At 40.6% G+C, this 144179-nt stretch overlaps 2 protein-coding genes across 5 annotated transcripts; both read right to left on the bottom strand.

Moving 5' to 3' along the window:
• Positions 1-230: 230 nt before the first annotated feature.
• Gas2l3 (growth arrest specific 2 like 3) lies at positions 231-38134 on the bottom strand. Of its 4 annotated transcripts, XM_027392586.2 has the most exons (11): positions 38006-38116; positions 32140-32390; positions 23668-23736; positions 23161-23208; positions 20507-20675; positions 19108-19223; positions 16344-16485; positions 12798-12861; positions 11699-11837; positions 6969-7076; positions 231-4844 (listed from the first exon to the last, which is right to left on the bottom strand). In XM_027392586.2, the coding sequence occupies exons 4-11, from the start codon at positions 23182-23184 to the stop codon at positions 3546-3548; spliced, it is 2061 nt and encodes a 686-aa protein (XP_027248387.1). In that variant the 5' UTR covers positions 23185-23208; positions 23668-23736; positions 32140-32390; positions 38006-38116; the 3' UTR covers positions 231-3545. The 4 variants fall into 4 exon arrangements, with proteins under 4 accessions (XP_027248387.1, XP_027248386.1, XP_027248388.1 ...); XM_027392585.2 differs by lacking the exon at positions 32140-32390 and having other exon boundaries at positions 38006-38124; XM_027392587.2 differs by lacking the exon at positions 23668-23736.
• A 15552-nt stretch (positions 38135-53686) lies between these two features.
• Nr1h4 (nuclear receptor subfamily 1 group H member 4) lies at positions 53687-102304 on the bottom strand. The gene is made up of 9 exons (XM_035451373.1): positions 102196-102304; positions 94960-95328; positions 79220-79360; positions 76626-76759; positions 74858-74956; positions 74418-74517; positions 70202-70348; positions 55545-55658; positions 53687-54247 (listed from the first exon to the last, which is right to left on the bottom strand). The coding sequence occupies exons 1-9, from the start codon at positions 102302-102304 to the stop codon at positions 54009-54011; spliced, it is 1452 nt and encodes a 483-aa protein (XP_035307264.1). The 3' UTR covers positions 53687-54008.
• Between the last annotated feature and the right edge of the window lie 41875 nt (positions 102305-144179).

Below are 144179 nucleotides of genomic sequence, written 5' to 3' on the forward strand. Positions count from 1 at the left end.
GTGACCTATAGAATTTGACTTTAATAATTGATGATTTCTATTACCTCAGGGATTATTAACCACAAGTCCAGTCTTTCTGAAGCAAACATCTAGGAGCAATACAACAAAATATTTAAAGTAATGGAAGATTACAAACTTTTCAATTTATGAGTTTTATATATGCAATTTCCAACGTGGATCAAATAAACAAAATGCACTCAGAATACAATAACAAAAAAGGAAACAGAGACTATAGTTTATGTATGTATTTTAATACTTGAGAAAAATAAGTTAAATTGGATACAAATACTGCCGGCACACAGACAAGCACACACAAAAACAGAATGTACACAAATCCAAATTCGTATAGAGTTGGTATGAAAGTTAGATGTAAGAGTACATCATAACCTTTGTTAGCTCCTCTTAAGGAAGTAACAGATTTTAAGTTAGGCAGACATGAAATGATTGCAGAGGAAATTATTTTCTTCAAACTATTCCTTTATCTATTAAGAACTACAAAATCAGGCAGAAGGTGGTGGCTCAAATCTGCAAACCCAGCACTCAGGAGGCTGAGGCAGGGGGATTGCTACGAGCCCAAGCCTGGACTACAAAGAGTGCCAAGCAAGCCACAGCTATATAAGGAGATCTTGTCTTAGAAAAACAAAACAATAAAAAAAAAATAATGTGGGCGACACTTCAGGGTCACTAATTACTCCAAGCATTCTGAAGGGACGCTCTCCAAACACCTCACTTGATTACTTGAGGGACAATGTAAAAATAATGATTTCATGTTCCTCTTAAGTTTTATATAATTAACACATTCATAAATCATAGCAGACAAAAATAAATTTTTAAAGAAACTACACATTATATCTCCAGGTACTTCAGCATTTTATGCTTAATATTTGTTTTATTAAATATTAAAGATTAAAAAAGACCTTATGTAATGTGACACTATTATTGAGAAGAAATGAGTACAACTGCAATATAATTTTTTAATTGTGGCAGAAATTCATCAGCTCCTTAGAAAATTTCAAAATATATTTAAAGGAATTTGCTTTTTTTAAATTGTGAGGGAAAGAAAGTTTTTTTAGATTTAGTCTATTTTTTGCATATATGAATATTTTATCTGCATGTACACATATGTAGCTATACATGACTGGTACCTGTGGAGGCCAGAAGAGGGCACTAGATACCCTAAAATGTGAGTTCTGGATGGCTGTGAGTCACCATGTGGGTGCTAGAAATCAAACTCAGATCCTGGCAAAAAATAGCAAGTGTTCTTAATTGCTGAGCCATCTCTCCAGCCCCATGGGATCTAATTTCTTATTCACATAAAACATATGTTTGGGAAAGACAAGCTACACAGAAAAAGAAATCCCTCCTATATGACTACAGCTGGAGAAATTCCCTTCTATTGAAAGATAGAGTAATACACTTTATTTTCCAAATTTGGGTTGTACTAATATTAGTAGCATTTTATAGTCAAAAATTTTGGTAAAAAAGAAAACCCAACCAAGTAAGTTAACTATTGGAACATAACCTGACATTTAATAAAAAGCTAAGTTTTTTTTTTTTAATATAACAACCTACACACTTTGTATCTTACATTTTAAACCAAGTCTGCATTATGATAGGGAGAGAGATTTAATAGCTTTTAGCATATTAAAATCTTTCTTATTTTACACTAAGTATTTTCACACTAAGATGTGTTTTGATACCCAAATGAGGTTTTAACGATCGGGATTGGGGAGGTAGCTCAGTGAGTGGATAAAGCACTTCTTGTTCAGGATTGTGAACTGGAGTTTGGATCCCTAGCACCTCCACAGAAACGGGTAGGCATGATGGTCTGCCTGTAGTCCAGGCATGCAGGAGGAAGAGACAGGGTCTCTGGGGACAAGCTGGCTGCCTAGACTAGCCAAACTGATGAGCTCCTGCTTGTTTAAGAGACGCTGCCTCATTAAATCGAGTAGTAAATAATGAAGGAAGACACCCGATGCCAACTTCTGGTCTCTCCATGTACATACACATACACGTGTACCTGCAGCCAGCTAAGGTGCTTAGTCACTCATGATTGAACTTCCGGGTAAACCATTTAGCTTTGCTTTAGGAATTGTATTAGAAGGGGCTGGAGATGTGAGATGTCCCAGAATGGACCCTCAGCATCACAAGCAGATACAGGAAGAGAAAGAGGATGGGAAGGAGGTAGAAAATGGAGGGTATTGGAGTTATAATAGAGAAGTCAAAATGCCATTCTTTCCCCCTTGAGACATGTCTACAGTACACAGCTAAGATGACCTTGAATTTTCTGATCCTCCTGCCTCTATTTCCCAAGCACTGGAATTATAAGCATGTACCACTGTATCTGTTTTTTCCTAAAACTTATGACAATTGGTAATACTATATAAAGTAACTTAAAACCCTTAAAACTTCCCAAAGTACATTAATAAACTTTAAATAGTTACAGACCCATACATAATTTATTTACACGTATCCCTGTGGGTGGAAGGAGTTTATGCTGTCATTAATATCATCTGGATGTTCCTGAAGAGAATCTGCCTACAGACAGATGGCATCACACACACACACACACACACACACACACACACACACTGTCTGTCTGCTGGCCACTGGAAAATGAGCACAATCTGGCTTTACTGGAGACTCTGAAACTGATAGTGTGCTAGCAAAAGAAAACACAAGTTACCTGACAGAATGTATACATAGTATCACTCTAAGGCCCTTTTAATACCATCTTAATTTTATGCATTTGCAAATGCATGTGGTGTGCATGCGTGCATGTGACAGCATGTGCTTAGTGTGCATATGTTCGTTCATGTGTGTGTACAAGTGTGCAGGTACATGTGTATGTGTATGTACATGGATTTAATTTTATGCATGTGGTGTGCATCCATACCATTTAAGTTACTTTATGGTATTACCAATTGTAATAAAAAAGTTCCTTCTGATACGGAAATGTTAAAAAATTAAATAATAAAAATTCCATCTAATCCAGAAATGTCAAACCAAGCAGCAGCAGCCATTGGCCCTTAAGATTGCTGGATCAGAACTTAGGTGCCTTTTATAGCACATGTCAAACCGTTGCTGGAGTTTACTATGTATTCCAGGCAGGCGTTCTGCCTCAGCCTTCAGAGCTAAGATTACAGGCACACCCTAATGCCAAGCAAACCATTGCTTTATGGCTGAACAGAGTAACTAGTGTTAACAGCATCCAAATTGCTATTAGCAGACAATCTCCATAGTTAATACCTATTCAAAGATACAGTATTGTTACAGTTCTAGTAGTGTTGTTGGACTTTTGCATTTCCCTCAAACAGCAGACATTAACAAGATAGTACAGATCAAATCTCACACATTTGCCTATTAATATAAAAGCACATGTGAGTCCTTTCCTCAACCCAGCTCTGTCCCCTGTCTTCATCCCCATCTTGACCTCATGTCTGCAGCTATCCTGACAAACACATAGGAAGACCTTTTGGGATCCTGGTGGGGCTGGTCCCCATCCTGCTCAGCCACACTGGTTTGTTAAAATGACACAAGTATGCTTATTTTTTAAGTTTCTTACTTCCAGTCATAACAAAATAATGGTCATCATCTTCCTTTTTCTTGGCAGTAGGTTTTTTATCTCCACTGACTGTTCCCTTACCAGATGAGGGTGGTTTCCTGATAGAAACTGGTGGCGTGCCACTTTTGGGAGGCCCTTTAGCTGAATACTGGCCCTTCATGGCGGTCTGTGCTAATTTGGAGCCAGTTTCTGTCTTGGCAGCAGATTGGGGGACGCTCACAATGGATAGTGGGGTACGGCCAGGAGACTTGGGAGACCTGGGTCCTGTCTTCTGGCTGGCACCCTTACTCTGTGGTAGCTTTTTGGCAACTGAAACTATATTCTCACCTTTTGCCTCCTTGGTAGCTTTTACAGAGGACACTGAACACACAGGCGCAGGATGGTTTAAATTCTGAAGTCTTTGTGCTGGGACTGCCCTTGATTTCAGAGTTCTGTCAGGTGGCTGAGACTGTGTCCCTAGACCTATGGCTCTGGTTTTGGAAGTGGATTTGGTCACTTTTGCAGGGGATTGGAAAGGAGAAGGGCTAGGTCTTCCATGCATGTTTCCCTTAAGTGGCTTTGGACACTTTGTTGATACATTTATAGGTGACTTGTCCCTGGAAGAAAGATGATTGTGTTTCAAATGCTTTGGTTCAATTTTTCCAGAAGACTTACTTGGCAAAGGTCTAGACTTAGACAGATCTCTGGCACTGTGGGCTGGAACAGCCATGGTCTTAGCAGTCTTGGAGAAGGGGACACATTTTCTCACTGATTCAGATGCACACTGAACAGCACGGGATGAAGCCGATGCAGTGCTGTTGCCCACTGGAGGTAAAGAAGCCAGGGAAGATGACACACCGCTGGGAGGAGTACGTGGCTTTTTTACTCTGTCCTTCAAAGATGTGACCTTTGGATGGGAAAATGCTGCTGGAGAATCCGGGAGTTTAGAACGCGTAGACAGGGAAGCTAGATTGCCTTTCACTGATGATGCCGGAGGCAACACGCCTGGTGGGCGTACCTGTTTTTCCTTGCTCTTTGGAACACTGGCTGGTGTGCCAGGTTTTAAATTTTGTTTCTGAAACATGTTAACTGCAGACAAAGGGTTCATTTCTGGAGGCTGTGGCGTTCTGGCAGGTGAATCTGGCACACTTTCATTTGAAACTCCTTTTTGAAATGCTAAAATCTTTTGTTCTAGTGTAGCAAACTGCAGTATTCGACAGGGGTCATATTTCAGCAAAAATCCTTGCAAAGTATCCCAGCCTCCGCCAACACGGACCATAACGTGTTTTCCATGAAGCATCTGCCCCCCAAACAAAAATAAAACAGTGAAATTGTGAGGTTTATAGTTTCAATCTGTTAACAATCATGATTTCTATTTTCTATGACCTGTGAAATTTGGAGTAGTCACCAACAGCTTTGTTTAAAATCAAAAGTCTCCTTTTTGCATTAAAATAATAAGCAGTATTAGGTTGTACAACTAGTAATAAAAGCCCTCCACTTTGCAACAAAAATATTTACAAATAATTTGCACCCTAAAATCCACAGAGTTAATGCAGAAAACTGCAATAGTGATATTGTTCAATGGATTGAGTACTGAAGGAAAGAGCAGGAAAAAAAATGGAGGAAGAAAAAAGCCTCATGAGAGATAAAAGTAATTAGAAAGAAACAACTAAAACTAGTACTTTAAAAGTTATACTCTGTCAATTTCATCTTTAAAACATTTATGTAAATTATTATTAGTTTATTCTTGCAGGTAAGAATGGCTCTGAGCGATTAAGACATTTGTGGCTAGCCTCCATCACACCAGGCTGCCCCTATAGGGGCACCTTTGTGGGGATAAAACAAATCTCAGCTTGGCCAAGGCCGCCCAGGCTGGCTTTCAGGCCGCTGTCCTGAAAAGTTGGTTGATCTGCTTCAGGTTTCTGTGAGCTCAGCTTTCAATGTTAGCTCTAAGTCCCAGTCTCCTTACTCTAGGCCCTAATCAAAGAATCCCCTCTTTCCAGGAACAGTGTCGAATGCAGATTCATGGCTGCACAGAGTGCAGGAAAGAGTTTGGAAGAGGGGTGGAGAGAATGTATGAGCCAGCCGGATGACAGGAAGAATGGCTGAGAATGCTCATCTTCCGGGCAAGACACAGCCATTGCAGCAATGAGTTCCCAGCTGCTGTAGAGTGTACAAGACTAGACCCAACCATCAGGCATGGATGGAGGAGGGGCTTAGGGAACCCCACCCCTCACCACTGACTATTTGCTAAGAAAGAAAAAAGGAAGACTCTACAGTCACTTATTCTCAAATCTCTCTTCAGGTCAGTTTGGGTACTAAGTGTTAACAGTCAAGTCAGCCTCCTTTCTGCTTCTATTTGCTGACAATCAGATTCACAAAGGGGAAATTGCCTTCAATTGCTACCCATTGATGACCCTACCAGGCTCCGGTGAATAGTTTCCAATCCAACAGTTGTGTAGATGGTTCCAATTAAACTAATTAAGTCACAAAAGTAAACCAAAGTCGTAAATACCAGAAAGGGATTGGTAGTGAGGATGAGACTGAGTTGGGGGTGGGGGTGAGAGGACAGAGGTAAGGCAAGGAGGACAATAATCAGAGTACAGTGTATACATGCCTGACATCGCTCAACAACGGAACTAGCAAGTAAAAATCTTAAAGATAATAGGAGACAGAAAATGGGTTTGGGTGTTTCTATATGACTCGGATACAGGGCAGGAGTATGATGATTCTATGTGAAAGAGAGGAAATGTAGACGGTGAAATTCTTTGTTTAAGTATTCTTATATTCAGAATATTCAGTTCCTAAATTCAGAGAAAACAGCTCTTGCATTACATCAAGGTAGAAAAATGCTAAATAGGTAAAATTTTAATTTCCTTATCAACAAAAATGATTTTAAAAAAGTCAACTGTAGATGGGACAAAGGAAGGCCATGAACATGGGTGGTATTAAGGTACTGGTGTATGACCTAAGAAAAGAGCTTATGTTTACACCTAAAAGTATTTATCATTATGAATGGTAATATTTCTGTCTGTTTTCTTAATACTAATCTTACTGGAAATTCTTTTTTTCTCATTTCTTCCTAGTGAGTTGATGGAAAATTATTCCATTTCAGAAAATCTGAAAAATGCAGTAAAGTCTCCAAAGTACATGAAGGTATTTTTATTTAGTTATATCCAATGTTTTTAAATAGTCTCAGCTGTCTTCTAGTTAGTTGCTTGAATGTTAAAAGCATCTACTCAAACTCAAAATTCATGAAATCAAGTACACCATATTTTTCCTGTCTAGTGAAATTAATAGTACCCTCTCTCTATTCTGTTTTTTTTTTTTTAAGTAAAAGGGGGGGTCAAAAGAAGTTTGGTAAATAATAAGCCATATTCCAAGACAAGCTTGTATGAATATAGGCTGCAAACAGCAAACTTACCCTTATAAAGAGTATTTTCTCCCCAAGCCGATACTGTCCTTCAGATAAATATTCAATAGAAAATCGATGAGAACAACTACAAGGAGGATCCTCAGCAATATGTTTAACCTAAAATTAAAAATAATTATCAATATTCAGTGCTTATTAGAAAAAAATAGCCTATTAAAAGTTAAAGAGCAATGTTATTGGACAGGAAAATAAATCTCAAAGACAAAACTTCAAAGCTAGTTCAAGTATTTATAATATCTGGTCTTCTTTCCTTGCTAACAGATTTTGAAATCAGACAGTTAAATTAGCAACAGCCAGCAGTGGTGAGGGCCAGGTCTCCCTGTCTCTTAGATCAAGTGAAATTATAAACTGAAATTATAAGCACTGAAGGAGGTCTGACAATAGAATCAACTCAAAACACATTTGCTGACTTTAGAAAACATGAGCTCATCATTAAGCCTGAATTGTTTTAAGCCCAGAATAATTACATTTGTGTCAAATCAAAGACCATCCAGTCAGATACAGGCTAAGTAAGAATTCTCAATTTTCCCTTAAGACAATGCTAATCTGATAAACTAATGGAGAGGGACATATACATTTGTTCCAAGTTACTGCTAAAATAAGTCCAGACCAATGTCTACATGCTATTGATGGGGTAAAAGTCTTAATAGTTCAATTCAGGAAGCATTTTTCTACAAGTATTTGCTACATTTTAAACATCTCACGAGGAAAGGAATGGGAAAAAAAAAAAAAACCCCTTCTATCCCTCAAAATGCTGTCTTATTAAGAATTTCAAACATGTATAAATTCCCCCATTTCAACTCCTCTCAAACACTTTCATGTCCCCCTTCCAACTGCATTCCTTCTTCTCTTTTCTTCTCTTTGATAATCCACTGAGTAGAATTAGTGGGGCTATATACAATGTGGGTGCAGGGTTATCCATTGGATCATGAACAGCCTACAAGGGCCACCCACATACCTGAAGAAATCCTACTCTCCCTTCCCCAATAGGGATCAAATGCCACTTGCTTCTCAGTAGGGTTGGGACCTTGAGATCCCAACCCATCCATGCTGGAATGTGGACTGGCTTGATCTTGTTGTACAGGTCTTATGCAGGCAACAGTACTACTATGAGTTCAAGAGTACTCCTCCATGACCTCTGGATCTTACAGTCTTTGGACCTTCCTTTCCTAAATATACCCTAAAACTTGAGAAAGGCCTCAAGAAAATGGTAAAATTACAGTACCTAGGAAAAGAAATTCAGTAATTATATTTTAAACAAGGAAAATAAGTTTATTAAATGATATATTTTGAAATACATTTTAAGTGAAAACATTACATATCAGCCACTAAGAAAAATATTGGGCTTTCTTCTCAAATTACATTAAAAAAAAAAGGGGGGGTCATGTCTGGCATACTGGTGCATACCTTTAATCCCAGCACTCAGGAGAGAAAGGGGCCAGGGATCTCTATTAGTTTGAGGCAAGCCTTGTCTACATACTGAGTCCCAGGCCAGCCATGGTAGTATAATGAGACCCCATCTCAAAACAAAACAATAAAAAAGTCATAACTATTTTTCACAATTACTTATCATACAAAACATATCAAAATATATTCATTTAATGGAACTTATGCCTAATGTTTTAAGCAGTCTCTTCAGATAAGCCCAATTTATCTGCGCACTAAGAGGAATTTATGATTGTCTTAATTATCTACCAAAAGTAAATTAACAATTATGGATTCATAGAGCCTGATAAGAACATAATATTGATAGAATCAATTTCATGTTGTTCATTTAACAAGAAAATGTGCTTGTAGACAACTGGGATTGATCTCTCTGAGTCACTCCACAAGGTTTCTCTTGTTCACTGACTGGGTGCATATGAACATGAGTGTCCACACTGACATATGCCACAGAAGCTGAAATCAGGTAAAGCTGCCAGTTACTAGAACATGTTATTCATTAGTTAATGTATGGGAGGAATTTCATTTAGCTATTACTTTCTGTAAAATTTTCTTAAGTTTATAAAATCTCATTTGCATATTTAGCAGGCTCAGACATAATGAACAAATAGTAATTGTCCTATATGCTAAGTATTAATCCAGGACATGTGTACATCATGTCCATGTATAGGTGAGCACTGAATGTATTAATACAGCATGCACATGTTTAAAGCAGTCAGGACGTGTGCATCATGTCCATGTACAGGTGAACATTGAATGCATAGCATGTACATGTCTAAAGAAGTATGCTTGCTTTTAGCTTTCACAGTAAGAATCCAGATCTTATTCTCAGAGCTACTTATTTTCCCTGATTAGAATATCCAGAGAAGTGCTTATATTTAGCAATATGAAGTTGTTAGTGCTAGCAGCCATCACTAGCACAGTCTACACAAGGTATGGATGACAATTTTTTCTGTATCTATTTATTACATAATTAATAACACTGGAGGAAACAGCTAAAGAAAATAATCTACATCAAAACTGCCTTATTTTCATTCTATTCTCCTCACTCCCATATTTTTGTCCATATATACATTTTTCATAAAATCAGCATTTTCTCCCTGCTACCTAACTGTCATGGTGGCCACATAAAACAAGCATTCTGTCACAATACTGAATTCTAAATTATAAAGCCTTTCCCCTATTGGAGGGTTTGTGCATTACTTAAAATTTTCCACCATTATAAATAATAATAATACAATAAACATTTTTTGGGTTTTTTTTGCTGAACTCATTTTAGTAAAGGAATATGCTTGTAATTCTTAATATTTATTTTTTAAAATTATACATTAGTTTTCATTAAAAGCAATTCCTAAGTATAGTTTCACAACATTTTTTACAGCTTTCAATTTTCCAACTTTTTTGTTTGGTTGATGTTTTGTTTTGTTTTGTTTTCTTTTTTTCTCCCCCCCCCCCAGACAGGGTTTCTCTGTGGCTTTGGAGCCTATCCTGGCACTAGCTCTGTAGACCAGCCTTGGCCTTGAACTCACAGAGATCCGCCTGCTTCTGCCTCCCGAGTGCTGGGACTAAAGGCGTGCGCTACCAACGCCCAGCTCCATCCAATTTTCCTGCTTTTAAAACTTTTGCTACTGGAACAAAATGGTATTTTGTGGCTATCTTGTCACCTTATTCCCTTCATTAGCAAATGTCAACAGTACTTATGCTATGAACACAGTACTTGCACATTTATCAATGACAGTGTTTTTCTTACCAAATGTACTATCTTCATATAGTAAATTATATACTAATTTTTTATTTAACAATATATACTTCTTTCACTTTCCTTTGTTAATTATTCTTTAAGGTTTCATGAAAATTTAAATAATTTTTATCTACTATATTATTTCTGCTTCCCATTCTGATGGTTATAATCACCAAATGTATCAATAAGATAATAAAATTAATTGTTTGGTCTAATAAAACCTTTTTCTGATTGACATATTCTTAGTATGTCTTGAAAGGTAATCTGAATATTTATTCTATTATTTTGTTTTGTGTGTAGGTATGTATGTGTCTGTGGTATACATGTAAGTGCATGCTTTGTGTATATGTCTGTATACATGTCAATGCAAATGCATGCATGACCTCATGTATATGGAGGCAAGAAGTCTACATCAAGTGCGTCTCCAACTTCATTCCCATTATTATTATCATCATCATCATCATCATCATCATCATCATCACCATCTTCATCACCATCATCGGGTTTTCGAGACAGTATTTCTCTGTTGCTTTGGAGCCTGTCCTGGAACTCACTCTGTAGACCAGTCTGGCCTTGAACTCACAGAGATCCACCTGCTTCTGCCTCCTGAATACTTGTATTAAAGGCGTGTGCCACCACCGCCAGGCTCTAGAAGATTTTTAAACACTGGTTTCTCATTGAGCCCAGAACTCACCAAATTGGCTAGATTAGTGAACCAGTGAGCTCTGGTGAACTGTGTGTCTCTGCTCCAGTCCCACACTAGGGTTACAAGCAAATACCACCACCAAAAGCACACAGGTATTTACAGTATGATTCATAGCAGTAGCAAAATTATAGTTATGAGGTAACAACAAAAATAAATCCACGGTTGGGGGTCATTATCGAGGTTGAGAACCACTGCTCTAGAGCCTAAAGGAAAACAATTTTAGTAATTTCTACAGAAGGACAAGAATTGTTGAGAGCACCATCAGGACATGGCCTGTCACATTAAAAAGTCTGCATATTGTGTTAGGGGCAATGTTCAGAAAAACCCCATCCATTTTCCCCTTGTAAACTTTCTTCTACCTGTATCCTCCTAATACCTGTGTACCGTCTGCTTAACCTTGCCAACTGCCATGGACCTCTCTCACTCGCAATCACTAATTCAGTCCTGTCAATTCTGCTTCCTAAGCATGGCTTATATTTGTTCCTTTTGCTCCATTGCTCACTATTGTGTTCAAATGAAAACTCGTCATCTCATGCTTAGGTTATTAACATAAAACAAACTCAATACATGACCAAAATTGTAATCCCTTATCATTTACAATTCAAATTATGATGTTATCATATTTAAAAAACAACAAAAAAATTAACTTCTCACGCAGCCTTGAACCGCCACTCATCAAGTACACATTGGTTCTTCATACACTCCCAGAACTCATCAGGGAGCACAGATTAGTAACTGGCACACATTCTGAATATAAACCTGGCAATTTAGAAATACACAAAACTGTGAAATGTCAGGCTGTACAGTCCACAAAGCACAGCAATTACTTACAGCTTCGTGTAGTTCTTCATGCTGACAGCAAGATTTGGGGATGTTGATGGACTCTTCAAGCCCTGAGGCATTAAGCAGGGTCTCTTCTAACTCAATTTCTTTCTCAAGTTTCACTAATACTGGTGGCTCAACTCCATATCTAAAAACAAGCCAGGAAATGTGACCACACAATGTGTACCAACTTCATCTCTGCAGACCAAAATAGGCAACCTTTTACTTCTTGAGCCAAGTCTATATGACTCTTCCCTACAGAGTGTTTCACTGGGACAGCTGGAAGTCCATCCCCTCTTTTTTTCCCTTTTTCTTTTCTTTTCTTTCTTTTTTTTTGGGGGGGGGGGTTGCGACAGGGTGTCTCTGTGTAGCTTTGGAACCTCGCTCTGGAGACCAAGCTGGCCTAGAACTCACAGCGACCCTCCTGCCTCTGCCTCCCGAGTGCTGGGATTAAAGGCATGCGCCACCAATGCCCGGCTCCCTTTTTCTTTTTCTTTTTCTTTCTTTTTTTTTTTTTTTTTTTTCTTTCTTTGAGACAAGGTTTCTCTGTATAGCCCTGGCTCTCCTGGAACTCACTCTATAGATTAGGCTGGCCTTGAATTCAAGAGATCCACCTGCCTCTGCCTCTGCCTCTGAGTATGCTACCACCACCAAGCTGGAAGTCCTTTTTAATATTTCAGATTGCCCCAAATCCAGACTATAATTTCTATATCATAGCAGATATCTGGGTTATGTAATATTTTCAATCTTTTTTTTTTTTTTGGAGTCTGAAAGGCAGCTTTAAAACAAGCTGGTGGGTGGACAGTGCTGACACAAACATGGGAACGCAGAGCCTCAGCCTTCTTACCAAATGGTACTTGATTTGCTTTGAACTGCTTGAAATTAAATATTTTTACCCTATTCTTAATTTGAAAGATTTAAGTAGTACTTTCACAATTTCATATGAAATGAAGGCAAAGTAAAAGAAGACACAGAAAGATAAAACAGAAAATTGGGTTACTTCATTTCAATCAAGAGTCATATTCTTTGGGTATAGAAACTATGATAAAATTAAGTTGCTTAAAGGTATTTTTGATGTTGAAATTCTGAAATATTGAGAAATACGTACCTTGACACAATTCGACCAATCTCAAGAAGACAAAGGTACACCTGTCTAGGGTCTTTATGTAAAACTAGGGGAAAAAAAAAAAACATATGTGTTAAGAATCTGATTTAATTTGGGAAATGCATTCTGGCATAGGAGAGAGTAAAAGGAAAGAATAATGATGACAGTAGGCTTACTTGTTTAGACAAGACATTTTTATTGTTACTACACAGCAATTTCTTCTGCATTAAAAAATAAACTAGTGAGCACAAAGAGAATGGACAGCAGCCAAAGATATTTACTTGTTTAGCATCTCAGACTTTAGGGGCTATGGACTTAGTAGCACTAAATTATGTGGAGATGGCTCAATCATAAACTTCTTACTGCACTAACATCGGGGTACGAGTTCAGATATCCAGAACCCACACAAGAGCCAGATATGGTGGCACACGCCTGTAACCACCGTGCTGGGATAGACAGAGACAGAGCATCTCTGCAGCTCAGTGGCCAGCCAACCTAAATCAATCAATGAGCTCCACTAGGGTTAGCAGGGAACCCTGCCTCGAAAATAAGGTAGAGAACTTGGAAGATGCTTGATGATGATGTCTGCCCAACCCCCAGGACAGAATAGTATAGATCTCTCAACAGGAGACACTGTTGGAAGAGTCATGTCACTTCAGTTTTACTCTAAACTGTCTTTCTCAAACTTTACAAGGACAGGAAGCAACAATTCCTAACTTACTCTATGAAGCACTGTTATCTTCAAAACAAAGCCAGAAGCCAGAAGCCAAAGGAAATTATCACAAGAAAACTAAAACCATTATCTAAGTCTCACAGCCATGAGTGTAACGATCTTTGACACACTGGTGACAAAACCCAGCAGCAAACAGAAAGTCTTATGTGCAATAAGACAGTGAGATTTATGCCAGGAATGCAAACAGTTCAATATATGAAAACCAACTGATGTAATTAATAGAAATAGGGTCCTATCACGACAAAAACAGGGGACAACACACAGATCAAAGAATTAGAAAGAATCTAACACCATTTCAATAAGTCAAACAAAAAACAAAGAAAGACCAGAAGGGAACTTTCTCATTCTGAGACAGGGCAACCATGAAAAACCTACAGCTAGTAACATTCTAACATCGTTTACGCATAAGGTAAATGGAGAAAAATCTTCCTCCAAGGCAAGGTTAAAGGTAACAGTATCACTCTCATCAGTTCTACTCAACTGCTTGTGGCCTCAAGACAATAAAAGGTAAACAGGTAAAAATCTGCATTGCTTTTGTTAGGCGATAATATTTAGATATGACAAAGCATGAGAGAGAGAGAGAGAGAGAGAGAGAGAGAGAATCGACAAACTTGAAATGTTTAAGTTTGAGGCTGGAGAGCTGAGATGGCTTAGCTGTTAAGAGCACTGACTTCTTCCAGAGAACCCCCGGCTTATTTCTCAGCACCCCGTAATTCCAGGCCTTCACTGAACTTGTGACCCTGTGGTGTATACTCACCCCGTTGCCTTGCTAAACTCCTGAACCTGTGATATATGATTGCCCTCTCGCCTAATGAAACGTGTCTAACCGTTTCATCCTACCTTGATGATCCCCCTCACATGAGGTGTTCTTACTCTTATCTACCCCACAGCAGCCTTGAGCCCCAGTCCCCACTCTTCTGACCAGGTGCCAATAGCCAATTCTCTCGACAGCTGTTTTCTATCAACACTAACCCTTCCTCATAAAAGGAAACTCAAAAGTCAGTGAGGGGCTGCTCTCTGAAATCCCGACATTGAGAGAGGCAGCTGTCTGCTCAGTCTAAATAAAGCTTGCTTAGTCAGACAATTGTGGAAATGGTTTTCCCTCGAGTTTATCAAGAAGTCCTAAGGAATTCTGGAATCCTAACCTTAAGTGCAATGTGTTCTGATCGTATGCATTGATTCCACCAATAGAAAAGGCAGCTGTTCTTTGAGGTGGGAATAACATCTACTGCACACACAAAACAAATAATCTGTTCACTTGACACATGGTTCAGGCTGAGATTACAGGTGTGCACCCACATGCCTGACTATAAAGCATTACCTTTTAAAGAAACAAAAAGGGCCTCTATTTGAGTTTAAATTCACAGAAATAAGGGAATTTATCATGAAATATTTCAAACCTGTTTTTATAAATATCCTAAGTACCTTAAAATAGTATATTTATTTTTTAAAATTACATTTGAGTTCCAAGCAAATGAAAATATATACATACACACATATTAATATATACAACATATTATATATTATATTATTTATACACACACATATAGATATATATCACTTCAATGCCTACAAATGAGTTACTGGTATTGACAGTATTTTTCGTAGTCCTCCACTGCCCTTCAGCACTGCTAGAAGATGTATTTTAAATTTAAAAAAAAACAAATGACAATCTCAGACCTTTTCAAAAGTAGTAAGCTACAAAGGAAAGAATTCTAAGCATTTCCTCCCCCTTATGATCCAGTAGCTGAATGTGCCATTTAATTAGCATCATTGTCAGCAAAAGCAGCACACCTGGGTTTGCAGCACAGACTGTCTCCAGGGCAAACCACTGCATTCCATTCTGTACTGGGCAGGGGTAGCCAGAGCACACCTTGGGCTGCAGATTATGCAGGAGCAGACCACACTTCACACTGCTGGTCAAGAATTTTAAAACTAACAAATTCAGGTAAAAGTCGGCTTGCTTTTAATCAGCACCATCCATGAGTGACTGTAAACAGTATCAGGGATAAAATTTCTGTCTAGGAATACGGTGTCCCCTTCAAAATGTAGTGCTCTCATCACGGCATGAGTATTTGTATACATGCATGTGTATACATATACACCCCTATAAATGCCTTGAAATGTGCGTGTAAAACAGCCAGCCAGTTGCTCCATTAGTGCCATATACATACTTCTGTTGACTTAAGAAAATGAGAAAAATACATCAACAATTTTTCAAGGGAGCATAATTTTATTTTGGGATGGGAGGTGTTTCAAGGCAAGGCTTCTCTGTGTAGCCCTGGTTGTGGGACCTCACTCTACAAACCAGCCTGGCCTTGACCCTCTGCCTTCTGAGCACTGGGATTAAAGGCATGTGCCACCACCACCCAGGAGATGACTTCTTTAAAGAAATATCAAAAAAAATTATTCTTTTTAGATAATAAAGATGGCAGCTATTGCTTACAATTAAATCCCAATAGTATAAGCATATTTCACCTGTTATTTCTATAATGAGCTGGCTAAAGAGAAATTGCTAGTAATTTAGACCTAGTAGACATCTTCAGGAAAGTATTAGCGGAACATTAATTAGTGTACAATCTTCTGGCCACCAACTCAGAGAATTCTAGTTATCTAAAGCCTATTAACACAAGTGAAAATCTTACTATATTTGACTAATATCTGATTCTCCAACTGTTTCACATCTAACTGAAGTAAAAATTTTGTATGTAATAGTGATATGCATTTTGAGTTAATATTTAGAAAGGAAATTTAGAAATGAGGGCCACAAAACCATCCCAATAAACACGAAAAACTCTGACAGCAACAATACTTACCTAAACCTTCAGACTCAAAGAGGTAAGTTTCATCAACCCCAATGTGCCGACACCAGTGAAGAAAGTTTGCAGTGTTGTCTCTGGCAAAGAATGAACCTGACGCAGCGTCTTTCTTACAAGGCACTTTTCTCATTGGAAAATTCTAGAAAAGACATAAGGACAATTTGCCAAAAAAAGAATCAATGGTATTTTCATTTGGCGTTGATTTTAATATGAAGAAGAAACTGTTAAATGTATTAAGTATAAATTCAGACTACACAGTTTGGAGGGAAAACAATTATCTTCAGAAATGACTTTTTTCTTCTACTTTAAGTATCTTCCAGAAAAAGATGTTTAGGAAAATGATCTACTCAAAATTAGCAGTAGATTCAAGCTTCTCCAATCTTCTTTTTAAAGTAGCACAAAAAATGCAAAATGTAAATGATGGCCTTGTAATTACGGCGCATCTACAGTGTGTCTCTCCACACAATTCAACTCAAATACAAAACTATGCTATGCTGTAGATGAACAAATATTCATTTTTGCTTTCTTCTCACACAGACTCATAAAAGCTGCCTGAGTTTCTTAAAAGAGACTATAAAATATGGGAGTAGTTGCCCATCCTTAATTCAGGATCTTTGATGGCCTAAGTTTCACAAAACCCTAGGTTAGTACTTTTGTATTCTTAATTATCTAGCCCCAGAGTATTCTGCTATTCCTGCTGAGGCTGGGGAAGGGATAGGGGTGGTCTTTTGCTTTTACTTTTTACTTGGCAATTCATAGGAGTGATGTTTTTAATGCAATGGGTACAGTAGTAGGTTTTTCACCATCATTGTCAGTTTCTCTCCCTAGAGACAACCGCTATTACCAAATCTATGCATCTCCTTCTGGATGCTATTATTTTCCAGAACTGAAATAGCTTGCATGCACGGTTAAATACAGAATATATCATCATTATCAAAAATATACAAATAAGTATAGCAAAACACAAAAATGATTAATATCAAATGAATTTCTCTCACTGACTTTTTGATAAAATATCTCTCTGTAAATCTATGCATATGTACCTAGAAAACACCACACAGATATGAGTCTACATTTTGATGTGTGTGTGTGTGTGCATTTCAAATGTATGTACACTGGATAGGTTGTGGGCATATTTAAGACTTAAAAAGAACATATTTAAATAATTATTTCTAATAAATACACAATATTCCAATGTTTGGGTAACAATGTTACAATTTTTCTATTGATAAGCAGATTATATTATTTCTATCTGTGATTTTCTTAGAATGATTTCCTAAAAGTAGAGAATTTTATATATCAAAGGATGTATTTTGTTTCCAGTATTAAATATATGGATATGTATGTGTGTATGTATGCATCTACATGTAAACAGATATATCACTCATTGTCCTCCAAGAATAATGATACCATTTTATGTTTAATAGTATGTCTAGGCTCCAAACTCTCCAAAACACTTAATGTTTTATAAAAAGAAAGAAAACCTAATCTACTTCAAATCATTACTTTAAACTTATCTTTGAAAAATGCTACATATTCCACCAATATTTATAAATGTATTGCTAAGGCAGCAGATGAAGACTACAAAGATGACAATGGCAATGACAACAACAAACGGGGTGACTCATTTGCCAGTGCCTTAGTTAGGGTCATTATTGCTGAGATGGAACAGTATGACCAAAAGCAAGTTGGGGAAGAGAGTGTGTATTTGGATTACACTCCCATATGATGTCATTAATCATCAAAGAAAGTCAGAACAGCATGGCAGGAACCAGGAGGTAGGAGCTGATTCAGAGGCCATGGACAAGTGCTGCTCACTGGTTTGTTGATCATGACTTGTTGAAACTGCTTTCTTATGGAACCATCAGACCAGGGAAGACACCCCCATCAATCCCTAATTAAGAATATGCCTTACAGCAGGGTCTTATGGAGGCATTTTTAAATTGAATTTCCCTCTTTTCAGGTAACTCTAGCTTGTGTCAATTGATATAAAACTAGGTAGCACAGCCACAAACTCTTTTCTCCCATAACCTGTGGAAGGTATTGTCACTGTGTGTGGGATCTAGCTGCTGGGGATCACCTATAGTATATCAGGCACTATCCCAGACACCATCTATAGGCTTAATATCAGTGAACACTCACAAGTGAGTACCACAAAGAAAATAATTGTTATTGTTTCTGGTGTGTATGTTTGTATACCCATGTATATGTGTGTGTATGCTCATGGAGATTTGTTTCTTAAGACAGGGTCTCTCAGTGAACCTGAAACTCAGCAGCTAGCTGGACTAGTGAGCCAGTGAGCCTTTGGGATCTGCCCGCCTTCATCTGCCAGCACTGGAATTATGGGTGCACATGCCACAGCCACCTTTTACGTGGGTTCTGGAGAGCAGAACTCAGGTCCTGATGTTACATGGCAAGCTCTTTACCAACCAAGCTACTTTCCAAGCCTCAAGGTGAATGTTACTAACTTTATTTTACACATATGGTTTTTCAAATGCACAGAAAGTTAAACCAGTTTTCAAAGTCTCATAGCCAGTTACATGATGTAAACACACACCCACATAGAGGTAATAAGAAGCAGGCATGCCTATCCTTTTCTAAATAGACACAGGGGAGGAGTGGATGGGGTGGGGAAGCAGAGGTGGTGGAGGAGAGGGGCTGAGAGAAGAGGAGGGAGGGGAAACTGTGGTCAGGATGTAAAATTAATAAATAAGTAGACATGAACAATTGACTTAATCGCTCGCTGTCAATATTTCCTTACCTCTGCTTCTTCCGAGTGGCACTCCTTTACCATATTTTGAAGAACATCAATTAATTGACACAACAGCACTCCATTATCAAGCTCTTCCAATAATCTTTCTGCCTTGATGTCAATACCTAAAAACATATTTTAAGGCTGAGACTCATCTAGAAGCAGCAGATTCAGAAGCAGTGGCTACAACTTAAATACAATCAGCTGGAAAACTAAACAAATACCTGATGAGACTAAGTTTCTACCCTTGAAAGGTCTACTAAAACAAATAATATAAGTTAAATCAAACACAAAGGGAAAAAAATCTGTGATGTATAAAGTTCAGGAAAAAACACATGTACATTTATGTTAGATAAATTCACCGCACAAGGGGGAAAAAGTTCCTTATAAATAAGATGGACTTTGCTGCAACTTAAAGATTAAATGCAACACTAGTATAACTAGTCTGGGAATATCAACTTCTGCCTCTAAAATAACTTCTCTAAAAGCATAATTAGATTACAAACTTGAAAATCTTTTCAATCATCAAGCTGATACCAGACAAAGAATGACTGCTTAGTATGTGTTTATCTTCCAAGGGCCTCCTTCCCATGAAAGTACATGAACATCTATAGTTAAGTGACTGAGGAACAGAGGCCTCACTCAGTAAAGTATGAGGTCCTGAGCCTGGGTCCCAAGAACCTACATAAAAGTGAGGTGAATTGGTGCACCTGTGGTGGAGTTAGGCAGATCCCTGGAGCATGTGACCAGCTAAGCTAGCATGCATGTGGTCACACACACGCGCCCGCAAACACACACACACACACACACACACACACACACACACACACACACACACACATGTGTGCACATGTGCACAAACACAAAAGCCCCGATACTCATACCCACACACATGCATACACATATGTGCACACATGACACATAAAACAAAAAGTGACCCCCTGGCCCAGAAAGAAGCTCAGAGCACTCATCATAATCTTGAGTAAATGCAATATAAAAAAAAAAAATGCAATGCCAGGAATTCTGACATTTTCTTTTTGATTTCCTTTGCTTCTACTCCTCAATGTTTTGAAACAATATTCATTGTTCTATAACTAAAGTATATCTTCCATTTATAACCCTATAGTTCATATAATTTGGGGAAAATCAGTAAAAAAATCAGTAGTAGACACACACAATTTTTGAAATATATTAAAATTAACCATAAAGTATTGATTATTCAAAAAGGCTGGCAGCTTCAATCAAATCTCAAGTTTCATGCAACTCAAGTTTGAGGACGAAAGTATTATTTTAACTACACAGACTATGAAAACAAGTCATTCACTAGCACAGCCCCAACATCTGGAACAATCAGTAATGTCTTAAATGAAGATTAAAAAAAAAAAATCAGTGTCTTTGTATGCCTTACCTAGTAAGCCTGATAACCAAATAGAGAGGTCTTCTTGCATAGGCAGGAGAGTGGCTTCATGCCTCACAGCTATCCACTCGTCATACTGACAGACATCAGCCAGTCCTGGTCCATGTCTGGCAGTCAGGGGACACCTGGGACTTAGAGGTAGGTCCTCCCCAAACCATACCTAGACAAAACACCAAACAACTGAAAGATAGCAATCTTCACTAAAAGTCACCATAAACCATAATGGCATAGGCCATGAAGAATAAGCAAAACTGTACCATCTCATAGAAATCTAGATTATTTGGACTATTTTCAACAGTTAATTCAGTTGCCAATGTCAACCAACACTAAATTAGTGAATGGATTTTACTGTAGAGTCAAGAGGAAAACAATTCAACAAATAGTACTTTTTTCTTCTCCAGTTGTTAAAGCAGAATCCCCACACGATAGCTATAAAATGCTTAATGACAGGGACCTCACAAGATACATGTCTGTAGCACCTAGCACTGGCCCTGGCAGACAGCAGATTAAACAATCGTCTGGTGAATGGATAAGTGGATGAATGCATAAATGGCATCTGTAAACTGCAAACAGTAATTGTGATGTTTTAAATATTTGATTATTTGTGTGTGTGTGTGTGTGTGTGTGTGTGTGTGTGTGTGTGTGTGTGTGTGCATTAATATAGGTTCCCATGGAAGCCAGGAGAGGATGTCAGATCTTTGGAGCTGGAGTTACAGGCAGTTGTGAGCCTCCTGATATGGGTTCTAGGACCAAACTCAAGTCCTCTGCAGGGCACATGTGCTCTTCACCATCACTCCATCCCCTACAATGCTGTCTTTAATTTTTTCTCTAAATACTTTGATTAAAGCAATAACATGGCAAACTACAATCCAAGCAAATCTGTTTATCATCTGTATTTTTTATGACCTACAACTAAAACATTTTTAAATGGTTACTATACAAGTATCTACATATCCATCTAATAGTCTCAGTTCTGCCTACTGTCCTGCAAAACCTAAAACAGTAAGAATAAAATTACATAAACTATCAAATCAACACTTGGAAATATTTGAAATATAACAGATTTGCTTTCAGGTTGTTTATAAAAATTGTGCAAATTATGAAAGAAACAATCATGAAGTCACTTTTAAAAAAGAGTACAAACGATTCTTGTCGGGGGTGGGGGTAATAGAGCCCAAGTGAGGTGAGCAGGAAGTTATTCAAGGGAGGCAACTTGGAATGTAGCCAGCAGGAGCCTGAGTGATGCCTGAGGGCTACCCTATGTGAGGTGTCTGAATCAGATACGACGGGCCCCACCGAAACAAAGCAGGACAGCCCATTAGCAAGCTTCAGAGCCAAGTGAGCTGTGTGTCTCCACCAGGGAGAGGGTGGCAGTAAGAGCTCGCCCACACAGAAAGAGTTACTGAATGGGAGGCAGTCTCCCACTGCTAGAGGAAGGAACAAATATGGAGTGGAAGGGAAAATGAACCCTATGCTCTTAGGACAGAAAGCCAAGCAGCACTAAAAATCATGAAGTCTGATTTTTGTTGTCCATCTACTACTGATTGACTGGGCAGTCTGCCTTGGAGTATCATTTATACATCCATGTCACTCTATTGAAGAAAGTGATTTTCCTTCCCCCAGCAGATAACAACTGCAGATAGCTTCTGGCTATGGGTGGCGCTCGATGAGCACTTCCCCATCTCTTTGCTGGGATTTTTTTCTGGCTAGAACTTGTGCAAACAAACTATAAAGGGAAAAAAATAAAGACCCATTTCCAATCTCCTCTGGTGAGACACAAACATACGTTAGAGAAAGAATTACCACAGAAACAAACCCCTGAAGGGCTACTAGGCAATATGTGTCCTAACAGGTTTTCTGCATGTGCTACCTCACTGATTCAAAACTACCATGCAGAATGTGAACTGTTATCCTCACCTTACCTTCCAGGTGATGAAGCAGGGATTTAAGAGGCAAGATGGATTCACTAGTCTGTTAGAGTGATAAACGTGGGATCGGAACTAAGCTGCCACTGACTCTTAAGTTCTGACTTTCCAATATATTTTATTACCAGCTGACTGTATCTTTCTAGGTAGAAAGGTACACTGTGACTTCTGCCTTCAAATTAACATTTCATTGTTCTATTAATATCCAAAGAAAGAAAATAAAAGAAAAGCAAAAAATATAGCAAACACAAACTTTGGAAATCATTTAAATTTAAGACTATCATGGTTTCTGTGACTAACCTCAGCTGGCTTCACCAGTCAAAACCAAACCAAACAAACAAACAAACAAAAAAACCTCTACTCATTAAAAATTGTAATTTTAACACATAGTCAGGTCACTTATAAAGCATATGTACAATTATCTAAACTAAGATTTGTATCTCTGATTTGATTTTTACTGACTGTTTCTTCAACTATATCGTGTATCATGCTGTAATGAGGGGGACACTATAAAACATTCTACTTATTTTCCCCAGGTTGACCCAGCAGCTCCAAAACACTTTTGATTCTTTCAGATATCTAACACAAGTAAAATGCAGAATTAAAATCTTAGGACTAGAAAGTCAAAATGCAGTATTCCTATTGTTAAAGTGCAGTGTTAAAAAACTTAATGATATCAATTCATAATTTATATTTCTCTTTTACAAAAAGAAAACTTACCTGAATTGCAGGCTGCATGGTCATCTATACTGAGATGAAACTAATATTCTGGAGAGAGAAGAAGGCATCAATTAGAATTCAGAATATGCTTTACTCCCTCTTTGACTCAACACCTGAGACATTCTCAGCTAGCTAGAAAACTCTATGAGGAACTCATCACTTCAAATGAGAGAAACCTGCAACACTGTGATACACTGTCCTTGGCAATAGTGTCAAAGCAAGTGTGCCAAACTAGTGTCACAGCAGTGAGGTAGAGATCATGACAAACCTGCTTCACAGAACAGCCTCCAACAATCTTTTCCTATACAACAATGGAAAAGTGATGTCAACATAACTCCTCAAAACCAACACTGAAACTCAAGCATCTTTTATCTCTCTGTGGTGATCATATCTTTACGAATCACATGTACTTATAAATCACATGCTTAGCCATATGCTTTTTCTGCTAAATAACAAGATAGCAAAGTTAACTATCAGTTTCAACTGTGAATTAAAAATACTCAATACCTTCCTGTGATAATTTGTCAAAAACAAAAAGGAACAGCAGTGTTGGCTTCAAAGCTCTGTTCTTAAAATCTACAAAGGAAAGATAAACGATAATAAATTAAATTAGATCAATACATTAGTGTGCTTTCAGTGAGTGAAAGGCTCAAAGACAATAATATAGATTATATAAAAGCTAGCTCTGTTGCTTGTTTTAGCCGCATAACACACTCTATTTTCATTAGAAACTACCACTAAAAGATTTTAAGAGAAAATTATAAAACTATTTATAGAACTAAAATGTTACCTGTTTCCAAAGTCATGCCCTCCCCTGAGCTGTCTCCCATACATCCATGCCAAGTGCCAACTATACACATCTCATTCTCAAAGGAACAAGTAGAACCTGGACTAAAGCTAACTGAAGAGCTTAACACTATATCACATTTTCTCTGCAGAAGGCAAAAGAGCACAGAATACCCTTTCTGATCTCAGTTTTCCCCTTCTCCGCCACAGAAAAAGGCCAAAGCACAAGCCAGCATTCCTGATGAGCTTGTTATGCTTCCCACCAGCTATTCAGGGGGGAATACATTTTCCTTTAGCATAAATAACCCTTTGTCCCCAACAAAGGTCCACAGTATGAAGCTTCCGAGACCAGTTCTTAAAAATGCAACAAAGAAGCTGCTCCCATTAAAATGAAGTTCCACATAATCAGACAAGAGCTCTAACAGTTGGAGCTGCCGACCACCAACAAAAGAAAGCTGCAATTACAAGGCGTGTGCACACCCAGAACAGAGGCACATTCACAAAAGAGCCATCACAAGAATGCTCAGCAGCTGCATATTTTACAGAAAACTCAACAAAATTAGTTTTATGAAAAAAATGAAGAATTTGTGTACAGCAGTCACTTGAACTTTAGCAAAAGTCCTATGTCTTCAACAGACAGCACTCCTGAAATAGCAGAAACATAACCACCTGCATTACCTTTAAAATGTTTCTTTAGAGCTAGGGATAGCTCACCTGCAGAATGCTTGTCTAGCATGGGCAAAGCCTTGGGCTCAACCCATGGCACAGCAATAAATAAATTAACTGTTTTGTAATAAAATAATACTCCAATAAGTTGTAACAGATCCTCAGCTATGAAAGGCTATTATGTACACTACTTATTTAGGCGAAAATCTTTGTAAACTTTCCAGACAGTTAATCAGGTACTTAATGAGTACTTCATGCTATGTTCCAGATACAGAGAGCTAGTGTGTGTGTGTGTGTGTGTGTGTGTGTGTGTGTGTGTGTGTGTGTGTGCATATGTATGTATGTGTATGTATGTATATGCTCCAGGTACAGAGAGCCAATCTGTAATATGTATATATGCATACACAAATGCACATACACACATATAATCCAGCTCTTCATATTCCTCTTGTAAACCAGTTTGTATATATGTATGTATGTATACATACATATGTATACACACACATATAATCCCGCTCTTCATATTTCTCTTGTAGGCCAGTTTCATATTCAGGAGTAGCAGCTTGCTCAGTGCCAGGCCCTGGTCTGCCCCACAACCTCAACTTCCTTTGCTCATTTTATCCTGTCTTCCTTATTTCTATCCTTCCCTCAATCTGAACAAGCAACATGTCGTTCTGGGATGCACTTCATTTGCCTTTTCTCTTTCTTTCTTCCTGTCTTATTGGAGAAACTGACCTCAATTCTTTAGCAGCCTTAATAGGATTTTTTGATTGTTGGGGGTTTCTCCCACTTTAGAGTGAGTAAAAACAAAACAAGAACTCTCCTGTGGCGACTCGGCCCCTGAGGACCAAGCAACCCTAAGTCTGCTGAGATCGCTGGGCTACTCCCGCCCCCACTCAGGGAAGAGGAGAGCTGCTTTGGCCCCTGCCTTGGGCCTAGCTTCTGCCTGCCCACTCTGGGAACTCCTGTCCTGGGGTCTGTAGGCAGATTCAGCCCCTGAGGACCAAGCAACCCAGAGTCTGTTGACATCTCTGTGTTAGACCCTTTCCCACCCACCTGGAGAGCCAGTGCCTCAGACCCACCTGCACCCACCTTGAGACCCATCAGAGTACTGGACCCTCTTGCACCCACCAGAAGAGAACCTTGGAGCCAAACACACCAGGAAAGGAAGAGACACCACCTGCACCCATTGGAAGAAGAGATGGAGGACAACAATATAAGAACACATCCAACAACAGGAAAACCAATATGACACCACCAGAATCTAGGGACTCTACACCAGCAAGACATGAACATCCCAACACAGAGGAAGCAGAAGAGAGCAACCTGTTTCATCTGCATGAAAACAACTTCATGCAGATGATAAGAGAAGACCCTATGAGAGGAAAAGAGAAAATCCATCAGAGAAATGGAAGAAAAGACAAACCAAAAGATGCAAGAAATCAAGGAAAGCCAAGGAAATACAATTAAACAGCTGAAGGAAACAGTTCAAGACCTGAAAAATAAAACAGAGACAATAAAGAAAACACAAACTGAGGGAATGCTGGAAGTGGAAAAACTGAGTAAACAATCAGGAACCACAGATGCAAGTATAACCAACAGAATACAAGAGATGGAAGACAGAATCTCAGACACTGAAGATAAACTAGAGGAAAGAAATTCATCAAGCAAAGAAAATCTTAAGTCCAACAAATCCTTAACAAAATATCCAGGAGATATGGGACACTGAGAAAAAAAACCAAAAACCTAAGAATAATAGGTATAGAAGGTGAAGAAACCCACCTCAAAGGTGCAGAAAACATATTCAGCAAAATCATAGAAGAAAACTTTCCCAACCTAAAGAAAGACATGCCAATGAAAGTACAAGAAGCCTACAGAACAACAAATAGAGTAGACCACAAAAGAAAGTCCCCTTGTCACATAATAGTTAAAACACCAAACATACAGAATAAAGAAAAAATATTAAGAGCAGCAAAGGAAAAAGGCCAAGTAACATTTAAAGGCAAACCTATCAAAATTACACCTGACTTTTTCATGGAAACTCTGGAAGTCAAAGGATCCTGATAGATATTCTACTAACACTAAGAGAACACAGATGCCAGCCCAGACTACTATACCCAGCTAAGCTTTCAATCACTATAAATGGAGAAAACAAGATATTCCACAACAAAACCAGATTTAAATAATATGTAACCACTAATCCAGCCCTACAGAAAGTGCTAGAAGGAAAACTCCAAAGGAAAGTAACTACACTCACAAAAACATAGGCAATAGATAATCCCACTTTACCAAAATCCAAAAGAAAAAGCAGGGTAAATCCACATACAATATCACTACCAACAACAAATCAAAAACAAACAAGAATAAGCACTCAATGGTCCTTAATTTCCCTCAATATTAATGGTCTTAACTCGCCTATAAAAAGACACAGGCTAACAGAATGGATACAAAGACAGAATCCATCCTTCTGTTGCATAGAAGAAACACACCTCAACTACAAAGACAGACATTACCTCAGAGTAAAGGGTTGGGAAAAGAAATTCCAATCAAATGGACCCAAGAAATGAGCTGACGTAGCTATCCTAGTATCAAATTAGACTTCAAACTAAAATCAATCAAAAGACATAAAGAAGGTCATTTCATACTCATCACAGGAAAAATCCATCAGGAAGAAGTCTCAATTCTAAATATCTATGTCCCAATTACAAAGGCACCAACATTTGTAAAGGAAACAGTACTAAAACTCAAATCATAAATAAGACCTCACACAGTTATAGTGGGAGACCACAACCCCAGCTCTCACCACTGGACAGGACCATCAGACAGAAACTTAACAAAGAGACAAAGGAACTAACAGAAGTTATGACCCAATTGGGATTAACAGGCATCTATAGAACATTCCATCCAAACACAAAGAATATATACCTTCTTCTCAGCATCACATGGAACCTTCTCTAAAATCAACATATACTCGGCAACATAGCTAACCTCAACAGGTACAAAAAAATTGGAATAACCCCCTGTGGTTTTTTGTTTGTTTGTTTGTTTTTGGAGACAGGGTTTCTCTCTGTAGCTTTGGAGCCTATCCTGGCACCCCCTCTGGAGTCCAGGCTGTCCTTGAACTCACAGTGATCCACCTGCTTCTGCCTCCCGAGTGCTGGGATTAAAGGTGTGCACCACCAACGCGGCCCCCCCACCCCCACCCCACCCCCCCCCACCCCGCCCATGTCTTATCAGACCACCATGCTTTAAAGTTGGAATTCAAAAAAAGCACAAATTGCAGAAAACCTACCAACTCATGGAAATTGAACAATGTCCTGGGTCAACAAAGAAATAAAGAAATTAAAGACTTCCTAGAATTCAATGAAAATGAAGACACAACATACCCAAACTTATGGGACACTTTGAAAGCAGTACTAAGATAAAAGTTCATAGCTCTAAGTGCTCACATGAAGAAACTAGAGAATAGTCACACCAGGGAGTTGACATCACAGCTGAAAGCTCTAGAACAAATGGAAGCAAATTCACCCAGGAGGAGTAGACACCAGGAAATAATCAAACTGAGGGCAGAAATCAATAAAGTCAAAACAAAGAAAACAATTCAAAGAATCAATGTAACAAAGAGTTGGTTCATTGAGAAGATCAACAAGATAGACAAATCTTTATCCAAACTAACCAAAAGGCAGAGGAGAATGTGCAAGTTAACAAAATCAGAAACCAAAAGGGAGAAATAACAAAGGACACTGAGGAAATCCAGAGAATCATCAGGTCATACTTTGAAAACATGTACTCCACAAAATTCAAAAATCTAAAGGAAATGGACAATTTTCTGGACAGATATCACTTGCCAAAATTGAATCAAGAACAGATAAGCAACTTAAACAGACCTATAATCTCTAAGGAAATAGAAGCAGTCATCAAAAGTCTCCCAACCAAAAAAAAAAAAAAAAAAGCCCAGGGCCAGATGGTTTCAGTGCAGAATTCTATCAGAAATTCAAAGAACAGCTAATACCAATACTCCTCAAATTGTTCCACATAATAGAAGCAGAAGATTCATTGCCAAACTCTTTTTACAATTCCCTTGATAACCAAGCCTCACAAAGACACAATTAAGAAAAAGAACTACAGACCAATATCCCTCATGAGCACTGATGCAACAATACTCAATAAAATACTGGCAGACTGAATCCAAGAACATATCAGAAAAATCATCCACCACGATCAAGTAGGCTTCATCCCCGAGATGCAGGATTGGTTTAACATTGGAAAAATCTATCAATGTAATCCAGCATATAAACCAACTGAAGAAGAAAAACCACATGATCATCTCACTAGATGCTGAAAAAGCCTTTGACAAAATCCAACACCCCTTCAAAGGTCTTGGAGAAATCAGGGATAACAAGAACAAACGTGAACATAATAAAAAAGGAAGCAGTATACAGTAAACCAACAGCCAACACCAAACTAGATGGACAGAAACTCAACACGATTCCTTTAAAATTAGGGACAAGAGAAGGCTGTCCACTCTCTCCATATCTTTTCAATATTGTCCTTGAAATTCTAGCTAGAGCAATAGACAACAAAAGGAGATCAAGGGGATACAAACTGGAAAGGAAGAAGTCAAGCTTTCATTGTTTGCAGATGATATGATAGTCTACATAAGTGACCTGAAAAACTCTACCAGGGAATTCCTACAGCTGATAAACACCTTCAGCAAAGTATCAGGATACTAGATTAACTAAAAAAAAAAATCAGTAGCCCTACTATATATGAATGATAAATGTGCTGAGAAAGAAATCAGAGAAACATCAGCATTTCCAATTACCACAAACAACATAAAATACCTTGGGGTAACACTAACCAAAAAAGTGGTTAGTGTTAGAATTTGAATCTTTAAAGAAAGAAATTAAAGATGATACCAGAAAATGTAAGGATCTCCCATGTTTTTAGATAGGTAGGATCAACATAGTAAAAAATGGCAATCTTGCCAAAAGCAATCTACAGATTCAGTGCAATCCCCATCAAAATCCCAGCACAATTCTTCACAGACCTTGAAAAAACAATTCTCAACTTTATATGGAAAAACAAAAGACCCAGGATAGCCAAAATACTCCTGTACAATAAAGGAATTTCTGGAGGCATCACCATCCCTGATTTCAAGCTCTATTAGAGAGCTATAGTACTGAAAACAGCTTGGTATTGGCACAAAAATACACAGGTAGACAGGTAGACCAATGGAACCCAGTTGAAAACCCTGATGTTAACCCACATACCTATGAACACCTGATTTTTTGACAAAGAAGCTCAAGCTATACAATGGAATAAAGAAAGCATCTTCAACAAGTGTTGCTGGCATAACTGGATACTGGCATAAAGAGGACTGCAGATAGATCCATGTCTACGGCTATGCATAAAATTTAACTCCAAATGGATCAAAGACCTCAACATAAATCCAGCCACACTGAACTTATTAGAAGAGAAAGTAGGAAATACCCTTGAATTAATTGGTACAGGAGACAGCTTCCTGAACATAAAACCAGTAGCACAGACACTGAGATCAACAATTAATAAATGGACCTCCTGAAACTGAGAAGCTTCTGTAAGGCAAAGGACACAGTCACAAGACAAAACGACAGCCCAAAAACTGGGAAAAGATATTCTCCAACTCCACATCTGACAGAGGGCTGATCTCCATAATTTCCAAAGAACTCAAGAAGCTAGTCTCCAAAACACCAAATAACCCAATTAAAAAGTGGGGTACAGAAGTAAATAGACAATTCTCAATAGAGGAATCTAAAATGGCTGAAAGACACACATAAAAAAGTGTTCAACATCCTTAGCCATCAGGGAAATGCAAATCAAAACAACTCTGAGATACCATCTTACTCCTGTCAGAATGGCCAAAATCAAAAACACCAATGACAGTTTATGCTGGAGTGGATGTAGAGAAAGAGGAACACTCCTCCACTGCTGGTGGGAGTGCCAACTCATACAGCCACTATGGAAATCAGTATGGCAATTCCTCAGGAAAATGGGAATCAGTCTACTACAAGATCCAGCAATTCCACTCTAAGGCGTATACCCAAAAGGTGCACATTCAGACAACAAGGACATCTGTTCAACGATGTTCAAGAAAGCATTATTTGTAATATCTAGAACCAGGAAGCAACCTAGATGCCCTCAACTGAAGAATGGATAGAGAAAATGTGGTACATTTACACAACGGAGTACTGCTCAGGAGGGGTTGGGGGGGGATCTTGAAATTCACAGGCAAATCGATGGAACTAGAAGCAAAGAACACAATCTCTCAAGAGACAAACAGCAGGGAGCTTCTTTAGACTTAAATTGAATGAAATAATTTTTCTGTAAGAAAAGCATAAATCTGAAGAATGCTAAGAGTCTAGCCAAGACAGAAAAAAGGGTCCTGTGCATAGAGAGTGGTGCAACAATGGCTCCTGGGAAGAAAGTAAGACGCGTTCCAAGAACTTAAAGAAACACAGTGACTGAAGGATGGGGAACTTGTGACTTCGAATAATTGTTGGAGAGTGGCCCCATCACACAGGCAGTGTTGAGAAAATTAGATTTCACTCTAAATACAGTGGTAAACCACAAAACAGTGTTAATGACGGATGGTGGCATGATCTCATTCATAGTTTTAAGAAGCTCTCTGAGGACAAAGGAATACAGAAGTGAAGTAGAAGTGAGTTTAGCAAAGAGAAGCAGAAAACAAAACATATGTGGCTAGATATGTAAAAAAAAGAACTCAGGGAAAAGATGCCAGAATGAGAGAGAGGCAGGGACAGTGAGTGTCTAAGCACAGGAAGAGCAGCAATCTGAAGGGTGAAGAGCTAGGAAGCCCCAACAGCAGATCAATGACAGATGATGCTGACTGAACTGGTACCTGAAAGTGTCTCCCCTGCAGATACAAATATGATTTACATATACCCCTGTCTTAGTCACTGATTTACTGCTGTCAAAAGACACTACAACCAAGGCAACTCTTAGAAAAGAAAGCATTTAGCTGGGGACTTGTTTATAGTTTCAGAGGCTAGTTTACTATCATCATGGAGCAGAGTGTGGCTGCACGAAGGCAGACCTGGTGCTAGAGAAGCAGCTGAGAGCTATGTCCTGATCCACGGGCAGAGAGACACTCTGGGCTTGGCATGGACTTTTGACTGTTTGAAGTACCTGCAAGTGACATGAGCTGGTAAGTCAGAGGAGTCACTAAGAAAAGCAAATGACTAAGACTGGGGAGCAGGCAGAGCTCCAAAAATGCAGGACCAAAGAGTTGCACAAAAGGGCAAGGACTCTGACCACTGTGGTACCAAGAATGCATATGACTGCTCTCCCTATGCATGTGTGTTTATTATACTGTAATCTGTACCACATAGATGAATGGCACCCAGAGATGATCCTTTTTGCCCAGAGCCTGCAAAAAATACCTGCTGTGACAAGGCAAAAAGAACCTTGAAGATAGATAAGAGACCTTGATATGAGGGATTATCCATATGGAAATAATATACTCACAAGCGTCCTTAAAAGAGGGTTGAAGAAGGCCAGTCATAGCAGGCAAAGAGAGGTCATGATGGGAAAACATCAGAGACAGAGATCTGAGGTCCTAGACCAAGACTGTGAAGAGGGAAGGAGCCAATGAATGCAGTGACTTCCTGGACACTGGAAAAGGCAAAGAAGACTCTTTCTGAGGGAAAGAAGTAGCACAGCCTTGCCCACATCTTCTTTCTTAAGCACCATTGAAATCTTCTCTTTTTCTTCTCAAACTAAAAGACAATAGATCAGTGATGCTTTGAATCCATCTAATACTTGGGAAACTGAGGCAAGAAGTCTAAGATTTCAAGGCCTGGGCTACATAGCAAGATACTATCTCAAAATTTTTTTAAGCAGCAGCATTAACATAAAGCAATACTAAATTGGTACCTAAATGTATATTATTAAAGGTTAAAAGGTAATACAATAGTGATAAATATATAGTATAGTCACTTTACAAAAAATACAGCTTCAATAGTAGATGAAGACTTTTCAGAAAAATAAAATTTGTTGACTAAGACATAGTTCAGTAATAGAGCACCTGGCTAGTATACACAAGGCCCCGAGTTCAATCTCCAGAACTACAAGAAAGCAGGAGCAAGATTTTCTGTTTATTTACTAAACATCACATTTCACAAAATACAAAGACACTTCCTTTGTTAGAGAATTAAAAAATTCTCTTGCAGTGTTTGGTAGATATTAAATCTGAATAACTCAATTTCATCTTAGAATTTTCAGTTTAGTTTTTTGGGATACAAAAGTTGTTTTGTAAGATTTTTTAAAATTGTGTGTATACTGAGGATGGTGTGTACAGGTGAATTCAAGCACCAGGGAGGCCAGAGAATGTTCCCTGATCCCGTGGAGCTGGAGTTAGTGACAGGTGAACTACCTTGCAGCAGGGATGCTGGGGACTGAACCTGGTCCTCTGCAAAAGCAGGACATGATCTTAACCACTGAGCCATCTCTCTAGCCCCCAACCCTCAAAAAAAAAAAAATTGGGGGGGTGGAGAAAGCGGGTTTTTTTTGGTTGTTTTTTTTTTGTTTTTGTTTTTTTTCTTACATTCCATATCACTGTTCATCATCAAAAGAAGTCTGGGCAGGAACTCAAGCAGGGCAGGAACCTGGAGGCCAGAGCTAATGCAGAGGCCATGGAGGGGGCTTCTTACTGGCTTGCTCAACCTGTTTTTTTAATGGAACCCATGACCACCTGTCCAGAGATGTCACCACCCACAATGGGCTGGGCCCTCTCACATCAATCACTAATTAAGAAAATGCCCAACAGGCTTGCCTACAGCTGAATCTTATGGAGGCATTTTCTCAACTGAGGCTCCCCCCCTTTTTGATGACTCTAGCCTGTGTCTAGTTGACATAAAACCAGCCAGCAAACCTTTACAACACTTAAATCAGGTATTACCACCCCTATATTGCAGGTTAGAGAGTGGAAATTTGAGCAGTTAGGCAATTTCCCAAGATGCATCCTTTGAGCCCCAAGCTTCTCCTGCTGGCCACTTTGTAATGGAGAATCAGATCAGCCCCCTCCTGGGTATCCCTGGCATGCAGTCACCTCAGCTGTCCTTTGTCTCTTTTTCATGAGTCAGATCTGTCCCAGAGCCCCACCTGGTAAGTTCTCACCAAGAGCCTGTGGTATGCTGCAGATACAACCCAACCTTCAGGCATGTGGTCAGCTGCTGTGAAGCATCCATAAGTACCATCCACTCCTGATGTCTTAGCAACAACATGTCCAAAAACTTTAAAAATATTTTTATTTCTTTAGTTTATGTGTGTATAAATGTTTTGTCTGCATGTATATCTGTTTGTCTGGTGCTTGTGGAGGTCAGAAGAGGGCATCAGATCCCCTGAAACTAGAGTTACAGGTGGTTGTGAGTCACCAAGTGGATGCTGGGAATTAAACGTTGGTCCTCTGTGAGAGCAACCAATGCTCTTAACCACTGAGCCATCTCTCCAGCCCCCCAAAACTTTTAAAACAAACTTAAAATCAGTTCAACTTCATCACTTCAATTAAAAGACTGCATGCATACTAACATATGGAAATATAAGAAAAAATATATGTAATTATCCATTAACTGAAATCTTATTAAATAGCTTATGGAACATTCATACTATGTCGTAAAAATATGAGTGTGGGCAAAAAGAAAACTTTTCTCTAGACATGGTGGCAAACACCTGTAATCCCAGCACTCTGAAGGCTAAGGAAGGCTGCCACAAAGTTGAGACCAGACTGGGTTACAAAGCAACAGTTACTTTTTTACTATTGCTGTGATAAGACCACAACCAAGGCAGATTATAGAAGCAAAAATTTATTGGGGCTTAAAGTTTCAGAGGGTGAATCCATGTCCATCTGTGGCAGCAGGCAGGCAAACATGGCACTGGAGCAATAGCTGAAAACTTAGATCTTTAAGTGAAAGTTGGAGCAGTGGCAAGAGCTAACATCTGCTCCACAAGCATGAGGCAGAAAGAGCTAACTGGGAATGACTTGGGCCTTGGAAACCTTAGGGCTAGTGCACTCTCCCTCACCACCAGTGACATACCTCCAACAAAGGCCACACCTCCAAATCCTTCCCAAACAATTCTAACAACTGGGGACCAAGCATTCAAACATGTAAGCCTGGGGGTGGGAGTGGGGGCTTTCTCATTCAAACCACCACACAACACAAAAGAAAGGAAGGGAAGGAAGGGAGGGGAAGAGTGAATAAAAAGGGAGAGAGGGGGAGAAGACAGAAAGAAAAAACAAATTCTTAACAGAGCCAAACATTTTTAAACAACTAAATTTATTTGGGGCTGGGAATATAAGTAAGTCATAGGCTGGGGTTGAGTGATTGCCTAGCCTGCTTAAGGCCCAGAGTTCCCGCCTCAGAAACAGACAATACACAGAGAGAGAGAGACAGAGACAGAGAGACAGACAGAGAGAGAGACTCCATCATAGCTAACATAATACATTCTTACAACAAACTTGTGTTGCATGACAGTAAGCAGACATCTGTACCAGATAGCATTCCAGCAATACCTAGCATATGACTGACTGATGGGGGAATACATCAAATTCCTGAGATCCTATCAACAAAGATGGAATTACATTTCATGTGTGTGCTACACTTTACCACAGTTCAGTTATGTGAAGATTTATAGTTCAGATATGAGATACTTAATAACTTTTTGTTAATCAAAACATTTGATGTAGCACAGTGTAATTCAGTGACAAAATTTACTGGGTTCTTAGAAAAAACACCTAAGAAATGTAATTTTAACCATTGTCCTGCAAAAAATTATTTCTGAGGAAGTTCTCTATGATAATGAAATTCTAATTAAGTATAAAGAGTTGAATTAGTTGCTTCACATTCTCTCAATATATATATTTATACACACACATACATACATATATCAGTGTATGTAATCCAAATGTGGAAAACAAGAGGAAGAGGATAAATATATTCACACACTACTGAAAGACAGTAAAATATAATAATGTTGTACACATTAATTTTAATTCTTTAATTTTCTCAACAGTAAGTTTGAAAAAACATTATTGAGGTAAGTGGCTTTGCCCTTTATTGCCAAACTGAAATTAAGATTATTAAAAGGGGTGGGGCTGGAGAGATGACTCAGTGGTTAAGAGCACTGACTGCTCTTCCAGAGAACCTGGGTTCAATTCCCAGCATCTACATGGCAGCTCACAGCTGTCTGTAACTACAAGTCTGACACCCTCACACAGACATACATGCCCAAAAAACGCCAATGCAAATAAAATAAAAATTAGCAAATAAAAGATGTTAAAAGGGGAGGGGAGAACTGCTTAGTAAATGAGAAAATACACACTAGGAAGCATACATTTTTGAATTCATTTCCAAACACCACTGGATTCCCTTTTTTTTTTCTTCTTTTTTTTTTTTTCTTTTTGGTTTTTCGAGACAGGGTTTCTCTGTGGCTTTTGGAGGCTGCCCTGGATCTAGCTCTTGTAGACCAGGCTGGTCTCGAACTCACAAAGATCCACCTGCCTCTGCCTCCCGAGTGCTGGGTGGGATTAAAGGCGTGTGCCACCAACGCCCGGCTTGGATTCCCTTTATTTAACTGACAGATGTGTATGTTTTAACATTATTCTCCCATCACACATTAGAATTCCCATCGTAAGTTATTTGCAATTTTAAGTCATAAAATATTCTAAATAAGTCCATTTGCATGGCAAAGCACCAACATGAGCCATAGAAACAAGGCCATCTAGGGAAGCCACTTAATAAAATGCAAATGTAGTATAATTCAGAAAAGAATCTGAATGCTGGTTGGAGTGAGGCAGTCTACACAGAACTCTGGGTGGGCTCCATTAATTCCTTACCCTTCTCTAAGCATTAGAGTTGGATTGCAGGAGTGGGAAGCTTAACAATAGTACAAGCAAAGAATGTAGAACCCCATGCCAGGTGAATCTGCAATGTACTATGATTTTAAACACCTGTACTGAGCTGGCTAATGGGTAATAGGTATCGCTGCCCCGCCACCGCCCTCGCCTTTGCTTCCCTTTGCCTTTTCAAGGTTTGTAACTTTTAGCCCAAGTTAAGTATCATGGAAATAAGTGTCTGGCATTATGTTACATTAATTCTATGGATTATTTTATTTAATCCCCACAACCCTTGTGGCTATAAAGTGGAAGCTATTATTAGTCTTTAAAAAATAGATTAGGAAAGCTAGGCTTAGATTTAATAATTTCCCTAACTAAAGTTGCATACCTAATAAAAACTGCTATCAGACTACACATGCTTACAAACTCTGAAACACTTAAAAAAAAAACAACACGAAAAAGAAACAGAAAAACCCACTTTCAACTCAACATCAGAGCAGCACACAGCTAATATTCAGCGTCAGTTGGCCAGTCAGTTTCTTAAACTGATGAGTCAGATTTGACAACAGGTTCTACACCAGAATACTTAACTAGTTTCCTCCTAAAAGGACTCAAAGGTGTGGGAAAACTCCAAGTTTTAATCATTCTGTGGTCTTGCTAAAGAGAAGTGAGCCCCTAGTAGTTCACAACTGCTCATCTTCTAAGGGTAGTCATTAGCGTTCTCACATGGGCTAAGCAAAACCCAAACTCTGACCCAGACTGGGCCTGCAGAAAAACTCCTGTCTTCATTTTAAAGAAAGACCACAGAGCACTCTAACATGTACGAGTCAGTCCCTCGGTTTTAAGGGGCATAGGGACTCAAAGGCTCCTCCGCCCTCTCAGAGCACTCGGCAAGCCTCCCCCAGTTCAGTTCTCCAAACCCGGGGGGGGGGGACATTGTGCAAGGGCGCCACTAATGTTCCCTAATTCCGTTAAGTCTGGGAGAACCGAGCCTGCAGAGGACAAATAGGGAAGAGCCTGCAGTGCCTACCACGGGACAGGGCAGCAGCGTGACAGTGAGTATTAGTCTGACCAGTGATTTCACCACTTCTTTCCCAGGGCGCTGATGAGGAATCGAGTGACTCTCTCCGGCTGAACACTGATGAGGAGGAGGGTGCCCTGGCCACCCTGCACTAGACTGTCTCGCACAGACGGACAGGTCGCCGCAGCTCCACCTCGCGCCCCTCCCGCCGCCCAGCTCACTCTAGTAGCCCCTCGGGCAGGTGTAGGAAGGCGAGTTTTACGTCTCGGTGACAGCTCCAGGAACCAATCACAGAAAGCGGCTGCCTCAGCCAGCCAATGGCAGAGCTCCTGGGGATCCCACCGCTCTGTAGCCCACCTGAACTTCATCCCGGACTCTAGAATTCTGGGCGAGGGGGCGGGAGGCCCAGCCGCGGAGCAGCAGCGAGGCCGCGAGACACCTGGGGAGGAAAAGGGCCATCCAACAGGGAAGTCACTCACCAGCCCGGGAGCGAAGTCCCTTGTCCCTGCCGGGCCACTCGGACTCAATCTGTGCGTGCCAGCATTTCGGTGACCAACCGCCGCCGCCGCAGTTCGCCGCCGAGCACTGCCGCCTGTTTCGAAGGAGCCAATCGGAGCTGGGGGCGTGGTCTGGAGCCCCGCCCCCAGGGGCTTCCTGCGGCGCGCTGGCTGGGTGAGGACTGCGCGGCGGCCTCTGGTTGCAGAAGGACAAGGAGGATGTGACAGAGCGTCCCTCCGTCTTGCAGGCTCAGTGGAGCGACAGCCCCTTCTGTTTGTGCCCGTCACGCAGGAGAGTGTGTGAAGCCCGCCTCTCAAGGCTGCTTCTGAGCGCCCAGGAGTTGCAGCTGCTTCCAACCCTAAAATCCGCTCATGTCCGGATGGGCGCTGATGCCTCCAGAAATACAAACCAACCCAGCAGGAACCGGTCCTAAGCAAGTCTTTTAGACAGTGAACCCCCTCCCCTTACTCCGTACTGTGAAAGATAGAGAGGGAGAGGAACCCTGCAGCCTCACTGGATGCCAAAGGAGGCTGTTGGCCCTTCCTTCAGGAAACATAGGGGAGGGGGATTTGGATGTCAAAGCAACAATGTAACCATGTGACTGTTACACTATAGCGATAGATGCCAGTTAACTTCCAAAGTGGCTTTTGTTTGTTTGTTTTAATGTGGCTGAAAGCCTGGAGGTCTGTGTTCTGGCTCAGGCCCTTAGTTTCCTGCCACTTCTGTTTGTTAAGTCCTGACACCTCAGTGGTTCGTCTTTCTCCCTCTCTGAAGTGTGGGCATTGAACGGAAGCCTGGTCTCCAACAAAAACAGTACAGCACACTGCTGCTTTCATATGAAACAAATGAAAACAGTCTGAATCTTCAAAGTGTTGAGGAGCGTGGAAATGGAAGTCTGTGAGGGAGGGTCATGGCCAGAGCTTTGGAAGTGGCTGGATCTTGAAGGAACAGCAAGAAGCTGTCAGGAGGACATGGCAAGGAAGGAGTGCTTCCTAGGCAGAAGGAACCAGAAATGTAGGATACGTGGAGGCATGTGATTGTTCGGGAGTATTCGCTTTGAATAACCAAAGTTTGGGGCGAGAGAGAGAGAGAGAGAGAGAGAGAGAGAGAGAGAGAGAAGAGAGAGAGAGAGAGAGAGAGAGAGAGAGAGAGAGAGAGAGAGAGAGAGAGTCTGAAGATCTGTGCACAGAAGGTAGGCTTACCGATGCTGAGGAAATGTAGCTTCCTTCCTGGAGGCAGATGAGATGACTATAAGGAAGGAATGAGGGAATTTATTTGAGGGGGTCTTTGTCCCCCTTGTGGGGAGATTTACTTTCAAGTTTTTGAAGAAGGAACCAGGATAGTTTGTTATTAAAAATAAAACTAAAAAATGACAACTCTCCAAACTATCTCAGAAGGTGGGTGTGAAGGAGGTGTCTGGAAGTACCTAAGAGGGTGATTTATCTGGCCGTGGTTGTGTGGTGGCACTGGGTGTAGTAATACAGGTAAAACGAGCTGTGATAGAGGACCAATGCATGTTCCTTGTGTGTATTCAGTTTGCAGTGTGAAACAAACATGGAAGTAGAGATACACTGATGATAGTTGAATTATCTAGATCGACTTCAATTCGTCTCAGAAGATAAGGTCTACAGAACAATTCAATAGTTCCTGCATACTTGCTCTTATATCAGGCTCTGCCCTAAGCGCCAGAGATCCTGTTCTCCCAGAATTCCAAGGAAGTGGAAAAGGCAATCATTAAAAATTGACAAATATGTGATAAATGGACTTGATTATATCAGACTGTAGTTGTTCCTGTTTTGTTTTGTTTTTATTGCAGCTCATCTCAGAACTCTGCTGACTACGTAGAAATTCACCGTCTGTTAAAATCACCCTGTGTTTCCCAATATTTACATTTAAAACTATGGAGCAACTTTCCTCATTTAGCCAAATTTTAAGTTGATGCCTTAAATTGGATATCAAAATATGTACGCTTCTATCCAAAGCCTTAAGGATAGCTGTGGCTAATCCCCAGCAACATTTTTGGATTAATTAATAATAAATTGTGCTATACAAATCTTGCTTGATGAGTCAAATCTTAGCAGTGGTTCTTTTATTTTTTTTCTTACATATATGTCTGTGCCTACATATTTGAATACTGTTAATTTAAAACTAAAACTATGCTCAATGAGGAACATAAATGAACATTTCCCCATTACACACTGCACTTAATGTCTTTAAGTCACTTACTGAAACCTTGCAACCTTTTATAGGACTGCTTTGTTTTTATTCCCTTGTTCATTGGGTTACAAGGATGTAGGGCAGTGTTGTGGTTGCAAGTGCACCAAAGGCAGGAAAACCTGTGCCATTCACTCCTCTCTGCCTGTATTCCTCATTGGTTGCCTGTGGATTTGGGCTCTCAGCCTGTATTCCTCATTGGTTCTGTGGATTTGGGTGAGCAGTCCCCCTAGATCCTTTGATTTAACTTTCTTCTCTCTCACTTCAGTTAAAGTTTCCCTTGTTTCATTCACAACTTCACATCCCTAACTATTACTCCATTCCCTAAGCACTCTGACCAGCTTACCTATCTTGATTTAGCACTGCAATTAGTAATTGAGGGTTCCATCAAAGAAACTATAATCTACTTTCCGTGTGTAGGCTTTCTAATTGGTGGTTAGGTTAATAGCCATGTTTTAGAGGTTGTCTCTTTAATTGACATTGGCATAGTTGTAACATTTAAAAAAAAAACAAAAAAACAAAAACAGTTCTCTTCCATCAAACACCAGCCTATCCATTCTGACCTCTCAGTTTCGAAAGTATGTCTTACTCCAGGAAGCCTACATTTTTAAAATATGCTACATAAGGAGTTATTTGACAAAAACAAAACAAACAAACAAAACAAAACCTTTTTTAAATATAGGAGATCCTCCAAAACTTCCATTGCCCTTGAAATAAGGTATGATCACTTTACAGCCCTACCAGGAAGGTTTTGTTGTTGAAAATGCACTGTGGTTGATGTTCATTTGGCTGTTAGTTAGTTTCTCAGACCTCTTGTTCTTTACTTCATGGTTTTGGAAATATTCTTTTTTTATTGTTTTTTTGTATACGGGTGTTTTGCCTGCATGTGTGTATGTGTGAGGGTGTCAGATCCCCTGGAACTGGAGTTACAGACACATGTATGGTACCATGTGGGTGCTGAGAATTGAACCCAGGTACTCTGGAAAAATGGGGCTTGCTCTGTGCTCTTAATGACTGAGCCATCTATCCAGCCCTTTTGGAACTGTTCTTAATGATTTGACATTATTAAGTGTCAGCTATGGATTGTACATTGTGTGAAGTACCGAGTGAAATCTCTGGGTAAAAAGATCTTGACTCACAATTAAATTATACTTTCATCAGGGGACCAACTGAGCTCCATCTACTTGAAATATGATACTGATCTCTGCTACTATGAGGATGCTACTGATTTATATTAATACATATTTTATGTAAGTAATTAAAATATGACTGTTGTGGAATATTATTTTAACTGGCATATTTGTTTATGCTGCAGAATATTATTTTAACTGTGTAAAGGTGTGTTACATTTGATTATGCTGAATTTATTTAATGATGGAAGGACATGAGTTTGTTTCATCTTTGCTGTCTAAGAAACCTGAATGGTCTTATAAAGAGCTGAATGGTCAATAACTAGGCAGAGAAAGGATAGGCAGGTCTGGCAGGTGGAATAAATAGGAAGAGAACTCTAGGTTTGAGAGGAGAGAAGAGAGGAGAGAATGAAGGAGATGCCAGGGGCCAGCCAGGCAGCTGCTAGCCAGCCAGACATGAAAAGAAGTGAAAGTAAAATATACAAAAGTAAAGTAAAAAGCCTTGAGGCAAAAAGTAGATTAATTAAAGTTACTTTAAGTTAAAAGACCTAGCCACAAAAAAAAAAAAAAAGAGCCTAAGCTAGACTGAGCATTCAAAACTAATAAGAAGTCTCTGTGTCTTGATGTGGGAGCTGGTTGGTGGCCCAAAAGATAAAGCCTGGTACATATGACTCTCACAATAACAACAATTGTTATTAATATCTATGTAGTGGGATAAGTATTGTGCACTCCAGTTCATGTCCACCTGGTCCTCAGAATATGACTTATTTGAAAGTATGCTTTGTCCCAAATCTGATTAGTGTTCCTTGTAACAGACATATACCCCCCCCACACACACACCCAGCACACACACATGGTTACAGTTGTACATTCACAAACCAAGGAATGCCAAGAGCCACTATAAGAATCTTGGCGATTTAAGAGAAGATTTTCTTGGAGCCTTTGGAGGGAGCTTGGCTCTGCTGGGACCTTGATTTTAGTTTCCTGGCCTTCAGAACTGTGAAAGAGTGAATGTCTGTTGTTTAAAGCTGCCAAACTTATGGTAATGCAGGAACTCTAGGAGACAATACCATCTATGTCTTAGCAGAGCAGCATGAAGATCCCCTCCCTCAACCCTGTCCCCTGCTCCATCTCTAAGATGTCGAAAATGTTTACAGGGGACCATGGAAACCATATTTTCTCTGATTGGCTCATCATCCAAGTATCAAGTTTCCATTGAATTTAGTTACAATAGAAAAAATCTTCAAATTCATTTCAGAAAAACTCAAAAAGGAAATGAATAATCTTACATAGTAGTGATATATTATTTATGATTTATTAAAGCTTGCCTGAGGACAAAGTCAGCCACAAGTCATAGGAGCCAGGCACACACCTTTAATCCCAGCAGCCAGAAACTAGGAGGTGGTGGTACACACCTTTAATACTAGGACTCAGGATTAAGAGATAGATGGATCTGTGTTAGTTCAAGACCACCCAGGCTTACACAAGATTGAATCAGTCTAAAAGAGTAACAGAGCTCACACCTTTAATCCCAGGACTCAAGAGACGTATTTAAAACAGGAACAGTCAGTATGGGGCAGTCCTTCTCCAGCCACACTGAGGAGAGGCAGCAGTTTGAGACTTGGTGAAGAGCTCCTTAGTGGATCAACCCATTCAGCCTGAGCTAGAGGTAGAAGCTTTGCTTCCCTGATTTTCAGCTTGAACCCAATATCTGTCTCTGGGTCTTTTATTAATTCATGTAAAATTCTCTAGATTCGTGCAAAGTGTGATCTGAGATTTCAAATAACATCACCAGTGTGGTGGTTTGGATAAAAATGGCCCCCCACCCTAAGCTCAGATAGATAAAAGCTTAGTCCCCAGTTGGTGAACTGTTTGTAAGGATTAGGAGGTGTGGCCTCTTTAGACTGGGTGTGTCCTTGTTGGAGAAAGTGTTTTGGGGGGCAGCTTTGAGGCCAGCTCTCTCTCTCTCTCTCTCTCTCTCTCTCTCTCCCTTTCTTTCTTTTTTTCTTTCTTTCTTTCTTTCTTTCTTTCTTTCTTTCCTTGGCTTCTGAAAAAAGAACAAAAGAAAATATCAGTGTTTCTTGGTTAGAAATTTTCAGGTAGCTCCTGGAAGTTGGCTCTGTTGCTGAAGGCTGTGGGTTGGGTCACGGTATGCTTGTTCTGTCTCCCATTCCAGGGCAAGCTTCTCATGGCAGATGGCAGATATTGCATGTTTGAGCAGCAAGTGGAGACATGCAGATCTCCAAAGGCCTCAGCTCTGAACTGGCATATTGTCACTTCAACACACATTCCTTAGCCCAAAGCCAGCTACAGAGGCAGACAAGCCCCACTTCAGAGGCAGTGTTCTTCCTGGTCTTGTATAAGGTTGCTAAGGACAGAGCCCTGTTTACATATTCATAGATTCAGACAAAAGAATCTACAGACAGACCAAGAAGGAAACACAAGGATAATTTTATTGGAGTTTGCAATTAAAATACAACAGGACAGGCCGCTATTTGGATAGAAATGGCTAAGAGGAAAAAAGTCATGCTTTCTAAGTTAGAGGCCAAGAAAGCAGACAGGCACAGCAATGGCAATCTGTCAACAGCTCAGTGTGTGTGTGTGTGTGTGTGTGTGTGTGTGTGTGTGTGTGTGTGTGTTCTCTTATCTCTTATTTTAGAGATAAGAGAACTCAGTGGCTGGATAAGGAGAGTTAAGATTTAGGCCATGCTCACAGTAAGGAGATTGAAAAAAAAAAATGAAACTCAGACAAAGTCATGGTCCTGAGTTAGAACTTAGAAATTGGGTTGATTCCGAAGTGAAGATCTGTAGACGCTGCATCGAAGGAGGGGTTTCTGGGGTGTGTGAGTCCCAATCTCAATAAGGGGATAGCTATTCCTCTCATCTAGCATGTCTTTAGATGTGCCATGTTTCTTTATGTTTCTGGAACTGGGGGATGTTTTCCTATTCTGATGACTCGGAGCTCATTTGGCTCATTTTTTTTTATTTTTGTTGTTTTTGGTTGTGTGTGTGTGTGTGTGTGTGTGTGTGTGTGTGTTGTGTGTGTGTGAGAGAGAGAGAAGAGAGAGAGAGAGAGGAGAGAGAGAGAGAGAGAGTGTGTACATGAGTGTAGGTGTCCACAGAGGCAAGAGGCCCGGATCACCTGGAGCTGGAGTTTGGGATGGTTCTAAGCCGTCCTGTATGGGTACTAGGAAACAAACTGGGGTCCCTGCATGCAGTGTAGTGCACACTCTTACTACTAAGCCATCGCTCCAGCCCCCTGGGATCAACTGTTTGTTTGTTTGTTTGTTTTATCAGACAAGTTCTCTCTATGTAGCCCTGACTGGCCTGAAACTCAGCAGGTAGACCATGTTGGTCTTGAACTCACAGAGATCCAGCCTCTGACTCTGACACTCGAATGCTCTGACACTGAATGTGTGGATATTACCCGCTTCTGGCATCAGAGGGCTGTACCGCACTTCATTTCTGATACTGTGGATCCTTTGGCAGTGCTGGGGAGCAAACCAACGGCCCCAAGTAACAAATGAGGCAAAACCTCTACCACTGAACTACATCCTTGCCTGCATCCCGTGCTAATTATCTTGATATATCACAGATGCCAGAGCTCAGTACCACAAGCCTCCTCCCTCTCTTCAAATGATCATTTACATCTGGGCTCTGACCAACCAGCTATAAATTGCAGGTTCCTGGAACCCCCCTCTTCAGATTTAGTAATTTCTTAGAAGAGCTCACAGACCCCAGAAAAGCAGCTTTATCACTGTTTCCTGTGATAAAGATCCTGACAGAAGCCACTGAGGAAGGAGAAGGATTTTGGGCTCAACAGTTTAGATGCCACAGCCCATGGTGTGGAAGAAGGCCTGCTGGCTGCAGAGGCTCCGTCTACCACAGCAGGAGCTTGCAGTATGGTTACACAGCCTGGCAGGTCCAGAAGCTGAGAGCTGGACCAGAATTGGATAGTAGTCTACCTCCACCAGTGAAGTCCCTTGTTTCAAAGGTCCCTTAACCATCCAGACTCACAGCACCACTTGGGGAGATCAAAGTGTTCAAACATGAGCCTATGGGAGACAGCTCCCATTCAAACATAGCATTCACTCCAGAACAGCCACATTGAAGAGGTACAGGACAAGGTGAGAGGGCATGGGGAACAAGGAGCTTCCACAGTCCCTTTCCCAGCATGCCACCCTCCAAGCCACCCCAATATGTTCACAACTCAGAGTTTTCCAAATCCCATTATTGGGGTAGGGAGCAGGTGTGGAGACTCTACAGCATAGACATGATTTATTTCATCTTTGGTCTTTGGTGATGATATTTGATCCCCACTCCACCCCCGTGGTTGGGGGTTGAGACTGAGAGTCCTAACTTTTTAACACATGGTTGACCCATCCCCGAAGCTATCTAGGGATTCACCAAGTCAGTCATGTTCTCAGCATAAGCTAAGATTCGGCTAAAGGAAGCATGCCATGAACATCCAAAGATGTCCCTCTTATCCCATCACTGAATGATGCAAGCTTGGTTCAACACACAAAATCAATAAAAATAAATCATACAAACAGACTTAAAGACAAAAAATGGCAAGATCATCTCAGTAGCTGCACAAAAAACCTATGACAAAATCCAACAGGCTTTCACAGTAACAGTCTGAAAGAGAATAGGACTGGAAGGAACATACCTCAATGTAATAAAAGCTCATGACAAACCCATAGCCAAAATCATCCTAAATGGAGAAAAATTCAAAACTATATATTAAAATCAGGGATGAGGCATGTTTGTCTGCTATTCCCCAGTTCTGAGAGTTTCTGAAACTGTGCCTAGAATTGAGAACAAAGTCCAAAGCTGCATCTCCCACAGTATCAGAATTACTCTTCCACGTTATAAGCATAGTGTTTGCTACTGCAAGGTTTTGATCACTTCAGTACACCCAGACCAACAGGATGAAGCTGTCTGCAGGGCCCACAAGTTCCCACTTTCCACCACTTCCCCCATGTGTTGCCTGTGATCCAGAGACACCAAACCACACTCTGTTCCCCAGAATGAATCTTCCCTTTCAGGCACTGAGAAATTCATTTCAGTTTTAATTCTGTCTCTCATCCTCTCCAATGATCAACTAAGTTCTTCTAAACAATGGACTCCAGTATCTGCATTTTACAATGGTGGCTTGTGGGCTCTGTCTGCTTCCCTCCAATTTCATTCTCTTGGAGAACATGTCTAGTTCTCACCCTCCTTTGGCTCTGTCCCTTCTTTCAGAGTTTTCTGGCCTGTAGAATAGAGAGCTCTTTGAATCCCAGGGGAGATGTTACCTGCACCATGGGACTGTCTCAGGTTTCTGTGTTAGCCCCACCCTACTTTGCACTGTACTCCTTTGCAACCCCCTCCCAGAAGTTATAGGATCTTAACCATCCCTGTATACTCCATGGACATTAGCAAAAGAATTTTTCATTTAAAGAGAACTTCCCTTGTTGTATCAAATAGAATCTGAGCGGTGCTATTTGAATTCTAGGGTTGCTTTCTATTTCTCTGTAGAAATCTGCTTACTAAGCAAGCTCCATCTGGGCTTACTTTGGGAGAAAGGGAGATTTCAGCTCATTACTTGCAGAAGGTGTTCTATTGTATTAGGCAAAGGAGAACGGGGAGAAGACTGCCACACTTGCAGAATGAAGGAAGGAAATGAAGCAATTCCTGCTTTGGGGAAGCATATCTAATAGTTGTGCACCCAGGTGTAGGAGTGAAAACAATGGGGTGGGGGAGTGATGAACTGGAGTGCTGAAGCCACAGTGTGATCTTCCAGAGAGTTCACTATTGCTTTTTCATTCTTTGTCTGGAAATGTTGCTTTGGGAACCCTGACTGCATGGGGGGTGACTGCATGGGAGGTGACCCTGACTGCATGGGAGGTGGGTGCTCCAGGGAGTATTTTATGCAGAAAATCATTAGCTTCCTGGATGTTTAAAAGGCTATTCTAAATGAATGAAGATCAATCATGGCTTCCTCAGGAATGGAAACATACCCTTTCTAGTCCAAGAGTTTACTTTCTGGAAATTGCCGACCCTGTGACTCAATAAGATGCCCATCATCACACTTAAAGAAATACGCCACCACTTCTTCCTTCCACCAGCCTGACCCCTACCGAGGTGAGTGTACCCTCTGCTCCTGCCCTACTCCTGCCCAAAGTCCCCTTCACCCCTGATCTCTCTGGGCCTGCGCCTGCATACAGTGGACCCACCTAGACAGGGAGGAGCTCCCTGAGTCTGGAAATACCTCATTCTTCCTTCCCCCTCTGACACTGGCCCCACCCCTACCGAGTGAGGAGACTACCAGGAGAAGCAAGACCATCCAGAGCTGCAGACATTGAAGTCTTGGCCCACACACACACCACAAGGTGAGAAGAGAAGACAAAGAGACCCCACCTGTACCCTCTCGAAGAAGAGATGGGAAGAAGACAGAATAAGAACAAAACAACAGAAAGACCAACATGACATCACCAGACTCTAGGGACTCCACACCAGCAAGATCTGAAAAGCCCAACACAGAGGATCAAGAAAAGATGGACCTCAAAAATTATCTTAGGAAGATGATACAGAGCTTTAAAGAGGAAACAAGAAAATCCCTTAAAGAAATAGAAGAAAAAACAAGCAAAAAATCACATGAAATGGAGGAAAAGACAAACCAAAAAATTCAAGTAATAAACAAATCTCTTAAAGAATCTAAAGAAAGCCAAGAAAAAACAACCAAACAAGTGAAGGAAGTACAGTTCAAGGCATGAAATAGAAACAATAAAGAAAACACAGAATGAGGCGATGCTGGAAATAGAAAGGCTGGATAAATGATCAGGAACTAAAGATGTGAGTATAACCAATAGAATTCAAGAGATGGAAGAGAAAATCTCAGTTGTTGAAGACTCCCTAGAGGATATATAGTCATCGATGAAAGAAAATCTCAAGCCCAACAAATCCCTAGCACAAAATATTCGGGAAATATGGACACCATGAAAAGGCCAAACCTAAGAATAATAGGTATAGAAGAAGTTGAAGAAATACAGCTCAAAGATACAGAAAACATTTTAAACAAAATCATAGAAGAAAACTTCCGCAACCTACAGAAGGATATACCTATGAAAGTACAAGAAGCTTACAGAACACTAAACAGACTGGACCCCCAAAAGAAGTCCCCCCGACACTTAGTAATCAAAACACCAAACCTACAGAATAAAGAGAAAATATTAAGAGCAGCAAAGGAAAAAGGCCAAGTACATATAAAGGCAGACCTATCAGAATCACACCTGACTTTTCCATGGAAACTTTGAAAGCCAGAAGGTCCTGGATAGATATCCTACAAACACTAAGGGAGTACTGATGCCAACCCAGACTACTATACCCAGCAAAACTTTCAATCTCTATAGATGGAGAAAACAAGATATTCCATGACAAAACAATACATATCCACAAATCCAGCACTACAGAAAGTTCTGGAAGGAAAACTCAAACCCAACAGAGATAACTACACTCACAAAAACATAGGCAATAGATAATCCAATTTTACCAAACATGAAAAGAAACAGGAGGGCAAAATCCACACACAATGACACCACCAACAATAAATCCAAAACAAACAAGAACCAACAATCAATGGACATTATTATTTCTCAATGTCAATGGTCTTAACCTGCCTATAAAAAGACAGAATAACAAAATGGATATGAAGACAGAATCCATCCTTCTGCTGTGTACAAGAAACACACCCCAACTTCAAAGACAGGTGTTACCTCAGAGTAAAGGGTTGGGAAAAGATTTTCCAATCAAATGGGCCCAAGAAGCAAGATGGTGTAGCAATCCTAATATCTAACAAATTAGATTTCAAACTAAAATCAATCAAAAGAGATAAAGAAGTGCATTTCATACTCAACACAGGAAAAGTCCATCCAGATGAAGTCTCAATCCTAAACATCTATGCCCCATTTACGAAGGCACCCACATTTGTAAAAGAAACATTACTAAAGCTCAAACTGCACACACTTATAGTAGGAGACTTCAACACCCCACTTTCACCACTAAACAGGACCATCAGACAGAAACTTAACAAAGAAACAAAGAATCTAACAGAAGTTATGACCCAACTGAGTTTAACAGATATCTATAGAACATTCCATCCAAACACAAAAGAATATACCTTCTTCTCAGTGCCACATGGCACCTTCTCTAAAATTGACCACATAGTTGGCAACAAAGCAAACCTTCACAGATACAAAAGAATTGAAATAACCCCCTGTATCTTATCAGATCACCATGCTTTAAAGTTAAAATTCAACAGCAATACAAATTGCAGAAAACCTACAAACTCATGGAATTTGAATAACACCCAATTACACCATTCCTGGGATGAGGAAGAAATAAAAAAAGAAATTAAAGACTTCCTAGAAATTAATGAGAATGTAGGCCAACATACCCAAACGTATAGGACACTCTGAAAGCAGTGCTAAGAGGAAAGTTCGTAGCACTAAGTGCCCACATGAAGAAACTGGAGAATAGTCACACTAGAGAATTGACAGAAAAACTGACAGCTTTAGAGCAAAAAGAAGCAGTAGACACCAGGAAATAACCCAACTGAGGGCTGATATCAATAAAGTAGAAACTAGGAAAACAATACAAAGAATCAATGAAACAAAGAGTTGGTTCTTTGAGAAGATCAACAAGATAGACAAACCTCTATCTAAACTAACCAAAAGGCTGAGAGAGAGCATGCTAATTAACAAAATCAGAAACAAAAAGAGGGATATAACAACAGACATTGAGGAAATCCAGAGAAATTCGAAAATCTAAAGGAAATGGACAATTTCCTGGATAGATATCACTTACCAAAATTAAACCAAGAACAGATAAGCAGTTTAAATCACCCTATAAACCCCAATGAAATAGAAACAGTCATAAAAAGTCTCCCAACCAAAAAAATCCCAGGGCCAGATGGCTTCACTGCAGAATTCTACCAGAAATTCAAACAAGAGCTAATAGCAGTTCTCCTCAAATTGTTCCACACAATTGAAGCAGAAGGGACATTGCCAAACTCTTTTTACGAAGCTACAATCATTTGATACCCAAGCCACACAAAGACACAACTAAGAAAGAGAACTACAGACCAATATCCATCATGAACATTGATGCAAAAATACTCAACAAAATATTGGTGAATTGAATCCAAGAACACATCAGAAAAATCACCCACTATGATCAAGTAGGCTTCATCCCAGGGATGCAAGGATAGTTCAACGTCAGTGTAATCCACCATATAAACAAACTGGAAAAAAAAACCCACATGATCATTTCACTAGATGCTGAAAAAGCCTTTGACAAAAATCCAACATCCCTTCATGATAAAGATCTTGGAGAGAACAGGAATAACAGGAACATATCTAAATATGACAAAAACAATATACACCAAACCAACAGCCAACATCAAACTAAATGGAGAGAAACCCAAAGTGATTCCTCTAATATCAGAAACAAGACAAGGCTATCCACTCTCTCCATATCTCTTCAATATTGTACTTGAAGTTCTAGCTAGAGCAATAAGACAGGAAAAGGAGATCAAAGGGATACAAATTGGAAAGGAAGAAGTCAAACTTTCACTATTTGCAGATGATATGATAGTCTACATAAGTGACCCGAAAAACTCTACTGGTGAACTCCTACAGCTGATAAACACCTTCAGCAAAGTATCAGGATACAAAATTAACTCAAAAAAACCAGTAGCCCTACTATGTACAGATGATAAATGCAATGAGAAAGAAATCAAAGAAACATCACCATTTCCAATTGCCACAAACAACATAAAATACCTTGTGGTAACACTAACCAGAAAAGTGAAAGACCTGTACCATAAGAATTTTGAGTCTTTAAAGAAAGAAATTAAAGAAGATACCAGAAAATGGAAAGATCTCTCATGCTCTTGGATAGGTAGAATCAACATAGTAAAAATGGCAATCTTGCCAAAAGTAATCTACAGATTCAACGAAATCCCCATCAAAATCCCAACACAGTTCTTCACAGACATTGAAAGAACAATACTCAACTTTATATGGAAAGATAAAAAACCCAGGATAGCCAAAACAACTCTGTACAATAATGGATCTTCTGGAGGCATCACCATCCCTGACTTCAAGCTCTATTATAGAGCCATATTTCTGAAAACAGTTTGGTATTGGCACAAAAATAGACGGGTAGACCAATGGAATCGAATTGAAAACCCTGATATTAACTCATACATGTATGAACACCTGATTTTTTTTGACAAAGAAGCTAAATGTATACAATGGAAAAAAGAAAGCATCTTCAACAAATGGTGCTGATACAAACTGGATTCGGACATGCAGACGATTGCAGATAGATCCATATCTGTCACCATGCACAAAACTTAAGTCCAAATGGATCAAAGATCTCACCATAAATCCAGCCACACTGAATCTTCTAGAAGAGAAAATGGAACGAATTGGCACAGGATACAGCTTCCTGAACATTACACCAGTAATACAGACATTGAGATCTACAATTAATAAATGGGACCTCCTGAAACTGAGAAGCTTTTGTAAGGCAAAGGACACAGTCAGTAAGACAAAGACAGGCCACAGAATGGGAAAAGATCTTCACCAACCCCACATTTGACAGAGGTCTGATTTCTAAAATATACAATGAACTCAAGAAGCCAGCCACCAAGTCACCAAACAATGAAATTTAAAAAGTGGAGTGTAGAACTAAATAGAGAATTCTCAACAGAGGAATCTGAAATGGCTGAAAGACATTTAAGAAAGAGCTCAAAATCCTTGGCCATCAGAGAAATGCAACTCAAAACAACTCTGAGATACCATCTTACACCAGCCAGAATGGCTTAAATCAAAAACACCAATAACAATCTATGCTGGAGAGGATGCAGAGAAAAAGGAACACTCCTCCATTGCTGGTGGGAGTGCAAACTTGTAAGACCACTTTGGAAATCAGTATGGCGGTTGCTCAGAAAAATGGGAATCAGTCTACCTCAAGATCCAGCAATTCCTCTCTTTGGCATATACACAAATAATACATGTTCATACAACAAGGACATATGTTCAACCATGTTCATAGCAGCATTGTTTGTAATAACCAGAACCTGGAAGCCACCTAGATGCCCCTCAACTGAAGAATAGATAGAGAAAATGTGGTACATTTACACAATGGAGTACTACTCAGCAGAAAAAAGTAATGGAATCTTGAAATTCGCAGGCAAGTGGATGGAACTAGAAGAAACCATCCTGAGTAAGGTAACCCAGTCACAAAAAGTCAAACATGTACTCACTCATATATGAATTTTAGACATAGCGCAAAGGATTACCAGCCTACAATCCTCTTCACTAAAAAAACTAGGAATTAAGAAGGACCTAAGAGAAAAATGCAGGGACCCTGGAGAAGGAGAAGAGCAGGATCTCCTGAGCTAATTGGGAGCATGAGGGTAGGGGAAAGGGAGCTGGCAGAATGAGAGGAGGAGAAGAGGAGGTGAGAGGAGGAAATGGAGGAGCAGAAATGTTGAGTCAGGGGAAGAATAGAGGAGAGCAGGATGAGAGATACCATATCAGAGGGAGACATTATAGGTCCGAGTAGAGATCTGGCACTAGGGAGATTTCCAGAGATCTACAAGGCAATGGTGGAGAGGCTACCCTAAATGCCCTTCCCCTATAATGAGACTGATGACTACTTTATATGTCATCCTAGAGCCCTCATCCAGTGGCTGATGGAAGCAGAGGCAGACAACCACAGACACACACTGAACTGAACTCTGGAACCCAATTGCAGAGAGGGAGGAATGAAAATCAAAGGGTCAGTACCAGGCTGGTGAAACCCACAGAAAGAGCTGGCCTGAAAAAGTGGGAGCACATGGACCCCAGACTGCTGTCTGGGAGGCTAGATCCCTGAACATGGATGTCAGAGAGGAGGCCTCCACACTCTATGGGGTCCCTGGTAGTGGATCAGTATTTTTTCCCTGTTGTAAGAAGGGACTTTGAGAGCCCATCCCACGTGAAGGGATGCTCTCTTGGCCTGGACACAAGGGGGAGGGCCTACGCCCAGCCCAGAATGATGTGATGGACTTTGGGGAGCCCCTGTCGAGGGCCCTACCTTGCCTGGGGAGTGGAGGGTGGATGGGGTGGGTGGCAGGTGGGGGGTGGGGGGGGAGGGTTGTGGAGAGGGGAGGGAGAGGGAGAAGGGATTGACATGTGAAGCAAGCTTATTCCTAATTTGAACTAATAAAAAAAAAAAGAAATACTCCATCAATTTTTTCTCCAAAAGAGAAGTCTGTTGGCATTATGTTCAGTTTATTGTCTCTTTAATAAAATATATGCAATATTGTCAAATGATGAATAAAATGAGGTTGTCCCTAGAAGTGAAGTAGCAATCGATCTAATTAGGCAAACTGGTCAAGCCAGTGGGGTGTCCTGAAGACTTGTAAAATGTAATGCAGAGAAAGCAATTCTATCCAGCCTGTATTTACAAGCGTGGGAGTTACACAATTGCTACATAAATACTCATGGAGATTCTTGAGTGGAACCAGGTACAAATGAAATAAGGGAAGTCAAACATCAGATTTATGTACCAAAAAGGACAAGGAGCTAGTCCCTCATTCTGCACATCACTGCACATCCCAGATCTCACAGAGGAGTGGGGTGAACTTGTGGTCATTCACCCTCCAGGACATCAGCATCTCTGCATGGTGATGGTTGAATGTCCGAAGTTCCGTCAAGCGGCCCAGGAGACAGGCAAAATGCTGAGGGTTCTCGGGCTGGTAAATCTTGCACAGTTTTTGTAGCACATCAAGCAGTGGTTCCTGAAGCTTCTCCACTGCCTCTCTATCCTTTATGTATTGTCTGTCTATTTGAGGGTTTGAAATAAAATAGCAAGGTAAGAGAGTGAAAAACACTGATTTGGCACAATTATGGCAATGCCTAAGCTTTTAAAACTGTTTATAAATGTTGTACCCTTAAAATGTACGAAATTTTCAATGTAATAAAGTTACATGCATGTACACACATATACATACATACATACATACATGTATACACAATGGACTTACATGTAAACCAAGATATGGAGCATCAAATGCTCCCAAAAGTTCCCCTAAACTCCCTTCCTAATCAAAGTTCTTGAAGGAAACCCACATAACAGGTGTAAGCATTCTGTCTCCGGGGCCATAGGGGATTTACACATAAACATGTATAAATCTAGGAGGCTCTGCCAAACAGGATCTTTTCAGTCACAATTACTAGTGCCCACAGAGTAGCAACTAGCATCTGTCTAATTATCACATATGAAAATCATTTAAAGCTAACACAATATGTTTTACAAACTATGAACACAGTATTATTTGCACCCAAATTGTTAAAGTCAATTTTGAAAATACATTTTATACAGGGAAGTATTTATTTCTATAATTTTTAAAACAGGAAACTTGGAAACATACAACTGTACTGACACAGGGATGATTAAGTGTGTCTTTGTAGAGTTATGAAATGGAACATAATGCATATCTGTTCCCAAGAGTCTTTTAAAGGATGGGTCTTCGCTATATTATAATGTGTGTGATTTCTTTGCTATCCCTGCTCAAGTGTCAGCCTCTCGCCTTGGGGAAGACTCTTTCCTAACAACTTAATGAGCATGTCGTCCACTCTTTCCTCACCTCCTTCCCCAATATTCTCATCCTTCCAACATTTGTGAGATGAATTCTCACTCTGTAGCCCAGGCTAGACTCAAGTTTGTACTCCTCCTCCATCAGCTCTCAGGCCTGGAAATTACAGGTGTGGGTCACTGTGTCTGTCTATCATTATTATTACATATTTTGTAGAATTTTCCACTTGCTGAAAAATGTGTTATTTTCCTCATTCTTTGAGAACAGTAGTCTCATAGAAGTGGCATCAGTTTTACTCCCAAAGTCTAGAGGTATGTTCACTATGTGGGAGGTGTTCAATAGGCAGTTACTGAAACCATGAGGGTAACAATCAAAAGATACTGGAAAGTGTATGAAATATTAATAAATAATGTTTTTTCCGAATAGTAAGATTATGGACCATTTTACTTCATATGTTTCTGTGTTTTCTTTAATACACATTGTTATGATGTTGCCCAGAAGGAGGTGAGCAGTATAAAAACCCAAATGTAACAGTAAAATTACCTGGAGAGAGGATGACGATGGCTGTCAGCAGAGCGTACTCTTCCTGAGTCATTTTCAATTCCCCAATACTTTTATAAAAACTAAACATCGGAGTTATATATTCATCAGAGATGCCTGTGTAGAAGTTGAGAAACACAGTTACAACAAAAGGCTTTTAATTTTAGTTACTACTTTTGTGAGTGTGTGTGTGTGTGTGTGTGTGTGTGTGTGTGTGTGTGTGTGTGTGTGTGCGCTCGCGCGCGTGCGCTCGTGTTGTGGTCAGGGTAGGATTTTGTGGAGCTGGCCCTCTCTTTCACATGGATTCTAGTGAAATCCTCAGCACCCTCTATCACACCAATGCAATGACAATCATGAGTGATGGCAAAGTGCAAAGCCAGAAGCACACACAATCACATTTGCCCCTACGCCACATACATTCATTAATTATAGTCTCTTATACATCTCGGCCAAAGAAGATCAATAAACAAAATCTTCAAAGGACAGCCTTGTGTCTAATACATTTGTCTTTGAATTCAGTTTGGCCAAGTGTGCAACAATAAATGATAATGCTCTTGGGCTAGAAAAATTCCTAGAATGGCACCATTTTCTGGGCGGGGCCTGTTACTTTAAACAATATCAATAGATACACGACAGAGAGCAACCTTAACAATGAGCACAGCATAGTGGTGCTTCCATTCAGACAAATAAGCAATTAGCCTGAGTAAGTTGGCTAGAGCTGAATGGATTTGGACCTCCCTAACATACCCATTACCTACCATGCATTAATCAGTATGGGACCACTCTTTACAAATTCAGGACACCAAATATGACAAATGCTAGGTTGGAACCAAAGCTCCCAACTTTCTCCAAGCCCACTCCCTTCCTGAAGTCTCCATTCTCAGTAATGGCTATTCCTGCCACCCACGTGTCCAGGCTGGCAGCCCAGATTGCTGGTGTGTGATCCTGCAATCCTTACCACTCCTCCTCACTCCCTGGTGCCTTGCCTCTCGCTTCAACCCCCATCTCTCATTATCTGGAGCATAGCGATTGCTTCCTCTCTCCTGTCTTGTTTATTCTTCTGCAATCCATTTACCAGAGTAACTATTCTGAACTTCAAATCACACACTTTCTCCTCACTTCTTTCACACCTTCAAAAGCTTCCATCAGCTTTTGCTGTTCCAGCACTTTTCTTTTAAATGGGGACTTCTGCCTCTCTGGAGTTTGTATTCACTGAGTCCTCGCTATTCTCTGTGCTCCATGGTAGGTACTTCTTGGCCACTCCTTTCAAACCCAGTGTATCAAATATCAAAGACACCAGGTAAGAACCAAGTCCTCAGTTGGGTGGTGGTGGCACACACCTTTAGTCCCAGGACTCAGGAGGCAGAGGCAAGTGAATCTCTGTGAGTTCAAGGCCAGCCTGGTCTCCAGAGTGAGTTCCAGGACAGCCAGAGCTACACAGAGAAATCCTGCCTTGAAAAAAAGAAGGGAGGGAAGGAGGGAGAGAGGGAGGGAGGGAGGGAGGAAGTCAAACTCAACCACCTTCCTCTTAATCCACTTCTTTCCTGCTATTTGTTCATTAAACTTTCTAAAATCCCACAAGCCCAGTGGTTCTCATCCTTCCTGATGCTGCAACCCTTTAATACAGTTCCTCATGCTGTGGTGACCCCACCCCCACCCCAACCATAAAATTACTTCCTTGCTACTTGGTAACTGCAATTTTGTTATTGTTATAAATTGTAATGTAAACATCTGATATGCAGGACGTCTGATATGTGAGCCCTTGTGGGGGTCACGACTCATGTGTTGAGAACCCTTGCACTACCTACAAGAAAGTCAGTAGCTGTCCCAAACAGACACAGCTAGTGAGAGGTGGTGCACGAATCAAACCAAAGTTTCTAGGCTTTGACTCAGTTTCCCCTGCCTTCCTATCAGCTTCCCTCCAGCCAGGTTCAGCCACTTCAGTTTCCCTCAGCACTTCAGTTTGCCTACTCTCTGTACACACATGGCTGTCACTGCTGGGAATACCTTCATTCCCTTTCAACTTCTTTATTCTTGTTTATAATTTAAGACTTCTTGTGTTGTTTTTTCTATACTTACTCAAAAAATTAATTTGGAGCTTGTTATATGCATGGTTTCATTCCAGAGAAATATGGGCTAAGGAATCAAAGAGACGAGAGGTGGTTTGACTTTCTGATGAATGGAGATGAGGATGGGTATGTCCAGATTGGTCCATGAGGATAGATGTGTCCAGATTGGTCCATGAGGATGGGTGAGTCCAGATTGGTCCATGTGAGAATCTACTGTTTTCTTCCTTCCTACCCCATTTCTAGAGCCATAAAATTCTGGCTGAACCAAATGAGGATACAGTTGGATTTCTGATGCTCAAGAGTCCAACTATCAACCGATGGTACACTTTATAAACAGCTTGTCAGAAAGTCAAATCCTCACCTCAAGAAGAGTTAGAAGTGTCTTCAGAACTGAGCCTTTGGCCTTTCCCAGTCACTCAGCACAGTGCAGTCCTCTCCCCACACCCCTGCACCCTCTCTCCATACCCCTGCACCTTTGTTCTTAACCCCAGTGGGTTCTCTCAACAGCAAAGTCTTTGTTTAGCACGAGGGTGATTACATCACATGGGAGAGCGCCTGTCCCCAGCTGCTACAGAACTGAGCTGAATATCCAAGACCAAACAAGATACAACTTCAAAGGACTGGGGCTTGAGCCTGGGGATGCTGCTCACTGCTTCCAACATAGGGTTAGAGGTTATGAGCCAGCTTGTGACTTTGAAATCTGAGTCCCTGATATGGCCTTGAACACATTAAAACTTTTGAAGCCACAGTTTTGTCATCTGTGAAATGTGAATTGTATACTGATAGTATTGTATAAGGTAAACCTGCCTCACAGTAAGACCTCAGTGGTGAGGCAGCCCTATAACACTAATTAACTGGGAGGCTGAGGGAGAAAGAGAGCAAGAACTACCTACACTACGGAGAAAGTCCAAGGATAGCTGGCCAACTATGAGACCTGAAATCCACTAGAGACCCATAGTGGCCAAAGTGTAGAGTGACGGTGGTGAGCCCAGGCACATGTGGTACATCTGCAACACTACCCTACACCTAAGGCTCAGAAATTACATGAGCCAGAGGACCAGAGTATCAGCTTGTGACAGTGTCTTCCAGATATAGCAGGGCGCTGCCCCCATGGAATCTCAACAAGATGGCTGCCTACATAAGATCTGCACAGAAACCACATCAATGAACACGCCAACATGGATGTGGTTGAAGAGTTGTGGCAAGAGCGGGAGAATGCATTTTCTCCGGGATGAGCCCCCTGAGAGGCTATCTGATCCCAAGTGGTCTGTGTCAAACCCATACACGCAGGAACAATACTAAGTGAACACAATAGATTTTAAAGATGAGGTCTTGAATTCATGGGGGTCAGGAGTATGGGAAGAGCTAGAGAGGGGAAGGGGGGAACTGGTGTCAAAAAACTTAAATAATAAAAATCAACTTCAAAACAGTAAAACTACCGCTTGGGAAAGCACTTGCCTAGCTAGTGGGCAGCTCTAGGTGTAATCCTCAGTACTGCAAAAATAAAAATGAATGAATAAGCAAAGAGACATACTATTTACCATTGTAATGCAGATTAATTGCACTAACAAACTCGTCATAACCTCAGTCCATTTAAGTCTACATTAAATTTGTATTCTTCTGCCTTTACAAAGCTGTGGGGTTTTTTTCTTAATCCCTGGGGGCGGGGAGGGGGGTGCTGGTGCCACAGTGCCCATGGGAAGGTCAGAAGATAACTCTTGGGAATTGTTTTTTTCGACCACGTGAGTCCTAAGGATCAGACTCAGGCCATCAGGCTCACAGCAAGAGCCTTTGCCTGCTGAACCATTTTGCCAGGCCAATTGTGTGTGTGTGTGTGTGTGTGTGTGTGTGTGTGTGTGTGTGTGTGTGTTTAAAACATCTTTTACTTTTTGTTCTTTTTGAGACAGGGCCTCTCTACTCAGCCCTACCTGTCCTGAAATGCACTATGTAAACCAGGCTAGCCTCTGCCTCCCAAATGTGGGAATTAGAGGCACATGGCACATACCAGGCTGAAAAATTATTTTACTTTTTACTCAGGATGAATAAAACTTGTCTGTTCAGTGAATTGTCTCGGTGGTTTTCCAGACATTAAAGCGAAACAAAGGTTTGTAACTTTTTTTTTTCCACTATTTTCTTTTTACCTCCAAAAATTAGCACTCTTGGCTGTAAGTGGAGGTATATGCCTCTACTTCTAGCACTTGGGAGATTGAGGCAGGGAGATGCTGAGGCCAGTGGGCAGTCCAAGGCACATAGCAAGGCCCTGTCTAAAATCAAGAGAGGCTGTCTTTATACCTCTTCCATGTTCAGCGTCCGTACCCATCAGGAGAAATCAGCTAATGTCATGACCGGGCCATGACTTTGTTTTGGTTTTTTTTTTTTTTTGTCTCTAAAAAGGAAACTCAGTAAACTCTTGAAGGCTTTTAACTTTTCCAACAGATTTGTGTGGAACAATAAACTTTATTGAAATTTCTTCAAAATCCATTTAAATTAATTGGTCTGACTACCAAAATAATCTGTTTCTAGCCAAATTATATTCATGTTTTTTTTTTACCAGTGTGTATGTGTGCAGTGCACATGAATACACTTCCCACTTCCCACACCTGTGTCTCCAATGTCAGCATCTGTATATGTCATTAAATAGACCAAAGGCCATGGATGGGAATGTCACAGAAGGACATGTCATATATTTATGTTTTTGTTAGGGAATTACTCATTTTATTTGCTGGTAACCATACATACTTTCGTTCATTTTGAATGACTCAGCTGTGTGAATGAGCAATTGCATTTTTATTATTTTGAATCAGTGACTTATTTATGAATGACTGACTTGTCCCAAGCAGTCGCTTTTGAGAGGCACTGATCTGTGAATAGATGTCTCATGAAGCGTATGTAACTCGTTTCCTTGGAGCGCGTAACGAGAGGGCAAACTCCTAGACAGCAGAGCAGAATGAATCCTTGATTGTGAGTCATAAAAATATTATTACATCTGTCTGTTTATGTGTGTGTGTACATATGCATGCCATGATGCACTGTGGAGGTCAGAGGTGTGGGTCCCTGGGATCGAGCTCAGACAATTGGACTTTTTGGCAAGCACCTTCACCTTCTGAGCCATCTCACTGGCCCTAGGCCATAACTTTATATGCCATGGGATTTAGAGCATATCCAAATCAACTTATCTGAAAATGTTCAATATTTAGAATTCACCTTTGACTGCCAAATATCTAGTTCATTTATTCTTATAAATCCTCAGCCTCCAAAGATGCTGCCTCCTTTTGCTAATTATAGTCAAGGAAGTTTGGGGAAAAAATAAGTTAAAATGCTTACTGATAGTTTTACTTTGTACATGTTGCAGAAGCCAGTGATATAGAAAAATGCAAAAAAAAGTAATAGGTGAGTTTTTAAAAATTAATTTTCCTACAAGACAGATCAAGTGTAAGTCTTCTCTGGGAGCCAGAGTCAGCATCATTACTAATGACAGTAACATAAACAATAAAAGTAGTGTAAACAATAAAACTATAAAGGTCTTATGACAACATCATCCTGGAGGGGGCAGCCCTTTCCCATTTTCCAGCTTCCCTCTTCCTAAATGCTTGAATTTGTTTCATTTTTCACTTAGAACCAGGTGGCTCAATATTGGCCACAAGAGGGCGCTATTTTCTAACTCACCCATTAGACACTGCCTTGGAAAAGTGTGAGTTGTAAAAAGAAAAATGGTTGATTTCTGCACCTCTGTTTCTTAATTTCTCTTGCAGGGGAGCCTCTGTGATTGGTAAATTGATTGTTCAAGGATGAGAAATACCGTCTGAAAGAGTAATCCTTAACAAAACTTTGCTTCTTTTGTTTTGTGTTTTGAGGGTGCTAGGGATTAAATCCAGATGCTAGACAAGTGCTGGACCACTGATCTCTTTAAAATGTTTAGTTTCTTACCTGGCTAACTTCCTAGTATTAATCAGATATGAAAACAGGCAGTTTCTTTGGGTGTAGGAATATTTATTGTATGCAAGCCTGTGTTTCATGTAAGCCACATTTTCCAGTACTCTTGATGACCTCAAGATAGACTGGGCATCTTGCTTAAAATGATGTTATTTGCTCAAAACCATGTAATTTTAATTTTTCCCAGAAATAACACCATCCCAGTAGCACAGAAGTTAACTACACACCCGAACATAGCATCCGAGCCTATGTGTGTCTTCAACTTGCTTTCACATTAAGTTTTCCCTACCCCGGTGCTTTCCTGATGAATGAATGACAGACAGCTCCTCTAGGATCCCAAAGCTTAGTTTGCTCCAGACCAAAATCCAGCCACTGATGGTCTCATTCCCAGAGAGGACAGCGCAATTCTGGCCACTGGCACTAAAGGGCCCTGAAACTCCCCCTTAGAGATTTCCACTCTCCTTTTCACTTTCAACCATGGCCGGTGTCTTGCTCAGAGGTGATGCTTACAGGCTCTGGCCATTAACTAAAAGAACTTGCCTGGGCTTAAAGCCAACACACAGAGAGAAAAGATCAAAAAGACAGAAGCTGTGTTTCTCAGTGTGCTGAGCCCCCAAAGTAACCATCTCTGCTGCTGCCTCTTCTGGCTTTTAATTTGAGCTAACATTTCCCCCTACCCTTAAAAAAAAAAACATTACTGGGGATCAGCCTTGGGGCTTTGGTACATGACTGACAAGCATTCATCCACTGAGCCACATCCCTAGTCCTCATTTCCTTACTTTAAAAAATGTGGGTGAGGGGGCACAGGCATGTGTGTATGTCAGAGGTCAACTCTGGCTATCTCCCTTATCACTGAGCCAGCAGCCCACGGGTTTGGCAAGATGAGCTGGCCAACATGCTCCCCTGTACTGGGGTCCCAGGCATATGTCCCTATCTTTTAACAAGGATGTTCAGCTCAGGTCTCTGTGCTAGCATGACAGGCACTGTACTGACAGAGTGCCCGCTCCTTAGCTCCTTAGTTTTCTTCCCTTTTAAGGTCATGTCCCTCTGGATCTTCTGTGACCTTCATCCAAGATCATTCAAACTGACAGTGTCTCTAACAGATGACATATGCTGCTTGCCATCAGGGTCTCTTCCCCTGTTAAATAGGGGCACTGCACCCATGTTCAAATGCAGCTTTCCCCTCCACAGTGAATTCTTTAGCACACCTATCCAGATCATAGCTTCCCTTCTCACCACGGCATGGACACTAAACCCAGATGTATGAGGGAAGAAACAGCAACTGCATCTCCACGCAGCCTTGTCTAGGACGGCTGCCCAACAGGCGTCCCTATTACCTCAGCAGTGTGTCTCTAATAATTGGCCTCCTGATGGAAACACAGAAATTCATACATTTTTGATCAGTTAGACGATGTTATGTTTTTCTAGTTCCTCGGGACAAAGGTGACATAGCTATAAAGTGTAATAAAGGTAAAATATGTCATTAAGACATGAAAGGGCCACTGAGATGGCTCAGGTAAAGGCACTTGCTGCACGGGCAACCTGAGTTTGATTCCTGGAACCCACATAAAGGTGAAAGGATGGAACCAACTCCGAAAAAATGTCTTGGACCTCTACACATGCACTGTAGCATTGCAATCACAAGCATAACATACACATACAATAATAATTAATATAAGTTTGAAAAGACTAGTAAAGCATTCTTATAATACTAAGATATAGTTTATTGCTAAACTCCTATCAAGTGAGTCGTTTGTGCCTTGACTACTTTCTGGCTTTGAGTTTGAAAAGCTTCAATCAGTTTAACAATTAAAAATGGTTAGTTAAAATATTAATAAATCATGTACCCTGCATTGGTCCTAGTAGCAAGCATGTATTTGCTCAAATTAGATCTTACTGACGTTAGGACTCGCCAGAGTTTGGATGGACTACCAGGTTTCCAGCTGAACTCAACAATGGGCATCACAGTAGGGCCAGGACCACAAGGTCTCAAGCAGTTCACAGATCAATAGAAGAGGCAGATATGTAAATAAATACAGAACTCCCAAGGCTGAGCAAGTACAAACTGCTAGAGATGAACAATGTGCCTGCCCAGAAATACTAAAAATACTGACTCTTAAAATGCTTCCATACTTCATCATGTGAAGAAAATGTCTTTCTATAACTCAGTAGCAAGTGGCCCATGCCCAAATTAACACGCCATCACTTTGAAAAGTAAAATTAGAGATGGCAAGAGTGTAAGCTACCTTAAGCACTTGCCTTTCTTATAAACGGTCTGCATTTAGAACTTTGCATTTTCAATCCTGTGAAAGACAATATTTGAACTCATCATTGGTTTACCCATTTCTTGTGGAAATATAGTTACACAATTTTCATCTTGTGCGTGTTTCAAAGGACAGAAAAAGAAGCCTTGCACACTTTACTGCATAGAGTATCATCTAGTATAACACTATCGATAACTACAGCTTCATCACCCTAATATGCCTATCTGGTTTCTCTGACCTCGTTGTCTGTAATCATTCACAGAGAAGCCACTTGACATTGCTAGCTACTGCTTATATTTTATTTCCTTGCTGGAGGGCCACAATGTGTTTTACTGGCTTTTATCCTGACTGGCCAAAAGCTGGCAGATGTTAGACCTTGGTAAATGACAGGCACAATATATAGAAAGAGCACAGGGCCTCCAAAATACCTCCACTCATTTCCTAGGTGTCTGCTGATTAGCTGGGAAGCCTTGATACACAGAACATGGCTCCCACCCATAGAGGCCACTGAGAATACTTACAAGACAATACAACAGCAACAGCAACAACGTTCAAAATCTTGAGATACACTATCATCCTGAAAAATACTTGTGAACTAGATATTAATTTATGTCTATTGTGGAAATAAAAAAAGACACCCCTAAAAGCCCTGGACATTTTAGGTTTTACTTAAATTTGAAACAAACAAAGCAAGTTGTTTCATTGTATGGCGTTATTGCTGTGGAGTGCCTTACTGTTGAAATGCACACTCTTTAAAGTTAGCAAGCCCATTGCAGTCCTATCATGTTTTACAGTACTATACAATATACAATTATTCTCATTTCTATTAAAACTTTCATGTTGGAAGCCGAGTTTGCATTCCAATGTCACATTAGGACTAAAACCATTGATTTTGAAACAACACCACCACAGACCTGTGTGAGTTCTGTAGCTTCAATTAACACAAATAAACACCTTATATAACAATGTCTCAGGAGACAGTATCTTTGTGTATATAATTTGGGTCTGATAGTAGAAAGTATGAATCTGCAGAACAAGATAATTAATTTTTACGTTGTATACTTTAGACTTCTGTAGGCATCAACAGGGCAAATTTGAAAGGCTGTGTTAGTCTAGAAATAATATATAATAGAAATGGGAGTTACTACATTAGCATGAGAATAAAAAGTTATTCTTAAAGGTCATCTTGCAAAATCAGGTTTTGATGTGAGGTGCGGATGAGACAATGTTCTGAAAATCCCCTGGGAGTGAGGGACTCATGAATATTAATAAATGGAAGACACACCATTGTAGATAATAAAATAGGAAGCAGTGCCTGAGTTCAGGTGGTTTTCACTGTCACAAAACGGCTTGGTATTTGGAGACAGTTTCTTATTATAAACTAGAGACATGCATATTTATCAGCATAGGTTATATTTTGGAAAACTATCACCATACTTTTATGAAATTTGAAAAACCACAGTTCTGAAACTCACAATGTTATAAATAAAGATTTTTTTAGACTCTGACACCTATTTAACCTGAAAGAGCTTCATCACTCCTCACTTAGATACTCCATTTGTTTCTATCTATGTCTCCTGGCTTCTTCTCAGCCCCCAAAGCTCTGCATCTCCATTACAGCCAGGAGGACCTTTCTGTGGTAGAACTAAGATCATGATGCCTCTGTTCAGAATATTAAGGTTGTCCATTGTACTGATGTTAAACTACTTCTGTGGTATTCAGTGTCCTTAATAGTCTAATGCATTTTCAGCTTCATCAATAATACCTCCTAAAACAGCAGGGCACTTGGGAATGCTGGACACAGAAAGACCCTCGTTTTGCCACATCCTTGCTCTGCTGTGCCTGCATCGCTCTGTCCCCACTTTCATAGCTTGACACATTCCTAACCATCCTTTGTGAGTCACTCATCAACTTCTGAGCCTATCAAATGCACTTGCACAGGGATGTGAGCACTCTTTCGTGCTCCAATTTACATAGCATTCCCTCCTGATGCTTTTCTACCTTCTCCACCAGTCTGCAGTTCTTGAAGGACAAAGGCCAGGCAGTCTGCTGTCCACCTATCCTCAACAACTGGACGGTTCTGTGTGCGGGGCAACCCCAACATTCAACATGTATCTGTTCGAAGACAACGGAGTAACTGCATAGAAAGGCCTCTGCATGGTGCCACATCTCCCTACATTTCCACAACATTTGCTGCAGGAGGCATCACACATACAGTGGCCGCAGTGCTCAGTTTATCCTTCTACTGCAGAATTTCTCAATCTTAGCACGACTGACATCTTGAACTATCTAAATTGTTTGCTAGTGGCTAGCTTCTACATCAGATGCTAGTAGTGTCCTCTTCCCAAAATGTGGCGATCAAAAATATCTCCAGATGCTGTCCAAGGTAGGAAGTGGATCACCCCAGGTTGGGGACCACTATGCTAGAATGGAAAATCAGCACTTTTAGCTGAGTGCATTCCATGGTTTTAAAATCTACCTTTCCCAACCAAGTAATTACTTAAGAATGAAGAAGGACGATTGGAAGTTTGACGAAGGAAGAAGCACAAGACGACGGGTTTCCATAAGATTCTGAGTGACTGGGGAAGACTTACAAGCTGAGAGTTCTCTGTTGTACTTGAAATGTATGGTCAGTAACCTAAGGTGAGACAACCATGCTCTCTTAGTTTTCAGCTTCAAGCAAGTGATGAGTTGTACTCACTCAGGCAAGTCACTTTCTTGGGTGAGGGAAAAGCAAAGACCTGTGGCTCAATGCTTGCTTAGCACACCCCACGACCCTGGATTTAAGTCCCAGCACAGCATAAAGCGAGCGTGGTGGTACATGGCTGAAATCCCAGCACTGAGAAGTGGAGGCAGGGGAATAAAAAGTTCAAGACCATCCTCTGCTGCACAGTGAGCTCAAGGCCAGTCTGGGCTATATGAGACTCTGTCTCAAAACCATGTTCCCAAAATAAGTAAGGAGTTGAGTATGTCCTGCCAAAAGTCCAAGAAAGGATCATATTGATGGAGCAGAAGTCTGAAGCTAAGTGATGAGGAAAATGGGGTCAGGCAAAAAGCAGTGCCGTTGTGGTAGGATAGGAGGTTGTTCGGTGGATAAAGTGCTTGCCATGCAAGCCTAACCACTTGAGTTTGGATTCTCTGAACCCACCAGACATAGTAGTACAACCATCTGCAATTGCAGCACACCCTTCCTGGGGGAATGTACAGGAGCAGGACAATTGCTGATAGCTTGCAGAGTGGCCAGTGCAGCAGAGAGTAGCAGTGACCTTACCTCAAACAGGGCCCGAGGGGAAACCAACATTTGAGACTGTCCTCTACCCTCCATGGGTCCACCATGATGCACATGTTTCCAGACACACACAAACACATGCATGGGTGCACACAGAGGAAAGGAACAGCCCCGCCAGTGAATGGAGGACTCATGGATGATGGTTAATAAATGGAATCACTTTAAAAGAAAGAGCTGCCTGAGTCAAAATAGAAGTGAGTGAGCTGGAGCATTAGATGGTTCTGTCTCCTGTCCCAACTTACCAAAAACCCAGGCACTGCAGCTTTTAGAGGAGACGTATTGGTATTCAGTGTTAATAAAAATCTATCTCTAAGTGACCAAAGAACAAATTGTGTATATTTATGATGCAAGATCTGGGCCATGATAATGCCCCACGTGGATGAATTCATAGTAGGACCATGGTAGCCTGAGAGCTGCGACCCTGTGACTGTTAAGAACACACTGATGTCAGCTGCATCCAAGCCACTGGCTGATGATCACAGCCAGCATGTTCATGGGGGTATCTCTTACCTCATCCCTCTCCATTAGCCTAGGTTAGACCTCACACTGGGCTCTGCATCTCTTCCCAATCAAGCCTTCCTCTCTCCTCTCACAGGTGTCAGATCAACATGGTGCTATAAGCACTGTCTTTCACCAATCCCACTTCCTTCCCTTTTATCTTTCAGAGAGATTTCCATCCATTAACCCTTTGCATATTTAATCACGTCCTTTAGTTGTTTCTTGCAATACACAAAGCTTACGGAGTTAGAATGAAGCCTGGCCCACAGCAGGAACTGAGTCAGTGTTAACTTTGGATACCACAATTAACACAGATAATAATAGATGATGCAGAAATTTCTTGTATAACACTGAGAATTTTCTTCTTAGAAATCCAGTAATGGGGGGAATAAGAGAGAGAGAGAGAGAGAGAGAGAGAGAGAGAGAGAGACAGAGAGACAGAGAGAGAGACAGAGAGACAGAGAGACAGAGAGAACACTAGAATATCTGGGTAATTGATTAATTCGCCTTCAGATCTCTACTCATCAAAACATTAATTTCTGTACCAGAATACCCACTCCTCTTTGTTACGTGGCACCTGAACAAACTTTGCATGACACATCTTGAGGAGGGGAGCAGGCACAGCGGAATTCCTGCACCCACACTGCCTGCCCCTCGGCTTGCACTCAGCTCCCTAGCAGATGTGGATCCCTCCGAACAACCACTTCAGGAAGGTCTGGAAAAACTTCATGCTCCTTAATGTTCAGGGTGGGAAGAACCAGGAACTCTGATGCCTGGGAAGACTCATCAGGGAAGCAAGTAGCAGACAAGACAGCTGAAGACAAACCTCGACTCATTTGTCCATTCTTCTTCCTATTAATTCTACAGATGTCTCTTGAGTCTGTAAGCACTTATCCCTAGAAACACCGGCAGGGACACACACACACACACACACACACACACACACACACACACACACACACTACTTAAAACAAGATCTTAACCCATGTGAAAAATAAAATCTATCTCCTGACATTTATCTGGCAGACTTTTATTGTGTCCTTCAACATCTCCGTATCACTTAGAAAATATCAAAACCCTTAGCTTGACGTTCAAGGCCCTTCACCATCTAGTCTTATTTCCCTCCCTCCCTATTCCCTTTTATTTTAAGCCTAAATCCAATTGCCTCAACCTCATACCTAAAATTCCTGGTCTTTATTCCTTCACCCACACTGGTCCTTCTGACAAATAAATGCACCCCAAGCATTCAGATGAAGGACTGTTCAAGGCTTTGTTCAAATGCTAACAAAACCTTCTAGACTAGGATGCTTCCCAGTCAGAAGCCAACTCTAAGCTGGCTGCTCTTCCGTTCTACCAGACTTTGTATAGTTCCCCTCTCTCTATTAGACCTTACACTTCATAAGGGAGGCAGCCTGTGTGATTAATCCCTTCACCTTAGCGCTTCACCTCTAGATACTCATTAAGCTAATAAATCAGCGGCTACATGACAATAATGTATGCTTTACAAATATGCATTGTCAAACTTTAATGATGGCAGTTATACTTTAAGGTTTTGTGAAATATAAATAAGGGTTTTGAAAATAACTCAATTTTTAACTAAGAAAATACTGTGACTTCAATAAGGCATTTTGAAATGACAATCATTAATATATACACATATATGTGTATAATACAAATGCATATTTCCTTCTGTTCACTGTTCTAGAATAATGGTTTTAGAACTCTTCAACCTTATTCCAGTCATGCACAGAATAATATCTTTAGGGTCATCTCATGTCATCCAACCCCATTCCCCAACCCATACATAACCTCATAGTTAAATAAAAACATCTTATTTTAAGGATCCCCCCAAGAAAAATTGAGCAAATTTATGGAAATTCATCCCAGTGTCTCCTGGCATTCTCTGCCATAGCTTTCCTCTACAATAAGCTAAGTTGAATTATTGACAGTATGATTAAATTTTGCCTCTTAATGTGTAGTGTAGTATATTGTTTTAAATGCATAGTGTCTAGCTGGGGATATAGCTCAGTAGAAGATCAAATGCCCATCACATGCAATACCCTATTCAATTCCAATCATTGGAAAATAAAGATAAAAAGACATGGCTTCAGAGACCTGAGTAGCTCTTTCTCAGCTTCCTTGTCTGTATAGTGGGGATGATATTAGAACTGATTTTGTAGGATGATTTTAGACTTTGTCTAAACCATATGTAAATTATTCAGAACAATGTCTGGCATCTGGTATGTGATATCTAAGTACTGATTATAATTGTTTCTTGTTTTATTTTGAATAGGATGGATAATAGCTTGATACTAGTCTTTTATACGTATAGGTTGGGAATAAATGAGTCTTTTTTGAACTGGATAAACACAGTTCTGTTGCATTATTTTCAATGAGATGAACTTTTTAATATTTCAGAAGTCTTCTTCTCATCCTTAATCTTAGCTCAGAGAAGAATATTTTGCTATTACCAAAAAGATTTTTGAGCCAAGATTCCCAAAGTCCTTATCTATAGACACAGGGTCATATAATGTCGCCTGGTAGATTAGGGCCCATCTTCATGGTATGTGCACCAATTTTACTCGGATTAACAAACTCTTTACTCACCACTGTTTCGAATTCTTTCTTCCAACAGGTCTGCATGTCCGGCAGGAAGTTTCTTATTGAAAATCTCTGCCGAGCGGAGGAACATGGCTTCAACTGCAGACCCTTTCAGCAACGCAATCTGATCCTCATGGTCCAATGTTTGAAACCCTAAGGTGACAATCAAACAAGATCAAGGAGTTGTGTTTGTGCAACAATATTTCCCACTGTTCATATAGGATAATATTGCACACACACTATAAGATGTCATCATTGCCATCACCCACATCGATCCATGAACAGATCCTGTAGCTGTTTTACAGTAGGTCTTCTAGTGGACTCAACTGAATTACCTATTGAAGCCCTCAAAGAGGCACTGACTCTTTTCTTCACTGAGTGAGGTTTGCTGAGGAAATGCAGTGAGAACAAATGCCAAGGGCAGAGCAAGCACACACACATGATGGCAGTAACAGGCTGACTTACATGAAGCAACCCTCAGAAACTAGGTGTAGGCAGATTCTACCTGAGTCATTACTCTGGTCACACCTGGCATGCAGGGTCAACTCAGAAAATAAAAACATCCAGAGCCAGAAAAATAGTCTTTATGCATCCTAAACATTGGGCTGGCTCTTGAGGCTTAGTCACGATGGAGAGAATGAGTAACATATCCTATCCTACAAGTCCATTAGCCTCATCTTGAGGTATGTTTTCTGAGCTAAGGTATGCACCATGCCATGTGGAGAAACAGACAAAACTGAGGAAGAAGTATTAGCTTCAAGGGATAGAACACCATCTGGAAGACACAAAGTCCTCATCCAGACTTTTAGAGAACCCCCCCCCCAACAAGTACTCTGAATTCCTCCCCATCTCCCTTCTCCTCCTGAGGCCCTGTCTCTAATGAGATCTGAAAGTGAGCTGTTGTCTCAGAGATGCCCTTCCCCATACCTGCCCACCTCACAGGCATCAGCTATCTGCTGCAAGGCTATTCTGTGGAAAGCCCCAAGCTCTCATTTCATTTCTGTCCATAGAATGCACCACTGCCTGTCATGATACAATGGATTCTCTTGCTTACATGTTGGCTGCTACCTGTGCTGGAATACAAACTTTTTAGAGCCCACACTGTCTATTTTACTGACTTTTGGAACCTCAAAGCCTGACACATAGCAGGTACCTCACATCATTTGTTGGGCAGCAGAATGAATGACAAAAACCCACAAATTTTTGTGCATACTGACATATTAGAGAGAGTCAGAGACAGAGAGACACAGAGAGAGTGTGCGGCATCAATGTCTGACGGCTTAGGAGAGGGTTAAACAGTAAAGGGAATTCAAAGACAGTAATGCTAAGGATTAACAGCCATGATCTGGGCAGGAAAGTTAGCTCAGTTGGTAGAATGACTGCCTAAACCTAGGTGAAGCCTTGGGTTCCACCCCTCCCCTAGCAAAAAGTAAAATTTAAAATAGGATGTGGGGGTACATGCCTGTAATCTCAGAACTTGTTAGGTAGAAGCAAGGAGATCAGAAGTTCAAGGCCATCTTGTATTATATCGTGATTTTGAGGTCTGCCTGGCCTCCTTGACATAAAAGAAAAGTCATTATCGGGAGACCCTAAGGACTCCACCGCAGATAGGGCCATGCTTTCTGTTTCTTGGGGCTCCAGCACCCTGGCCAGTGTCTGGCAGAGGATGTACTTAATGGAAAGACTAATTTTCCACAAAATACCCTTTCAATATTGGCATTATACTACCATTGCTGATATTTGTAATACTATTTCTAGGATTGTAACTAGGGGGAAATGATTGACAAAAGCCTTTTGTCTTTTATTTCCTTGTGTGTCTTAAGACTTTTCCCATCTGCTTTATTCATTGAACTCATATTAACTGTGTTCTCCCTTAGAAACTGGCCCTGGGAATGAAGAGGAGTTAAGATAATGCCATTGCTTTCAGGGAGCCACATCTGATATGCCTCTCATCACCTATTAGTTTTCAGATCCAAAGTGACTGACCATTTGAACTGAAAAACATCTTCTCACTAATAATTTTTTAAAATGCCATAGTCTTCTACATTTTCCATTTATTCTCCCCACAGTTTTTCTTTTTTGTGTGATCTTGGTTTTGAATCAAGATAGGTGTCACCTTAATTAGCATGCAACAAATTAAGCTTCTTTTTCATTGTTAGTAAAGAAACAAGAGAATATTAAAGTCTCAATGACAGTGAGAACTTTTCTCCCCCCCCCCCTTTTTTATGAGTTTCATTAGGCTAATGTCTATCTGTGTCACATTTAATAAAAGAAAAGCATTATGCTGGCAAAAGGAAGGCAAATTAGCATGTCTAATTAAAAACCTAAGTCAGAAGTTATCTCTGTAATTTAATACGTGTTAGTCTGTTAGTGAAGGTATTTATTACACTCTATACTATGAAATTGTAAGTGTACTAATATTTTTAAATTGTTTTGAGACAAATTTTACTAAGTAGCCCAGGCTAGCTTTGTTAATGTTTCCCCACACACACACTGAAACAATCACTTCTTAGACAGACTGATGATACCCTGATGAGGCAGGTTGGGAAATGTGTCTTGGCTCTCCAGTTTCTTTACTGGAGAAGTTCATATGCTTAGCACATCGGAACACACCCTTTCCTTTGCCTTACATATAGTGTTTATCAGCCCCTCCGGAAATTTGATTCTATCTTCCACTGTTTCCTTCTTCTCTCTTTTCATTACTTTATTTTGAACCTCTTCCCTAGACTTTCCTAGTAGCAGACTAACTACTCCTCCTGCTTCTTGTCGCTTTCCACTCAATTCCCCTCATATAAACCTGATAAGGCCATCTGTCTGCAACCAAAATTTCATCATTTCTTATAGCTTCTTTACCACCCGGGGGCATTGGCTAAATTCCATGGCTAGGCCCTTATTACCCAGTACCAATTTGCTTTACTATGTGATCAAAGAACATGCCAAAGACATTATCCTATAGCCATACTGAATTTCTTCTCCTGTCATGTGTGTGTGTGTGTGTGCTCGCGCCTGCGCGAAGGTTGCCATATATGTTCATGTATGTAGTTTTTGATTATGTATGTATCTGTGCATGTGGGTGTGGCTTTGTGAAGGTCAGAGGTCAACACTGACTGTCTTCTTCAAACACTCTCCGTTTACTTTTGAGACAAACTCACTGCCTGTCTCAAGTCCTGGCAGACAAGATCCCAAGATCCTCCTGTCTTTTCCTCCCCAATTCTGGGGTTAGAGGAGCATAACACCAATACCTGGCTATTTAGATGGGTACTGGAGATCCAAAATCAGGTCCATGTCTTTGGTCTCTGCAGGTACCTGCACACACACACACACACACACACACACACACACACACACGCACGCACGCACGCACGCACGCACGCACGCACGCACGCACGTGCAATAAAAATAAATCTTAAAAAAAATATCTAACTTGGATATAATCCTTTCTGAAGGCTCTAACGTCTTCTGAAACTCAATTCTTCTCTGTTCAAGCACTGTGTGTACATTTGTGTGCATGTGTGTTTGTGTGTGTTTGCATATAATACCCTTTACCCTTCTTTAAGGGAATAGCTTTAATGTGGCTTCAACCACTTCTTGTTGAATAAGTGGATAAATGACAACTGTGTGAAATTTCAATTCTGACCTATTGATTTAGAAGATTTTTTTTCTCTCTTTTTTTTTTTTTTTTTTTTTTTTAAGACAGGCTCTAATGTATACCAGGGTGGCCACAAACTTAATATGCAGCCAAGGATGACCCTAAACTTCTGGTTCTCCTGCTTTTATCTTCTAAGTGCCAGGATTTGTAAGCACATGTCATCAGGCCTAGTTTACATAGTGTTATGGTTCAAACTCGGAGCTTCATAAATGTTAGGCAAGTATTATACCAACTGAACCACAACTTCATCCCATGGAAGAATTATTATAAATGATTTTGAATATGCTTTCCGCCTCTAACTTTTCATGTCTATAGTAACTAGAAACATTAAGTCAGATAGGATTTTTATTTTTATTTTTTTAGTGAATTGAAACTCTCAACAATATAGGAAAACTGTACAATGTAGTCCAGTAATTGCTAATGGAAAAACACCTAGTAAAAGAAATCATGACAATAGACATGATCACATAAGAACACTTTAAAAACTGAACAAAATATTGTATGCAGAATGATTAATATGGTCATGGCACATTTCACATATTTCAAGAACATATTTATGATTTTTAAAAGTACCTGGAAGCTTTTTTGTGAATTCGACAAGAACCTGTACATGACTGGTGGCCATTTCTGTCAATATGAGAAAGTTTTCTTCTGCACTAAATTCTTCTTTTAACTAAATTTTAAGAAAAAAAAGTGAATGATTAATAAATAGACAGGATTAGGATAACTCAATACCAAATCATTAAAGGAAAACAACAGGCTTAGATAGTGAAATTTTGAGAGCCGGGTCACACCTCTCAGATCTTTGGAAATCAATTACTATTTACAAGATAGATCTGTTAATTCTCTGTTTAATTGCTCAAAGATGATAAACATTAGAACATATAACTTGAAGTCTCAATACATTCGCTTTGGGTAACACATGTATACATAAATCCCACCACCTTAAAGGTGCTAAGAGCTCCAGGAAAATGCTGACTTTAAACACGTGAATTTTCAGATAGCATACATACGATTTTATTTGTTATCTCCTGGGGCATTCTCTGTTTGCTATATGAATCCAAAATATAATCCAGAAGGTTCTGCTGATCTGGGGTGAGTTCAGTTTTCTCCTACACTGGCAAGAAAATGGAAGGTGTTAGGGAGGGTGGTTAAATGCATATTCCCATATATACACTTATCTGAAATGAACTAATAGCAAAGGATTTTTCAAGGCCTTAAGAGCTATGGGCTTTCAGATAGTGGAAAGTCAGTTTTTCTGGGTTCTGGCACAAGCAGTTACATATTTCCCTAAATTTGTTTCCACTAGCTGGTTTTCGTATTTAGAAAACATGAACAATACAATATTCTCTTCATGTATCTCCTGGCAATAAATAGTAGCATGAATATGGAGGCTGTTGAGCCCAATCACACTTGAAAGTCAGTAGAAGTTCAAGGTTAAATCATAGCCTTAAAAAGCTTCCTGTGTATTAAATGTAGAATCTATCTAAGCATACACATCTATATGGTGGAAAGCTGTGGCCTATGAACCAAATCCAGCTTTATGAATATAAAGTTTTATTGGAATGTAGCCATGCTCCTTTACCAATATATTGTCTGTGCTGCATTGGGGTTAAAATGCCAGTTATGTAGTTGTCATAAAGAACATGTGGCCAAAGCCTAAAACTCCTACATATCTATTGAGTTATAGAAAAAAGTAGTCTGCTGATACTTCAGTCGTCTGTCTGCTCAACCCAGATCCCAAACTTCTCTCTCCCTCTTCACTGTCTCTTGAGAAATATGAACCATTGTGTCAACGTTTTGCTTTCTTCCACCAAAGCACCGCCGATGGGGATCTATGGCAGAGTGATTTTTTTTTCATATGCTAAGTTTCTGTGAAGTCAATATGAACAATAAGTTTTAAACCTAGCAGTGGATGAAGTTATCCACTTGCCAAATAAATACAGGTGAAAGTGTAGCTTGGTTTTTCAGCTAACAGCACATAAGAACCCTTCCAGATGTTCTGTGATTTTTTACTGTGCGTGTCTAACCAGCCTGGTTGTTGTTCCCTTACTTTGTCCTTAGTTATTCGACGGATTTTGTAAGAGTTTTTTTTTTGATAACTCGAAAAGGGTTTTCTTTGTTGGTCCACATATGTGAGGTATCCTGTTTTACTCATTGTTGAGGAGCAATCCTCAGCTTCTGCTGAGCCCAGACTTCCCAAGTGGAAGCTTTCCTTCTTAAGGGCAAGGATGAGAGTAGAGTTGGGGGTATGGTTATCAAAACTCCAGGTGGAGCCCAGGCCAGGGAGCACAAGTTTTTAATCCCAGAATTCTGGAGGCAGACCCTAGCACTTGGGAGGTAGAGGCAGGTGAATCTCTGTGAGTTTGAGGCTATCCTGGTCTAAATAAGTTGTTCCAAGACGGCCATCTCCACAGTGAGATTCTGTCTCAAAAAAAAAAAAAAAAAAAAAAAAAAAAAAAAAAAAAAAAAAAAAAAAAAAAAACTCAAATGGAAAACTCCATCCTGAAGACTAAATCAGTCCTTCTGGCAGCCCATTAGGTGGTAGTGGCCCAGGAAGAAGGACCTCCACTTTTTTTTTTACCTTATACACTGCTATTATTTAACATTCCACACCAAAGCATCTCTTTCCCTCTTGATTAAAAAGAAAAGAAGGATTCCATTTCAGTGCACAACTGAGAAGGAAAGTTGGCTGTGGTGAAGGTCTCAGCCTCCAGCTGGATCTACAGGTTCCCAGAAGCACAACCCCTGCTGGCTTTGGCAGCGCCATCACTCTGTTACCCTGCATGACTTGGTCGTGGAGGTCACTTGTCGCAAGTCACGTCCTTCACTGTCCTCATTGACAGTCTTATCTGCATGCTGCTTCACATGTTTTCTTAGTCGTTTAGATTTGCACTGAATTTCAGTTAATAAACCTGAAAAAAAAAAAAGCATAGCAAATCCTATTGGGTGTGTGGTCCTGATGCAGCTGTTATGTGGTCTGCTCAGGTGATGACTCAGGGTTAATTCTCGATCATCTGACATTTAAAAGGAGAAGGCCAGTGCAGTGAATGCTTCATGGTTAAGAATACTTGCTGTTCTTTCAGAGGAACAGAGGAGTAGAGGAGCTGGGTCCCCAGCACCCACATCGTGTGTGTGTGTGTGTGTGTGTGTGTGTGTGTGTGTGTGTGTGTGTGTGTGTGTGTATGTGTGTGTGTGTGTAGGGTGCCTCACATCCATTTGTGATTCCAGCTCCAGGGAATCCCACACCCTCTCCTGGTCTCCTCAGGCACCGTACATACACAGCATGCATTCACAGAAACATATAAAAACAACTCTTAAGTAAAAATAAAAGGCCAATTTTTAAGATTTGGTTTTGAGTGAGGCATTTGACATTTGCAAGTCTTTGTCTTCATTTGTAAAACATAAGTATCTGCTGCACACTTTTGCTTAAATGTGACTGTACTTAAAAAATAAAACTGGGCTTGGTAAATAATTTGTGACACTGCAGGATTATACAAAGTGCAAGACGTTCAGTCAGTGGCATGGTAAGTGGCACTCTCCCTGTCCCTGGTCTAGAAGACCAGGGAAGCTAGCTTCCAAACATACAATTACTATTATTTTCACTTTTATTAATACTATTCAATAAAATCATATCCAGTTTTACATTAAACTTGTTGAATAAAACAAACATGAACATCTCCTGGAAAAAATTTAAATCCTATTAATCCACACATGTTATTTAAAAATATAAAAGTTACAACGCTCAAGGAATGCGATTGCTTGGTCCCCAGAAGCCCCTAGTGTTGTACTACCAGGGGTGAAGGGGGCTCATAGAGGATCTCTGGGTCATTAGTGGTGTGTCCTCAGATGGGACCCAGGGACTCCAGCTTCTTCCTCCTTCCCTTTTTCTTCTTCCAAGTCATGAGGTAATTTTTGTGCTCTGTTATCAGCTCCTGGCCTTTGCCCTGCAGCGTCTCTACCAGAAGCTTAAACACTGTGGGAACCAGCCATGGGACTTCTAAAATCATGAGCCAGAAGAAATGTTTTCTCTTAATAATTCTCCCAGGTATTTTTAAATAATGATAGAAACAGGACTAACGCAAAGTGGCTGGATTGCTCTATAATGACCACATAATGTCATCATTGCTCATACTTTGAGCTTTAACAAGCAATGCTGAAGCACCTCCCATATTTATTGGATGTCTTTGTTCTTTCAATGATAATGAAACACAGCTCCAGGAAGTTCACTGTGCAGAAACTCATGAAACAGCTGCATCTCTGACAGGAAGATTTTTGTGCTTAGAAACAAAGCTCTGGACTTTTATGGGGAGAGTCTCTTACACAGTGAGCTCAGATGGAGCACGTTCATATTTAAGTAATGAACAACATGAACCACCCTGTGTCAAAGTATTTCCATTGCAAGATTGGATTGCAGCCGCCACCCGGTGAAGGTTCTTATTTCACGTATGCTAAAATGTGACTGTGATCAGCCGGTATAAAACTTTCATCCATCCAGGGCCCAATTATTTATTTACACAGACTGATTTTTCTCCATCCTGCACACATTGTTTCCCTGGGTACATCCCAGTCACCCATACAGTTTGGGAACAATAAGACTGGAGTCACCTTCCACTGGCTTTTGTCTCTTGTGGCATTCCTTCCTGAATATTGTCATCCCCTTGGTGACAATTGTTTGCCTGTTTGTTTTGAGGAGGAACAAGGCATATCTCTAAATCTGAGTAGGCTGTAGGATGAAAAATTAATGATGTTTTATACTAACATGCATTCCAATTTCTGATGAAGACGGCGATTCCTCATAAAGCCAGTGTTTAATACAGTGTCCCTTTATCAGATTGAAGGACAAAATTATATTAAAACTCACAGTAGTTAATTTCCTGTGTAAACCTATACAAATTGGCTCACAGCTACACTAAGAGGAGATGAATTCTTAATAAAAGGATTTAGTTTAAAACCATATTTAGATAATTCAGAGGCAGTTATTGTCCCACAACTATAATTTTTTATGGTAATTAAGCAACAAATAAGAGGTACATTAAAATCAAATTTAGAGGACCCTTTCAGAATATCATCGTATAAGCTCATTAAAGCAACTTATTTCAACAATATGTTAACAACACATCACTCCTTCTATAAATTCCTTACAACACAGGAAAACAAAAAAAACAAAACAAACCCCAGGCATTTCTTTCAGAGGAATAAGATGTTGTTTATGTGGCAGTTTAATCAATTCAGTGGGTCATTGCCCTTGTCAAGAACTGAGATGGCTCCGCAGGTTCCTTCTTTAATAAGGGTGATCTGAGTTACCTGGCAACGGCCTGCTTAAGAGGTGTTAGTAGAATTTAATTGCTTGAAGCGGATACCTGTATACATACATTCAGCCAACATCCCCATCTCTCTGCACTTCCTTAGTCGACACTCCTGGCACTTTCGTCGCATGTACATGTCCATCACACAGTTGCCCCCATTTTTACACTTGTACACGGCATTTTTGGTTATGCTTCTTCTGAAGAAACCTGTGGGAGAAACACTGCAAAGTGTGAGAAGATCCCTAACACGTTTTCAAAAAATACATCTGGACTCAGATACGTCAGAATGTTTTTTTCATGAACTGCTGGGGATCACCGATGAGTCTGGAGCAGTGAATATGGAGCAATGGAGACTTTGTCTTGCACTATTGTTGAAAGGGCAGTTATTGGATGAAGGCTCTAGAATGGCATTTAAGGTAGTCATCAGTCTCATTATAGGGGAAGGGCATTTAAGGTAACCTCTCCCTTATTGCTTGGATTCTTAGTTGGGGTCATCCTTGTGGATCCCTGAACATTTCCTAGTGCCAAATTTCTCTTTAAACCTGTAATGGCTCCCTCTATTAAGGTATGTCTTTTCTTGCTCTCCTTCTCTATTCTTCCCTCTACTCAATCTTCCTGGTCCCTCATGTTCTCCTCCCTTCCCCTTCCTCCTACCTACCCCTACCCCCCATCTCACTCCCACCCCACCCCACCCCAGCTCCCAATTTGCTCAGGAGATCTGACCTCTGACAGTAGAACCAGTATTTATCCCTAGTGCACGAATGGACTTTGGGAGTCCATTCCCTATGGAGGGATACTCTCTCAGCCTAGATACATGGGAGAGGGCCTAGGCCCTGCCCCAAATGATGTGACAGATTTTGGTGATCCTCCATGGGAGGCCTTACCTTCCTGGGGAGTGGATAAAGGGTAGGATGGGGGTTGGTGGGGGGGGCATGGGAGGACTGGAGGGAGAGGGAAACAGGATTGATATGTAAAATAAGGTTGTTTTTAATTTAAATAAAAATTTATATGAAAAGAGAGGGTAGTTATTTTAAATTTATTTCTTTAAAACAATGAAAGGTGGGAATTAAGGCTTCTCAGGAAAAATATCAGTTTTTTTTATTTTAGATATATTACTTTCATTTATCTTTATGGGGGACAATTACCTGCTTAAGTACTAGGTGCTGGTACTATAAAGGCAAGCAATCCATCCCGGCCCTCCAAGAGTTTAAAGGTTGACCAAAAGCAAATGCATGCAAGTAAGTACACAAGTGAAGACGAAGGGTTGTATGGATACGGACCAGATGCTGTGCTGAGGCATAACAAGTGCAGGGAATGGTAACACAGCAAGTGAGGGGCGAGAGACATGGCTCTGTGGTCAAGAGCACCTGGTGCTCTTGCAGAGGACTGGGACTGGGTTCTCCAAATTCACATGGTGGTTTGCAGCCATCCATAACTCCAGTTCCAGGAATCTGATATCTTCTTTTTACTTCCGTGAGCACAAGACATGCAGGTGGTACACATACACACATGTGGACAAAACTGATACAACACATAAGATGAGATACAAAATCATTTTTTAAAAACTTACAAAGTGAGCAATAAGCAAAAAGCCAGAAAGCGTGTAGCTGTTTACCAGGCATTTAGGAAAAAATCGTATTCAAAGATTTAGTTTCTTGGCACATAATACAACAGCGTTATCTAACAATAAAAGTGCCACGCTTGATTTAAAAGGCAATATCTCCCCCAGAGAAGATACAGGACAGCTGCAGCCAGTTCAGGTACGATGCCTAAAGCCAGGAAGGGGATGCGACTTCCTTCTCCCTTCATGTCTCACTTCTACTTGTTCTCTTCCAACTGGTCAACCATAGATTCCAATAATTCCGGATTTAGTTGGTGGTGATCAAGGACGTGTAACAGAGAAACTCGTTCTTGCTTGCTATAGCAGCTTACATACTTATTCACAATTTCAGTTTCTGAGGTTTTCATGACGTGGTAAACCATGATTCAAAGATACTAATGGAAAATTCCAGAAATAAGCCCTTTATACATTTTGAAATTGTATATCTTTCTGAGTAGTGTGAGGAACTCTTACACAGGATGTGAGTCATCTCTTTAGCCAGGAAATCCATGTTGTACAGATCACGCACCCAGTGGTACTTCGAGATCTCATTTGTGTAACTGTTACTACTGTATATCATTCTATTTTGTCAATGACTATTGCTGATAACATCTTCCTTGCCTAACTCATGTCTGGATAGTTAAGTTTATGGTTCACACAAAGCTTTCACTGGATATCTTGGAATTTAGCCACTGGGGAAAAGGAGCACTACTGTGCTATAAGCTGGATGTATGTGACAAGCTTTCAAAGTTGACAGTCCTCTTGAGTTGGGCTATGAAAGAACCCTTCCACCACTGGGGTACTTCCTTGACAAGAGCAAAGCTGTTCCAGTTCTAGCTCATAGCTGTATCTAGTGATTTCATGGTTTAACTCCTGTCCAAATTAGTGTTAACTGTCAATTTGACACCACCTAGAATCACCAGAATTTTTAAAGAGTCTCAGTTGAGTAATTGTCTTTATTAGTGTGGTCTGTGGGCATGGCTATGAAGGAATCTTAAGTGTTAATTGAGGTAGGAGGGCCCAACCTACTGTGGGTAGTACCATTCCCTGAACAGATAGATGGTCTTGGGTTGTATAAGGAAACTAGCCAAAGGTGAGCCTGAACAAGCCAGGAAGTAATCCAGCAAGCTAGGTTTCTATTATACTTCTCTGGCTATGACTAGGTTCTCTGCTGAAGGGAACACTGCAGGAAATAGCAAGCAGGCTTGTTGTGAGTCCCTGCCTTGACTTCACTCAACGATAGACTGTGGCCTAGCAGCATGGGAGGAAATAAACCTTTCTTACCCCAAGTTGCTTTTGATCAGAGTGTTTTAGCACAGTGACAGAAAGAAAACAGAACAACTCTCTGTCCTTTCCACAGAGGTCTCCCTGTGTGAGGTTGTTGGCATGAATTTACACTAACTTCACAACTCTTGTCCAAGACACAAGTTGTTTTTTTAACTGATGTTGGAACAATGTGGTCAGTTAGTTCAGTTGGTTAGAGGGTGGTGCTGATAACAGATGTTGGAATAATAGCAAACATTTATTATTTACACTCTATTGTTCCAACCACTTTACCACCTTTTAGTTACTTAGTCACAATATCAGTCTTATGATGAACATAGTATTCTCTCCCCATATATTATAAAGGAAAGAAAAATGATGCCAAGAAATTAAATACCTTGGTCATGATTTTATGCACTAGGAGAACTCAAACCCAGAAAGTCATGCTCTAAGGCTCCCATTCTCAGTTGCTCAGCCATAGTGGCCTCCCTGGGGTGCAGGAACAGCTTAACATTGAGCACTAACAGAAATCTTCATTCTCTTACTATCCAGGTACTGAGAGGAGTAAGATATTCCTGTCTTCAGAACTCTCAATTTGGGAATATGAAGAAGTAAATTTGGAGAATAATACAAGATTGGGTGACAAGTAGCTAAATAAGTAATACATTATTAAAATACAGAAGAAAAAACTATTGGAATATAGATCAAACTTTTGGGACATGCTAAATGCTTATAAAAGTTGTGTCACATTTTAGAGGGAGGGGAGCAATTACACTTTAGACATGGAAAGTTGTATGTTTATCATAAAAACTTATCCAGCTATCATTCAAAATTATTACAATAAATTAACTATAGTATAAGGATTTCCCAATGCCTATGAATGGAAAAGAATCGAATGTTGAGCTGGCGTGACCCTAATCCCAGGTAGGGGAATCAGAGAAGACTTTATGAACAAGGACTTACAGAATGGTTTTGAAACATGTACCCTGAAGGGGGAGAGACCTTCTGAGAATGCGCAAGGCAGAGTGTGACAGAAGCTCTGAGGAAAAGCAGGGAGTCCATCCAGGTAACACTGTGGAATCTGGGAATATTAGTGAGGGGTGGCTAAAGGGTTGAAGCAAGAGCATAAATATGAAATATCCTTGAAAGCCACACAAAGGAATCTTTGCTATGTAGAAAAGGAAGGGTCCTTGAAGAATTTGGCAGAAGGTGTGGCCTAACCTGCATGTGGAGAAAATCCTTGAAGAACAAGATGAAAGTGGAGACTGGAGACTGTCACCACAACATGACTGAGAGGTTAGAGACACCTAGACTAGACCACACCATGACTGAGAGGTTAGAGACACCTAGACTAGACTGGGGGAGACCTGAAGAGAAATGGAGAGAACACATTGGCCTTGGGTAACTAACTAAATATGAAAACAGAAGCTGCAGGAAAAGGTAGATATGACAAGGCTGACTTAGCCCTGGGCTCATCTGCCAGTTACTGTGAATTTCAGCAGGGAAGATCCTAACACTTCCATAAATACTAAATCCAACCAAATAAAATCTTTTAAAAAAAGAACACGTTATGCTTCAGATTAGCACTGATATTGAGAGTGTAAATAACAAAGTGTGCATTTTTAGTGAGTAAAGCAAAAAGAACTTTTTCTGGAAGTGCCAAACCATGAGCTCAATGAACACCTTAGCCTGCATGAGTCAGTCTTCCCAGTCTGCCTCGGAATGATTCCCTTTGAAACTGCCATAGATCCTGACAGACAGCCCAATAGCCAAGAGAATGAAATGCCTTATTTCCAGGATGAATCAAAGGAAGGGTGCATAGAACAATTCTACAAGTTTTCTTCTTTCTTTTTACCTCTGGTACTAACTGAAAAGGAAATCATTATCATCTCAATAGCTGAATTAATTAGCTTTCACTCTGGGAAAGCAACACAATATTATCACTACATCATTTAAATGTGGGCACATATACTGTATTTATACTTATGCAAATATATCCATACACCCACTATGCCTCTATCTTGCTCTTTCTTGTGCATATTCAACAATGCTCATATCAGAAAAGTCATTTGAAAATGAATGGAAAGGAAATTCACAGAGGAACAGGGCCTTCCTGATAATAGAAGATGAGCTGTGGGCAGGACTGGCACTGCCAACTTGGGGGTAGGGAATCCCTGGCTTGTAGAACAGCTTAGGGCTGGTATTTTCATGGATCTTGTAAGTCTAAGGGATATTACCCACCATTTTTGTCCTTTATACAGATAGGATCCAGCAGCTATGTACTAGTCCCAGGTCATACACATATATATGCCTGCATGCATGTCATACGGGTATCTACTGGTAGTATGAACTCCATGATCCATCATTTGATGTTTTACACAATCTCTGTATCTTTAAAATGGCAACAAGCATAGAACTCAGAATTCTTATATAGAACAATGCCTACACAGATAGCTTTATCTACACTTAATTTGTTTCGAATGCTGTTCCAAAACACTTTGCATATGGTATGCATTTGATCCTTAATCCAATGAGGTAATGCTTCCTCTCCCTTGGAGAGGAAGCTGTGCGGAGGCTAACTTGCTCAAGGTACTATAGGTAATAATAAATTCTGGAGCCTCTGTTTGAATCCTGGTAGGCTCAGTCCAGACTCCCCTTTCAACCACCACCTACACAGGTCTTCAAATAAAGTAAGTTTTCTCAAGACATTAATCTCATACAGCATGGAAAAACCCACCTGTAACAAAGATCTGTTACCTTCTCTAAGTTGGATCCATAATGAGTACCTAGCAGTCACTTTAATAATGTTAAAATGACCCAAAATGTTGAGTCATTTGTGTCTGCTTCATTCTTGCTCATTGATGTTTCGTTTTCTTTCCACCCCAAGAGGATAGTCATCATTTTATGCTTGCTTACTTGAACAAGTCTCCCTCTCTTTGAAAGAGCAATTTTGGATCATCAAAAATGTAAAAGATGGGTGAATATTTCTCTAGAGGTAAGAAGCAGAAACAGCTTAGCTGGGAATAGTTTGGAGAACTCCCTTCAAGCTTTGGAATGAATCTCACAGGTCCTGTCAGTGATGGCCTGGCACACAGAGAGGAGGCAAACCTTAGTGGGGACTGGGTTGCAGCTCAGCAGTCCCATACCCAAAGCCTCTGAGAAGTAAATCTGTGAAGAAGTGACTGCCTGAAAATCTAGCTGAAAAGGAATTGTTGAAAATACAACCTATCAAGACTGGAGGAGTGCAGCAAAAGCAAAGGTTGTGTTGGGGCGGGGGGATTAACAGCATTAAAATGCATTTTCTGTGTTAAGATCTAAAACTCGGTGACTTAAGCCTGGCTTTCAGGGAGCTAAGAAAGAAGGGAAAATTAATCACAAAGAAGGCAAAAGAAAGGAAATAGGTTTTTTTTTAAAAAAAAATAATAATCAGAGCAGAGGGGCTGGAAAGATGGCTCAGTGGTTAAAGAGCACCGGCTGCTCTTCCAGAGGACCCAGGTTCAATTCCCAGCACCCACATGGCAACTCACAACTGTCTGTAACTCTTGTTCTAGGGGATCTGACACCCTCACACCAACAGACATGCAGACAAAACCCCAATGTACACAAAATAAAAATAAATAAGTTTAAAAAATCAGAGCAGAAATCAATGTAACTTCAAATAGGAAAATAATATTAAAAAAACAATGAGATTAAAAGATGAATCCTCTCAATAAAATCAATAAATCCCTAGAGAGGGTAATTAATAAAAAGATACCAATTATGAATGTCACAAGTGAAATGGGCCCCATAATATAGATCCATTAAAAGGAAAACAAGGGAATAAAGAAATCTACAGATTATAAAGAACTCTAAGCTAACAAATTTGATAATTTCGATGGAATTCCTTGAAGAATGCCTAGCAACACATACCTGTGAGGAACTGATTGACAAGACAGGCCTATCTGATAAAAGAAAACTAATTAATTAACAACCCCCCAAAATAGAAACTACCAGGTTTCATTGGTTTCATTCTATCAACCACTTGAAAATGAAATGCCATCTGTCTATTCTCTTTTCCAGAAGACAGAAGGAACACTTTCTAGCCTTTTTACAAGGCCAGCAGTACCTAAAACAAAAACAAAAACTACAAGAAAATAAAACTATAGGTCACCATCTCTTTTTCCTTTGTTTTACATGGGGTTTGTGCAGAGGGTGTGCATGTCTACTGAAACTCATGCAAAGGTCAGGGCAGGATTTTCGGGGTGTATCCCTCTATCACTGTCTTATTGCCTTGAGACAGGGCATCTCACTGGAAGGCCACCATTTCACCTAGGCTGTTTGTCTAGCTGACTCTTGGCATCCACCTGTCTTCTTCTAAGGTGGGGTTACAGGCACGCACAGCCATGCCTAACTTTAATCTAGGTAGGTGCCTGGGATTCACCTCAGGTCTCGGTCCTTACAGAACAAGTGGTCTCACATGCTGAACCATCTCCCTAGTCCTGCAATCTTCTTTCTCTTATTTTAATTTTTTTATTTAGTCTGTTAGAATTGCTTTGTATTTGTTTTTGTCTGGCATTGTGTTTTCAACTGTGTTTTATAAAGATTACTTCGCTGGGTAGGTTCTGAAATGAGTTTCTTTGGATATGATTTGAACCAAACTTTTCATCATTTTTCTGAAATTTGAGCTTACTTCAGAACACCTTGACTCTAATCCAAGAAGTGCAACACGCCACAGGGCCTCTCAGCCTTCTCTTCTAAGGATAATACCCATATCAGCAGCTGTTGGCTCATTAAGACTACTGGCAACAGTAACTAGACCAAGATGAATTTGCCTGTCATAACTGCCTAAAAAAGAGGCAGTCATGAATAGAATTGGTAATAATGCTTAGAATTCTCTAGACTTGAGAGACTGCACAAGAACTTCATGCTGCTGTTCATGCAGCTATGTTGGGCCCAAGAGAATGGAGTGCAGTAGAGGATGAGATGTGCAAACTGCCTTGGAGACTTCCTAGCCAGGTTCAGTGTAAACAGATACCCAGCACCTCCACATCCCCCAAAACATGGCTTCTCAGGCTTGCATGTAACACAAGCTTGCATGCAACACACATAGCATGTGCATATTCCCAACACCACAAACAAAAACAGGTCTAGGTGTAGAAAGCACTGCCTCTCAGATAATCAACAGGCTAGAAGTGTTGAAAGGCTGTCAGAGCCTCCTCGGAGACCAGAAGAGGATCGGGCCACACTCAGATTCCCCGGCCTCCCACCTCAACCTCCTCCTTCACACTGCAGAAGTTTGGGTGGAACATTCTCCCAGGGCGACTCTCATCTGGCCCTTGTCTGTCTTTTCTTCCATGTTGAATGGAGGGAAGATGATTCAGCTATCCAGATAAAAAAAAAAAAAAAGCAAAACCTAAGACCTAAAAACTAGAAGAGTGTGAGGTCATCTGTGGCAGCCTCTGCAGAGTAGGCTGGAATAGGAGTGGGCTGCGGCAGAGGCAATTTCCTAACAATTCTCCCTTAACTTCATCTGTCTTTGGAATCACATGGACTCCCTTCATCAGCATGTTTATCAAGTGATGATGGAGTCTCAGAGGACAGAAAGTATAATTCCACTGACATCCTTGTCCCTACCAAGTGCCTGCTGACAACATGAGGACAGGAATCATGTTGTGACAGACCATGGCTCTGCATATCTTTAAGACCCATTGAGAAACCCATGTAGACACAGTCCTGGGAGCCTGACAGCAGCACCCCTGAGTCGTCTGGACTCTCACAAGCAAATCTCCACCTCCAGTAGCATCTGGGGCTGCTTGTACCTATAGAGTAATTTGCTCTTACAGAAATTTAACCCTGTCCCCTTCAACCGTTGCTGACATGCTTCGGTGGTTTATTCTTGTCTATGTATCAGTAACTGCTTCCTCTCATTTAACAGTTTGTGCTTTGGGAAGCTTCTCTTAACCACTATTTAGGTATTGTTTATGTACTCAGGCATTTTCCATGTTTAAAGATGTATTGCCTATATGTTCATTTGAAATATCCATTTTTGTCCACTCAAAATCATCCTTTTACCATTTATACTTTTGCATGTTTTTTTTAGATACCATTGGTTGATATGTGAAAGTTTTGGATCTCTGTTGTTTGCCTATTTGTTGTTGTTTCCATTGTTCATCAATTAGACACATTGTTTTCTCATTATTGCTTTACAATGGTAATTTTAAGAACAGGATTTTTTTTTCTTTTTTGCTCACCACTGCATCTCCAATAGAAGACCAAATGGCATATAAGATAATACTTAACAATATTTTATGAATAAAGAATTTAATTAATTAGCTAATTAACCACCAGAAAGATAGTTTTGAAGGCAGGGTGTGATGCCAGTTGGGGCATGGAAATGAACATAACAGAAACAATGATAAAATAAGAAAAATTCATTAAGAAAATGTAACAACAGCTAATGCCTATGGAACCTTTCGGCATGCCAGGTAGAAAGCTGGATATCTTAGAGGCAGTGCCTGCGTGTTTCAATACAGCAATGCAAAAGTAACGGTAATGGCAACAAACATGTACTAAGTATTTACCATTGGTAGGTTGTGTGTTGTTTCACAAACAACTCTAGTCTTGCTACATTTGGTCTCAACTGTATCAGTGGTTATCAACCTGTGGGTCCCGACCTCTTTGGGGTCACATATCAGATATTCTTCATATCAGCTATTTACATTACAATTCTTAACAGTAGCAAGATTACAGTTCAGTAGCAGCAACAAAATAATTTTATGGTTGGGGGTGACCACAACATGAGGAATTGTATTGTATTACAGGGTTGTGGCATTAGGAAGGTTGAGAACCATTGTACTATATGAGAATTAGAGCTATTTCATGGCAATTGGTCAATACCTAGCTAAGGAATTATGCCAAAGGTCAAATGAGTTAGCATTAGCAAGTCCCAGGACAGTGCCTACACACAGTAGTCACCTGACATGTGTTATCCACCTGCCCATCTGTCTACCGGCATTGCCATCATTTTCTTTATTATCATCTCGCCTTTCTCTCATCAGCATTATCTTCACTTGGTAAGAGAGGAGGCTGAATCCCTGAGACTTGAATGAATGTAGGACAATTGGGAAAAGAATCCCTGGCATTGGAATTTGAGTCATTTGCCTCGAGTCCTGACCCACCGATGATGTAACGATTCGCCTATCAAAGGCTCCCAATGCCATGAAGTCCGGGAACCCACACTGTATCATGCTCTATGGCAATTTAGTCTTCCAGCTTATTTGAGTCCTTACTAAATTTCATAAACCAGATTGTGCTTGATCTCAACTAGAGTCACAATACATGTGATCTCAATATATGAGGATGAGGGCTACTTGCCAGTCAAAGGGGTCCATAAACAAAGGCTCCATTGGAAATAGCCTAAATCCACTTCGTGGGTTAATTGTCTCAATATTTTTGGAAGCTTTTCTAAAACTTCAAAACCAAGCATAATGCTGGTTCATGATCTCATATAAAAATATATTCCAGAGGACAATAGGGTCACAATTAACCCAAACAGTGCCTTTCAAGAGTGCTACTGTCCTCAATGGGGCATGTGTAGACCGTGACACTGAAGGCAATGTGACAGACACTGAGCAACTAGGGAACACAGCTGTTCAAAATTTCTAGTCAGACACAGATGAGCTTTTGATGGCCAGCATTTGAGATTTGAATCAAAATTCATTCAGATGTGACTATTTCATAATTGGCACTGATGGCTCCCAGAGGAAGAAAGGTCTAGATTTAATCTAGGGCCAAGCAAATGCCAGTCACTATCTGTCTACACTACACTTGTATTCAGTCATTACTTCAAAAAACATTGAAAACTTCAATTTTTCTCATTGATGTTGTTGCTATGACCAATAAGGCATTCAGATAAATTAGAATGTTTCTTGTGGAACTAGAGACAGAAGCTAACAACAGTAGGAAATTTCACTATGATCTCCAGTTTGTTTCTAAGTTTCAGTTTTTTTTTTTCTCTTTGGGAAGGGGTTGTGTTTCAAGTGTCATAATCCCAATAGCCTGTGAGGCAATCCTCAAACAAGAGAGAAAGCAAGAGCTTTCTATACAGTAGTCTACTTAATTCTCACAAAGAATCCACAGATAATATCACCACTTTCACAGAGTGAAAATGTAGAAAAAATAGAAAATAAAGCACGAGGTAGAATGAGATTTGGCTAGCTTGATATCCACTCTGTCCTCCTTCCCAGCTACTGTCAGACTCATGCAAAACAGTAGGAAGGCTACTCCTGTGCCCCTGTTGTTTCTACTGTCAAGCAGGGTCATGGAATTTGCAATGGCAACCGCTGAGTTTCCAGGTGAGAGTACTGACAGAAAGGATACAGGACATCAATGTGTGTGACTTCAACAGACAAGGTATGGCTCTGGAGCCATTAATTTCAGCAAAGGCAACTTCCTGGGCCCTAGATGGCAGCTAAGGTGGCACATTCCTGTGGCAGTTATCGTGTTGCATTCCCAAGTCCCCATTTTCCACTCTGTAGCTGAGCAGCAATAGCTCCGGCAGGTAAGGATTTCAACACAGCTCTGAACAGACTCTTGGAGGTTAGCACAGAACCTGTTGTGGCTCTTTTGTCTGTCCCTGTATTTGTTCCATTCTTCCTGAAATACTAGCTTCTGTTTTGTTTCACTGAGTTCTGGCTGCTGTCTTGGGTAACTTGATGATTTATAGACAGCCTAGATCTGAGACATGTTGATTGACTCTGAAGTCCACCGTCTTTTTGAAAAATGTTGAAGAGTGAAACCAGCTTTGTAGCTGGGAAGATCAGACACCACGAGTTGCAGGTTGTACGACCAGGGTTGGCTGAGCTATTAGACTTTCATGGTCTAATAGTCCAACAAAGACCTAGGACAATAGGTCTATTGTCCTAGGTCTTTGTTGGACTCGATTCCATCCTGTTCTGTGCTCCTCTCATATCCTTGCAGCCCTTGACCCTTCCCTGATCACTAAGCTACAGCAAGGTTCGCTTGTCTTCTGATGAGAACACACAAGACCACAAGGCAGACTGTTACTGACTTTTCAGTCACCAAAGCCTGAACTCTCAAATCCCAAACACTATATGACCCTTAAGATAGTGTACTACTGTGACCGACAGTGTTTATGGTGGCAGTCAAAGAGAAGGAACTAAGGAATGCTGGTTCCTTGAGAGGCCATGAACTCTGTTCTTTTCATGTTCCCATTTCCAGACTGAATCGTAGAGGTGGGTTGAGAGTTGACAGAAACCCAGTGCCATCTGGGATCCTGCAACAGAGGGATTCTTGCATGGTTAGGATTCTCTGTGCCCAGCCTGGCATGGAGCAGATCCACAGTTTCCTGGTACTGCTGGGTATTTCCACAAGCCCTGCAACAACAGCTGGAACCCATCTCTGACCCAAAAGAAATGCACAGTTAGAGGCCAGAGATGGAGGAAGAATGCACTCAGCATCCCAGGATGCCACTGCACAGCACCCCATCTTCTCACTGGTAACTGGAGAGCACTCAGACCATCACCCCAACAAACAAGCTTGAGAGTACAGAGTATCAACCCCACCACAAAGCACCCAGTCACTCCACGGCACTCTGTTAAACGTGGTACCTGACCACAGCTCAGATGATGTTTGGCGGGAGTAGGGCAACGGTCCTGAATCAAACGAAATAAACTTCAGGGCCTAATGTTGGATTAAATCCAGTTAGACAAAAGGCTCATTTCTTGCCCACATAGTTGGGTGTTGAGTGCTCTCACTATGCTTGCAGTTGGTTCTGGTTACTGGCCCTCATCTTTGGTTGAGAATAGGTGCCAGGAAGCTACAGACTATACCTTGGTCTTCACTCTCCTGCCTGTTTCTGTAATAAGCAAAGTTCAGTAGAACGAGGCCATAGCTACTCTTTACACATCTGTTCACGTGGTATGTCTGCAGAGCAGAGCAGTTGCAACATAGACTTCTATGATGAAGAGCCTAAAATATTAGTAGTCTGACCATTTGCGAATGGCCCCGGTTGGCTCCATCTTCTGCCTGTTGCATGCCTGTCATTTGATGACACCATAGGGGCAAAGTATCAAACCCAAATCAATAGATGAAAAGTCTGCCTTACTCTGCTCTTAAAAGCAAACGTATCTCCATCCAAACCCCCTCTTCTTAACAGTCTCAAAGGACCAGGCTCCATGGGACCCCTTCCTTTGTGCCTTGCTAGCTGCAGTCCCGTGCTTTCCTGGAGGCTGGCTGCCTCTGACACAGTTTCTCCATCCTGGAGAGTCTCTTCCTTTCCTGAATGTCTTTTAGGGAGTTCTCCCACAGATCTTCCTTGGCCCTCTAGTCTCCCTGTAGAACCCCTGCCATGCTCCAGGATTCTTAGGACCTTTTGACCTGAGTTTATTTATGAGGTGAACTATTCCAGATTTCTGACTTCTGATGTCTGATCCATGGCTGAGGCAATACTGATACCTCAATATCTAAATGAAGCATTTGACTTTCTCCCTTTGGCCACCAAGGTTGTCAGTATTAAGTGTGAGCCAACAGTCCAAGAGTAGGACGGCCATTTCCTGGGTGAGCATTGATAAGCACTCAGCCTAGAAATCATTCATACAAGGTGTGCAGTTAGATTTATAAAATATGATCTTGAAGCTGAACCTCCCCGACCCCATTAGCTGTGAAACCCTGGCTCATTAACTTCTTGTGTTTCAGTTTGCTCATCTACAAATTAATCATACAGTATGAAAATTAAATAACGTTATCACAAAATGTGGTAAATACATTTCACTTGCTCTCATCACTGGCCTCTCAAAACCACAGTTTCTTTCTGATATAATATGCATATTCTTCCCTTTCTTTTATTTTTTCCCCTTTTATTGAAAATAGCTTCCCCCCTTTCACATAATATAGCCTGACTACTGCTTCCCCTCCCTTAACTCCCCCTAGTTCTTCCTCTCCTTCCCTCCCCTCCTATCTGAATCCTTTCCATTTTTGACTCTCATTAGAAAACAAACAAACTTCTAAGGGACAGTAAAATAAAATAAACAAGCTTCTAAGGGACAATAAAATAAAATATAATAATATAAAGCAAAAACTGCCATATTAGAACTGGACAAAACAAACAAAAAGAAGGAAAAGAGCCCAAGAGAAGGAACAAGAAACAGACCCACTCGGGAATCTCATAGGGATACTAAACTGAAAGCCATGATATCTATGCAAAGGACCTGGCGCTGACCTGTGCATGCTGCCTCAGCCTCTGTAGATTCATTTATGAGCTTTGCTCATGTCGGTTTAGTGGGCCTTGTTTTCTTGGTGTCTTCCACCCTCTCAGGTTCTTACCACTCTTTCTGCTTCCTTTTTTCAGGGTTCCCTGAGCCCTGGGGGAGGGATCTCATGCTATTCTTCCCTTTCAGGTGCACAGGGTAATGCCCATGTCCCACAGTAACTGTGAAGGCCCAGAGAGAATCAGCCCGGATAGTCATCACTGTGACATACAGGTTATATACTATCTTATGTTGGGATTTTTCCTTTGATCCAGACTTTTAAAGTAAACTATGTATGTATTCTTTTCTTTGTCTTTTTCTTTCTCTTCAGGCAGGAAACATGACCCAGACTGGAATTTGTCCAGTCAGATTTCCAGTCCTCATTTTTTTTAAATTCTTTAATTTTTAAAGACAAGGTTTCTCTGTGTAACAACAGTTCTGGCTGTCCTGGAATTCACTCTGTAGACCAGGCTGACCAGGAACTCACAGAGATCTGCCTGCCCCCACCCTCTGAGGGCTAGGATTACAGCCACTACCACCTGGCTCAGTCCTCATTTTTATGTATAGAGTTGTCCCTGTGGTGAAGAGAGAAAGAGAGAGAGAGAGAGAGAGAGAGAGAGAGAGAGAGAGAGAGAGAGCCTCACTTCTCCCCACACTACTCAGCCAAGGGGACGAACCTCTTGGGTGCCTTTTAGATATAACCTACACGCAGATTTTTCAAACTTTAACATAAAGGGCTTGTGCAATCATAGATTCTTGGGTTCTGGTTCCAGAGATACTCATTCCATAGGCCTGGAGTGGAACCCAAATTTGCACTTTCAGAAACTGTCACATGATGCTGTACTCTATTACTGTATCTACCTCATTCTACACAACTGGGTACCAAGATATTGACAGGAATAATAGCAGAGACTCATGGAGTTTTCACTGCATTCTATACATTTAGTACTACACTATAATACTACACATACTATATTAACTCCTTTACCCATGTTAAATCTATTTTTACTTATGCATGATTTTTCTTTTATTTATGGGGGTAGCATGCAGGTGCTATGACATGTGTGTGGAAGTCAGAGGACAACTTTCAGGAGTCTCTCCTATACCATGTGAGTCCCAGGAATCAGGACCTCAGACTTGTTAGCAAGCACTTTTAACTACAGAGCCATCTCACTGGCCTTATATCAAATTTGCTATTGTATTTTGATTTTACACTATTCTTTTAAAAGACTAATAATACCTTCTCTGGATCATCTCAATGGCCATCTTGTCCTGACATTTAAACCAATTGCCCTTAGAGTTTGTTTGTGCCCATGATCTCATTAACAGCAAGAAATATGACTTAATTATCAAAAGCAGTGAGAAAATAGCAAAGATAAACTTAATATGCACGATGCATCCCCAGCTCAAGCTAAATGGAGTTCTGAGTGGACCACGATGCAGCTCAGAGAAAAGCAGTGGAGAAGTGGAGCCATTTGTGGCAGAGTAGCCACTCAGTGAGGTCACACTTCACTGACAGTTCAAATAACAACAACATATAGCTAACACATTGTATTGTTTCATTGGGATATTTTGTAGTTTCTTTATACTTAATTTATAAATTTGGTCATTTTTGTGCATGTAAACCTGGCCCAAGAAGTTGTAGCGGCCAACACAGGAGAATTTTACTAAGATGAAAACAAGCAGATAGCACTCACCTTTGCAACCCTCGCAGGTGAGCGCGTTGTAATGGTACCCTGAGGCCCTGTCCCCACAGACAACACACAGCTCATCCCCTTTTATTCTTCCAGCTGCTGATGTGGCCATTCGGGGCTTCTTTGTCACAGGCATCTCTGATACCTCAGTCTCTCCCTGGAACACAGTCTCCACTGGCATTCGCCTGAGTTCATAGATTCCAGGAGAGTACCATTCTTCTGACTGCTGTGGGTAGAAACCCAGGTTGGAATAATAGGAGGATGAGGAAATCTGTGGTTGAACTTGAGGGAACTGGACATTGCTGTATGGTGAATATGCCTCCAAATCCAGGTGCTGCCCCAGAGCGCCTGCCTCTTGTTCTGTTAGCACACCTGAACACAAGGACCAACAAAGCTAGAATTAATGTCATCATTCTAGAAGTAAGAGCAGTATGACTGCTTCAAATGTATTTAAACAAACTATGAGCATACATAAAAGCTAAAGCTATAAAAGTGTATTGACTACATAAAATTAACTTTTTAATTTTTATTATTTATTTATTTATTTTTATTAAGGCACATGTGTGTGCCTGGGTTAGTTTATGTGCTCTACATTGACGCAAGTGCCCTTAGAGGGCAGAGGGTGTCATATCCCATGGAGCTGGAGTTATAAGTAAGTGAGAACCACTAATGTGAGTGCTGGGAATTGAACCCATGTCCTCTGGGAAAGCAGCAAATGCTCTTAACCGCTAGGCAATCTCCCAGCCCTATAAAATTAACCTTAAAAATACATGTTTATCTGCAAATATATCTAATATATATATTAGATATTAGATATATTTGCATATATACATATATATAGTGTGTGTGTTTATACAGAAGGACAGATAAAAATGTTTACATGATAAATCATAACCTCAGGGGAAAATGTGAACACAGAGGACCGATGAATGACATGTTGCTAATATGTAGTGAGTTTTTGAAAACTAATAAGAGAACATTCAACAGCCTATGGAAATGGATAAAAGTCAGAAATAGTTTTTAGAAACTGTTTCATAAATCCACAAAATTGTTTCCCTTTTAAAAATAAATAATGAGTAAGCTCAAATTAAATCTACAATATACTCATTTTTAACCTCAAAGTATGGAGATTTTAAGTTGAATGGTGGACACTGTTGGGAGAACAAACACTTTTAGAGGGTAATTTTTACAGTCTTCTAGCATTTAAGACTAATATCTAAAGCATTAATTTTTTCAGTGCCAGGAAAATTTATTTTAGAGACATATTCAATTCTATGTGAAAATAATTTTTTTACAAATTAAGACATTCATTTTCAACACCTTGTAAGAAAGAAGTTAGAAACATACTCCATCAATAGGAGTATGGTTGGAAAAATTGCAGAGTTTACACACAAATACTACTCAAATGTGCAATAATAATGACAGTGATGATATGGGAGGGTTTCTTCTATTTGCAGTTATTATTTTCAAAAGGTGAACTGTAGAAAATGTGTATGCTTATAAGTATAATAAATAATGTGTGTGTGCGTGTGTGCGTGTGTGCGTGTGTGTGTGTGTGTGTGTGTGTGTGTGTGTGTGGTGTGTGCATTTGTTGTGAGGCAACTTCCTTCATGATCTTTAACAAACTGAACAGTGGTGTGTGTTCAAGGTGATAGCACATTACTTTCTGGGGTAAGAAACTACATAATATCTTTACTGTAGAAGGAATTTTAAGAAAAGGAAGCACTATGTAGAAGCATTAGTCTACTTGCATTCAAACCTGTGCTCTGTTACTCAACCTCTGTGCAGATGGGAATTATCTTAACAGCCATAGTTTCTCTTCAAATAACAGGGAATAGATGCCTACCAATAGCAACTGAGTTACTGTAAGGATTGAATGAGCATGCCAAGTGCTTTGTTAAATTTGATGTGGAAGAAGTACCCCAAGATGACATTAAGTAGTGATAATAATTTTTCCTAAAAGCATTGTTATTAAATAAGACTCTTGAATATAAAACCTCCAGGTAACAAAAATTAGCAGATTTGGAAATGCTTCTATTTTTGGAAATGTAAGCTATGCTCTTTAGAAAACAAAATGCTTAAATTATGCAAAATGCAAAAAAAGACATAAGTAAAAGATAAGATAGTATGTACAAGATCTAACTCTTTAACACACTATCAGATGACCCTAGAGCACAATTCCAGGCTGTTCCTCCTGAGCTTGGGACTTGAAGAAACTAAACCGTTGATACTCATTGTTCATACCTCAAGCTAGAGGTATGGAAACTTCTAGATAATGCATCCTGCTGATGGCTGACTGAAATATACAGATTCTCAGTTCCTCATTGAAAACACAATCAAATGTGTCTTAGAATCTAAAACTGTTTGGGGGGGGAGGGCTCTGTGGGTAAAGTGTTTGCTGTGCAGTCCTGAAGACTGGGCCTCAGCAGCCTTGATAAAGCCCTGATGACATACACCTATAATGCCAGCCCCAGGGAGGTGGAGACAAGAGGATCCCAGAAGCTCAAGGGGTTGGCCAGGCTGTCTCAATGGCACAACTCAAATTCAGCGAGAAAATGAAAAAATAAGGTGCAGAGAGATGAGTGTCTTCATCTAAAGACACGTGACTTCAACCTCTGGTCTTCAACACCTACACTCACATGAGTGAGTATACTCTCCCATACACACACACACACACACACACACACACACACACACACACACACACAAAATTTAGAACCCCTTGAATGGAATTTTATGAATATTCACACAAAGTAGAATAAATAACGACCAGAGTTTCACATCCTTCAGCCCAGGGGTGGCTACCAAAAGAAATTCTTACTGAACTTACTGAACAATGATGTCAAGTGATTTGGGAATTTGGACTTAGGAATTCTGGACCTGTGCACCTTGCCTTTAAAATATTCTTCAAAGAGCTCAAATGATCGGTGTTATTGTCATTATTACTACTAGTAGAAATTTTTATGAATTCCTTCCTCATTTGCATATTCTCGTTATTCCTTGCTGCAGTAGGATGAGGTACCACTATTTCTTGTGTACAAAGGAGTTTCCTGGGCTGCTCCTTCACACTTTGGACAATTCTGTGCTGTTTTCATCTCTGGACAGAATGTCTTTGCTTAAGTTACTTCTTACTCCTAGCCCCCTCCAAACAGTTGAGATTGGAGTCTGACCTCAAAGCCCATGCATGGAAACACTCGACTCTCTGGAATGATGTCAAATGTGAGATGCTTCCAAAAGCGTGGGAGGCAATGACTTCCTCTTCCCCTGCTCTCTGTATTTGAGCTTGCAACTTCTGCTTACACATAAAATACAAACAAGACTCAACGTGCACGATCCTCTCTCTTCCGGCTATTTTTCCATGTTCCAGTTTTTCCATTTGTTGGATATCGCTGTTTCCAGTCTCAGAACTTTTCATACATGCTTGCTGTACCTGACTGCTCCCTCAGCATAGCTACTCTCCTCCAGAGCTCATCTTCACCTGGCTGCAAACTTCACTGTAAGGACTGCTGTGTGTGTGTGTGTGGTCTCTAGATCTGAGGAGTCATGGTTCTGAATTTAATTAAATGGTGCCTCCAAACCATTACTTACAACCCTGCCTGGGTCTCTCTTTGCTCATCTATAAAGAAAGGATATATGATCCCCTAGTCCTTTCTATCCAAAATCTCATAAGCACAAGACTTCTTTATGAATATTAGAATTCACAACTTTTCTACAATGGCAAAGCAGAATAGTCACATATTAAATATTGACAACACATTCTACACTGACCCAGGAAATGACTGACCAAGCACACAATATACAGTATCTGTGTAAACATCAGTTTCCTTCCTTTCATGCCCAACTTGTCTGTATCAGCTAGGAAGAAAAAAAATTAGCACATCTATCAAACAAAAGGATTTTGGTAAAGCCACTTTGTCTTATGAGTACAAAATAGAATACAGTATGAAATTATTAAAGATAAAATGTAAGCAAAATCCCAGTCCATTTCTTTACCAAATATGACTAAAATTTCAGAAATAAATAAAATGTAAAAGAACTGAAAAGTTAAAGTACTGGGTTCATTCTTTAACTAGATTTTGGTTTCTAACTCATTCTCTCAAGTCTCTCCCTCCCCCAACCTGAGCCCAGCTTCCTTTCACCACAGGTTAGTGAAATTAAGCAACTAGTACAAGGTCAAAAAACCAATTAACAACAGAATCTGGGTTCTGTAGAACCCAGGGAAATGGTTAACTTTTTCTCTTCACATGACAGCTCAAGGCCCCAGAACATTATTTCAGTAAAGCAAATATTCCCATAATCAAGAAACAAGAGTCCCAGCATAGGTCAGTTAATGGCATCGACATCATATTTATCCCTGGAACCTTTAAACTAAAACACAACGTGGGGTTGGAGATGGCCCAGGCCAACCACATACCATTCCTCAGAACCAAGTCAAAAAGCCAGATGAGCTCCAGCATCTTCTTGATTCTGAACTGTTAGTAAGCCCAGGCAAGAATTCAGAGTCTGAAAGGTGCCCGAAACTCACTGGCCAGGCCAGTGAGAGACCCTGTCAGAAGAAAACCCAGAACTACTAAACAAAACAAATGACAGTACCTAAAGAACCACACCTGAAGTTGACCTCTGACCTTCATGTGGATTCATGCACACACATGCACATGGGCACATGAATGTAAAGCTTTTTCAGGGTTATAGATAACATTATGCTAAAAGAGTAAAACACAGCAAAATATGAGAATAGTATACAATAACACAAATTAATGCTTTTATTCTCAAAGCCTATCCATGTCTAGCATTTCACAGTGTGCTGCATAGCCACAGAGTAAGGTGGTAAATATACAGACAGTGTGTATGAGTTGGCATGCACGGGGGAGGGCCTAGGCCCTATGGCAAAGGATATGACAGACTCTGAAGACCCCCCCATAGAAGGCCTCATCCTCCCTGGGGAGCAGAAATGGTATGGGATAGGTAGGGTGTTAATGGGGGGGGGGCAGAGAAGGAAGGGAGGAAGAGGGAACTGGGATTGACATGTAAAACACAATCTTGCTTCTAATTTAAATTTTAAAAATGGAGAAAAAAATACACACACAGTGTGGAAATGAAGGACCAGCACAGGGACCCTTTCTAAATGGTTGGACCTGAGAAACTTTTACTATATAATTGACTATGAGAACTCAACTCCCTGAACCTCATCTACTCCAATTTGGATCCTTTGGACAAGGAACTCCATGAGAGTTTAGAAAATAGTTCTTAAATAGGAACACCTGGATAAACACTAGAGGAGTCTGAAAACTCTCGGAAGGTCGGCTTCAGGATGGAGGCAAACCTTTGACTTTCCACAGACTCCATCCAGAGGGACAGATGAAGGGAGAATGTTCAGTACATACAACTAACAACCATGAACTGGTACATGAGGATATCAAACACTTGAGATACAGTTAGTAATACTAAGAAAGAGAATTTTAAACTTTTTTAAATTCCTAGTTATCAACATTTTTAATTAAATAGTCATAAATGGCTATTGACCGTCATATTCAACAGCACATCTCTAGGGAGTTTGTGGACAGAGAATGAGTTCACTTGTTAATGGTGACACTTTCCTACAATTTCAGTTAGTATCAGTCTCTGATGAAAATTATTCCATTTTTTTTCAGTTGTTTTCATTAACCTCTGACACAATAATAAGCACAGCCAATGTTCAAGGACATATTTGTGGAACTGAATTGAGTGGGAACTTGCTTTAACATAGCCCTTATTTCTTAAGCCGTGGCTTCTTGGCCAAATGGCATGGCTTCATTTGTGAAGTTGTTTGCCATTCCTGGAACCAGGCCTTGGGATGTAGGTGTTTCCCCAGTGGTGTCAGCTGATGACCTCCTCTGTGAGGCCTGCCCCAGTTCCCCCAGGCATAATTAATCTCTCCTAACCTCTGTACACACGCCTAACTTAACACTTAGCATTAGCTTGTATGATCATTCGTATCTGTTCGCAGCCTTATCTTGCACGCTGAACTTGAGTGGTAATGAGAAACTGGTTTGGACGGCACAGATGGGGAGATAGATCTGGACTTGTTTCACCTGCAAATTGCCACATTTGTGAACTTGAGGAAGACCCTGGGCCTATTTTAGCTTCTGTTTCTGACCCCATAAACCTAGAGTAATGCACTCTTGCATTAGAGGCTGCAATACGGTGGGACTGAGACAAGGAATGTAAATTGCAAGCACCACATGAAGCCAACATTCAGTACATTCTGTTTTGTTCCTGTTGGGGTTGGTCTGTGAACTCTCTAAGGGAAATATTAGATTATATTACCATTTCTATCATTTCTGGCACCAGGAACAATGCCTGGCACATAATAAACATTAAATAAATGTGTGTTAAATAGAAAAGGGTGGAAAGCTTGCTTGCCAAGCTGTATAAGTAATTTCTGTTTCTAAATATAGTGTCAGCCACTTTGAAACACTACTCCTAATGGGATACCACCAAGTCTATGACCAAAAGTATGCACCTCATTGTAATTATTGGGGAGATGATTGGCATCTATTTTTTGGTGGAAGTTTTAAGAGGTGAGTTTATGCTTATGATTAAGATTATATACTGTCTTTTCATTATAAAGTATATTTTAATTCAGAGTAAATAAATATCTCATTTTCATTTACCTTATTTGCCAGAAAATGCTAGAAGAAAACTGCTACAAAACTAGTTCATGAAATTGATATTTCTTCTTTTCTGGTTATTACTTTTTTTTTATTACTTTTTCCACATACCACAGTCTGCAATGCATTTTTTCACTATGACCCTAGCACACACTTCCACATATGTGACTGAATCAAAATTCTATGAAGCAAGTTTGTCTTTATTTCTTGGTAGGTACTTTGATGTTGACTTTATTCTACTCTAGTTTTTCATGCTGGTCCCAAGCTACTGAACAAGTGTCAGAATCCAATGAAACTGAGGCTCTGAATTACAAAAATCACAGCGTTAAATAGCATACTTTTTCTTCAAGTGTCCACTGGCATTAATGTTAACATTGGACTGACTAGAAAGGATAGTACCAGTTTGGCCTATTATCCCAATTAGATACTCACAAGCTTAGAACTACAAAAATCAACGTACCACATCCTCCCATCCCCAGTCTTCCCGGGTCACCCAGGCCTCCCTAGCTTTAACCTCCAACAGAGATCCCAGATTGCTTCAGTGCAGTAGGAGAGTCTCAAGTGACGACAGCTGTGAGTAGTATCTTACCTTTAGTGGGCTTCAAACTCATCACGTCCGGGACAAATCCTGACAGCCGGTGGCTGTGGTGAAGGCTAATCTGAACCGGATTTTCTAAGCCCTGAAACTGCATCACCATCCTCAGTTTGTTCACAGCAACTGAAAGGAGACTAGGTAAGAAGTGACAGGGGCCAGAGGTTGTATGGTTTACTGATTAACTTCATCCCTAAGTGGAGTATTTGTAAATGTTTATGAGAAAATCTTCAACGCCAAATTGCCTAGTAAGCTGGAAACTGGTGTCTTAGACAAACATTTTAGGAGCCCTTTTCCCAGTTTAAGAACATTTAGAGGGTAAATTTCTGTTCACTGTCTCTAATAGAAGTTGGAGGTCAAGTGTCACACCATGAATCTTTACATCTGTTCCCAGGATGCTTTAGTAACATCAGAAGCACTAAGGTTCATATGGGTTACCTTTATATAAAGATAATCAAAATGAGGGTTAATCCACTATGGCTTGTGTCCTTACTAAAGACAGAGGGGAAAGGGGAAGAGAGACAGAGACAGAGAGACAGCTAGAGAGAAACCAGACAAAGACCAACACCTGTGGGTGGACAATGAAGTGAAGAAACAAAAGATACATTGATTGGCCAAGCAGAAAGACCTAGGACACATTCTCTCCCTGAAGTCTCAGGAGGAACCAACCCTACTACAACCCTGATTTTAGATTCTGGCCTTCAGAACTCGAAGAAAATATATTTTGTTATTTAAGATATGCAGTTTGTGGTATTCAGGCATACTAGCCTCCCAAAATCTAATAAATACAGTTTTCCTTGCCATTTACAAGCTCTGTGGGCCACAAATGCATTCCTGAGCCATTTTCTGCCATTATTTTCTCATTTAAAAACTGACTGTATTTATTTTATGTTATTCATATGGGTGTTTTGCAAGAATGTATGCATGAGTAACACATGTGTGACCCAGTACCTGCAGAGGCCAGAAGAGGGTGTCGGACCCCCTGGAACTGGAGTTACAGAAGGTTGTTAACTATCATGTGGGTGCTGGGAACCCACATTCAAGAGTAGCAAGCACTCTTAAATACTGAGCCATCTCTCCAGCCCTGATTTCCTAATTTTCAAAAGGAGGGTGGTAATAACACAACTCAAAGTCATATCTGATTTGTATAAATATCCACAATGATCCAATTGGAATAAAATAATTTAAAAAATGGTGACTGTTGTCATTGCACTGATACTGCAGCTACTCAGTTTGGTCTTGTAGTTTGGCTTCTTATTGAATAGAAATAGTTCCTTTTAAAAACCCTGCATATAATTTCTGGATATCAACCTTAAGACTTGGCTGTTTTATGTTCTGTTATTGTTGTTTTGGGTTTTTGTTTTTAGTTTTCATTCTGTTGAGTTTTGTTTTGTTTTTATTTTTGTTTTGTTTGCAAGACAGCTTTAGCAGGGGACTCAGTAGGCTTAGGGCTGATTCCTGACATACTGCAACCAGGCATGCCAGTAACTGAAGTAAATGTATGAGCTGCTGTAGGCCCCATTTGTCTGCATTAACAGATGGTAAGATAGAGATAATAGCCCTGCCTACTCCCTTCACAAGCCTGCTGTGAAGATAGCATGAGATAATCAACATGAAAGCAAATTCAGGAGACAAAGGTAACACATGTCACAACTGCTGGTACCCTACAGCCTTTACAAGTGTACAGAGTGTATTTACATATTTTCTCCCCTGAACCTCACTTCTACCATATGTTGCAGGGCTCTATTTATGAGGTCCATTGTCTCCAACCCTATTCTGATGAAAAGCAAGTCAGTGAGGTTAAATAATTTGTGTATAGTTTACAGGGAATTGCAGCAGAGACTTTAGCACCTGACTTCTGAATCAGAATCCATGGTTGAAAGATGAAGGCATACTGGGATCACTCCCTGGAGGACTCAAGAAACCTCAGAAGATGGCATAGAAAGAAGGTAAGAGCAGTATTAAGGAGCTGAACGTGGTAGAATACTATCACAGGAACATGACCCACCATTGTACTCTTGATCTCACAGCAGCTGAACTCTCTAGCACAAGACTGGATCAGGGCCATCTATAACGGTGGAGAAGGGCCTTGGTACCCACCAAGGACCTGTAGGCAGATAATAGTGGTTGAGCAGAGGGTGCTCTTAGGGACATCCCAGTGCCTGAGTCTTTTTAGGCACTTAACAATTGCTGAGAGATTTTCTTCAGAGTTCACAGTCCTATAAATAAGCCCTTACCCAGGACTCTATAAACAAAGTAAAAGAGAGACTAACTGGGGTATCCCCAGGAATGCTGGGGGAAGGGATGGAGACAGTGATGGGCAGTGCAAATGATAAAAATTCATTTTGTATACATGTATACATGAGGATTTTGCAATGCAACCCATGATTACTTACCATCAACATATGTTAAGAAAAATGTTAAGAAAAAAAGAAGTGAGAAATTAGTGGCTCTAGGAAACACTTTGTCCTCAGTAAGACTCATACGGAATGCTCTTAACAAGAGATGGAGTGTGTCTCTCCCTTCTCCTTAAGATGGCAAACTACCTCCTGTCACCCATTCCCTTTCTCTTTCCTGCAAAGGTATGCTATCTGGGACATTAGCTACTGGCTGCACATGTCCACCTGGACTTAAGTAATTGAGCCAGCTCTTGAGTCTCACTACTCATATTTCAGTGTCTCATGTGAGGACAGTGCTTGCTGCACTGGATAAAGTAGATTTAGGCCATGTCCAAGTTCTGTAGGTCAGCACAGCAACAGATTGTGTAGATCAGTGTGGATGGTGGGCCAACCAAGGTACACTGGGCATCGGCTATGATGGTGTAGGAAAGGGCAAGGCCCAGAGCAAACCCTGGTAATGCTTGTCCAAGCACTCTTCTCCAGAAGAACAATGTGTGTGGCCAGCACATTGTGATACAGTCTTACCGAAAAGACTTAGTTCTTTAAGAAGGAAAAGACTGTTCTCTTAGTTGGGAGCCTTAGCATCCAGGGCCGATTCCTTGTCCTAAGTATAGTTTGGTGGTCTACTTGCTATCTAAAGGAATATGAAACAGATTATTCGGCAACTTTAAATATCTACTTTCTCCCCATGAAAGGGCAATAAGGATGGCAGGAGCCCTAGAGGAGTGCTGAGAGAACTACTGTTACCAGTGAATAGAGTACAGATTCTTACAATGCCCCTAGCTTTGGGGGCAGTAGTTAATGAAATGAGGTCTTTAACTTACAGAGAATGAAGGAGTGTGTCTCAACCAGAAACCAGTAGATGGCAGAGATGGAAGTGAACCAAGGAGTCTGCTTTAAAAATATATTAAATAGCTGAGAAGGAAATCCCAGTTTGGGGGAAATGGAGACATAAGGATTAGGAATTCAAGGCCATCCTTAGCTACATAGGCCAGCCTAAGCTATATGAGACCATGCCTTAAAAAAAATAAAGGCTCAAATCTAAAGTGAACTTAGTCAATGTGGTGTCTGACATACAGAAAATATTGGGGAAATGGTTTGTTTGTAATCTGGTTTTGTGGTTACCCTTTCTCAGCTTGGCACCCCTAAGAATCTGATCCTTATCCTACAAGGTTGAGAGCCAAACTCTAGAATTTAGGAGAGTCACTGCGCAACTGGCCAACTTGTCTGTAAGTCTCTTTGCAATTGCATGTCTTTACCAAGTTATGCGTGCCCTAGCTGAAAGCAGCGGCAATCCATGCTGTGATAAGGAAAGGTTTGTGCAGTATCTTCCCTTGCCCTGCTCTTTTACTCCACAAATAAAATACAGGACATGGGGTTTCCTGAGATCAGAAAAATTACAGCCACAGTGAGTTATCAAAAACATTACAGACTGTTTGGAACTGTGGAGGATTTAAGAACGAGAAAGAAGCAGAGCTAGGGATAGCTCAGTGGCTGAGAGCTTGTCTAGAGTGTATAAGACCCTGGGTTAGATCCCCAGCATTGAAAAGAGGAAGAAAAGAAAAGAGAGGGGAAACAAAAGCCCCAGTTATGCTAAATAAGGCTTATTTTGCCCAACCCAGGCATAGTTTTCCATCTTCTGTAGACTTTTAGTTTTAGTTCACCCAACAAGTTGGAACCACATTTGCTTGAGGTGAGCTCAGTGAGATGGGAAAATACTTGAAATCAAATGTCAGAAATACTCTGTAAATCCTCATCTCAAGACTTTTAATTATGCTTTGGAACATCTGGGTGGTTCTGCAACATCTGGAAGAGTCTTTTAATTGTGGCACACAACTTCGGAAAGAATCAGATTAAAAACAAATTAATTAAAAACAAAGCATACCCAGCAAAGATGGACATAAATAGTTTAGTGTACATAAGACAAGGAGGGCTAATCAAAGGCAATGGAACGTGGGAACAGAACTTCGAGGGGTCTAAATAGTACTTCCTTCTTATAATGAGCAAAGTAGTGTTCATCATTTCAACAGTGTTAAATGAGGTGCATGGTAGTCACACTCCAGATTAATCATAAGATTTTGTGATGCCCTCCAGTTTATGAATCACCCTCCCACACAGCCCATTCTGTCCCTGTAATGGGCTATGAAGTTTCCTTCTTACCTGTTTTCCACAGGAGAAAACTGAAGTTCAGAGAGTACCACTTGCCTCTGGTTTTAATTCTCTCAATTGTATTGCCCTTTCCCCATTTGCATTCAGTGTATCTCGACCAATATCACAGTGCTAAGTGGTTTGGGGGACATGCTGCTCTATGAACTTGGGGCCTGAGAACACCAGACTGTTCTTGCCTTTGCTTGTTCAGCCCCATTATTATAGTACTTGGTCTATTTACTTGGTCTTTCAAGTTCTGTGGCATTTTTAGTTTCTAAAATTTACTAAACACACATTTTAATTAATATACTACCTCCTCCTCTATTCACTGTGCTGAGTTGCAGAAAGCCATGGACTTTGTCATTATTGCTTTTTATTGTGCACTAATTGCATAAAACCTTGCCTTCTTTCATCACAGATGCCCATTTTAAGCCATCAATTAATCTTTGACCAAGTTTCCGGCTTGTAGACTATGCCAGGAGAAAGGAGATTTATCTCAACGAGGCCTCCTTGTCTTTCCATCCCTGGGGATCTGTTTACTGATGGGCTAGATTTCCATGTGGGTCTGACAGGGTGCCAGAGTGAGTTAAAGGACCCTAGGGAAGTGGTTCTTGCAATTTGATATCACGTTTGTCCCAGCTTTTTCTTCTTTCATCTGATGCCAGTGCCATAGCTCTTTGGCCCACCTCCACTTTGAGCTGTGCTTTATAATACCACAGAGGGCAGTTTGGCTTGAATATAAGAATAGTCTGGAATAGTCTGGTAAGGGAGTTGGTGCCTCAGGACCTTCAGCTAATGACCCCAGCTATTAAATCTGCCAGTCCTTGATTCCCACTTTGAAATCCCCCAATGGTCTCAGCTCACACTGTTCATGGCTCATCTCACACTGGTGTTCCCTCCTTCCCACCTCCATTGTCTTCTCCCCCTCATGCCTACAGTGTGACACATAGTTCCTCTTTCAGAGCCAGCTTTTGGAGTAACTATTTGTATGACACTGGAACTTCCCCTTCATCCTAAGCAACATCTTTGGAGAGTGGGAGAAGCTGGAAACTATCATCAGGAAGGTCACTAGTGCCTCCAACACCTGTTAATATATACTCAGGAATTTGTCTGGAGGGCAGATCACCTCCCTAATACCTTAAGGCTGGATTCCACTCTGCCCTCTAGAATAACTAGCCACTTCTCTAGAATTTCAATTGCCCTAAGTAAAAATGCAAAGTCCAGCCCAGACTTCAAACCTTTGCATTTGCTGCTCTTCCCTTCTAGAATGTTCTTGATTCTTGGCTTCCAGTATTGAGTCAATTGTCAGTTCTGCAGAAGTCTTCACTGGCCTTGCCATCCCTCTGGTCACTATGGCATCATCATATTTTCCTAATAATTATCATATTATTTCCTAATAGTTACATGGTATTTTTTTAAAAAAATTGTTTATGGACATACTTATTGTGAGTCTAGTCTCCATTAAGATCTTTGTTGTTTTATTTTTTGCTTTATACCAATATGCTGGTCATCATCAGTGCTCAACATCTGAATGAAGAAATGATAGCTATCCCATATGCTTGCCATACAATTCACTTTCTCTTACAACAACACAGCTGCTGGGTTTTAAGTCCATATACCACTGAAAAGAGTTTACCTCCCTGGTCAGTTGAACTCATAGGTTTCTTGGTCTCTGTCATAGTTCAGATGCAAGTATGAGGCATTAGGATCTGTGGACTCTTCATCCATGTCACAGTCCTTGCACTGATGTGCCACAGACTAAACTTGGGGAGGGGTTACAGTATCCATCTAGGCCTTCTGGACAAGAAAACTGAGCAACAGAACAAAGGACTCGCTTTCTCCATTTTCACCTTTAGCCCAAGTATGTAGAGTTGGATGTGACTGGGACCCCAGAAGAAACAGACTTAGAAGGAATGCTCTAGAACTTAGGTAGGAAAAAATAAGAGGAGTCTTGCATTGTTCCAGTTAGCTTACCAGCAGAGGGGCCAGAGAGAGATCTGACTCCAGCCAAAAACAAAAGCTGTGCATTGCAGCTCATGAGCCTTGTGCTACATATTCCCAGGAACCAGGAAATGAGAATATAATCTTCTTTTGTTTTTTGTTTTGTTTTGTTTTGTTTTTTTCAAAACAGAATTTCTCTGTGTAACCCTGGCTGTCCTGGAACTAGTTCTCCTTGGACCAGGCTGACCTCAAACTCGAAGAGATCTGCCTGCCTCTGACTTCTGAGTGCTGGGATTAAAGATGTGTACCACTGCCTGGTGAGAATATAATATTATGATGAGAGCTAAGGGAGCTACAACACAAAAAGCAGGAGTAACAGCATATGCTTTGTTATCATTTGCAGGTGCATCTAATCTGACAGGACCTTCTAGCCTTCACCCTTTGAGGTCAACCTGGGACCTGGGGTACAAAGCTAGACTAATATGTAAGCAAAAGTCTACATTTGCCTCCCCATGTGCAAACCTAAACTCAACATGATTTGTTTTAGTAATGTTAAGACTGGAGAATTTCCAAAGATCATAGAAAAACTTTAAGGCAGGAAATGGTAGGTGTTGTTTTGTGGAAAAATAATACATGGAATTTTTCTTCATCAATGATATATAGTAATAATCCTATATTCTGAGAGTTCTAATTGGTGAAGCAAAAATTCTCCAGCTATCTGCGTGCTGATTTTCCTAAGGAAATGTAGAAGAGTAGGCTAGAATAAGTGACCATGTGATCAGAAGTGGAGGCACCCGGCCTTTCATTGCTAACACTGACCCACAGGATAGAGGCCTACTGGGAGAAGTGAGACACAATGACAATGTATGAAAACCTGCGCTTGACAAAGAATTATTGCCACACGTGTTCTTCCTGAGACCAACATCTCCTTTTCCCCCCTTATGCCTCTTTTATGCTTCCTTTCTATTACTTATTACTAGATTGTTATTGATCCAGTATTCAAGGATTAATGAAACATAATTGATGCCATTAAATATTCTTATACTGCATATGGGTAAGTTGATGTATAAGTAGGTAATGCAAGTGCCAACACCCTGGTTGGAAATGCCCTAATTATCTCACCACACAGAAAAAGATAATGGCTAGTAGCTAATAAAACAACAATAGCTAGTATCTTCTAAAGATATCTGATACCATATAAGGAATTGTGATTTAACATATTGAAGTTGGTGGGATTTCAAGTGTTTCCACTTTTTATTATCATACTCTACCAAGGTCTACATAATGCTGGATCGGAACTAGGAGCTATCTAGCCATCAGGCAAGGTTAGTATATGGAAATAATACATTTAAAAAGTGGCAGGAAAGACCCCACCCCAAAGAAAACATGTCCTTATTTAACCATTTGCTAACTGAACTCTTTATACTTAGATGTTTTTCATAAATGCATAAAGTGGAGCAGTATATCATTTTATGGTGTCATCTAGTTACAGATCTACTTAAAATCACTGAGTACAATTTGTCCTCAACCTGGTTTGAATGACTAATCTTGACTCTGTGCCACAGATCCCCCAGTACTGGAGACATGGTGGGAGGAACCTAGCACAGGGCACTAGGTAACTTCAGCCTTTGATAGGTATCATATTAAGTCATAAGAATTATGATTTCATGCTTTAATACCTGCCATAATAATACTAGAATTCAGTCTAGATCAGGAAGTAGTTTCTGGTCCCCGCTCTGTTAATTATCTAGTTGCATGGCCTTGGCAACTCACAAAGTCCTGGAGACTGACAGTCCTCAGTCTATAAACAAAAGAGACCATTGAGTTCAATGAATCCAAAGTCCAACCTGGCGGAAGAGTTCACATGTATTGAGTACTTAAAAGAAGCAAGATCATTTTCTTGAACTCACTACTGAGGCTTTCTTCTGATAGTTAGTTTTGACTCCCATTCAAATCAGTTTGACAACTTACCAAATACATTTTCAGAAAGAGAAAACTCATCCATGGGCTGTAAATGAGAGTGCTCAATCAGATTCATTTTGGGTTCCACACAAACTTTTCAATTTGAGACTGTACTTCCATGATGGTGGTCTTCAAATAAGATCCCTGAAAGGCAAATACATAGAGAAGTTAGTGATTGTGATACAGGGTCAGGAGTTGCTCAAGAGAAATAGATAGAAAGCAAGTAGACTTGCAGAGTTCCAAATGGTTCCTCTATAGAGATTACTCTATAGCCTTCTTATGCATTTGTCTCAATATTATGGTTATAGGTACTTGAACTTAAAAATGTTCAAGTTATATGCTTCCAGAAGAGCTGTTTTCTAATTTAAAATGTCATTTTTTTTCATTTAAATTTTAGTAGTTGTAAGATTTAGACAGGACATGATAACATTTGGGTTATGTATTTATTTATGTGGTTTTTCAAGATAAGGTTTCTCTGTATAGCCCTGGCTATCCTGGAACTCACTGGTCGATCAGGCTGGCCTGGAACTCAGAGATCTGCCTACCTCTGCCTCCCAAGTGCTGGGATTAAAGGTGTGTGCACTACTTGGCTATTTCTTTTATATAGAGAAAGAAAAACAGAAACAAATGTAATGGCTTTAATTAAGAAAGGGATCATCTTTGGTTTCTCTCTTAATTTTATTTAAAAGTTGAATGGGGGCATGTCAATACATAATAGTTGCTTCTTGATACTTCTTATTGTAATTTCCTTGGTTAGTTATACATTATGTCAATAGGTTAAAATTCAAAGACTGTTCCACTGAGAAAGACTTGATTTCTTCCTGCTAGGGAAATCTTTAAGGATTTGCATTTTTCACTCTATCTTAGCTCTACACTGGACTAGGATAAAACCAAAATGAAAAGGAGATAGGGTAAAAAGAGAAATAACAGAGCATCCCTTAAAAGCACTTACTGCCCTTGCAGAGGACCTGGGTTCAGTTCCCAGCACCCACATGGTGGATTACAGCTGCCTGTGCCTCCAGTCCCAGGGCCTTGACACCCTCCTCTGCCCTCTGCAGTCTCAAGGCATGCAAGTATGCACAGGCACACATCCAAGCAAAACACTCACACATATAAAGTATTTTATTATTTCAAAAAGAGAAATAGTGGTAAATCTCACCCAAACATCTGAAGTTTAATTCTGAAGGAATTTCTAGAGTATCCAAGGGAAGCAGTGTCCACATTGAGCTGCTTCTGTAGGCAGACCTTCCTTCTTTCCGTTTTGTTTTGTTTTGTTTTGTTTTGTTGTGTTGTGTTGTGTTGTGTTGTGTTGTTAACTCCCCAGGGAGTGAATGGAGAGGCCAGACAGTGAAAATGTAAGTTCTCAGAGCTTTTCCCTCACCTGAGAATAATTTTCTAACATTTTTTATCCTGTCTCCACTGAGAAATATTTTTTCTAAATATTTATATTTTCTAGCCTGAAAAAGAATACTAGAGTTTCATTAGACAAATATTTATTTCATTAAAATGTCCCCACTATTCAATCTCCATGTTTTCCCCAGCTCAAACAGAAGGGAACTTCAGATCTGATGGCAATGTGACCTACAGGAACCTCTTAGCTTCACCCATGCATTCGTTCATGCTTTCAGCAAACATTTATTGGGTGTTTTACTACACAGTAAACCCTGGGCTGGATCTTCTGGGATAAAGTGATGAAGGCTGAAACATATCCCTGATCTATGATGGCGCAAGCTTAATGAGAAACAGGGATCTGTAAAGTGGCCACACAACTCAGCTGATTACACATTGTAATGATTATAAAGAATTATAATTACACATTGGATTATAAAGGCCCAAAATAACATGTTCTAATCCATTTGGTGTCAAGAGACAGGGAGGTAGGTGAAGAAGGTCATTTTTTTTTTTTTTTTTTTTTTTTTTTTGCTTGTTTCATTGATCGGTTGGCTGCTGGCTGGTTTTTCAAGGGTTTCATTATACAAGCTAAGCTGACTGGCCTTGAACTCACTGTGGAACACAGGCCAGCCTTGAACTCACTGGGGAACACAGGGCAGCCTTGAACTCACTATGAAACACAGGCTAGCCTTGAACTGGCTATGGTGACTTTTTGATGCCATCCCAATCTAAGTTAGAGGGGACCAAGGGCCATATCCTTCACCCCAAAGCAAAGCCTAAGTCATCCAAGAGGTACACCATGGCCAATTTAGCGGCATTTCACTTGGGAGCTTTTTCTGAGCATAGGGTGAAAAAGGAAGTTTCTTTTGAAGCATTGAAAGTCAGGGCAGACCCTTCAACATGGAGACGAAGCCAGTCTCATCTCCATGCTTCAGTGGTTTGAATGAGAAGTGCCCACCCACAGGCTTATGTGCTTGAACAATTGTCTCCCGGTTGGTGGAGTGATCTGTGGAGTGACGGAACCTTTAGGAGGTTGAGCCTTGTTGGAGGCAGTATGTCACTGGGGGCAGGCTTTCAGAATTAATAACTTTGCCCACTTCCAGTTCCCTCTCTCTGCTTTCTCCCCATAGTTGGTAATATGATCTCCCGTGCTCCAGCCCCCTGAGGCAGGGATGTGATCTCTCTTGCTCCAGCCCCCTGAGGCCATACCTGCCTTGCCATTGAGGACTCTGCTTCTGTAACTGTAAGCCAGAATAAACTCCTTCTTCCTTTACTTGCTTTCAGCCAACAGAAAGGAACTAACACAACCATCATCCTCAAATAACTGTCACATATCACAGTGGATCTCTGAACCAATAACGGCTCAGAGGCTTTCTGGGGGACATTGTGAAATAGGAGCAATGCCATAGCCCATACAGAAATGCCTAGCAGTGCAGTCATGACTTCTGGGTGAGTGACTTCTTTCTGAGTGTCAAAAAAAAAAAAGCAGTGGAAAATGAAGCTAGAGCAGACTTGATTATGTATATGAAAAAACACAGGCACTTCCAAAATTCTTGGAGACTATGATTGAGGAGGCAGGCTTTGATAGAGATCTGGAGACCCCAAAGGAGTAAGCCAGGAAATGCTGAACCCAATACAGAAATCTCATTCATACTTGCAAGGCAATTTAAAACTAGAGAAATTCACTCTTAACTATGTTAGTTATCAGTTGTATAAATATGCATCCAACACACATATATAAAACACACATAGAAGTCCTGTACCCCAAATGTGTGTGTGTGTGTGTGTGTGTGTGTGTGTGTGTGTGTGTGTTTCTTCTATCACTAGAAGAGAATATTCCACAGTGATAAAAGCTGTGAATTGTTCCTAATTTTCAACTCAAATGTATACATTTGATGCTGGCTCTGACTTTAGTTTTCTCCCTGTACTCCCTTTTTTTCACTTCCATAGTTTGGTTTAATTTGGTTAGAGCCAAATTCTCAATATGTTTCCCAATCTGGTCCTGAACTCCTGTGCCTGCTTTATGTAGCTAGGACCACAGACATGCCACCATTTATGGCATCTACTGTTTTTGACCTTGTATGTTGTTCACAAGGCTAAAAACCATACTTCCACAGATTATATCTCTCTAGTGTTTTATAGATGGTGCTCTTCTTCTTTGGGATTCTTAAACATTCCACTGTACGTTCATATAAACATAGTGTCTAGATTCAAGTGACCCCACATAATAGTCCCCAAAGAAATGTTGGCTCACTTAAACTATTTTGTGTTTATTGTTTTCCTTGCATAGTTTTGCCAAATTCCATTGTATTTGGCTTGTTCTCTTGAGAACTGGCCTAAAGATCACATTCTCCTATTATCACAAGCCTTTGGATATAATTTATCGCTGGGTCCCCCAAGCAAAAACTCAATCCCTCCAAGTCTACATTGCTGGAGTGATTACTGCTTACTGGAGGCCCACAGTGTTGGTGTCCCTGACCATTTAGCAAGAGAGCTGTCTATCCCCAAACAGTTAGCAGGGTTCACTAAAACCTATTTTACTGAGCTCACTAACCCCCTAAAGGGGATTTTAGAAAGAAAACGCTTTAATTTTGGAAGTGGTTGCACAAGTACATGATGTTTTAGTTTGTTTTGTGTAGCTATAGCAAAATACCTGTGTCTGAATAACTTACAAAATTAAAAATGATTTATTTGATCTGAAAATGGTGGCTGGAGAATAGTGCTAATAGCCTAGCAAGGGCATCCTGCTACATCATAACTGCCTTATGCAGAAGGGGCCACTAAAATATCATTTTCTGCATATAGACATATATATGAATTTATTTCAATTTCTAGAGACTAAGATTTTGAACACTCAACATTTTCTGTGTTGAGTTTAATGTTAGTTATTGCTAGTTCTCACTTGGTCAACACTACACCTTGTCTTATAGTCTATTTCTACAAATAGGAGGCTCCTTCTCCGTAACAGGGAGTGCAAGTAGAGAAAGTAGTCTGTCATACAAGAGTGAATGCAGACACATCAGGCATCAGACATAGGCAGGTGACATAGCACAGCCCCAAGGAAGCAGACATACTAGGAACACAGCTAATGTTTTACGAAAATCATAGATTAAGAAGTTTCTGAAGTCAGTAATAAAAGCCCAGACAGCAGGAAGCCACCCTTTCCATCCCACGTGTTTCTTTACACAGAAATGGCCGAATATAGCATTAGACATAGACAGAGAGAGAGAAGAGCATGTAAACTGCACATTCTGCACACTCACTCTGACCTGCACCCCACTCCCCACTCTTGCCCTGGAAGGGGGTGAGTGCAGAACGGAGAGACCAGCACCCTCGCTGTGTGAATTTATCATTCTCAATTAATAATTTTGCTAACTTAATACATGAGTTATTTTTCCTGAAAACCTTTCTGCAAATGCCCTCCTAGACACACTCAGAGGTCTGTTTCCATGGTGACTGTACCTGCTCTTGGTTGACAACAGAGAGGAGCCATCAGCAACCTTTCTCCTCACAATTTCAGTGCCATTGCCTACTCTCAACAAACAATGCTTTCTGATTCTCTAGGTGACCAAAACCCTTTCTTATTTAATTAAAATACATCTCTCTGATTAGTAATAAGGGTTTTTTTTACAAGTTTTTTAAAAAAAAACCTTCATTGGCAATATGTTATGGTTTCCAGTTTCCATTTGTCTTTCTCAGTTTTCTGCTGAGGTGTTCCTCTTTTTGTTGACTTAGAAGAGATTTTTTTTTGTTGACTATATTCACATTTTTGTATATTTATTATATGGTTTTTAAATTATCTTTACCCAGAAAGTTTTCTATTATGTGTAGTTAGCATATTAATTTTAAAGCTGACTTTTTACTGTTTACTATTTTTAGTTTACAGGATAGAATTTCTCCAAATTGCTTGTTAAGAACATCTTTTCTTCATCATTGCCTTAGAATTTGTCCTTTTGACCTGACTTTAGCTTTTGGTTGACTGCTTGGTTACATTCATTCAACAGCTCTTCTACTAGGCGAGAGGCCTCAGGACTCCTCCTCAGGACAAGCTGGACTTTTGATGGGCTTGTTCTGATGCAGGTATTGTACAAGCTGTGAGTGACGTATATGCATCAGCTACATTACTTCCAGAAGATGGCATTTCACTGCTCCCCTTGCGTCTTCTTACTTTCACGATCTTTCTGCCCACTCTGCTGGTGTTTTCCAAGGCTTGGATGAGGGAAGGTTGATAGAGACCCATCTACAGCTGAGCCAATGGCTCAGCTGGCTAGTGAATGTTACTTAGATGACATACTACTTTGTAAAAGGTTTCTCTGGGCATTTGAGATGGTACCAAATTTACTTAGAGAAGAGTGTTTAGGTTTTTTGTAATATTTTGGTTGCACTTTTGTAGGACATTGGTGTGTCTCCATTTACTCAAATGTCCTCTTGCAATTCAAGTCTGTAGGTTTTTTTCCTCTAGCTCCCAACTTGCCAATGGATGCTTCCCATGTCAATTTTCTTCCTTTTTCTTGTATATAGTTAATAGCCCCACTTCTTTTAGCTACATTGTTTCACCAGATTACAAACCATTAGAAGGCAGGAGTCACCGTGTACATCCTCCGAATCCCTTTCAGCGCTAGCAGGGATATGCATTGTATCATCTACTTTTTCTGTTGCCTTGATAAAATACCACAAGTGGAAGCAACTTAAGAAGATAGTTTATTTGGCTTATGGTTCTGCTTATGGAGGCTTAGAGTCCAAAAGACAGGGAGGGCATGTCACCACAGAAGGAGCAGAGCCACACTGATTACGTTTCCATGCACACTGAGGAAGCAGACAGAGCAGGAACGAAGTGTGATAAGGTTATAAACTCTCAAGTCTCACCCATGATGAACTAACTGCTTCAGCAAGCCTGTGCCTCCTCAAGGTTCCATTCCATCCCCAAATAACAACACCAGGGACAAAGTGTTTAAATACATGAGCCCATGGGCCACCTTTCTCCTTCAAACCAACACTTGCATGTACAGAAATGACAGCTATGTTCTTGTAGAGAAACCTCAGAGAACAAAACATGAGGACTTCAGGGATACGGTAGCTTCATGTGGTGGCCTGGAATTGATTATACAACATTTCTGTCTAAGCCGCTGCTAAACAAAGTTTAAAGCCTGAATGTCAGGGCTGCTGCAAAGACTAAAGAGTCTGCCTTCCCTAGACATCAGCTCCTATGTATAGGGTGACATGAACAAAAAATGTTCAGCATACTCCAAAAGACATAAGCAACATAGTGATCCAACACCAAGAGAATGGGTACAACAAATAAACATTCTATGGACACCATGTAGTTATTAAAATTACTATAAACTGAACAAAACTATTACAAAATCAACCAGGGCTACATGTATTCATGTGGATAAGTGAAAAACCATCATTTTTCTTTTTTATAAATTTTTTATTCTTGTTTAATATGAATAATGAAACTGCCTACAGAAATAGAAGAATTTAAAAATATTTGCACTTCATGCTAAGAATTTAATCACAGTTTGAAAGGAAATCTGAGTGACACTGTTTAGGTTTCTTTTGTGTTTGTATGTATTTTAAGAAACATCTACTGTAGTAGGTTTCCATATAACTCCTCAAATAGCCCTTAGTGTTAGCTGTCACTCTGTATATTCCCTCCCTTCCCTTCCTATTTCCCTTCTGGGATCTAAAAACCATCATATTTAACAGAACAACCAGGTTGAAATAGAATATGTATGATCTGTTATAATTTATATATGTTTGAAGATTTGCAAAACACATCATATTATCATTCCACTGCAGGGCTCTGAAAGTGATGACTTGAAAGCCAGGGGCCTGCTGTGCCCTTTAGTCTTTAGCTTCTGGAAAGCTACACTGGCACAGTTGAAGAGCTGTAAAACAGTCCACGTGCTCTGCAAAGCCTGAAATATTCACTTACTCTCTGCCCATCACAGAAGAAGTTTGTAATCCCTGCTCTCATATGTGTACATGAAAGCAATGGGGCTGCAACTCACATTGTGAGTGAGTTGAGTTCATAGAGCATTTCTTTCCTTTTGGGGGAAGTTCAAGACAGGGTTTCTCTGTGTAACAGCCCTAGCTGTCCTGGAACTAGCTCTGTAGACAAAGCTGCCTCGAACTCACAGAAATCCTTCTGCCTCTGCCTGCCAAGTACTAATAATAAAAGTGTATGCCATCACCGCCCAGCACATAGAACATTTCTATAACATATTTAATTCTGTCCTTACACAGGGTAACAAATACAAGGGAGTTAATTTATATTATTCTGCTATTTGCATGCTAAAAATATTTCATGTGAAAAGATTGAGTGGGCTTATATACACACTATGTACAATTATATATCCCCATATATGTGATAAATGATACAGTATAGAAGGCTTGCTCAACTGTGAAGATATAGAAACTCGTATAGAGCTTCCCTCTTACCGGCCTAAACACTTTGAGAGAAAGTGATTCCTTCCCATGAAATGTTTTGACAGACATAACTGTGCTCAGTGAGGATATGCTGGATATTTTGAGTGACACAATGAAATATGTGGGGGCTGGAGAGATGTCTTTGTGGTTAAGAGCACTTGCTTGCTCCTGCAGAGGACCTAGGTTCAGTACTAAGTATCCACTTCAGGTGGCTCATCACCACCCATTAGTTCAGCTCCAAGGGATCTATTAATACCCTCTTCAGGCCTCTGTGGGCCTTTGAACTCAAGTGCATGAATACACACATACACACAAATAAAAATAATAATAAATACATCCTTAAAATAGTGCTCTAGGGGCTAGAGATAGCTCAGTGCTTGCTGCTCTTGGGATGATTTGAATTAGTTCCCTCTACACACATGATGGCTCACAACCATCTGTAACCCCACAACCAGGGGACCTAAGCACCCTTCCTCTATAGGTACCTGGGCACACACAGTGCACACACATCCATACAGGTTATCTTGGTGAATTTTCTGTTGCAGTGACAAAGCACCATGATCAAAAGCAGCTTACAGAAAAGAGAGCTTGTTTGGGTTTATGGTTCCAGAGAGATAAAGACTCTGTGATAGTGGGGTAGAGACATGGCAACAAGTAGCAGGCAGGGGGACAGGGACAGCAAGCTGAGAGCTCGCATCTCAACCAGAGCAGGGAGAACAAACTGGGAATGGCTTGTGGCTTTGAAATGTTCAAGCTCACCTTCAGTGATATGCTTCTTCCAGCAAGGCCACACCTCCTAAGCCTTCCCAAACATCACCACCATGTGCTCAAGTACCTGAGATTATGGGGGACATCTCTTATTCAAACCACCACATAAGGAAAACACTCATATACATAAAATAAAAATAAATATATATTTTTAGAAAGAAGAGTGATCTGATGGAAATGTTAGAAGCAGGAGGAAAGCTGTGGCTTGAGGAGGAAAAATTAGGAAATTGTTGATAAACTGAGATGATTGGGGTACACTAGACACAGAGAGACAGGAACCTGAAACAAAGAGAGATGAAGGAGAGGAAGAAGCCAAGAGTAAGCCTTGGATCGTGGCAACAGGGACAGAACATTCATTTTATTTGATGTCTATTCCTATGACACTGTAATCAAAGATTTAATTTAAGGCCTGTGAAATGACTTCAAAAGTGGTTTGTGCTGCTTCTTTTAATTGTGATGTGACACATAGTTGATCGTAGCATGGATTCCCACTTTCTGGTTATCAGAATTCGCTTGTTTAGATACAGGAAGTTTGTGTGTAAAAAGAGATTCCAATTTGGCATAAGCCATTTGTAAATGGAGACCTTGAAAAGATGCTGTCCCGATTAAACAGCTCTGGCTGGTGCAGAGCAACTTCAGGTCTTGGGAGAAGTGTGTAAAAGGTGGCCATATGTGTACAGTTACACACAGAGGCACTGGTAACACTGTCCTGTGAACACAGCTGCTGTGGAGCATAGACTGTGGTAGGTATCTGAGGGATTCGCTCTTCAAAGATTCAGTGCAAAGGTATGTTGTTAGGGTGAAAGAGAAATGCCTGCTAGAAAAAAGACACATTTCTGTCTAGTATTTACCCATGGGCAAATAAGCTCCACAGCATGTTGAGGTATCTTTTAGGCATGATTGGGCTCTAAAACTAACTCATTCAATCTTTCACTGTCTGTCTCTGTCTCTCTCCCTCTCTCTGCTCTCTCTGTCTCTCTCTTTCTCTCTCAGACATACACACAACATTCAAGCAAACTGTATTAGTGAACACGATGCCCTCTTGAGCCAGAGCTAACTTTGACAATCCTCCCATAAATATGTGGTCTGTTTTACAACTCTTGAATGGGCTGTCACTGTGACTTGATTTTGTGACTAGAATTGCACTACTTCCAAGGTTAGACCTTAAGAGAACACGGGACTTCTATTTTTGCCCCTTAGAAAGCTAGGGTTGTCATATCCAGAAGAAAGATTCAGATACAAGTGTCTTGGCCAACATGGAATCCACATGTATGTAAGCAAATACTTAGATGACTTAGACTTACATAGTTAAAAGTAGTTGCACAATTCAGACAAAAAACACTTTAAAAAGTACAGAATTAAACATCAAATCAGAGGATAGAGGAACAGCTTGTTATATGACTACACAACCCCTCCCAACAATATGACAAGTTGGCCATTGCTTTATCTAGGCTAAAGTGAGGATTTTCTTAAAAGTACTATATTATTTTATTTAGAAAAGCTTCTCAATATCAGTTTCTAACTCATTCACACACTTATTCAGTCAATAAACATTTATTGACACTGTCTCAGACAACCAGACATATAAATGCCTCAAATCTAACATTATTATTATTATTACTATTATAGAAAAAAACACAGATCCCAACAAGAGTTGGGCATTCATTCACCCAATTCATTGAAACTCTATTACATTCCAAGCTTTGATTTAAGTATTGGAAATACAATAGTGGATAAAGCAAAGAGCTTTCTCACATTCCAGCAGAAGACACAAATAATACACAAGTGAGCAACAGTGATCATAATAAAATGAAGGAGATAAATATGGAGGGTGTAGGTGGGTACCACAGAAGGTGACCAGAGAAGAGTTCTCTTAAAAGTGGGTCTTTTAACCAAATACAGATATTTGTGAAGGGCATGGAGCAAGCTACACAAAGAAGAACTAAGGCCAGGGAAAACATCTAGCAAGGGCTACAAGCCTGTGCTTGCAGTGTTGGAAGAAGAATGCGAGTCCAGCTATACGGGGATGAGCCATTCAGGGAAGGACTCTAAGAGATGAGGCCCAAGCAGGCAGCACCCCTATGGCTGTGGGAGTTTGGAATTTATCCTAATGGAAAGCCTCCAGTAGTTTTTTAACACAGGAGTGTGACTCAGAGAAAGAGCGAAGTCTTTCAGAGGGTAGAACCTGCTGTCTAATATTGAAAGAGGGCTGGAGAGATGGCTCAGGAGTTAAGAGTGCCTGTTGCTCTTGCAGAGACCTGGACTTGACTCCCAGCACCCACATGGTGGCTCACAGCCAAATATAACTCCAGTTCCTAGGGAATCTGATGCCTTCTTCTGACCTCCAGGGGTGCCAGGCATATATGTAGTACACATAAGTAAATTAAAGACAAGAGAGAGAGAGAGAGAGAGAGAGAGAGAGAGAGAGAGAGAGAGGGAGAGAGAGAGAGAGGGAGAGAGAGAAGAAAGTGTAGCCATTAGAGTGGGGCAATGACTTGTTGGAAGTGGATATAGGAACTATGTGTTTTGAGCAACTTTAAATAGCTCAGAGCAGTGGAAGGATGGCCAGTTGAGAAATTGGATCAGAAAAATCAGTTACTACTTTTCGAGATGGAAACAAAGACTTTTATCTATCATTATTCTTAGAAATCAGCTTCAAATGGATTTGACCTCAAAATTTATCAAAACTATTTGACAGAATGGGAAGTTACATTACTATCTTTATAACATTGGGAATTAAGGACTAATTTACTAAGATGCAAATAGGATAATAATAACTTTGGCAACATTAACATGAGACACAGAAGTCAAAACACTGTAAACAAAGCTAAATGTCTGAAACTGGAAGATGAATTTTTAACACAAATAACAACCAAACCACTAGAACAAACAATATATAAATAACTCTTATAAATAAAATCAGAAAAGATAAACAATCCAAGGCAGACATTGGCAAAGAATACAAAAAGTAATTGACCAAAGTGGAAACACAAGTGGCCAGTAAGCACACACACCCACAAAAAAACTAAACTAATTAACAATTAGGAAAATTAAAATTTTGTATAACTAGGCACTGTTTTACTTACCAGATTGTCTTAAAAAATTAACTTTGATAAGTATTCAAAGATGAGGAAATGGTTGCGAATAGATATCTCACACACCACTGGTGGGGGTTTGGTGTCTAGACTCTTGGAAGGGCTCTTCAGCAGTGTGCATTTCCAATTCATAGGCACTCTCCCTAAAGAAACCTTAACCCACGATGCAAAGATTGCCATTTAAGTGCAGAAACTACAGTTTCTAATGGTGAAAGTGAAATTTGCCTAAATGCCTATGGAGAGTGGAATGGACAAATACCCCTGTGCCTGACGGCATTAAAGAACTGTTAAAATGCTGGGCGTTGGCGGCGCTTGCCTTTAATCCCAGCACTCGGGAGGCAGAGGCAGGAGGATCGCTGTGAGTTCAAGGCCAGCATGGTCTCCAGAGGGAGTGCCAGGATAGGCTCCAAAGCTACACAGAGAAACTCTGTCTCAAAAAAAAAAAGAAAGAAAGAAAGAAAGAAAGAAAGAAAGAAAGAAAGAAAGAAAGAAAAGAAAAGAACTGTTAAGAAGTTTGAGGTGCTATGGCATGTCTTAGCACTGAAAGAAAGAAGCCAAGGAGAATAGGTTTGGGGATCCTAGCCTTAGTTCACACTGTTATAATGTTCTCTAAAACTTGGTTTGTCACCAAGGTATGTCATTTCTCTGAGATAAGCAACATGTCTTCCAATTTGCCAACTGTATGTTTGAGTACTATAGGCAGGTATATTTATACACTTTGAGAGAATTCTTAGAGGGTAGGAGTGCAGCTCAATGATAGCATAGCAAGTATAAGATCTTGTGTTTGAAGTAGTGGGGAGAGCCAGCCAATATCTGATTTGACTTAACGCCCACTTCACAAGAGGAAACCCATGCCTGGCACTGCTTTGGTAACAAAGACCCCAATACTAGATAGCCCCAAAACCAAGGGGGAAACCAAACACTACTGGTCTAAAAAATATGTTAATAAAATGACTCCTATACTCATAGATCAGAGACTTTTCCAGTCATCATCAGAGAGGCAGATGTAGAGACCCACAGCCAGACATTATAGAGAAAAAGACTTTAAATTGGAGGTCTCCATAAAACCCCTCTCCTCAGAGCTCAGGGAATCCCATGAACAAGGCTGAAAGATTGTTAAGAGCCAGAGGGGATGAAGAACACCAGGAGAGCATGGCCCTTTAAATCAACTAAGCAAGTGCATATGAGCTCAGAGAGACTGAAGCAGAAAGCACAGGGACCGCCCCAGCTTCTCTGTGTATATATTCTAGCTTTCAGCTTAGCATTTTTATAGGACTCCTGACTGTGAGAAAGAGTGGGTCTTTGACTCTTGTGCCTGCTCTTGGGACTCTTCTCCTCCTGTTGGGTTTCCTTGTCCAACTTCATTTTGATAGCTTTTGCTTCATCTTATTATATTTATTTTGTCATGTTTGGTTGTTATCTCTTAGAAGGCTGTTCTTTTCTAATGAAAAACAGAAAGGGAGTGGGTGCAGAGGGGAGGGGAGATGGGGAGGACCTGGGAGGAGTAGAGAGGGGGGAAATGATGATCAGGATATATTGTATGAGAAAAGAATCTATTTTCAACAAATGAGAAAAAGACCCCATGTGGTGCCCAATCTAGAGTACCACAAACAAAGTAAATTAAAATTTTAAGCATAATAAAAGTAAAATCAGTTTTTATAAAATTGTGCAGCATTTTTTGGTGCTGGAATGAAAATTTAAAATCTCCAAGGAAAAACTAAAATGCACATTTAAAAATAATAAATGTTTGATAGGAGAAGTTTTAGGTTCGAGGAAAACTGAACAGAAAGTTTCCAGCTACTCTCTACCTCCAAATAGGCACAGATAACCCCCTACCATCCACATCTTCCACCAGAGTGGTACATACTTCATGAACTGATGAACCAATGTTGACTTGTCATTATCTGGTAAATATCACAGTTTGCCTTAAGGCTCACTCTACAGATTAAATTTTCTCTGTACAGTGTACACCTCTTAAATATATTCTCAAAAGATAAAGGGCTTCTAGCACCTAATCATGGCCTCAAATTCAGAGCTGAGAACCCTATGGAACAAGAAGCTTCCAGACAAGTACACTAGGAAGATGTTGCTATGTCCAACCCTGAACAACAGTCAGTTTTTGCTTCTCCAGGCCTGCAAGGATGTGGTGTCTATGCTGAGAGCTCACACAGCTCTCGGGCAACTGACAGCTGTTTGCTTTCTAGTCCATGAGGGACAATCTCAGCCCCAAACAGTGGGGCATCCTCTGGTCATTGACGTTCCTCATCAGGGCTCTTCTCTGTGGACAAATGAATTTCTGACCATACCATTCAGATAACCATGTCAAATATATCCACAAGACTTCAAAACGCAGAACTATGCTGTTTCTCCTCCCTTTGAACTGATGACAGTAACTAAAATGAAAGAGATTCAGGTGGGAGAGATGGCTCAGAGTGTAAAGGCTGTGTAGGCCTGGCCACCTGAATCCAATCTCTAAAAACCATATAAAGGTGGCAGAAGAGGACCAGCTCCACAAAACTGCCCTCTGACTTCCACACAGGTACCATGGCCCATATGCCTCACCCCACTACATGGACATAACAAACAATAATAAATTTTTAAAATTTTTAATATGACACTCAAGTTACTCCATATTCGCTGAGACTAGCAAGTTCATCTCAAACCTCTTTCAGTGTTGTATTAGGAATTCATCATAAAAAACAAGAATTTTCTACATACACATATTACTTTGAATCGTTGGGACCCTGTTATAGTTCTTAGACCTAATCAACTGGGTTATCTTTTATCCTGCACTCTGTGCTATATTAATGTCATAGTGACACAAATGTACAAAGTGGAGAGAGAGTTTTTAAAAAACATATATTTCTTTATGGACAAAATTGGAAAGGGGAAACTAAGGGAAGAAATAACTCAAAGTGGAGAACCAAGGGTTTGGGCTTAGAGAGAAATGGGAGGGAGGGAGAGGGGAGGGAGGAGGGAGGGAGGAAGGGAGGGAGGGAGGGAGGGAGAGAAAGGTAATTTTGTGTGATGATGGTTGTGTCCCTGTGCAGTTTAGAACTCAAGACACTCACATCGTGCTGTCTTTTAGCTCCATCTGTGCTGGCAGAAAATACATGGGCAATGAGAAATAGCCAGGAAGACACTGGGGCCATACCTTAGTGATAGGGCAAAAACTTAGAGTGCACAGGCTCTGGGTTCAAATCCTTGCCCTACCCCCCTCCCAGTACTGGGGGAAAGTTGTTCTTTTACTCCATGATCCATGTCACCAGGACTTCAGGGAAAAGATGCAAAGAAGCAAAGTGGGGAAAGCTTGAGCCATCGAGAAGATAACTTCATTTCCTTTCTCTTTACCATGAGAACTTTTAAAAGTCTACCATATCAAGCCTTGCTGCAGTGTCTGTCACCCTCTGTGCAGCATCCATCACCCTCTGTGGCATCCATCCCCTCTGCGGCCTCTGTGAACTGCAGAGCTCGGATTCCTTCCAGGATGTCCCTAAATCACAGTACCGCGCTGTGATCATTCCAGGACCTAATTAAGATGCTGATAACTGAAGTGTCCAATCAGCTCTTACGCTTCACTCTCCACTTCCTCTGCTGATAATGCAGTCCTTAGAAAATGCCCTGTGCGTGAGGTTTTAGGAATCTTCAAAATATTTGTGGGTTTTAACAACCAGGCCTGTCAAACTGAAAGGGCTGCTAACTGTCACAATCAGGGTTCTCCCAGACTGCAACAAGGTCAGGGGAGCAAGGACAGAGCCACACTCCAGTTCAAATGCTACTCCTTCTTAGCTGTCTATCCATGGAGAGGTTACTCATCCTTTTAGAGACTTGTTTTCCTTATCTATAAAATGGGCACTCACAAGACGTCTACACCACACATTGCTCTTGTGAGAAGGAGACAGGCAGATTAGGTGAAGCCTGGGACGTTTAGTAGACATGGGATTAAAGTTGGCTTCCTCTCTCTCTCTCTCTCTCTCTCTCTCTCTCTCTCTCTCTCTCACACACACACACACACACACACACACACACACACACACACACACACACCTCCATTTCTTCTGTTTTCCTGGCATGGTCCTCAGGTCTCATAACCGCTGTGTGTTCTGTACACTTTGTCCTGATCTTGGAGTTAAGCCAAGGATGGTATCATGTTCCTTCTCCCTCTGCTGGGAGCTGTGGAAAGCTTCTAGAGATACTGCAAAGGGTCTCTGGACAACAGAGCTCTGATCTGCCTAGAACTTCAGCTATGAGTTGGGAGTTACATCAGGGGTGTTGCAACACTGTCAGCAGAACAGAGGGTCCAGGGTGCAAATGGCACAGGTCCACCCTTCAGTAGGGGGAGGGAGTGGCTCAAAGATGAAACAAAGCCAGGAGCACAATGATAACTGCCCAACTATCTTTTCCTACCTCTCACGCCCATTTTTAAGGGAAAAGAACACACACGCCACTTTATTAAGGTGTGGTTGGTATAAAAAGATGTAAAATCATCACCATTATCTATGCCATAAACCTACTCATCATACCCTATGGTTTCTTCCTTGTTGTCTTCTTATTAGCATAAACTCCAGGGTCCCCGGACCTGTCTGTCTGCATCATTGCAGCACTGGCTCTAAGAGAGTACCAAAGACAAGGTTGGATCTCTTCGGAACACAGGTGTGAGCTGCTGGGACTAAGAATCCGAGTTCAGTCATCTGTTATCCCCTTGCCCCTCCTTTCTAAATCAAAGTCCAATTAGGAGGAATTATCCAAGCCCCTCAGCCTGCGATGCTATGTCAGTGATCAGACAAGTGGGTCTTATCTACGGTTTCAGTGCAAGCCGGGCGTTAGTGGCGCACGCCTTTAATCCCAGCACTCGGGAGGCAGAGGCAGGCAGATCTCTGTGAGTTCGAGGCCAGCCTGGTCTCCAGAGCGAGTGCCAGGATAGGATCCAAAGCTACACAGAGAAACCCTGTCTCGAAAAACCAAGAAAAAAAAAAAAAGTAGAAGGCAATAGAGGAGTGTATAACTGAAGTTTAACGAGAAAGGTGAAGCTACTCATCTGAGGAGACTGCTCCGTCACTGAAATGTAGACCCGGTGTTCCGTTCTTCCACCCATGGTCACCTGACACTACTCCCAAACGGGCTCAGAGATTTGCCAAATCGCTAGAAGGGAGCACGCCACGCAGGTCAGATTTTCTGAAGAATCAGACTCTAACCATTTTGGAAACTTACTATCTACAGTGCTGCCCTCTGGGGGACCAGAATGTGGGAAGTTTAACATTTATTAATTATTGTTCAGTAAGAAAGCAACTTGGGCTTTCATCTTTAGAGTTGCTTTCTCTTCTGGCGCTTCAGCATTACATCAAACCCTGCTAACACTAGAGGTCATTTGTTAACCAAAACCATGGGTATCTAAGAGAAACCTACAAGCAATGTTCTTTCTCTGCCACCTTGAGATACAACCCCCTCTTCCAGACAGACTAGGTACTTACTTAGATTGTCTTGGATCAGAGATGTCCAAGGCCCTGGGAAGGTTCGGAGCCCAGTCCTCCTTTCCAAAGCCCAGCAATCTCACTGAAGATGCTCATAACTCAGTTCTGCTCTGGGGTGAGATAAGGGGACAGCAGGGTGGGGAGGAAGAGGAAAGACTCAAATAAAAGCCTGAGTGACCACAGGCAGCCTTCTGGCATAGGCTGCAGCATCTCTCCCTTGGCTCTGTGCCTCGTGGACACAGATTAGTCATTAACAGTCCGTCCCTGCTAAATGATATAAACACAGAGAGGAACCTCGGGAGTCTCGAAATTCCCAGCACAATCCAGAGATAGGAGCCCCACAGCTCACCATTTTTAACAGTCTTCTGGGGGTTTTGTAAGGACCTGGGGCACCCAGATTTCTTCCATATCCCCTCCTTCACTTGACAGCTTCTTTTCATAGTTCGGTTTACTTCCCAGAAATGAAAAATGAAAACTAGAGCCTTCTTCCTTGAGCCTTCTTCCTCCCAGGCTTCCTGCATCAAGCAGTAAGATATCTCTTGTAATTCCCACTTTAGAATGCCAACCTGCTCTTCTGCTAGGTTGGGCCTACCACAGATTGCTTTCTGAAGAACCGCCGTAGCCCAGTGCTTTCTTTTCTCTCATCTTTTTTGGTCTTCCAGTTGCACTGGGTGGGGCTTTGTTACCATGCACACTCGTTAGCCTCAGCATTGAGTGAAACACTTGGCTTTTCTGAAATTTGGTTTCTTCGTCTGTGAACTGATGCACCCAGAGAAGCTATCTAAGAGGATGTGTTGACAATCAATTGTAGAAATAGTTAAAAGGTTTGCTGTGTGCCTAGCACATAGAAACTTCTCAATAATTTTGCACCATTACTGTTTTCTCTTCTTTATACTTGCAAAAGCATCATCTGTCTGTTACATGCCCAGCAACAGACTAGGTGACCTAATCAGAGCTCCCAGATGGGTTCTCATCACCTGAAAAATAAACATGAAGTGTTAGACATCTGGGAACCCTTAATCTTCAGTCACCTATTCCTAATCTGGTTTTTGAGGACTTTTTCACATCCGGTGTCTCAGAAATCCCAGCTGCTGTTCACTTACACCATGCTCCTGCCTCCACATGTTCAACCAAGCTTTTTTCCAGATAGTCTTTAAATTACCCTCTTTTCATAGCCATACATCTTCTAGCCTCATTTTTCATCTGACCCTACTCTGTCCATCAAACTCCCCTGCCCCAAATGCTATCAGCCTTATACTTTACAGTTTCCACTCTATTCTTCTACACAAGCAAAATTTCAAGCATGCAGACATGGAGCAGATGTATTACTATCTGTCCCATGTCCTGGAAAGCTCTTTGACCAGACACTTGCCATTGTGTCCCTCTTAGTTTTCCACTCACGTCTCTGAGAAGCTCTCTAGACATACAAAATATGATTGCATGTTTCCCCCTGCCTCCTGCCCCATCCAATCTCCTTCTTACCTTGCTTCATTTTTCCTCGTAGCATGTGACATATATTTACTTATTTAATGTCTGTCTCTCCACAGGAAACATGGACAAATATCTCTATCTTATTTACTGGGGTGTCTTTGATCACTAGCTGTTGAAAGAATGTGCAGATGGTAAGTAGGAGGTCCCAGAGCCCAACCCTGAAAGCCCTTCCTCCAACCATGGAGGGAAGCACACAGCAAGATAACAATAGCTTAAACCACCTAAAGAACCGATGACATCTATTTGTATCTTGTGATGGCATGGAAAATTCTGTGTTATCATAAAAATGTTTTCTAACAGCTGAGTGTGGTGCATGCTTTTAATCCCAGCACTTGGGAGACAGAGGTGAGTGAATATACATGAGTTCAATGCAAGCCTGATCTATACAGTGAGTTCCAGGTCAGCCAAAGCTACACAGTGAGGTCTTGTCTCAAAATTTTCTGTGTTATTCATGACAAACAGAAAATGTGCTCTATATTGGAATGATTCTAACAATTACAGGGAGACAGAAGTGGGAAAGAAGCATTTATTAAGCTCTTGCTGTTTTCCATAAAGTCTCTTAAGCACTGCCAACTCAGCAATGACCAGAGCTATGTGGTCTCCAACTCCCACAACTTACGAGTGAAGGATACAAACAAAACAACCTGGGTAGTTTAGAATTCTCCTCATGGTGGTATATAATGAAGAAGGATAAAGTGTTGTGATGGTATTTGTCAGGAAGACCTTGTGGTTGTGATTTGTAGAAATGAGCCCCCTGCAAGGATAGTAGGTTGAAGCTTGGTTTGAACTGTGGAGCTTTTGGAGAAGTGATTGAATCGTGGAAGAACTAACTTCATCCATAAGTGAATCCAGTAATGACACCATAGAGGTGGGGCCTTACTGGAGGAAGGAGGAGCATGCTTTTGATGGATCTGCCATTCCCTGGATTCTCCCTACACCAGCTTCCCCCTGGCTGCCATGAAGTGAGCATTTCTGTTTCCACACACTCTCTTCACCAAGCCGTTCTGCTTCTTCTCAGGACCATAGCAATGGAGCCAGGCAGCCATGCGCTGAAACCTCTGACAGAAATCATGAGCGAAATCAAGACTCCCTCCTTCCATTTTCTCAGGTGTTTTTTTTTTTTTCACCCATGATGCAAATGTGACCAAAGCACCAATCGTGTTGGAGAAGTTAGGAAAGATTTCCTACAAAACAAAGGCGGGGGGGGGGGGGGGACACAAACATCAACAAATACTGTAAAACAAGAAGCAGCTTGGAGAATTCCATGAAATGATGAGAAGACAAAGACCAGAGTTTTCAAAACATGAGTGTGAAAAGTTTTCAAAAATTGATGGGAGATGTCCTATATGCTGTGAATATGTTTCTCTTATTGGTTGATGAATAAAGCTGTTTTGGCCAATGGAAGGCAGGATTTAGCCAGGCAGAAAATCCAAACAGGGATAGAGAAAGTTAGGAGGTGGAGTCGAGGAGAAGCCATGTAGCTGCCGAGGAAGCAAGAGGCCCCGGGCATCACCGGTAAGCCAAGACCATGTGGAGATACACAGATTAATAGAAATGGGCTAATAATTAAAAGAGAACTAGCCAATAAGAATCCTGTGCCATAGGCCAAATGGTTTGTAATTAATATAAGCCTCTGTGTGTCTATTTGGGACTATACAGCTTTGGGACTGGGTAGAGCAGATGTTTTGTCTACACAAAAAGTTAGGTGTAGAGTGGGAAGTGAGGACAGTGACATGTGGTAAATGATCAAGAGCAGGTTTTCAGAGGAGTAAATGTACACACACACACACACACACACACACACACACACACACACCCTTTGTATTTTATCGATACAACATACATATAACATCTGCTTTATAAACAATAGTAAAATATGTGGCTCTGGAATAATATAAATTCTATTTAACAATGGAGTCTATTGGGAATGTTTTGATTAAGTTTTCCCTTGCTCCAGAAGGGAAGTAGAGTGGTAGGTGATGAACAATTGTAGTTTGACCATGGTTTGATAAAAGGAATTGCATTTACAGTTTTTGTCCTGACATTTTACATATGACCTACTTTTACTCTTACTCTCATTCATACTGTTCAATAAACCCAACCATCTAGAAATCCAATTGTTCTTTAATAATGTAAACAGTGTCTTCGGATCATAGATACCAATACTAGAAAATGGTTTCCTCCATTCTCATGTGTGCACACATTTATATTTAATCTATATTAAGAGTTTCCCTATGAAAACTGTTTTCTCTAGATAAAAAGTAAACAATTTAGACCTTGCAGAGCACATATAGTCTTTATCCCTGGAGCTTGTTGGCCAGACAGTCTAACCCAATCATAGAGCTCCAGGTTCAGTAAGAGACCCTGTCTCAAAGAATAAGATAGAGAAGCAATTGATGAAGACAACACACATTGACCTCAGGCCTCCAGATACACTCGTGTGCACACCAGCATTCATATATATGCACACACACACACACACACACACACACACACACACACACACACACAGCTTTGTTAGAATTCAAATGTGTCTGTTTCATGCCACACATCAGGGTCGTGATGACTCTTTTTCTAAGCAGCTTCCCTGTGAGAAGAGCCTACCAAGAGAAGAGCTATACGTATAATCAAGCATCGTTTTAACTGTGTGATGAGCCATGAGTGTTTCATAAGGTCTAGAAGTCATAACTTGTTTTTGTTCTGTGAACGACAACTTGTGAACAGCATGGCAAACACAAGGCTGATGCCCCAATTGCTGCACTCAGGAGAAAGTTGGCAATGCCAATAAAATGTGGTAATCAGTGAATGGAGCTATTGTTTCACTTGCATCTGTGCTGGTTGGTCAAAAGTTCACCACATCAGGTCTGAGAGAGGAGACAGGAATTGGGGAGGCAGAGAAAGGACTCTCATCACATCTGCTTCCCTGCTGGAGTAAGAGACGTGATGGAAGTGCTTGTTAATAAAATGCTTAGAGCTCCATCTAAGCAGCCACTAGAAGTCTGTGTATATGGCTGGGGATAAGGCTCACAGGGAAAGGGCTTACCCTCCAATCCCAAGGACCTGACTTGGCTTCTTAGAACCCATATTTAAAAAGTCAGGATTGGGGCATCACACATTTCCCAGCTCTGGAAAAACAGAGCCAGGCAGGTTGCTGAGGTCACTGGCCACAAGCCCAGCTTACTTTCTGGACTCCAGGCCAGAGAGAGACCAGTGGTTAAGAGCACATGCTGCTCTTACAAAGAACCCAAGTTTGATTCCCGGCACCCAGGGGGTGTCTTGCTACCATCTAATACTCCAGCCCCAGGGGATTGAAAGCCCTCTCTTACCAGGCGTGCATTGATACACATTCATACATGCTGGCAAATACTCAGATACATAAAATAATAAAAGAAATAGAAAAATATTTTAAAAGCTGGGGGTGGCCCCTGAGGAATGGCACTTGAGGCTCTCCTCTAGCCTCCTAATGTACATGTACACTCATGCATACACATACATGCATGTCTGCATGTCTCCCTACACACACTGTATAACACAAGTCATGGCTCTGCAAGAGTTACACATTTCAAGATGTGGCAAAGAGCCCATACCTCCATTCCCCACATAATTTAGTATTTTTCAGTTTATGCCTGTGCATATGACTCTATTTCTCAAGCACCTACATTTGATACTCTGCAGTCTTCATTTGGAAACCCATAACGATTTCTAATAAGAGGCCTCGTATTTTTGGTTTGTATGGAGTTTAATAAATTGTGTGGCTAGTCTCATCCATTAATTCAAACAACACAGTCTTCCTTTTGTTTGGGACTTCAAGAACTAAAGCAGAAACTCTCAACCTGGTGAGGAGAGCCAGGTCTGCATTGAGGTTTTCTAACACACACTATTCATAGCCCAGCTGTGCTTGAGAACCACAGACCCACACATAAAGGGATTGCTAGCTGCCTGGGATTTTTGTTCATCTCATGGCTATTGTTGCAGCCCTAGGTGGGCTCAATTGCCCAAAGTACATTTAACTCATTTTTTAAAAGGCAGGATGACCCACTTTATGCTATGTTGCCATGCAGGTTAATTGGATGTGAAATATTCACAGTACTCACTCAATAAAATACATAATAGAAAGAGGAAGGTCATTGTAGGGCTTGAGTGTGGTATTGTGTCCAACCTGCATTTAAAAAACAAAAGTTGCTGAAAGATTATTAATAGGTGGGACAAATGAACACACCGAGGGATATTTAGAAAGGTCTCTATCTCTATGGGAAATATAGCTGACAGCCCTTTAAGATAAATAAAGCTACTTATCATCAGAAAGCAAGGGTTTAGATCTTCCAGCCGCACTGCTTCATCCATACCATTCTTGCACCGCCAAGCTGGGAATAAGCCTGACTATAGAGCAGTATGTGATATAAGGAAAATCGTGGCATGTGGCTTCCTAGAAATGTCTAGCTCTCCAGCCTGTACACTGAGAGTGAGCATCCATTAAGCATCTACTTATTCAAGGCTTTGAACACTGCTTACAGAATTCCCTGGTTAGGCACAGCTCACATGGATGCTCTCTCTCTCCTCTGTGACCCCCAAAGAATGCCACCATACTCAGAACTCTGCTAAGGTGTTATCACAACAATTAATTTACTTATCTGTCTCCGCCACTAGCTGACATCTTGAAGCTGACATCTTGAAGTTGAGTACTGTGTTTTATTGCTGCTACTGTTTTCCATCTGGCCCCTCATCTTAAAATAGCACCACACCTGCCCTAGGTACTCAATGGATCTCTATAGATAAGTAAAATAGTGAATTGCATGTAATATGTAAACAGCACCTATGAATCAATAAGAGACCAACAACAGCAAAAAGAAAACTGAGTAAGGTAAATGAAGACAATAGCCAGAAAAGTAAGTAAAATCATGTGCTAAGCATATGAAGACATTCGATCATAACTGGAATGATAATGACAGATCAAAAGATTATGTCTTCTAGATGTATTATAGGACATCCAAAGTCTGTAAATTAAGACTTCTCTGATGTGTTGTTTTGCAATGATCAGATGAGCAAAGACATAAAGAAGTTCATTAGCACATCACGTAGCAAGAAACAGCACTTCCTTATTTTGCTGGTATGGATATAATTCTCCAAGAGAACACACTGCAAGTGTACAAAACCTTCCCCCTGGAAATTCCTGAAAGATATGCACATGTGTCTATAAAAGTGATTTGACTGTACAGTTAACTTCACTCTGGCATGTGCCACACCTGCTTGTCAAAGCCCTAAGACACTCACTTCATAGTAAACCCTGTTGTCTGAAATCCCGGCCTTTTCCAAGAACCTTCAGACTTGCACAATATGTCAAGCCAAGAGACAGCCAGCCTACAACTACCAGGGTCCTGTGGGACCATACTTCAGCACTGGGGCCAGCCAGCATCACCCTGATTAATCAGTAAATATTTGGGTATCATCCCTATGTTCAAGGTTGTTCACTGAAACACACAAGTCAAAGTCATGGAACAGTCTAATCAGTAGGCAGAGCCCACTGCAGCCTGCTCTGTGCTGCACGTTGCTGGAGTGTTTGACACCAATTAGCATATTTAATCCTGACAGTCACCCATAGTGGAGTTGCAGCTTTCATTCTGCAGTGATGGAGCCAACACACAAAGAAGTGGGTGGCCATGTTCTTAGAAGTAGTAAGTGACAGAGAAATAATTCTGTCAGATAATGTCATTCCATAGTCCATGCTCTTAAAATCAAATGTGTGTTAGGAAGGGTTTAGTGAAATAAATTGGGATTAATGCCTGGAATGGAATTTTCTAACTAAGCTGAAGTTCTTTATAATGCAGAATGGAATACTAAGCAAGCTGTACTCCTGAAAAGAAAATACATAATGTAGCCATCCAGTTTGTGTCTAACACACATGTACATATACATGCATGTCTATCACAAAGTACATATGTATCATATACAAATACATGCACAAGTGTTATGTAAAAGATCAAAAACTGGATGTCTAGAACTGTCTATATTATGTCTATGAAACTGTCAACACTATTCATCTGCCTCTGGAGGACAATGTGCTCAGTGTGTGTGTCTTTTATACTGTTTGAATTTTATAGCATGCCCATGTTTCATAAATTAAGCAACAAATTTAACAATATTTAAAAGGGCGATGACAAGGACATAAACACTCTGAGACAGAAAGTTTAAAAAGGGCTTAGAGAGAAAGAGAAACAATACACAGGCCAAGTGCAACTGAACATCCAACTCTCTTAGAGGAGGAAGCATGAAAGGAGCATTAGGGAGCAGGGGAAGAGCATCTTGAGGGAGAAAGAGGCAAGGAGGCTGTGACAATTAACAGTGAGTCACAAATGACATGAAGGTCACTAGAGTTGCATATGTCCTTCACCACTGTGAGTGAGACAGGGTCCAGAGGGGCTGACAAGGAGCACATGAGAATTCAGACCATGGGTACCCATCCTATGGACAAAGGAATATATATATTAGAATACACACACACACACACACACATATATATATATATATATATACATATATATATATTAGAATATACATATTAGAAATGCCCACCTCATCCTGTCCCCACAGCCAGGGGCTGATAAGGATAAACTGTGGCACTATCCCCAAGAAACAAAGAAGTAATTGAAGGTTTGGGAGAAAATAGGACCAAGAAAAAAATGGCTGAAGGAGCTGAGATTGTTGGTTCTGAAGAAAGGCAATTACTGTCCTCTATTTGATGATGGTCTCGCCATTCATTGTCAGGGGGGAATGGTAACCAGCTGTTCTGTGGCACCACAAAGAAAACAAAGAGAGAAAGGGCTTCAATGCAGTGTGAGCGATTTAAATGGAACTCTGAAAAATCTTTGTCAGAAAAAAAAACTAAAGCTAAAGTTGGTAAGCACTGAGGGAGAAGATTCTGGCAGAAGACATGGACCTGCTGTCCTCTGTCCTAAGGACATAGAAATCAGCCTGGCTTTGAATTCCAATTCTTAAAGGCAGTTGCTCCGCCTTGCTCTATGAGTTTCTTCATCTGAAACAGTAGGGAAAGACTGGATCCGTAGCAAGACCATGTGTTGGGAAAGAAATCTCAAAAAGTTGTCCTAAGAGTTACAAGACAGCCTGTGGGCACTGCAGTTAGAATGGGACCTGACACGTAGTAGATTCTTAATAAAGAGTATCTGTTATGCTTCTGTGTGACAGAAAAGGTATTTATTCACAACAAATGTCTTAAGTTCTCTAGACAGATGTGTGAGATGTTCCCTGAAGGTGTCTTTTACTCAAAGAAATATTCTGAATGCCTAAGTTTATTCACACAGCTTCCACCATTACTCTGTACTTACGGGGTCTCGTGTGTTCCAGGTTAGTCTGGAACTTTCTAGGTTGCCAAGGACAACCCTGAACTCCTGCCCCCCTTGTTTTCACCTTCCAAATAGGCACACCCACAACCACACCCAACTTAGGTGAAGTTGGGAATAGAACCCTGAGACTTGTGCTTGCTAGGCAAGCCCTCTACTGACTGAACCATATCCCTAGCCCCAGGGCACACTGGACCACAATAAGAGTAACCTTTCTGAAATTGATGTTAGACTAGTCTGTGGTGGTATCTTGTTTGTACTCTAACAAATAAAGTTTGCCTGAAGATCAGAGCCAAAGCTAGCCACTGGTTAACCATAGAGGTCTGGAAGTCTATTCAAACAGGAAGAGATATGGCTGGGTGGAGAGAGGAATGTAAGGTGGGAGGAGACAGGAGCTTGGCCCTTTTTCTGTGTAGGGACTTTGTAGAAGAACTCTAGTGGTTGGCTGCTCTGCTTCTCTGATCTTTCAGCTTCCACCCCCCAACATCTGACTGTGGGTTTGTATTACATTATTAAGACCAATTAGAACTCATGCTACACTAGTTACTTCATTAATTTGGTTTTAAGAAGTTCAGTGTTAGCCATTTTTCCAAATTTTACATTTCTAACAACTCAACCCTCTGTAGCAACGAAGTAGAAAGCAACCATTTGTTTTGGATTTTGTTTTGGTTTTTTGTTTGTTGGTTTGTTTTGTTTTGGTTTGTTTTCTCATAGTTTGGACTACAGCTCACCATATAAGTAAGTGTCATATTATAACATAGTAAAAATCCATATTCATACAACAATAACTTAAATGGAAACCTAGAGAAACACAATTTCTATTCATGATATATTTTTGTATCTTCTGCTTTATTTTAGTCTTTGTTTTTTAATACATCTTGCTCCCCTAAATTGATTTGGTTACCTCTCAGTTATGATAATCCACAGTTTTAAAAGCTTGAGTAGTTTAATGGTGTTGAGTGTTTGTGCTCTCTACAGTGCCCGGGAATGCATGCATGTCAGGCAAGCACTCTGCCACTAAACTGCATCCTCAGCCACACAACTTTCTTAATTGCTCTGAGAATCCACTTATTCATCAGTTAAGGATAATGAAATGGTTTTTATCTCAGTGTGTCATGGAGTTCAGGTCAGGACATAATATAAGCTGTGCCTAAGACTTATGTCACAGGTCCTCCCTCCTGTGACATAGCCTGCCATTAGAATAGCTGTGCAAAGTCCTGATCTCAGCTGAGCTCAGGTGACAGTCCAGAGACCCTCTAGCTATTATGTGGCAGTTAAATTGCCTTTACAGGTGGCAGCTCAGAAATGCGGATGAGAACTTATGTGCAATGTAAGAGGGGTCAGCAGTGGAAGAGACCAGACACCCGGAGCTGCCCATGGACTAAATTCGGCATAAAATCTTCCTGAGAAGGGGCCACAGAGAGAAGAAAATAATGCTGTGTATCCTCCATCATGAAGGTGGAATGGAGCAGGACACGTTTGGGGAAATTTTTCATTCCAAGTGGCAAAAGTACAGAGAAAAATGCACTAAACATTTTGTTTCTTAAAAAATAAGTATGTTTTGGGTGCTGAAAAATTAGAGTCAAAGAACTCCTTCTCCCACTAAGTGAAAGACACATCATTGTTCTTTAAAATAAGTTATTCCAGAAAAACTACTTGGGCATCTGACTCTATACACATGCAGTTTCCAAGTGCCCTTTGACTTGACACTTGACGTTATGAGCCTTGGTCCTTAAGAAACCAAATGAAGATGCTTTCAAATTTTGTTCTGGATCATATTTATAATTTCTAACTTTAACAAGTCAGGCAGGATAGTCAATGAATAGTCATTGTGGATGTTGCCCTTTCTCCACAAAAGCTATACCTCAGCACGGGCGTGGGGGGAGAATTTATACATTTGCTTCCCATGCAGAGAGAGAGAGAGAGAGAGAGAGAGAGAGAGAGAGGGACAGAGGAAGGTAAAAGGGAGGGAGGCAGGGAGGGAGAGAGGGAGGGAGGAGGAGGGAGGGAGGGAGGAGGGAGGGAGGGAGGGAGGGAGGGAGCAGACAGAGTCTAACTGCTAACTGAGAAGAAAACAAGTGCTACTGGAAGATTGACCTCTGGAATCAGAAGGGGCCATAAATATGGAGCCAAAATTAAGACTTTTAAAGTACCCAGTACCAAAAGGTATAGGATGCCAAGACCACTGATCTAGTTTGATTTCTGTTGCTATGACAAACACAATGGCTACAAGCAACTTGGGAAGAAGGGGGTTACTTGGCTTACACATCCTCACCACAGGTTATCACTGAGGGAATTGAGGGCAGGAACTTAAGTAGGAGCAGATGCAGGAACTATGGATTACTGGCTTGTTCTCCATGGCTTACTCATTGTACTTTTTTATACAGCCCAGGACCACCTCTTACGGGTAGTATCACCCAAAGGAGGCTGAGCCTTCCATCTCTATCATTAATCAAGAGAATGCCCAACAGACATGCCCATTGGCCAATGGAAGCAATTTCTCCATTGAGGTTCCTTCCTCTTAAGTGACTCTGGTTTGTGTCAAGTAGACAAAAACTAACTAGGACAGACAGCTACCATGTTCCAAACACAGCTGGAAACAGAAATAATACTAGTATATAGTATCTTTAATAGGAAATTTAATTATACTTTTTTCCCCATTTAACCAAAGTTCTTTGTACTACTGAATTCTTCAGAAAGTTCTTCACATTCATGCAAGCATTTCCTGCCACCTTTACTATGTTTGCTCTGACTTTTTCAGAGTCTTAAGACTGGGAAGTAGAAGACAGTCCAAGAGAATGCATGGCCCACCCAACCTTGAAGGATGGGAAGATTTTCAAGGAGATAGCTCCAAGGAGCTTCTAGAAAGTTGGGCTTGTAGGCACAAGGTTCTTAAATCTTACAAAGGAATTTGGTACCCCAAGCACAGTGTGAGAAACTGCTAAGCCACGGGATACCAGGATAGGACAATGGGTAGCCAAACAAGGAATGGTGTGGATGATATCTTGCAGTTGAAAAGGCTTTGACTGAAAGTCAGATCTTGCCACAACTGTGGAGCAGAGTCCTGAGGATAAACAAGTTTGGTGACTAGAGATGGCTCCATGGTTAATTCACTTGCCACCCAAGCATGGGGGTGGGAGTTTGGAGCCTCTGGGCAGACATAGCAGCCTGCCAGCCTGCAACCCAAGCCCCTGGGAAGCGAAGACAGGGATCCCTGGGGCAAACTGTGCAGCTAGGCTGAATCCCTTCAGGTTCAGTGACAGACCTTACCTTAGTAAACAAAGTGGAGGGTAGTCAATGAAGACACCTGACTTACATACACACAGGTACATACACTACATGCATGTACACACACACCATATCTTACACACACACATACACACACACACACACACACACACACACACACACACACACCATATCTTTGGCAGCATTTGGTATTATTTTCTTGGTGCTAGATTTTCTGATGGTCTTAAGTCTCTGATAGATACACTCATGCCTTCAACACCTCAAGATAATTGTGCAATCATGGATGCAATCTTCCTTCAAACTTTTTCCCTAGTCCAGCCCACCAACCAGATCCTACCCTTTGGGTATATGCTCCCAGGTTGTTGTCTTACGTAGGAAGTGGACTATAGTCAGATGAGCTGGTTATCTACACTAATCTACGGGGTTTTGCATTTCAGAACCAAACTCAGGCTCTTACGACTGTCATTTGTCATCGTCCATCGTACTGGTAAGATAGAAGAAAAGGTAGTGTCTGGGGAGATACTTGCTGCAGAATGATGAATCACTGCAGATCTGTGTCAGCCCAGCCCTCTATTTCCTGTCCCTAGGCAAAGGATGTGAGTATATCTGTATCAGGCTTGGCGATCAGATAGCATAGATAAAGCCCAAAAGACCAAATGGCCTGTTATTTTATCAAAGCTCCTTTTGAAATTGTTATCCTTCCCTGATATTGTATTTAACAAAAGCAATCTGATTATTATTAGAACATGGCCCAACATTGTTTTATTAAAAAAATTGCATCATTACTCATTGGATTTTAATTACCTAGTTTAATTTTGTCATGGATGCCGCCTTTAATTTTCTTTCTCTGATGAAAATTCTTGGAAGTTACTCCCATCATTTCTGATTTTATTACCTTTCTATGAAAATTAGATACTTGGCTTATTAACAATTTAAACTGATTTTTAATTCAGTCCTAATATTGGTCTCTATTAATCATTTGGTAGTATCGTCATTGTGAAGTCATAGCCAACAATCAACTACAACTAACTACGGGCTTTTGAAAAATTAATGACTAATTTGTTAAAGTACTACCTTTAAAATATTAAGCACCTACCAGCAAATGTGTATTTCTCTGTATTTAGCTGCTGAGCATATTTTATCAAAAAACCAAAGTTTCTGTCTAATAAATTAAGCAAGTGTGTCCCTTGTAACCATGCACAAACTCTAAAGTTATCATCAGAAATGGAGCCCATTTCTCCTATGGAGGTGTAACGGGAAGTGGAGAGGAGGACTAGAAAAATCGAGCATCTTCGTGGGCAACAGTGGAGAAGGAATATATAAACACTAGGCCAGTGACCAGGTGGGGTGAGATCATTTCTCTCAGCTCCTTCAAAAACACAAGCTATCCTGTACCCTGCATTTAATGGACCATATTTGTGAACTCAGGGACCTCAATGCATTGTGTGATGAGGATGAGAGTAGTTGTGAACACAAACCCTTCCTTCTTAAGTCTGTGGTTCCTGCACTAACTCGTCCATTCAGCCAGTACATATGTACGGAGCCTCTGCTCTGCAGTGGTCCCCAGCTGTTCAGCGGTGCAGAAGTCTGGTGTATTTCTGTCTAAAAGCATCCTATCATCTAGTAAAAAGGACTAAAATGGGGGGAATGAGTATAAAATTATAAAACAGCTTAAAGATGTAAATATTAATTTAGACCACCATGACTTCAAATGGGAGACTCAAAGAAAATTAGATAAGCATCTGTATTAGTTACTTTTCTTATCACTGCAGCAAAATACGTGATAAAAATAACTCAAAAAATCAAAAATACCAATGACAGTTTATGCTGGAGAGGATGCGGAGAAAGAGGAACACTCCTCCACTGCTGGTGGGAGTGCCAACTTGTACAGCCACTGTGGAAATCAGTATGGCGACTCCTCAAGAAAATGGGAATGAGTCTACCACAAGATCCAGCAATTCCACTCCTAGGCATATACCCAAAAGAAGCACATTCATATAACAAGGACATATGTTCAACCATGTTCATAGCAGCATTATTTGTAATAGCCAGAAACTGGAAGCAGCCTAGATGCCCCTCAACCGAAGAATGGATAGAGAAATTGTGGTACATTTACACAATGGAGTACTACTCAGCAGAAAAAAACAATGGAATCTTGAAATTTGCAGGAAAATGGATGGAACTCGAAGAAACCATTCTGAGCGAGGTAACCCAATCACAAAAAGACAAACATGATATGTACTCATTCACATGATACTTTATGATACACAGTAGTGACCATGCTTTATCAGAGCTGTTTTTAATGATGTTGCTCAAAATGGTTTCCTCCCAAATGATGACTGAGAAACTAATTTAAAAAAAAAAAAGGGTGCCAAGTACCACAAGAGTAACAGAACTGTGCTGTCTTCTGGGATTTTGTTTTTTACTTTTTTGTTGTTGTTGTTTGTTTTTTTGTTTTTGTTTGTTTTTTTAAAATGGAGTGTGCTGGATGTCTCTACAATTTTGTTCAAAGGACTACAGAACCTGGAAAAGCTGTTGCTGCTGTTGATGCATAACATATTGCCATTATTGCTCTTTTTATATAAATATATACATATATATATAAGCAAAAAGAAAAAACATAACTCAAGAATGGGAGGGTCTCTTCTGGCTCAGAGTTCAAGGCTATAATCAATCATAGTGAGGAAGTAATAGCAGCCAGAGCGTAAGGTACATTGGGTCCTCGGTGAGAAAGCAGAGAGAGATGAACACTGGTATTCAACTTAATTCCTCCTTAATTCCTCAATGAGTCTGGGGCCCCATTGCACAGGGAAAGTGCCGCCCACACACAATACAAATCTTCCCCTCCCCTCTCAATTAGCCCTTTCTGAAAACACTTTCGTAGATGTACTTCGGGATGTCTCTCCACCGTGATTGTAACTCCCAGCAAGCTGACAAAGATGAATCATCAGGTCATCCTATTTGTCTTGTATTGACTGTGACTTTCACATAACTATTTTAACACTTACACAAAATTTCCAAAGTTGATCCAGCTCACTTTCTTCACAGCTGAGATAGCTGACACTGGGTAAGGGCTTGTCTAAAGCCAAAGGTTAGCAAATCCAAACAGCGACATTTGAACAAAGGCCCACCAGTCTTCCAGCATCACATTCCTTCTCTAGAGAAATCTCTGGGAAAGAGTTTGTCCTCCACTAAGAACCAGGGGCTCTAGGATTGCCTGCCAGGCAGTAAGACATGCCCATCAGTCTAAGCAGCAAACACCCATAAGACAGTTTCTGTCATCAGTCATGTTGCTCTTATTTATTATTGTTAAAGCCATCTAAGTGCCTAGTTGAGCATGCTCCATTCTGCCCCTCCTGCTTAGCTAATGGAAGACAACTTTAGTGGTCAGCAAGCATGATTCTTTCCTGATTGGATACCAGAAAACAAAACAAACAAACAAACAAGCAAAAACCTTAATAACCTCCATAACTATGTGGCCCTTCTTACTGATCTCAGTATTGTCAGTATGCTCCATAAATACACAACTGAGAAGGTAAAAGGAAAAAAAACAAAATTATGTGAAAGGAGAACTAGATCAGGACTGATGGTGGATATCCTTTCTGTATATGTGTTTCTCTTATTGGTTGATGAATTGGCCAATATAGGCAGGAAGATAGGCAGGACTAGGAGCCAAGATAAATTCTGTGAAAGGTAGGCAGGAGAGCCCTAGAGGAGAGAGAGAGAGGGAGGGAGAGAGAGAGAGAGAGTGTGTGTGTGTGTGTGTGTGTGTGTGTGTGAGAGAGAGAGAGAGAGAGAGAGAGAGAGAGAGACAGAGACAGAGACAGAGACAGAGACAGAGACAGAGAGGGAGGGAGAAAGGGAGGGAGAGATGGAGAGAGGCAGAGACAAGACACCATATAGAGACCAGGAAGATAGGATGCGCTAGGCATTCTCAGATGAGGCCATGTAGAAATACATATTTATGGATGGGTTAATAATTAAGACAGAGCTAGCCAATAAGAAGCCCTAGCCATCAGCCAACAGTTTTATAATTAATACAATGTCCATGTGTTTATTTGTGGCTCAAGGGCAGCAGGACCTGGTGGGAAAGAAACTCTCTGGTCTTTGAGTCATTTAACATCCCGTCTACTGAATCTCTATCTGGCTCTATCATAGTTCATCAGGTCTGTAGGAGTCTGGATTTCTTATCAACCCTAGTCTGCTATAATTCTACAATATCTGACCTCAATTATTGCATTAACTAGCACAATAGAAGGAGACAGATCTAAGGAATAT

The sequence above is a fragment of the Cricetulus griseus genome, assembly GCF_003668045.3.
Source record: "Cricetulus griseus strain 17A/GY chromosome 1 unlocalized genomic scaffold, alternate assembly CriGri-PICRH-1.0 chr1_0, whole genome shotgun sequence".
Lineage (NCBI taxonomy): Eukaryota > Metazoa > Chordata > Mammalia > Rodentia > Cricetidae > Cricetulus > Cricetulus griseus.

Coding starts and splice junctions, on each gene's coding strand:
- Gas2l3 (XM_027392584.2), bottom strand. CDS start 23,184: ATGACCATGCAGCCTGCAATTCAG. Junction 16,486..19,107: donor GCCACTCGGAAGAAGCAGAG/GTAAGGAAATAT, acceptor TGTCTTTTCTAG/AATTTTCCAATGAGAAAAGT. Junction 11,838..12,797: donor ATTGGTCGAATTGTGTCAAG/GTACGTATTTCT, acceptor GCTTGTTTTTAG/ATATGGAGTTGAGCCACCAG.
- Nr1h4 (XM_035451373.1), bottom strand. CDS start 102,304: ATGGTGATGCAGTTTCAGGGCTTAGAAAATCCGGTTCAGATTAGCCTT. Junction 74,957..76,625: donor CCACGACCAAGTCATGCAGG/GTAACAGAGTGA, acceptor TTGCCAGTGTAG/GAGAAAACTGAACTCACCCC. Junction 54,248..55,544: donor CATCGTCATCCTCTCTCCAG/GTAATTTTACTG, acceptor ACCCTCAAATAG/ACAGACAATACATAAAGGAT.